At 41.7% G+C, this 144,179-nt stretch overlaps 1 protein-coding gene across 1 annotated transcript; it reads right to left on the bottom strand.

Moving 5' to 3' along the window:
* Positions 1-46,603: 46,603 nt before the first annotated feature.
* Positions 46,604-124,021, bottom strand: MSN (moesin). The gene is made up of 13 exons (XM_045996175.1): positions 123,811-124,021; positions 74,522-74,605; positions 62,217-62,312; positions 60,092-60,366; positions 58,545-58,628; positions 57,725-57,871; positions 56,274-56,370; positions 54,390-54,553; positions 51,652-51,782; positions 51,232-51,392; positions 49,858-49,950; positions 49,294-49,518; positions 46,604-48,726 (listed from the first exon to the last, which is right to left on the bottom strand). The coding sequence occupies exons 1-13, from the start codon at positions 123,820-123,822 to the stop codon at positions 48,562-48,564; spliced, it is 1,734 nt and encodes a 577-aa protein (XP_045852131.1). The 5' UTR covers positions 123,823-124,021; the 3' UTR covers positions 46,604-48,561.
* Positions 124,022-144,179: the final 20,158 nt, after the last annotated feature.

Below are 144,179 nucleotides of genomic sequence, written 5' to 3'. Positions count from 1 at the left end.
GCTGTGGTGCAAAAACAATGAGTACTGTTACACTGAAATAAAATTTTTTAAAAAGTGGAAAAAAAAAGAATGATGTAGGGCCCCTCTGTATCTTTGACTACAGCCTTTAGCTTAAAGTCTAGTTTATCTCATATGAGAATTGCTTTCTTTTGAGGCCCATTGGCTTGAAAGATGCTTCCCCATCTCTTCGCTTTCAGTCTGGATGTATATTTAGGTTCAAAATGCATCTCTTTTAGACAGAATGTGCACAGGTCCTGTCATTTTATTCAATCTGCATCCCTGTGCCATTTTATTGGAGCATTTATGCCTTTAACATTGAGAGTGATTATTGAAAGATGTTTCTATTGACATCATGTTTCCTGTGATGTCCTTGTTTCTATAGATTGTTTCTCTAAATTTCTGTTCTATGTCACTCTTGGGTTCTTTCTTCTTTTATAAACACTCCTTAACATATCTTATAGTGTCAGCTTGGTGGTCACATGATACATATAATGTATGTATTATAATGTATTATTAGCCCCAGGGGTACAGTTCTGTGAATCTCCAGGTTGGTCATATACTCTTTTAAACCTTGCCTTTATTGGAGGTGCTTTATCTCTCCATCCATTTTGAAGATCAACATTGTTGGATAAACTATTCTTGGCAGCGTGTTCTCATTTAGTGCTCTTAATATGTCTTCCCATCCCTCTCTTGCTTGCCAGTGGACAGGCCTGATGTTATTCTGATGGTCCTCCCTCTGTACTTAAGGGACCTCTTCCCCCTAGCTGCCCTTAAGACCTCTTGTCTAAAATTATGTTTCATGAATTTCACAATCAAGTTTCTGAAGGTCTTTCTAGATGCAGTGATTTGGTGGTTGATCTTTCTGTCTCTAGGACATGAATGCTTGTTCCATTCCCCAGACTGAGAAATTTTTATCCAGAATTTGTTCAAGTATATCTTCTAGTCTTCTCTCTCTCTTTACACCCCCTCAGGGACCCCAATCATTCTGACATTGGAATGTTTCATGACATCATTTATTTCCCTAATTCTGTTTTCATGACTTCTTAAGCTGTTTGTTCCAGGCCTCCTCCTGATCCTTCTTCTCTATCAGTTTCCCCTCTAGATCACTAATTCTATCTTCTGCCTCAGTTACCCTCACTATTAGAGTATTTAGATTAGATTGCATATCATTGATAGCATTTTTAACTTCTGCCAAATCAGCTCTCATTTCCACCTTTATGTTGTCACTGATGGTTTTCTCCAACCTCGCCATTGCTTGATTAATTGTTACCCTGAATTCCTTTTCAGACATACTGTTTTTATGTCCACATCCAATAGTTCTTTGGCAGAGATCACAGCCTCTGAATTTTTCCTCTGCTGAGTGTTCCTCCTCCTAGTGATTTTGGTAAGAGGTGTTTGAGGGGATAGATAGTTGAATTTGCCAACCATGATCCAGGCGGGTGTACACAGGAGCTTAATATATTATTTCCCCCAATGTTCAGATTTTATAGTTTTATGAGGACCCTGTGGTGGTTGTCCTCTCTTTCTTTTGGTTTGTCTTCTGGGGGAGAGGCCTGCTGCATTGTTCTTTCATCAGTCTTGCTTGGGTTGAGTCACCCTGCATGTTATCAAGGGACTGTGCTCTGTGGAAACTAGTTTTCCAGGCTTTTGTTCTCTGGAGGTTTTTGTTTTTTGGTGGCTTTTTGAAGCTTTTCAGAGGGTCAGAGCAAAGAAAGAATATGTCTGCACCCAGACCTTCTCTTCAGAGAGAAACCTCATACTGTTCCCCTCTAGGTGGTCCAGAACACACAGACTGCCTCTCTGCAAACTCTGCTGAACAACATAACCTCCCATAGGTGGTTTGCACCCCCAGTCACCATCCCAGTGGTCATCCAAAGTCCCCACTTGTCTTTGCACCCCGGTGCCACTAAAACCATTAGCAATATTCGTCCAGGGAGCCCACTTCCAGTGGCTGCCTTTGCCAGGACTTCTGTCTGGAGTCCAGGCCCACACTGGGTGTGCTCAGACCCAGTTCTCATGCAGGTATTTGAAGGCTGCTGCCCAGGGATCCTGAGCAGAGATTGCACCAGGTTCTCTCAGGCATGGGCTAGGAGTGTTCAGATCCTCAGACCCTGTGGCGAGTTGTGGAAGGCTGCAATCTTAGAGACCACTGGCTGGCACCCACACCAGGCTCTCTCAGAGGTGGGTGGGAGTGTTCCCAGCTGAGCAGTGATGCAAGCAGCAGAAAGCTGCGGGTTCAAGGACCATGGACTGGATGCCCCTAGACTCTCTCTGACATGGGTGGTCACCAGCAGTGACTGTCCTGGGAACGTGGGCTCAGGCTCCTGCCCATGACCCCCCAACACCACCAGTTGCCCCTTAGGGATCTTTTGCTCTTTTAGGGTGTTTTTAACCAGACTCCAAGTTAATGCTGGTCCCCAATCACAAGGCACTTTTATATTGGGGTATGTTTTCTGCACCCATAGAGATCCAGAAGTGTATAATCTTACATCTCAGGCTGATTTCATGGGTGTTCAGAGTGTTCTGTTACATATTTAGCTCACTTTAGGGGACCGATTGAAACAGGCTCTCCTACTTCCCTGCCATCTTGCCCCTTCTTGAGTAGGATTTTAAATTTAAGTAATTGACCTAGTCTGTTAACTGGAATTTAAATAAAAACTCAAAATAAATAAATAAATAATGATGCTAGATAGGTAGATATTAGATATATAGATAGATAAGTAAATGGTTGACCTGGTAGAGAAGCAGGGGGGAAGCACAGAAAAAAGGCAGAGGCAAGGGTATGCATGCTGATATGAGGTGGTACACCAGGATTGATGAACATCCTGGGTGGTCAAAATAGCCCTTGCCAGTAAGGCAGGGGATAAGGCTAGCAGTACCAGACAGAAACCAAAGACTCTCTTGGAGATAGTGGAGGTAGAGAGAGGAAGACACAACCACCTTAGATAGCATTAAGGTTCAAAGGACTGTCCAGATGGGTGTTTGTTTCCTAGTAATAGAATGAGAGCCCATGAAGTACTTCCAGAGGTCTGTCAGAACAGGGCTATCATTCCATAGCCAGCTCTTTCAGGCCCCACTTGAGCAATGAGTCTAGTTCATTGTGTCTTACACATTGCCCCAGGGGAACAGTCAGAATTGGTTCCAGTCCTTTTTCTGCCAAGCTCTTCCTTCATCTAGCTCTGCCCAGTTTTTCTTCAGCATCTCCAGAACCTCCTCATCCCCACCCTGTGTTTCCCAGGACCCACTTGTGCTTTTTTTCCTAAGGGAACATCTGACCCCTACACATTCTTTCCCAGGCCTCATCAGCATTTAGCAGGGTATAGATATGTTACATCTCAAATTTAGCAGGATATAGATATGTAACATCCCAAATTACTTGGTTTTACTTTCTCATCCCAAAGTTCTCTCCTCTAGCCAGAACTCCTCAGCCTTGCTGGCACATACGTGTGTGTGTGTGTGTGTGTGTGTGTGTGTGTGTGTGTGTGTGTGTGTTGATAGTCCTACTAGCTCCTTAAGAACAAGGACTCTCTGGGCTTTTGCCACTTGTAGATTCCCCATAGCACTCAAGGATGCAAGGTATTGAAGATTGGAAAGATACAGTGGTGTTTGTTGGTGAACAAGAATGGGACAGCTCTAAACCCAAAACGCTGTTTCTTCCCTTCTCCATGTCCTTGGAATATAATTCTTGTCACTGAAATTTGTCCAGAAATTCTCCCCAAACTTACCAACCCATGTCCTCATCTCTCAGTGACCTCAATCCTTCATTCCCTACTCCCTTCAGAATTCCTCAGCTAGAAGTCTTTTCTTATCTTTGACTCCCCTCTTTGCTCAGGATCCCCAGCTCTTTGCTGTCCTTGCCGGAGCACCCTAGTCCTTGCCTCTCTCTGTACAATGGCTCTAACACCCATTTCCTTGAAACTCTGTCAGTTCCTTTCTCTGCAGCCCTATTCTGTAAAGCCTTTTCTTAAGTTTTCCTGTCTCTGTCTCTGAAAGCAACCCTAGGAGAAAGATAGAACTCTATAAAAGAGGAAGAGGACTGTTAGCAAATATGAGGTTTACTCTTAGGATGATGAGAATGTCCTACAAGTGATTATTATAGTGATGGTTACAATACGGTGATGATACTAAAAAACATCGAAATGAACACTTAAAATGGGTGAATGTTATGGTACCTGAATGACACCTCAATAATAGATATTTCAATAATGAATATATAATTGATATTTGATATATGATATAATGTTATACATAATTTATTTTATATATATTTTATGGTATCCAAATGGTATCTCAATTATATTTCTAATTATATATATGTTATATATGTGTGTGTGTGTGTGTGTGTGTGTGTGTGTGTGTGTGTGTTTGAAAAGACAAACAGACAGAAAGACTGAGACCTACATATTGATTGAATTAGGGACATATGAAGGAGAGGTCTTGAGAGGTTTAGACTACCAAAACAGGTGATCCTAGATACGGAGTGAAGGGATTTAGAACCCCATAAAAAAGATGCCCTGAAAAATTGTTGGAACACCAAAAAGAGTAACACCCATATTTGGGGGCAAGTAAGTTAAAGAAAGGACTGCAGAAAAGGGGTGCAGTCATAGAAATGTAAGGAGGAGTTTCTAGGCCATAAACAAAAGTGCCTAAAATGAGGGAGCCCCAGGGGCACAGAGAGGAGGCCCTAAGAGAGAAATAGAATTGCTAATAAGAGTTGAAACCCCAGTTATTTGGGAATGGAACTCTAGGGGAAAGGATGAGCCCCAGAGATGGGAAGACTATGACTCTAAGATAGTCATAGTACTTCAGAAAGTGATACAGCACTAGAGATTGGTTAACAGTTTTGAGAAAAAAAAAAGGTGAGGGAATAAGACAATAAAAGGCATAAAGTTTAAGAGACTCAGTATAAGAAGGGGTACCTCATAAAAAATTTTGAGTACCAAGGATCTGAAGAATAGAGAAACTTCAAAAAAGAGATCAGTATCCAGAAAAAAAGGTGGATTCCTAAGGAGAGAAGAGAAATTCAGCAAGCAAGGCAGGCCATGGGGATTTAGGGATAGAGAACCCAAGAAAATTGTGTGGCCTTTGAAGAGGCTTTCAGGGAAGATGTTTCACCTCAGGTCAGGCCTTAAACACCCACTTGATCTCCATCTTTTACTTTTTTCTTTGCCCCCACCTACCAGCAGAATGGGCTGGGATGTTTCTGGTTTAAAGCTGTGATAGATAAGGAGATCCTAAGGATGGTATTGGGCTAGGCCACAACCCTCCCACTCCAGCTTCAGGGTCTTATTAATAAATTCCTTCCTGGGATGCCTGGGTGACTCAGTCAGTTAAGTGTCTGCCTTTGTCTCAGGTCATGATCCCAGAGTCCCTGGTTCCCTCTGCCCCCCGCCCCATACTTTTACTCATTCTCTCTCTTTCAAATAAATAAAATCTCAAAAAAAAAGAACTTCCCTCCCCCCACTCCTCCCCTCCTTTTTTTTTTTTTTTTTTTTTTTTTAACCTCAGGTACTCACCCTGGCCTTAATCCTTAAAGGAATACTGACTACTGTTTTAAGTGATTTAGGGAGTGTCCTCCTTGATTTTTTTCAGCTACTAGCCCGAAGTTTTTACCCACTTCTTGAGGTCTAAATTATTTTTGTTCTAGTTGCTTTATTAATGTATAGTTATTATTATTATTCTTATCACTGTTATCAGCACATTACCTAAAATATAAACCTGTTAAGGAAAAGTGACATTGTATAATAAGACAAAGCCAAAAGCAGTATATTACTTAGTTGTGTTGAACTTGGATATGTTGAAATAATTCATTTTTTCTCATTTTGGCCTCAGTTTCTCCATCTGAAATTTTCCATGTCAGTCTGTGATTCTGTAAACAGATTTCTGGGTAGCACATTTAGTTGTCTAGCTCAGAGTGTCAATTAGGGGAGTCGGTGTGTAATTATCCCTCAGAACAATGTATTCCTTAAAATATAACCCATGAGAAATTATACCAGTTACCAAGCATGTTTAGATATAACCTTAAGGAAAAACATGTATTGGCAACAGGCCTTTGGTGGAGAGGACGATATACATCCTTGAGGCCAAGTAGGTGGGAGCTCCTGGGCTGCTCAGGGTGGAATGCCACCTGCTTCTTTTTTCTGTTACTTCCCCTTCCCCCAGAGAGCACCTGTGGCTAATTAGATGATCCCTTTGAAAATGCCTGCTCAACTATAAACTTTATACTGTTTGACCAGATATATTTTTGCCTTCCTTCTTGTTTATCTATAAAGCATATGATTAATGTATAGCCTTCTTTGGCTCCTTTGTTGATTACTGTCTAATATCTAATACATATGGGACTGAGGAGTTGTTTGGGGCGACAGTCTTTTCCACTGTTGACCGCTGCTGCCTCTTTCTTGCAGCTGATTTGCTTGTGTCTCATTCTTCTCCCATGAGCCCTTGGGAAGCAGCATCAAGGCAATTTCTGGTGCTCATAGCAGCCTATCCCCCCTTGCAAAGTCTGGAGAGATTTCCAGGTAGTCTTATTGCCAAATCATACTATTAATCCTGGCTGGGCCAACTTCTGTTGGCACCAGGTTTGGTGCGGATGCAAGAAAATTCTGCTTCCACATTGGACTTTGTGGTCCGATAGTCACTGATGCCTCCACCATATATTATATCAGTGAGTGAGACAAGTGACTGTTTGATTGCTTATGTTGCTAATCAGCATTCAGAGGAAAGTTTAAATGTCAAGGAGGCAGACACTGGGGGGCCTTGAACACCCCATTATCACCAATCCTGACCTTATAGGCATGTGTCTTCAGGTGAGGCACCAGAAAAACTCCGAGGGTCCTCATTTAGTTTGCCCAGAAATGATCTCTGAAGGATTATACTGTTTCCAGGGAAGAGACAGTGTTCTCTCAGTTGCTCTGTTCCACAGGAATCCTCATTTATTAAATTGGTCAACTCAGCTAGAGTTTTTTCCAGAGACTTCTGAGTAAATTATTTGTCCCCTTGTTCTTTATCTTCCTATCCAGAACCTCTGTATTTGGTGGTAGCTGCCAAGGAATAGGAGACTCCTTGAGGGAGTACATCACTGCTGCTGACACAAACACAGGTAGAGAGACCCAGGACTAAGGTTTGTTGATGGATTTTATTTGGGATCTAAATATCTAGAAATCGTGTGGATAACATTTTTGAACTAGCACTACTTCTTAGTTTATAGTTAAGTATGCTGTGTAAATTATGGATACTCTGAGCTTGACTAGTCCCTGGGCACACACTTTTGCCACTAATAAGCAAGGATGCACACCTTGACCTATAAATGTGTCCTTATATTTTCTCAGTTCCAACCAAATCCAAACACAAGCAATATGCTGTGCCCCAGATATTTTTCTCCTTCCCACCCTCCTCAGCTGAGATGACAGATGCCTGCTTTACCCATAGATTTATGGGAGGGAGAGAAATAAACCATCCCTCTCCCCACTTTTACCTCCAAAGGAAAATACCCCAAGGATAAAATAGAGCCCACCCACCCTTTCTAAATGGAAAGATTAATTAATATTTAGTCTTCAATCTCTCCCTGCTTCCTGCCCTTACCTGTCCTACATTTAGTTAGAGTGAGTCCAAACAACAACCTAATGGATGTCAAAGCTGGAAGAAAACTAGACTGTCTTCATTTTATAAGGGAAACTGATACTTGGAAAGAAGAAAATATTTTTTTTCAGTTACCCTGTTAGTGTCAGAGTAGTGTGTGGAACCTGTAACACCATGCCTTTCCTTCTCAGCACCATTTCTCCCATACCCCTATATGCAACTCTGAGGCCTCTCCAGTATTGTAATGATTCATTCACACTGAAATATTAGCCACTTAGTGTATTTCTCTTCCTAGTTGGAGTACCCCTGAAAAAAGGCCCTCCTCAGGAAAGGGCTATCCTTAGTCAAAGGGATGAATCTACCAGATACCTATCAGATCAGGTATCTGATATCTGGTATCTGGTCTGAATAATAGACTGAGAGAGATTGGAATGGGGAAAGAGAAGTAGGGCAGGTTGGAAGGGGACCCAAGAAGGAGAAACATAGACAATCACTTCATCTTGACTTAGATTGAGTAAAGTACACTCAGCTCATATATGACCTGCATCACAGACAGTTAATTCTGCACCTCTCTCCTTTACAAATCTCTCCTCCAGAACAGCTACCTCAAACAGGATTGAAAGGATAAAAAAAAAAAAAACAAGGTAAACACTAATTTTATTCTTCACCTACCACACAGGTTTTCGAGAAGTAACCCCCTCCACACACACACAACCATTTTATCACTTACCTTAGACTAGACTGGATTTTTCTCCCAGAAACAAGTTCTTTTTCCTCTGGAGTGATGATCCTGTGGGCTGCCTACTTAGCTTTTTTTACCAGAGAAGGCTTAAGAGTTGGAAAAGGAGATAAGCAGTAAAGCTTTGAAGATTTCTGGGTTGTTTGTTTTTTTCCTTTGGTCTTTTTTGTTTAGTTTTGTTTTTAGAAGGTGGTAGTATGTGTAAAAGTGTTCTACTTATAGATACTGGTTTTTCTTTTTCTTTTCTTTTCTTTTCTTTTTTTTTTTTTTTTAAGATACTGTTTTTTCAGAATCTCCTCTAGGCCCTGAGTCGTGGTCCATTGTGCATATCTACCCTGGGAACAGGAATAGGAAGGTAAATACTTACCTTTCTTGCTATGATATGACTTCTATGTAATTATTCTAGTGAGTGGTGGTTTATATGTTCATGTATGTATCTGTGAAAATGATCATTTGCACAAGTCAGCTGCACAAGTCTATGTGTTCATATTTCAGCTAAAACTAGTATAGTTGACATGAAGCTTAACTTTTGGCATGAATGAAAACAAACTTCCAAAGACTAAAATGATAAGGGACAAAATTAATTTATTCTAATTTCATTAAATACTACAGAAAGGATCTGTGTGTGCCTCAGTGTTGGAACACACACACACACACACACACACACACACACACACACACCCCACATCACTGGAGAAGATACTCTTATAAGGACACTATAGCTGTTTACGTGTATACAGTTGGAGTTGCAACAAATTCTAATTTTAGAGACTGGATCCTTGAAAATGTCTGGGATTAACTAGAATTCTAGGAATCTTAGTTCTTACTTTGGCTCTTGAACAACTCACTATGTGATTTTGGGCAGATCTCTTCAACTCTCCAGGTCTGTTTTCCCCCTCTCTGTGAACTTGAGCTGATGATCTGAACTTTCCTTTTCTCAGTTTTGGGCATTAGGGAGGCAAAGTATACAACACAATGCCTGACATTGGGTAGGGGCTGTAAAGGCTATGTCTTCTACTAGCCACCATATACCCTGTCCAGCTTTCTCCCTGGAGGAGACCTAACTCCATGGTCCCATGGAAGTTCCTGTCAAGGTGGTCAGAGTGAGTGGTAGGAAGATAGACTGGTTGTTAAAATCACTTTAAGTGTAAAAATTCTAACTCCACCAAGTTTAGAGCAAGAAGTATTAGCATCAGCCCTTTTGTGCTGGAGCCTCTACCCCTGTGCATATGGAGTGGTATTACTCCTTTCTGCTTGCTTCCTTGTGATGGTGAAGGCACTTCTTCAGGATTGTCCTCCCAGAAATTCCCTTCCTTCCACCTTCTTCTTGCCATATCCATTCACCTGCTCACAGAGTTTTTTTTTTTAAGTCTTTTCATTGGATGTACCAAAAGGCCAATTGTTAGGCCAGCCATTCATGCAGATGAAGTTGTCACTACTCTTAACCCTAAGAGTCCTAAACACTTCAGTAGGAATGACCTTCTTAAGAAGAAAAAAAGATGTGACTGAGCCCTTAAATGAATTGCTTCTCCTCTCTGTCTCAATTTATTCATTTGCAATATGACAGTGATCACTCCCACTTGATTACCTAAATGACTCTTAATCTCACAAAACAAACTGGGGGTTGCTGGGGGGAGGTGGGATTGGGAGAGGGGGAGCGGGCTATGGACATTGGGGAGGGGAGGCGAACCATAAGAGACTATGGACTCTGAAAAACAACCTGAGGGTTTTGAAGGGTCAGGGGTGGGAGGTTGGGGGAACAGGTGGTGGGTAATGGGGAGGGCACGTTTTGCATGGAGCACTGGGTGTTGTGCAAAAAGAATGAATACTGTTACGCTGAAAAAATAAATAAAAAGGGGAAAAAAATGAGACAAAGCATGGTCTTTGTGAACCAAAAAGAAGAAGAAGAAGAAGAAGAAGAAGAAGAAGAAGAAGAAGAAGAAGAAGAAGAAGAAGAAGAAGAAAGAAAGCAAGCAAGGAAGCACAGACAAATATTCATTCTCAAGTCTAAGAAATGAAAATATAAATGAAGAGTGTGACTGGGGACAGGACATAATTTGAGTATGAAATTTAGCACAAGTGTATTTATGTTGCCACTTCGAATTACAAGGGGTAGATGGAACAGGCGGATGAAAGTGTCAGTAGATGTATGCCTTTCTTCCCCTTAGTTTGATCACCACCTGAAATGTAGCTACTTGATCTTTTCTGCATATTTTGATTTTTAATTTTGATTTTTCTTTTATTTTAAGGTGATTTCAGCATGGAAGTTATGGGGATTGAGAGGAAAGTCGGGTAGGAGAAGTGGGCAGTTTGGGCAAGGCCCTGACAGACAGTTGGCAGTTCCCTGTTCCCAACTCCAGTGTAAGGACTCAGTCCTTTAAATTTCTGTCGGAGACTTCTTTTGTGGTGTAAAGGGTTTTAGGGCCTGCAACTTTGCTATCTTGAAACCATCCAGGCTTCCAACTCTGTGTCCATGAACAAAAGACTCCAAAATCACCCTCTTTGTCCATGCCACAAAGCTGAAAGCTGGCCACATAGGCTGCTTCGCTGCTTTCTGTTTTGCCAGAAGCAAAACAGTAAGAATGACTAAGTTTCAGGTACACCACAGGGACCAATAGGCATTTGGGAGTGGTGAGGTGGAGGTACAGGTAAAAGAAACCCAGAGTTCTTTCTAGGGACAGAAAAACAACTGGTGGGTGGTTGTGAACCAGTTTCCCTCTAAGCATCTCTATTTTTCCCCTTCTCCTTTGGGAGAAGCACGACATCCTCCATAGGGTTGGATCTGGGAGCCAGCTGATGAGATGGGAGAAAGCCAGGAGATGTTGCCTTAATTTTCTCTGACACTATTCATGAGCTAAGTGATTTGAGTCCAGTGTCCCAAGCTGGGCCTTGGGCTCACTCAGCTTACTTTGCAGGGTTGTGAGGATACCACAAAATCTTGTGCCCAGCACATAGGACAGCTTAATAAGTCTCTCTTGAACAGATCCATACATGTGGTAGTGCTTTACAAACTATAAAGCTCCATACCAGACAGTCAAATTAGGACACTCTGTTGTGAATTCACATAAAGGACATGCTTTTTGCCACCCATTTTCACCCCTAATTCAAGATTGGGGAATGGGAGGGAAATGGAGAGAAAGAGAAATCAGAAACTGTAAATAAAGGAATAGGAGAACAGTAAATAAAAGAAAGACCTAGGGCCAGATGACTATTTAGGGGTCAAAGGTATTTGAAAGGCAATTAGGGTACAAGCAAGAGAAATTTAGAGCTCTAAGGACAGAATAACATAGCTCAAATGAACCTTGGATATTTACTTTAAAGCCCCTGTTTCTGTTTGTATACCTCCAGTAATGGATAACTCTTTTCCTCCTGAGGCAGTTTGTCCTGATCATAACCAGCTCTCTGTTAGAAAGTACTCCATTGTGTTAAATTGATATCTGCTTCCCTACAGCTTTAAATTCTACTCCTTTGGTACCATATAGAAAAAAAATTAATTCCTTCATACCAAGTGAGCATTCAGTTAGTATATAGGCATGGACATATGGCAGGTGCTAGGGGGGAGTAGACTATCTCATTCTGTATTTTTATGAGCCAGTCAGCACACCCTTGGGTTTACTTAAGGCTCCATAAATACATGTTGAATTAATGAATAAATGACCATCCCAAAGTAGGCATGATTGCTATAAACTCGGGCTGAAATCGTTCCTTAAAGATCTCCAAATCTATTAACCCACCTGTCAAGGAACTCTAAGATATCTCATATGCTTCTGAGTCTCCAGTATAACCACCTGCTTGTTTAATGATTTGGGACCAAATTGCAATCTTACAGTGGAAATAATAATCTATTGATACATCTTCATTCTTTCACATCCCACGGCTGATAGAAGGCAAAATGCAGTAAGAACTGACAGTCTAGAGTAGAAGATGACACGTATCCAATCTGTGACCAGTCTTAAATAGTGTTATGGGAGCACAAAGGCAGAATTACTTGAGTCCACCTGGCTGGAAGGGACTGTGGAAGGAGATTCTAAAGTCTTGAAAAGAGCTTCACATAAATTTGAGGTGGAAGAATTGGGTGTAAAGGGGGCAGGCAGTACAGATAGAGAAGGAACTTCATGAAGTCATGAGCAAGCTTTCAGAAGAAATGGTAGGAGATTGCAAAATGGCTAAGACTTCCTAAATGTGGCCTTATAATTTAAATGGGGGAAGAGCAAATAACCACTCCTAATTCAGTTTGATTCTGGAGGTGATCCCAAGTTTGGCAAAAAGCTGGAACACAACTAAGTAATGTCATAACTACTCTGATCAGTCCTGTTCATCTTCACCATTCTCATTTTACCTTTGGCATCATTGCCACTATCAGGACTGTCATTGCTTCTACCTGAGGTGTCATGTTAATTACCACCATTCCAGTCCACTGTGATCCCCAGCATTTCGTTGCCCACACCCTTTACCATTGACATCCACTATCCCTCTTGCTATGGCCTACTAAGCCAGTGTTTCTTAAATACTCCAAGAAGCTGAAATAAATGTTCTGTCCTTCCAGGGGGTCCCTGAGGATGCAACCCAAAACAGCTAACTACAAGCCAATATTTTTGGAACATTTATGTTGCATATTTTTTTTATTTAAATTCAATTAGACAGTCATTTTTTTTCTTGTTTTAATTAATTTATTTTTTCAGTGTAATAGTATTCATTGTTTTTGCACAACATCCAGGGCTCCATGCAATATGTGACCTCCCTATTACCCATCACCTGTTCCCCCAAGCTCCCACCCCCACCCCTTCAAAACCCTCAGGTTGTTTTTCAGAGTCCATAGTCTCTTATGGCTCGCCTCCCCTTCCAATTTTTTTTTTATAACATATAATGTATTTTTATCCCCAGGGATACAGGTCTGTGAATCGCCAGGTTTACACACTTCACAGCACTCACCATAGCACATTCCCTCCCCAATGTCCATAACCCCCTCCCCCTCTCCCAACCCCACCTCCTCCCAGCAACCCCCAGGTTCTTTTGTGAGATTAAGAGTCATTTATGATTTGTCTCCCTCCCAATCCCATCTTGTTTCATTTATTCGTCTCCTATCCCCCTAACCCCTATGTTGTATCTCCATGTCCTCATATCAGGGAGATAATATGATAGTTGTCTTTCTCTGATTGACTTATTTCTCTAAGCATGATACCCTCTAGTTCCATCCACGTCATTGTAAATGGCAAGATTTCATTTCTTTTGATGGCTGCATAGTATTCCATTGTGTATATATACCACATCTTCTTTATCCATTCATCTGTTGATGGACATCTAGGTTCTTTCCATAGTTTGGCTATTGTAGACATTGCTGCTATAAACATTCGGGTACACGTGCCCCTTCGGATCACTATGTTTGTATCTTTAGGGTAAATACCCAGTAGTGCAATTGCTGGGTCATAGGGTAGTTCTATTTTCAACATTTTGAGGAACCTCCATGCTGTTTTCCAGAGTGGTTGCACCAGCTTGCATTCCCACCAACAGTGGAGGAGGGTTCCCCTTTCTCTGCATCCTCGCCAGCATCTGTCATTTCCTGACTTGTTAATTTTAGCCATTCTGACTGGTGTGAGGTGATATCTCATTGTGGTTTTGATTTGTATTTCCCTGATGCCAAGTGACGTGGAGCACATTTTCATGTGTCTGTTGGAAATCTGGATGTCTTCTTTGCAAAAATGTCTGTTCATGTCCTCTGCCCACTTCTTGATTGGATTGTTTGTTCTTTGGGTGTTGAGTTTGCTAAGTTCCCTATAAATTTTGCATACTAGCCCTTTATCTGATATGTCGTTTGCAAATATCTTCTCCCATTCTGTCAGTTGTCTTTTGGTTTTGTTAACTGTTTCCTTTGCTGTGCAAAAGCTTTTGATCTTGATGAAATCCCAATAGTTCATTTTTGCCCTTGCTTCCCTTGCCTTTGCTGATGTTCCTAGGAAGATGTTGCTGCGGCTGAGGTCGGAGAGGTTGCTGCCTGCATTCTCCTCAAGGATTTTGATGGATTCCTTTCTCACGTTGAGGTCCTTCATCCATTTTGAATCTATTTTCGTGTGTGGTGTAAGGAAGTGGTCCAATTTCATTTTTCTGCATGTGGCTGTCCAATTTTCCCAACACCATTTATTGAAGAGGCTGTCTTTTTTCCATTGGACATTATTTCCCACTTTGTCGAAGATTAGTTGACCATAGAGTTGAGGGTCGATTTCTGGGCTCTCTATTCTGTTCCATTGATCTATGTGTCTGTTTTTGTGCCAGTACCATGCTGTCTTGATGATGACAGCTTTGTAATAGACCTTGAAGTCCGGAATTGTGATGCCACAAACTTTGGCTTTCTTCTTCAATATTCCTTTGGCTATTCAAGGTCTTTTCTGGTTCCATATAAATTTTAGGATTATTTGATCCATTTCTTTGAAAAAAATGGATGGTATTTTGATAGGGATTGCATTAAATGTGCAGATTGCTTTAGGTAGCATGGACATTTTCACAATATTTATTCTTCCAATCCAGGAGCATGGAACATTTTTCCATTTCTTTGTGTCTTCCTCAATTTCTTTCATGAGTACTTTATAATTTTCTGTGTATAGATTCTTAGCCTCTTTGGTTAGGTTTATTCCTAGGTACCTTATAGTTTTGGGTACAATTGTAAATGGGATTGACTCCTTAATTTCTCTTTCTTCTGTCTTGTTGTTGGTGTACAGAAATGCAACTGATTTCTGTGCATTGATTTTATATCCTGACACTTTACTGAATTCCTGTACAAGTTCTAGCAGTTTTGGAGTGGAGTCTTTTGGGTTTTCCACATATAGTATCATATCATATGCGAAGAGTAATAGTTTGACTTCTTCTTTGCTGATTTGGATGCCTTTAATTTCTTTTTGTTGTCTGATTGCTGAGGCTAGGACTTCTAGTACTATGTTGAATAGCAGTGGTGATAATGGACATCCCTGCCGTGTTCCTGACCTTAGCAGAAAAGCTTTCAGTTTTTCTCCATTGAGAATGATATTTGCGGTGGGTTTTTCATAGATGGCTTTGATAATATTGAGGTATGTGCCCTCTATCCCTATACTTTGAAGAGTTTTGATCAGGAAGGGATGCTGTACTTTGTCAAATGCTTTTTCAGCATCTATTGAGAGTATCATATGGTTCTTGTTCTTTCTTTTATTAATGTGTTCTATCACGTTGATTGATTTGCGGATGTTGAATCAACCCTGCAGCCCTGGAGTAAATCCCACTTGATCGTGGTGAATAATCCTTTTAATGTACTGTTGAATCCTATTGGCTAGTATTTTGGTGAGAATTTTTGCATATGTGTTCATCAAGGATATTGGTCTGTAGTTCTCTTTTTTGGTGGGATCCTTGTCTGGTTTTGGGATCAAGGTGATGCTGGCCTCATAAAATGAGCTTGGAAGTTTTCTTCCATTTCTATTTTTTGGAACAGTTTCAGGAGAATAGGAATTAGTTCTTCTTTAAATGTTTGGTAGAATTCCCCTGGGAAGCCGTCTGGCCCTGGGCTTTTGTTTGTTTGGAGATTTTTGATGACTGTTTCAATCTCCTTACTGGTTATGGGCCTGTTCAGGTTTTCTATTTCTTCCTGGTTCAGTTGTGGTAGTTTCTATGTCTCTAGGAATGCATCCATTTCTTCCAGATTGTCAAATTTGTTGGCCTAGAGTTGCTTATAGTATGTTCTTATAATTGTCTGTATTTCTTTGGTGTTAGTTGTGATCTCTCCTCTTTCATTCATGATTTTATTTATTTGGGTCCTTTCTCTTTTCTTTTTGATGAGTCTGGCCAGGGGTTTATCAATCTTATTGATTCTTTCAAAGAACCAGCTCCTACTTTCATTGATTTATTCTATTGTTTTTTGGTTTCTATTTCATTGATTTCTGCTCTGATCTTTATGATTTCTCTTCTCCTGCTGGGTTTAGGGTTTCTTTCTTGTTCTTTCTCCAGCTCCTTTACGTGTAGGGTTAGGTTGTGTACTTGAGACCTTTATTGATTCTTGAGAAAGGCTTGTACCGCTATATATTTTCCTCTCAGGACTGCCTTTGCTGTGTCCCACAGATTTTGAACTGTTGTGTTTTCATTATCATTTGTTTCCATGAATTTTTTCAATTCTTCTTCTATTTCCTGGTCGACCCATTCATTCTTTAGAAGGATGCTGTTTAGTCTCCATGTATTTGGGTTCTTTCCAGCTTTCCTCTTGTGATTGAGTTCTAGCATCAGAGCATTGTGGTCTGAAAATATGCAGGGAATGATCCTAATCTTTTGATACCACTTGAGACCTGATTTGTGACCCAGGATGTGATCTATTCTGGAGAAGGTTCCATGTGCACTAGAGAAGAATGTGTATTCTGTTGCTTTGGGATGAAATGTTCTGAATATATCTGTGATGTCCATCTGGTCCAGTGTGTCATTTAAGGCCTTTATTTCCTTGTTGATCTTTTGCTTGGATGATCTGTCCATTTCAGTGAGGGGAGTGTTAAAGTCCCCTACTATTATTGTATTATTATTGATGTGTTTCTTTGATTTTGTTATTAATTGGTTGATATAGTTGGCTGCTCCCACGTTAGGGGCATAGATATTTAAAATTGTTAGATCTTCTTGTTGGACAGACCCTTTGAGTAGGATATAGTGTCCTTCCTCATCTCTTATTATAGTCTTTGTCTTAAAGTCTAATTGATCTGATATAAGGATTGCCACCCCAGCTTTCTTCTGATGCCCATTAGCATGGTAAATTTTTTTCCACCCCCACACTTTAAATATGGAGGTGTCTTTGCGTCTAAAATGAGTTTCTTGTAGGCAACATACTGATGGGTTTTGTTTTTTTATCCATTCTGATACCCTGTGTCTTTTGATTGGGGCATTTAGCCCATTAACATTCAGGGTAACTATTGAGAGATATGAATTTAGTGACTTTATTAGACTGTAAGGTGACTGTTACTGTATATTGTCTCTGTACCTTTCTGATCTACTACTTTTAGGGTCTCTCTTTGCTTAGAGGACCCCTTTCAAGATTTCCTGTAGAGCTGGTTTGTTGTTTGCAAATTCTTTCAGTTTTTGTTTGTCCTGGAAGCTTTTTATCTCTCCTTCTATTTTCAATGATAGCCTAGCTGGATAGAGTATTCTTGGCTGCATGTTTTTCTCGTTTAGTGCTCTGAATATATCATGCCAGCTGTTTCTGGCCTGCCAGGTCTCTGTGGGTAAGTCTGCTGCCAATCTAATATTTTACCATTGTATGTTACAGACTTCTTTTCCCGGGCTGCTTTCAGTATTTTCTGTTTGTCATTAAGACTTCTAAATTTTACTATTAGGTGACGGGGTGTGGACCTATTCTTGTTGACTTTGAGGGGGGTTCTCTGCATCTCCTGGATTTTGATGCTTGTTCCCTTTGCCATATTAGGGAAATTCTCTCCAATAATTCTCTCCAATAGACCTTCTGCTCCCCTCTCTCTTTCTTCTTCTTCTGGAATCCCAATTATTCTAATATTGTTTTGTCTTATGGTGTCACTTATCTCTCAAATTGTCCCCTCATGGTCCAGTAGCTGTTTGTCCCTCTTTTGCTCGGCTTCTTTATTCTCTGTCATTTGGTCTTCTATATCACTAATTCTTTCTTCTGCCTCATTTATCCTAGCAGTGAGAGACTCCATTTTTGATTGCACCTCGTTAATAGCTTTTTTTATTTCAACTTGGTTAGATTTTAGTTCTTTAATTTCTCCAGAAAGGGCTTTTATATCTCCAGAGAGGGTTTCTCTAATATCTTCCATGCCTTTTTTGAGCCTGGCTATAACGTTCAGAATCGTCATTCTGAACTCTTGATCTGACATATTACCAATGTCTGTGTTGATTAGGTCCTTAGCCTTTGGTACTGCCTCTTGTTCCTTTGTTTATGGTGATTTTTTCCGCCTTGTCATTTTGTCCAGATAAGAGGATATGAAGGATCAAATAAAATACCAAAAGGTGGCAAAGACCCCAGAAAAATGCGCTGTAACCAAATCAGAAGAGGCCCCAAATTGTGGGGGGGAGAAAGGGGATAAAAAGAGGTTCAAAAAAAAAAAAGAAAAAAATTTAAACAATAAAACAAATAAAGAAAAAATATAAAAAAGAAAGAAAAAATATATATCTTAGATAAACTAGTCAAAAAATGTTAAAAAAGAAAAGGGTAAAAGTTTTAAAAAATTTAGCAGAAGAAGAAAAAGGAAAAAAAATTGAAAAAAGAAAAAAAAATTGAATTAACCACAAGACTAAAGAATCATGGGGAGAAAACCATGAGTTCCATGCTTTGCTTTCTCCTCCTCTGGAATTCCGCTGCTGTCTTAGGAATTGAACCTGCTTTCCTTGATAGATGAACTTCGTCCTGGCTGGATATTTTGTTGATCTTCTGGGGGAGGGGCCTGTTGTAGTCACTCTCAAGTGTTTTTGCCCGAGGCAGGATTTCACAGCCCTTACCGGAGGCTGGACTAAGCTTTTGGGAGCTTCTGTTCCCTGAACGCTTTCGGTAGAGTTCCGGAGGACGGGAATGAAAATGGCAGCCTCCTAGTCTCCGGCCCAGAGGAGCCGAGAGCTCGGGGCCCCACTCCTCCGTGCGCCCCCGGAGGACAGCACCCAATCACTCCCCTATCCCCAGCCTCTAGCTGCGCTCTGAGCTCACCCAGCCTGCAACCAGTTCAAGGTAACCCCAAGCTGAGAGTTCAGTCTTCAGCTCTGTCTCTGTAGCCGGCTTCTCTGTTCTAATACCTGCGAGCTCTGCGACACTCCGACACCCCTGATCCTTCTGTGACCCTGTGGGACCTGGGGCCACGCTGACCCCTTGTGGGCTTCACCCCAGTTTAGCCTCTGGAGCAATGTCCCTCAGTGGAACAGACTTTTAAAAGTCCTGATTTCGTGCTCCGTTGCTCCACCGCTTGCCGGGAGCCGGCCCCTCCCCCCGCGGTCTATCTTCTTGTTGTTTTAGATTCACTTCTCCGCCAGTCCTACCTTTCAGAAAGTGGTTGATTTTCTGTTTCTAGAATTGCTGTTCTTCTTCTCTTCGATCTCCCGTTGGATTTGTAGGTGTTTGCAATGTTTAGATAAGCTATTGAGCTGATCTCCTGCTACCTGATGTAGTCTCAGCCTGCTACTTCTCCGCCATCTTGACTCCATAGTCCATCATTTTTTGATATAATGTTCCATGATTCATTAGTTGAATATAACACCCAGTCCTCATCTTATCACATGCCTCCTTTAATTCCCATCACAAACCATACGTTGTGTATGAAATATTAATCCAAGTTTTGTTTTCTTTGATATAACAATGCTATTTTAAGTTTATTTTCCCTTCTCCAAATCTATAAATAGAACTGTTGTTGCATGAAGGTGTTTTGTGTTTATTCTGCCACTTTGTGTATTCATTACTATCTGACCTTTTTCCTGGCTTCCATCCCATAAGAATTTATATATCTGTATATATTTGTATCTGCATCTATATCTATATTAATTGATCAATCAATTGATCAATATGGTTATATCCCAATTTGACAATTGTTTTGGGGGCAGCAGAGCATAACAGTTAAGAGTATAGATTCTAATATCAAATAGCCTGGGTATGACCCCCACCACTCTATAGTATGACCTTGCAAGAGGAATTACTTACCTCTCTCATTCTGTTTTCTCATCTAAAAAAAAAACAAAAACAAAACAACAAAAAAAAACCAAAAAAATAAAAAACCAGTAATAATAATAGTACCAATCACACAATATTGTTTTCAGAAATTAATAAGTTAATGCATGTAAAGTGCTTAAAACAATGCCTGGTAACAGTGCCTGATACATAATATTTGCCTGATAATATTTTGGGGGGGGGTAGCAGGAAAAGAAGAAAGAGAACCTCAAGCAGGCTTCTGGGTGCCGAGCCCAACCTGGGCCTCCCACAACCCTAAGATCATAACCTGAGCTGAAATCAACAGTCACTCAACTGACTGAGCCACCCAGGCATCTCTGCACCTGACAATTTTTTTAAACCATGGCTAAACCAATTCAGCCTTTACAGATCACTTAGTATATGCCAGCTATAGTGATATGTTGTTGGGAGAGAAAAAGTGGAGTCAGGTGTGAGACTAAGCTTTAAACTGCTCATGCTTATAAGGTAGGGCATGGGGTGAGGGGGTTCGTTACAGAGTAAGAAACAAAATGGAAGTAATATTATGAAAAATCAAATTTTTCATGAAAAATGTAGCATTTAATAAGAATCTTGGAGATAGGTAGGATAAATGCAGATAGACAGGCACCAGATTGAAGGAACTTCATGGGCAAAAGAATAGAAATGAGAAAATAAAAGACACATTAGAGAAACAAGTGTTGCAGTTTTATTGGCACGTAGGTTTTTTTGGAATAGGGAGAGATAAGATTGAACTACAGTACAAGGACATATATGTAGAAAAGAAATTACTAAAAGGGAATTCAGCAACATATTAACAATGATTGGGCATTGGTATTTTAATTTATTTTTTAAAATATATTTTTAAAGATTTTATTTATTTATCTGATACACAGAGAGAGAGATCACAAGTAGACAGAGAGGCAGGTGGAGAGAGAGGGGGAAACAGGCTCCCTGCTGAGAGCCTGATGCGGGGCTTGATCCCAAGACCCTGAGATCATGACCTGAGCTGAAGGCAGAGGCTTAACCCACTGAGCCACCCAGGCGCCCTTAAAATATTTTTCAAAGTAAGCATGATCACCTTTATATCAAACAAAAACAACAAAAAATACATTTTTTCTTAAAAAGGGGGTGTGGGAGAATTGTGTCAGGTTATGGGGGGACTTGAAGGGACCTTTAGGTTAGTACAGTGGAAGCCTAGGGTCTCATAACCACCAGCCCCCACAATTCTTTCACTGTGTGACTTTGGGTAAATCTGTCCTTCAGTTTCCACATCTAAAATTCATCCATTTGTTCAACAAATGTTTCTTTAGAACCTAGAATGTGCCAGATATTGTTCTAGGTGCTGGGGACATAACAGTGAACAAGACACAATAAAGTTCCTGCTCTGTTTATACTCTAAGCTTGGAAATAAAGATCTTATTTTCACTATGTAGAATCTTCAAAAGTGCCTCCCTTCCTCAGATTCCATAAGACCTATTGAGGAAACATGTGTTGGTCTCTATTCCTGTCCGCACAACCCTAAAGTGTTCCTACTGACATTTCCTCAGATGCACACACCTTCAATGATACATACTCTTTTACTTCCCTCTAAAGATCACTTTCTAAACCAAACAACAATCACACTTTCATTTCCCCAGCTGTTCCCAGAGGTCAGACAATGGGGAAGAGGGTCTAAAGACTGCCTTCATCTCCCATGGACACATACCCCATTATCCTGCTGCTCTGTCCCACATGCAGCTTGGTACTGTTCAGTAGACTTCGCTGAGCACCTTTACCAGTCACAGTGTTGGACTGCCTGGTAAAACCACTGCAAAGCACTGGAGTTGTAGATGGGCATCTCTGCAATCATTATAGATATCCAAGTTACAGAGAAACAAACTAATAACAAAGTTTGTCTCTCAACTCATAAGGAGCCTTTGAAAGAAAGACCTGGAACCTAGTCTTAATTCTGTCACTATTTCATTAATTCAAAGTGGGACTTGGTGATGAAAGGCAGTATCCCAGCCAAGGAGGGGTTTCTTAGGAACTCTGTCTACCATGTGCACTCCTAGCCTGATATCATAAAACCTAAAGCAGAGCTTAGTAGCCTTAAAACCCTATGGATAAACTGAGACAAGATGGTAATATACAAAGATCCTTAATTCACCTCCTCCCATGGACAAAATAAATCTATAGGTACATACAGAATAATTACTCTGAAAAAGTCCCAGAAACTAGATAAACACCACTACAAAAGAAGTTCTTATTGTGTCCATCCATTCTTCTCTCAAATTTGTGGTGCATCTTCCACAACAAAAGATAAAAGGGTTACATCAAGATAGGTATCTTGCCAAAAATCCCACCCAAAATGTGGCAACCTACAATTAGGAACAATCTTAAAAACATGGAAATTTTCACTGAGGGGCAAGGGGTTTGTTCCCTGACATAAGACACCACAACCCTTGGATTCTGAAATGGAAAGATAGTCCCCCAAAATGTTTGCCTCTAGAAACAAATAGGAATATGTCCAGGAGAATCATAGTACTGTAAGGAATAAAGAACCTGCTCTTAGGGTTCACGTGCAGTCTCAATCATCCCAAAACCCAGAATAAAAACAGTAGTTTGAAAAGTGCCAAGAACATATGTGAAGAAGACCCACTTATTAATCTTAACATGGGTAACAACCTGTTGGGACTCTCGCCAGAAAAAGAAATGTTGGTTGACTCTCACCAGAAAAAGAAATGTTGGTTGATGCCATTTTTTTGAGATCTCATTCTACCAGGATTATTCTGGGGCTGGCAGGCAACATTTTGGGAATCTCTCTTTAACATGCTAGTGCCACTAGACAAGCCTCATCCATCCATGCCACATCTGTGCCACAGCCACCAAGTGAGTGGCTCACACCTCCTCTATGCTGCAGTCACACTACTGCTAGTGACGCAAACATCCCATATCCCCTACAATGCAGCCATGCCACAGCAAAATGAGTGATCTCCTCACTCCCCTGTACCTCAGACATGGCCCCACTACAGCCAGCATGTGTGTGCAGCCAACATGAGGAATGCCTCTTGAGTATATGTCCATAAGTCTAGCAGCCAGAGGGAAATGCATTTCTGGGGCTCACAAATCATTTCCTATAGAAAGTCACTTATATAAGAGTAAGAGAGGTAGTTATTTCACCTAATACATAGGAACAAACACAGACAAACAGATAAAATGAGAAAAAGGAATGTTTTAAATGAAAAAAATGCGACAAAATCTCAGAAAAAGACCTTAATAAAATAGAAACCAGTAATTTTAAAAAAGTTAAGTGTAGTGGTCATGAAGATGTGCCACAAAGGAGAGAAAAATGGATGGACACAATAAGAACTTCACCGAAGAGATAGAAAATATGAGAAAGTACCAAACAGAAGTCACAGAGATGAAGAATACAATAATTAAATTGAAAAATACACTAGAGGAGTTCAACAGAAGACTGGATGAAGCAGAAGAACAAATCAGTGAGCTGAAAGACAAAGAAATGGAACTCATCTGGACAGAGCAACAAAAAGAAAAAAAAAGAGTTTTTAAAAATCAAAGATAGAGTCCAAGTTAGTGCCATAGGAAGATCCTGAGTTCACATATTCTCATAGACACAATGGATATACATTTTTATGTAGAGCAATTCCTCATGAAAAACTGAAGGCTAATTGCACATCTTCTGAACAACAAATGATAGAAGAGAGAAGTAGAAGAGATGGAGACATGGTAATGATAGCAACTCCACCCACAGTGCAATGACCTGGAGTGCATAGTGAGGGATATCTCTAAAGGGTCTGTGTACAGATTTGCTTGTACAGTGCAAAAACAGTGATATAAAAAATATAAAGATATAAAGAATAAAAGTGAAGGAAATCATTTACTAAGCCTAGGGCATCCCCAAACAGGCAGGGAACTGCTAAAACTCCAGGGTCAAAGGCACTGGTGAACACCATTTTTAATTATTTATTTAAATTCAATTTACTTAACATACACTGTATTAGTTTCAGGGGTAGAATTTAGTGGTTCATTAGTTGCACAGAGCTCCTAGTACTCATTACATCAAGTGCCCTCCTTAATGCCCCTCACCTAGTTATTCCTTCCCACCAACCACCTCCCCTTCAGCAACCCTCAGTTTATTTCTACAGTTCAGTGTCTCTTATGGTTCCCTCTATGCCTCCCTTTTTATCTTCATTTTATTTTATTTTTCCTTCCCTTCTCCTATGTTCATCTATTTTGTTTTATAAGTTCTACATATGAGTGAAATCACATTGTATTTGTCTTTCTCTGATTGACTTATTTTGCTTAGTGTAATACACAGTCGCCCCCCATGCCACACTCAGTCCCGTGAGGAGAGAAGCAGTCGGGACACCAAGAAGCACAGAGCCAGGCGCGAACTCCTCAGCACCATCAACAAGCTTCTCGGAGGAGGCCCAGTCAGCTCCGGTTTCCCCTAAAGTTCAAAAGCCTTCTCTCAGACGCTGGTAAACGTACACACACACCGAGGGCTTTGGCCTCCACCTCAGGGACCTGCAGGTGCTGCCAGCCGCTCTGGTGAAACTGCACGTTGCAGGGAGACAGAGTACTTTCGCCCAGGGGCTGGGAAGCTGAACGGCTCTAAATTCAGAGAAACACCATTGTCCAGGACAAGCGTCCTCCTCCGCACAGCATCTGCGAGAGAGAAGCATGGATGACAGAGGATGCGCCCTGCTTCCTGAGGGGTGAGCGCCCGGGCTGAGGGGCCAGCCTCTGCCAGGTGAGCGCCTGGCATCCTACAAGGGGAAGCTCAGAGTGTGTGTGGTTCGCCTGAGGTAAAGTCCCTCTGCCTCCCTGTGAGAAAGAAGTCAGTGTGGGATGCCAACACCATCCCCGCACCCGTCGCTCCACGGAGAGGGATGCCTTCTCAAACCTGAGCCGGCACAACACGAGAGAGAACCAGAGCCTTACCTCCAAGATACAAGCCTGAAGCTGAGCTGCCTTTCGCGTGCAGGCCTCTCGAAGGGAGAAAGAGTTGTTCTCACTTGTTGGTGCGGAAGCCTGAGGAAGGTTGCTGGCCTTCGGGTTAGAGGTCATCTGAGAAGGCGCCCCTTCCCTCGGTCTCAGAAGCTCCGCCCGAGGGCGCAGAAACCGGCTCCTGCTGCTACCATGACAGCGGGATACACAGCAGAACACACACACCAGGTCTTATTGCGCCGGAGTACTGCTGACTGCGGCCACGCTTCTCGCAGCCTGACCTTTGCCGTCGCTCAGCCCCACTGGAGCAAGCATTAGGAAAGCACCGTGCTGCATACCTTCTCCCGGAGAGGACAGGCACACATCCTTGGAGGCGAGCTGAGCAGGGAGCCCTGACAGGATCTGGGGAGGAGTGAGCGGGTTGGGGAAGAGGGAGAGAGGGGTGGAAGCACAAAGCAAGTGCCACGGGAGTACTTCTGGAAGACGCAGTTGCCCGGCAGGCCACACTCAGTCCGGGTGAGGAGAGAAGCAGTCGGAACACCCAGAGGCACAGAGCCAGGCGCATGCCCCTCAGCACCATCAATGAGCTTCACGGAGGAGGCCCAGTCAGCTCCGGTTTTTTACTAAAGCCCAAAAGCCTTCTCTTAGACACTGGTGAACATACACACACCCCGAAGACGTAGGCCTCCACACCAGGGACCTGCAGGTGCTGCCAGCCGCTCTGGTGCGACAGCATGTTTCAGGGAGACAGAGTCGTTTGGCACGGGGGCCGGGAAGCCGAACAAACCAGTGGGGCCCCGAATTCAGAGCAACACCGTTCTCCAGGACAAGAGTCCTCCCCCGAACAGCGTCCGTGAAGAGAGAAGCCTGTATGACAGAGGAAGTGGCCTGCTTCCTGAGGGGTGAGCGCCTGGACTTAGGGGCCCGCCTCTGCTGGGTCAGCGCCTGGCATTACACTTGGAAGCTCAGAGTGTGTGTGGTTCGCCTGAGGTAAAGTCCCTCTGCCTTCCTGTGAGAAAGAAGTCAGTGTGGGATGCCAACACCATCCCCGCACCCGTCGCTCCCGGAGAAGGATGCCTTCTCAAACCTGAGCCTGCACAACGCAAGAGAGAACCAGAGCCTTACCTCCAAGAAAAAAGCCTGAAGCCTAGCTGCCTTTCGCGTGCAGGCCTCTCTCGCCAAGAGAGAAAGAGTCGCACCCACGTGTTGGTGTGGAAGCCTGAGGAAGGTTCCCGGCCCTCGGGTTGGGGTCGTCCAAGAAGGCGCCCCTCCCCTCAGCCTCACAGAAGCCCTGCGCGAGGGCATCGAAACCGGATCCTGCGGTGGGGAAGAGGGGGAGAGGGGTGGAAGCGCAAAGCAAGTGCCACAGGAGTACTTCGGAAAGATGCAGTTGCCCCGGACACCGCATCTGTCCATGGACATCTGGGCTCATTCCATATTTTGACTATTGTAGACTTTGCTATTATAAACATTGGGGTGCATGTGCCCCTTCAAATCACTATGTTTGTATCCTGTGGGTAAATACTTAGTAGTGCAATTGCTGGGACATAAGGTAATACTATTTTTTTTAGTTTTCTTTTTTTTTTTAATACTGTAATTTTATTTTATTTTTTTCTCAGTGTTCCAAGATTCATTGTTTACGCACCACACCCAGTGCTCCATGCAATATGTGCCCTCCTTAATACCGACCACCAGGCTCACCCAACCCCCTACCCACATCCCCTCCAAAACCTGGTTTGTTTCTCAGAGTCTACAGTCTCTCATGGTTCTTCTCCCCCTCTGATTTCCCCCACTCCCTTCTCGTCTCCTTCTCCCAATGTCCTCTGAATTATTCCTTATTCTCCACAAGTAAGTGAAACCATATGATAATTGACTCTCTCTGCTTAACTTATTTTATCAACATGGACAGGACCTTTTTCCTTCTTTATGAGGATTTTTATTTATTTTTGTTATCTGACTGCTTTGTATGGGACTTCCATTTCTATGTTCACCAAAGGTGATAAGAGTAGATATCATTGTCTTTTTCCTGAGCTTAGGGAAAAAGCTGTCAGTTTTTCTCCCTTAAGAATGATGTTAGCTGTGGGTATTTAATTTATTTTGTTGAGATATGTTCCCTCTAAACCTACTTTGTAGAGGCGGTTCACCATGAATTGATGTTGTATTTTGTCAAATTTTTCTTACTGTGTCTATTGAAATGGTCACACGGTTTTTATCCTTTTTCTTATTGATGTGCTGTGTTACATTAATTAATTTGCAAATATTGAACAATACTTGCAACCCATGAATAAATCCCACTTGCTCCTGATGAATGATTCTTTAAGTGTCTTGCTGGAATCGGTTTGCTACTATCTTTTTGAGGATTTTTGCATCAACATTCAACAGGGATATTGACCTGTAGTTCTTGTTTTTAATTGTGCCTTAATCTGATTTTGGTATCAGGGTAATGCTGGCCTCAAAGAATGAATTTGGAAGTTTTTATATCTTTTCTAATTTTTGGAATAACTCAAGAAGAATAAGTTTTTTAAAAATTTAATTTCTTTTCAGTGTAACAGATTTCATTGTTTATGTACCACACCCAGTGCTCCATGCAATATGTACCCTCCATAATACCCTTCACCAGGCTCCCCCAACTTCCCACCCCCCTCCCTTTCAAAACCCTCAGATTGTTTTTCAGAGTCCATAGTCTCTCATGTTTTATCTTCCCCTCCAATTTCTCTCAACTCCCTTCTCCTCTCCATCTCCCCATGTCCTCCAAGATGCCCTTCAACGAATGAATGGGTAAGGAAGATGTGGTCCATATACACTATGGAGTATTATGCCTCCATCAGAAAGGATGAATACCCAACTTTTGTATCAACATGGACAGGACTGGAAGAGATTATGCTGAGTGAAATAAGTCAAGCAGAGAGAACCAATTATTATATTTGTGGAGCATAAGGGATAACACAGAGAAGAATAAGTTTTAATTCTTCTTTAAATGTTTGGTAGATTTCATCTGTGAAGCCATCTGGTCCTGGAGGGTTTATTTTGTTGTTTGTTGGGAGTTTTTTAATTACTGAATTAAATTCTTGGCTCTCTATTAGTCTATTCAAATAAATTTCTAGGATTTTTTTTTTCCATTTCTACATGGTCGTCCAATTTGTTGGCATATAGTTTTTCATAATATTTTACAATAATTGGTTTTATTTCTTTAGTGTTAATTTTTATTTCTCCTCTCTCATTTATGATTTTGTTTCTTTGATTCTTCTCTTTTTTACTTGATAATCCTGACTAGATATTCATCAATTTTATTGATTTTTTTCAAGGAATCATCCCCTGGTTTTATTGGCCTATTCTATTGTTTCTTTGTTTTGTTTTGTTTTGTTTCCAAATCATTTATTTCTGTTCTAGAATTTATAATTTCCTTCATTATGGTGGTTTTACATTTTGTTTATTCTTCTTTCTGAAGCTCCTTTAGGTGTAAGAATAGGTTAGATATTATATTTTTCTTGCTTCTTAAGGTCGGTCTGTATTGCTATAAACTTCCCTCTTGGACCACATTTGCTGCAGCCCAGTGGTTTTGGACTATTGTATTTTCATTTTCACTTGTCTCATGTACATTTTTTTAAAAAAATTTATTTCTTTCTTGATTTCCTGTTGACCCCTTCACTATTTAGTAGCATGTTATTTAACTTCTCTGTGTTTATATAGTATGTGGTTTATTCTGGAGAAATTCCATGTGCCTTCAAGAAGAATGTGTATTCTGCTGTTTTATGATGGAATGTTCTGGATATATCTGTTAAGTCCATCTGGTTCAGTGAGTCATTCAAAGCCATTGTTTTCTTCTTTGTATTCTGTTTAGAGGATCTTATCCCTCTGTAAGTGGGGTATTAATGTCCCCTAGTATTGTTATTATCAATTAATGCCTTTAGGTTTGTTATTAACTGTTTTGTGTGTTTATGTGCTCCCATCTTGGGTGCACCATGTTGTTTTTTTATGTTTTTAAGTTTAAATTCAATTAATTAACACATAATGTATTATTTGTTTCAAAGGTAGATGTCAGTGATTCATCAATCTTATATAATACCCAATACTCATGCATCACATGTCCTCCTTAATGTCCATCACCCAGTTATCCCATTCCCTCATGCACCTCCCCTACAGCAACCCTCAGTTTCTTTCCTATGATTGAGAGTCTCTTATGGTTTTTCTCCCTCTCTGACTTCATCTTGTTTTATTTTTTCATAAGAGTTTACATTTGTTATATCTTCTTACCAAATTGTCCCCTTAATTATGATATAGTGCCCTTCTTTATTCCTTGTTTCAGTCTTTGTTTTAAAGTCCAGTTTGGAAGGAGGAGCAAGATGGCAGAAAGGTAGGAGACCTAAATTTTGTCTGATCTCAGGAATTCAACTACACAATTATCAAACCATTCTGAATACCTGCAAATTCAATAGGAGATCAACAAAAAGAATAACTATGTTTTATTCTATGAACAGCAATTCTATGAACAGCAAAATGAACACTTTATGAAAACAACAATTTATTTTTTTAAAGATTTTATTTATTTATTTGAGAGAGGGACAGTGAGAGAGAGCATGAGAGGGGAGAAGGTCAGAGGAAGAAGCAGACTCCCTGTGGAGCTGGAAGCCTGATCTCCAGGATCATGATTTGAGCCAAAGGCAGTTGCTTAATCAACTGAGCCACTCAGGCACCCTGGAAGCAACATTTTACCTTATCAATTCATTTTTTAAAAAGATTTATTTATTTGACAGAAAGAAATCACAAGTAGGGAGAGGCAAGCAGAGAGAGAGAGAGAGAGAGAGGAGGAAGCAGACTCCCTGCTGAGCAGAGAGCCCAATGTGGGACTCGATCCCAGGACCCTGAGATCATGACCCGAGCCGAAGGCAGAGGTTCAACCCACTGAGCCACCCAGGTGCCCTCAATTCATTTTTTAACATCCTTTTAAATTTTCATTTTTACAGTCATATTATATCCCTTCATTGTATTTAACCTTATTTGTGTATGTATGTATGTATGTGTGTGTGTGTGTGTGTGTGTGTTGTGTGTGTGATATATATATATATATATATATATATATATATATATATATATATCATTCTTTAAAATTTGGGGATATAGTTTCTTCTAACAGACTAAAATATACCCTAAGTATAGTATATGGCTTTGTTCTAGTCTCCTGCCTGATCACATTCTCCTTTTTAAGTTGTTTTCTTTCTTTTTACAACCAACTTCTGATCTTATCAATTCATATTTTAAAAGCTTTTTAAATTTTCATCTTTGCAGTCATATTCTGTCCTTTCATTGAATTTACCCTTAATATTGTATATATATATGTGTTTCTTTCTTTAAAATTTTGGGAGGCATTTTCTTCTAACAGACCAAACCATGACTAAAATCTAGTGTGTGGCTCTGTTCTAGTCATCAACCTGATGCTATCCTTTTTTTTCCCTTCACTTTTCCCCCCAGTTTCAGGTCATTTTTTATTTGTTTAGTGTATATTTTACTGGGGTTGTTGTTACCCTTTTAGCATTTTGTTATTTCATTCATTTACTCTTCTCTGGGCAAAATGACAAAATGAAAAAAAAATCACCTCGAAAAATAACAAGCAGTGGGGTGCCTGGGTGGCTCAGTGGGTTAAAGCCTCTGCCTTTGGCTCAGGTCATGATCCCAGAGTCCTGGGATTGAGCCCCGCATCAGGCTCTCGGCTCAGCAGGGATCCTGCTTCCTCCTCTCTCTCTCTCTGCTTGCCTCTCTGCCTACTTGTGATCTCTGTCTGTCAAATAAATAAATAAAATCTTTAAAAATAATAATAATAATAATAAGCAGTACCAACTGCTAGGGACCTAATCATTATGGACATTAATAAGATGTCAGAACTAGAATTAAGAATGATGGTTGTAAACATTGGGGTACAGATGGCTCTTTTTTCACTACATCTGTATCTTTGGGGTAAATACCTAACAGTGCAATTGCAGGGTCATGGGGAAGCTCTATTTTTAATTTCTTGAGGAATATACACACTGTTCTCGAGTGGCTGCACCAACTTGCATTCCCACCAACAGTGTAAGAGGGTTCCCCTTCCTCCACAACCTCTCCAACACACCTTGTTTCCTGTCTTGCTAATTTTGGCCATTCTAACTGGTGTAAGGTGATATCTCAATGAGGTTTTAATTTGAATCTCCCTGATGGCTAGTGATGATGAGCATTTTTTCATGTGTCTGATAGCCATTTGTATGTCCTCATTGGAGAAGTGTCTGTTCATATCTTCTGCCCATTTTTTGATATGATTATCTGTTTTGTGTGTCTCCAAACTGTGGAAAGAACTGAGATGCCCTTCAACGGATGAATGGATAAGGAAGATGTGGTACATATACACGATGGAGTATCATGTCTCCATCAGAAAGGATGAATACCCAACTTTTGTAGCAACATAGATGGGGCTGGGAGAGATTATGCGGAGCAAAATAAGTCAAGCAGAGAGAGTCAAGTATCATATGGTTTCACTTACTTATGGAGCATAACAAAGAACATGGAGGACATCGGGAGATGGAGAGGAGAGAGTTGTGGGAAATTGGAAGGGGAGATGAACCATGAGAGACTATGGACTCTGAAAAACAACCTGAGGGTTTTGAAGGGGCGGGGGGTGGGAGGTTGGGGAACCAGGTGGAGGGTAATAGAGAGGGCACGTATTGCATGGAGCACTGGGTGTGGTGCAAAAACAATGAGTACTGTTATGCTGAAAATAAATAAATAAATTTAAAATAAATAAATAATAATAAAAAAAGAATGATGGTTGTGAAGATATTAGATGGGCTTGAAAAAAGCACAGAAGAGTGTAGAGAATCACTTTCCAGAGAAATAAAACAACTAAAATCTAACCAAGTTGAAACCAAAAAAGGCATTAATGAAGCACAATAAAAAGTGGAAGCTCTAACAGCTAGTATACATGAGGAAGAAGAGAGAATTAGTGATATAGAAGATGAAATGATGGAGAATAAAAAGGTGAGAAAAACAACTACTGGACCATGAGGGGAGAATTCAAAAGATAATACAAACCATAAGACAAAACAGTATTAGAATAATTGGGATACCAGAAGAAAAAGGAAGGGGGGGGGCAAAAGGTACATTGGAGAAAATTATAGTGGAGAACTTCCCTAATTTGGGGAAGAAAACAAACATCAAAATCCAAGAGACACAGAGAACCCTCCTCAAAATCAATAAAAATAGGTAAATGCCCCATCATCTAATAGTAAAATTTACAAATTTCAGAGACAAGGAGAAAATCCTGAAAGCAGCTCAGGACAAGAGGTCTGTAACCTACAGTGGTAGAATGATTATATTAGCAGCAGACCTATCCACAGACATCTGGCAGGCCAGAAAGGACTGGCATGATATATTCAGACCACTAAATGAGAAAATTATGCAGCCAAGAATACTATATCCAGCTACGCTGTCACTAAAAATAGAAGGATAATAAAAAGCTTCCAAGACCAACAAAAACTAAGAGAATGTGCAAACAACAAACCAGCCCTATAGGAAATATTGGAAGGGGTCCTCTAAGCAAAGAGAGAGCCTAAAAGTAACATAGATAAGAAAAGAACTGAGGCAGTATACAGTAACAGTCACTTTACAGAAAATACAATGGCACTAACATCATATCTTTCAATGGTTACCCTGAATATAAATGGGCTAAATGACCCAATCAAAAGACACGTGGTATCACATTGCATCAAACAAACAAACAAAAAACAAAACAAAACAACAACAACAAAAAACAAAAAGACCCATCGATATGCTGTCTGTAAGACTCATTTTAGACCCAAAGACACCTCCAGATTTAAAGTGAGGGGGTGGAAAAAAATTTACCATGCTAATGGACATCAAAAGAAAGCTGGGGTGGCAATCGTTATGTCAGGCAAATTAGATTTTAAACCAAAGTGTGTAACAAGAGAAAAGACACTATATCATACCTAAAAGGTCTGTGTAACAAGAAGATCTAACAATTTTAAATATATATACCCCTAATATGGGAGTACCCAATTATATAAGCCAATTAATAACAAAACCAAAGAAACACAATGACAATAATACAATAAGAGTAGGGAACTTTAACACCCCTTCACTAAAATGGACAGATCATCTAAGCAAAAGATCAACAAGGAAATAAAGGTCTTAAATGACACACTGGACCAGATGGACATCACAGATATATTCAGAACATTCCATCCCAAAGCAACCAAATACACATTCTTCTCTAGTGCACATGGAACATTCTCCAGAATGGATCACATCCTGGGTCACAAATCAGGTGTCAACTGGTACCAAAAGATTGGGATCATTCCATGCATATTTTCAGACCACAGTGCTCTGAAACTAGTACTCAACCACAAGAGGAAAGTTGGAAAGAACTGAAACACATGGAGGCTAAAGAGCATCCTACTAAAGAATGAATGGGTCAACCAGGAAATTTAAAAAGAATTGAAAAAATTCATGGAAACAAATGAAAATGAAAACACAACTGTTCAAAATCTGTGGGATACAGAAAAGGTGGTTCTGAGAGGAAAGTGTATAGCAATATAAGCCTTTCTCAATGAACCAGGAAGATCTCAAATACACAACCTAACCCTACACCTAAAGGAGCTAGAGAAATAATGGCAAATAAAGCCTTAACCCAGCAGGAAAAGAGAAATAATAAAGATCAGAGCAGAATTCAATGAAATAGAAACCCAAAGAACAATAAAACAGAGCAATGGAAGTAGGAGTTGGTTCATTGAAAGAATTAATAATATTGAAAAACCCCTGGCCAAACTTATCAAAAATAAATGATAAATGACCCAAATTAATAAAATCATGAGTAAAAGAGGAAAGATCACAACCAACATGAAAGAAATACAAACAATTATAAGACTATATTATGAGCAACTATATACCACAATATTAGACAAGCTGGAAGAAATGGATGCATTCCCACAGAGTTATAAACTACCAAAACTGAGCCAGGAAGAAATAGCAAACCTGAACAGACCCATAACCGTAAGAAAATTGAAGCAATAATCAAAAATCTCCCAACAAACAAGAGCCTAGGGTGAGATGGCTTCCCATGGGAATTCTACAAAACATTTAAAGAATTAATACCTATTCTCCTGAAACTGTTCCAAAAAATAGAAATGGAAGGAAAACTTCCAAACTCATTTTATGAGGCCAGCATTACCTTGATCTCAAATCAGACAAAGACCTGGTCAAAAAGGTGAATTACAGACCAATATTCCTGAAGAACATGGATGCAAAAATTTTCATCAAAATACTAGCCAGTAGGATCCAACAGTACGTTAAAGGGACTATTCACCATGACCAAGTGGGATTTATTGCTGGGTTGCAAGGTTGGTTCAACATCCACAAGTCAATCCATGTGATACAATATATTAATAAAAGAAAGAACAAGAACCATATGATCCTCTCAATAGATGCAGAGAAAGAACTTGACAATGTACAGCATCCTTTCTTCATTAAAACCCTTTACAGTGTAGGGATAGAGGGTGCATACCTCAATATCATAAAAGCAATCTATGAAAAACCCACAGCAAATATCATCCTCAAAACCTGAGAGCTTTTCCTCTAAGGTCAGGAACATGGCAGGGCTGTCCACTATCACCAATGCTATTCAACATAGTACTAGAAGTCCTAGTTTCAGCAATCAGACAACAAAAGGAAATAAAGTGCATCCAAATTGGCAAAGAAGAGGTCAAACTCTCATTCTTTGCAGATGGTATGATACTTTAGGTGGAAAACCCAAAGGACTCCACCCCCAAACTGCTAGAACTCATACAGGAATTCAGTAAAGTGTCAAGACATAAAACCAATGCACAGAAATCAGTTGCATTTTTATACACCAACAGCAAGACAGAAGAAAAAGAAATTAATGAGTTGATCCCATTTATAATTGCACCCAAAACCATAAGATACCTAGAAATAAACCTAAACAAAGAGGTAAAGGATCTGTATCAGAAAACTATAGAATAATCATGAAAGAAATTGAGGAAGACACAAATGGAGAAATGTTCCATGATCATGGATTGGAAGAAAAAATATTGTGAAAATGTCTATATTACCTAGACCAATCTACCCATTTAGTGCAGCTCCTACCGAAATACCATTAACATTTTTCAAAGAAATGGGACAAATAATCTTAAAATTTGTATGGAACCAGAAAAGACACCAAATAACCAGAATAATGTTAAAAAAGAAAACAAAAGCTCATGGCCTCACAATTCTGGACTTCAAGGTCTATTACAAAGCTGGAATCATCAAGACAATATAGAACAGGCACAAGAACAGACATATAGATTAATGGAATAGAATAGAGAGCCCAGAAATGGACCCTCAGTTCTATGGTCAATGCATCTTTGACGAAGCAGGAAAGAATGTCTAATGGGAAAAAAAGATAGTCTCTTCAACAAATGGTATTGGGAAAATTGGACAGCCACATGAAGAAGAATGAAATTGGTTCATTTCCTTTCACCACACACAAAAATACACTCAAAATGGATGAAGGCCCAAGTGTGAGACATGAATCCATAAAAATCCTAGAGGAAAACACAGGCAGCAAGCTCTTTGACCTCAGTCACAGCAATTTCTTCCTAAAATATCACCAAACCCAAGGGCAAAAATGAACTATCCGGACTTCATCAAGATAAAAAGCTTTTGCATAGCAATGGAAATAGTCAACAAAACCAAATGACACCAGCAGAATGGGAGAAGATATTTGCAAATGACGTATCAGATAAAGGGCTAGTATCCAAAATTTATAAAGAGCTTATCAATCTCAACACCCAAAGAACAAATAATCCAGGCAACAATTGGCAGAGACATGAAGACATTCCTGCAATGAAGACATCCAGATGGCCAACAGACACAAGAAAAAGTGCTCAACATCACTTGGCATCAGGGAAACACAAATCAAAACCTCAATGATATACCACCTCACACCAATCAGAATGGCTAAAATTAACAAGTTAGGAAACGACAGATGTTGGTGAGGATGCGGAGAAAAGGGAGCTCTCCTACACTGTTGGTGGGAATACAAGCTGGTGCAGCCACTCTGGAAAACAGTTTGGAGCTTCCTCAAAAAGTTGAAAATAGAGCTACCATATATCCCAGTAATTGCACTATTGTGTATTTACCCCAAAGATACATATGTGGTGATCCAAAGGGGCACATGCACCCCAATGCCCACAGCAGCCAATGTCCACAATAGCCAAACTATGGAAAGAGTCTAGATGTCCTTCAACAGATGAATGGCTCTACAATGGAATGGATCTAAAATGGAATATGATGCAGCCATCAAAATGAAATCTTGCCATTTGTAATGACATGGATGAAATTAGAGGGTATTATGCTTAGCAAAATAAGTCAATCAGAGAAATTCAATTATCATATGATCTCGTTGATATGAGGAATTTGAGAATAAGACAGAGGATCATATGGAAAGGGAGGGAAAGGCGAAACAAGACAAAATCAGAGAGGGAGACAAACTGTAAGAGACTCTTAATCTCAGGAAAACTGAGGGTTGCTGGAGGAGAATGTGGTGGGAGGGATGGAGTGGCTGAGTTATGGACATTAGGGAGGGTATGTGCTATGGTGAGTGCTATGAAATTTGTAAGCCTGATGATTCACAGACCAGCACCCCTGGGACAAATAATACATTACATGTTAATAATAAAAAATCTGTTGCATTTCTATATACTAATAATGAAGCAGCAGAAAGAGTAATTAAGAGAATAATCCCATTTACAAGTGTACCAAAAATAATAAAATACTTAGGAATAAACTAACCAAAGAGGTGAAAGACCTATACTCCGAGAACTATAAAACATAGATGAAAGAAATTGAAGATGACACAAAGAAATGAAAAATATTCCATACTCATGGATTGGAAGAACAAATATTGTTAAGATGTTTAAAATACCCAAAGCAATCTACACATTTAATGCAATCCCAATCAAAATACCATCATCATTTTTTACAGAACTAGAACAAACACTTCTAAAATTTGTATGGAACCACAAAAGATCCCTGACTACAAAAGTAACTTTTAAGAAGAAAAGCAAAGCTGGAGGTATCACAATTCCAGACTTCAAGGTATATTACAAAGCTGTAGTAATCAAAATAGTATGGTACTGGCACAAAAACAGACACATAGATCAATGAAACAGTATAGACAACCCAGAAAGGTTCCCACAACTATATGGTCAATTAATCTTTGAGAAAGCAGGAAAGATTATCTAGTAGGCTTAGGACAGTGTCTTCAACAAATGGTGCTAGGAAAATTGGTCAGCTACATGCAAAAGAATGAAACTGGACCACTTTCTCACACCATATACAAAAATAGATTCAAAGTGGATTAAAGACCTAAATATGAGAACTGAAACCATAAAAATTCCAGAAGAGAGCAAAGGCAGTAATGTTACAGACATTGGCCCTAGTAATATTTTTCTAAGTATGTCTTCTGAGATTAGGGAAATAAAAGAAAAATTAACTACTGAAACTACTTTAAAATAAAAAAAAAGGGGGGGGAGTCAAGATGGCGGGGAAGTAGGAGGAGGCACCATTTCAACCTGTACCCTAAAGTGAGCTGATTACCTACCAAAGAACTCCGACCACCCATGAAATCAGCCTGAGATCAGAATTATACACGTCTGGATCTCTACAGGAGCAGAAGACGCCAGTGGCAGGTAAAGCAGACTGGGAGCATCGGACTGATATTGGAAGATAAACAAAAGGGGGAGGGAGCCACCAGAGGTGACCGATTGGAAAGTAATACCCCAACACGAGAGTGCTCTGCGTCTGGGGACCAGCATTAACTTGGAGTCTGGTTGAAAGCACTCAAAAAACAAACAGCAAAGGATCGCGGGGGGTAATAGTGGGAACCTGGGCGGTTAGGGACAGGGACCCAAGTCCCCCGACCCAGGACAGCCTCCCCTGGCACTGAGCCAGAGACCAGGACAGCCTCCCCTGGCACTGAGCCAGAGAGAGTGTGCAGAGAAATCAGGTCTCCACCCCTGAGCCGCCAGTGCACCTGAACGCCAGTGCGCCCGAGAACGAGTGGGGTCTGGCTCCCATGAGGGGCTGGGAGCCTGGCCAGATGGCAATCCTGAAACCCGAGCGTCCCACACCCTCCCTTGGGATAGGTGCTCATAGGCGCTAGCCTGGAGCTCTGGCATCCGGAAAAACCAGACATTCCCAGCCCGGGATAGCGGGAAAATCTCAGTGTGCCATCTCTGCTTGGAACCTCTCTGGTGGTCTGGAGCTGCCTAGACAGCCACCGCTGCCCTGGTTTTGGGAAAACGAGGAGCTCCTGCATCCCCAGGGACAGTGACTCAAAACCAACTCAGCCAGCAGCTTTTCCAAAACATTCTGGGGCTTCTCTCTGAGAAGGAGGTCGGGGTGCAGTTTGCTCTCCTCTAAACCTCCAAAAACCATCAAAAGCTGTCAAGGCTAGAGAAAGCAAATGAAAGAACATAAAAACCCCCAGAGAACAAAAGGCTGAAAAAAACAGTTTCCTCAGAGCTCACCCCCTTGAGGGGAACGGGAGGACCTAACTCAGGGAGCATCATTGTCTGAAAACCCACGTGGCAGGCCCCTCCCCCAGAAAACCAACCAGGAAGGAAGAAAAAAAAAAAAAGGACTACAAGAGAACAACCACCACTACTTCATAAATACAACTTTTATTTTTAACTCTTTACCAATATTCTGGTTCTTTTTTTATACATACAGATAATTTTTTAACCTATTTACCATCACACTGAGATGTCCAGTACATCAAATTCTTTAATAACCTTCTAACCTGAACTTTTTGATACATACACCCGTGTTTTTCTTTTGCTTTTCTAATTTTTTAATTCTTTTTTAATTTTAACTTAGTTTAGTCTAGTTTATTCTTTTTTAATTTGTATTTTCTACTATACACATAGAGTTAAACTGCAAGGTAATCCCCTTTCCCCAATCAATGCTACCCCTATAGGCAAACCAGTTTGTAATCCCCCTGTAACTTAGGAAAGTTGAGTCCCTTAGCAAAAACATCAAGATACCTTCAGGAAGAATCAAAATAACCTTCCTCACCCACACTGAGAATTTATAACCACTCTCCCAATTTTTCCTTCTTTCAGTGTTTCTGTGAATTTGTGTTTGTCCTGATAATATATAAATCTTATACTTGGGGTTCTTTCTGATGAGGTTCTTCCCTTTTTTTTTTCGCTTATATATATATATTTTTTTCTCTTGTCATATACTTTTATCAGTCTTTTTGATTGTCTGTTTTTGTTTGTATACTTCATAATCTTACCGTGTGGCCCATTTAAGCTGAGCCTTCTCTTTTATCTTCCCTGTCTTTCCTACCTCTCTCTTTTTTTTTTCCTTTTTTCTTTCCCCTTTTTTTTCTTTCTTCTTCTCTATTTCTTTTTCTTTTCTTTTTTCTCTCATTTGGGTGGGGAATCCTGATTGCACAGAAGCGTTCCAGGGTGCACATTGCACCACAATCGATAGGTCCAGCTGCATATGTTCAGTCATCTCTTTCCAAAATGACTAGGAGGAGGAATACCCAAAAGAAGAAAAATACAGAGGATGGGCCTTCTGCAACAGAGCTAATGGCTATCGACATAGACAATATGTCAGAAAAGGAATTCAGACTAACAATTATCCAGGCAATAGCTAGGTTGGAGAAAGCCATGGATGACCAAACAGAATTGATAAGGGCAGAACTGAAAGCCACCAGGGATGATGTTCACAATGTTAGGGCAGAACGGAAAGCCACCAGGGATGATGTTCAAAATGCTCTCAATGAGTTCCAATCTAATCTAAATTCTCTAAAAGCTAGGGTAACTGAGATAGAAGATAGAATTAGTGATCTGGAGGAAAATACAGATAGAGAGAAAGGATCAGGAGGAAGCTTGGAACAAACAGCTCAGAAGCCATGAAAACAGAATCAGGGAAATAAATGATGCCATGAAACGTTCCAACGTCAGAATTATTGGAATCCCTGAAGGGGAGGAAAAAGAAAGAAGTCTAGAAGATATAGTGGAAGAAGTTGTCTATGAAAATTTTCCTAATGTTACGAATGGAAACAATGTTCATGTACTAGAGGCAGAGAGATTTCCTCCCAAGGTTTTAAATTCTCGAAAGTCCTCACAACACCTTATAGTTAGAATGAGGAATTATGTTTCAAGAGAAAACCTCTTAAAAGCAGCTAGGACAAAAAAGCTCCTTATGTACAGAGGAAAGCAAATTAAAATAACGTCAGACCTTTCCACAGAGACCTGGAAAGCCAGGAAGGGCTGGCAAAATATATTCAGAGTATTAAATGAGAAGAACATGCAACCAAGAATACTCTATCCAGCAAGACTGACATTTAAAATGGATGGAGAGATTAAGAGTTTCCAAGACTGGCAAGGCTTAAAAGACTATGCAACCACCAAGCCGACACTGCAGGAAATATTAAGGGGGGCCTATAAAAGAGAAAAAATCCTAAGAATATCATTGAACAGAAATATAGAAACAATCTACAGACAGAAAGAATTGAAAGGCAACACGATGTCAATAAAAACCTATCTCTCAATAATCACTCTCAATGTGAATGGCCTAAATGCGCCCATAAAACGACACAGGGTTGCAGATTGGATAAAACGACAGGACCCATCCATATGTTGTCTACAAGAGACCCATTTTGAACCTAAGGATACACCCAGACTGAAAGTGAAGGGATGGAGAAGCATCTTTCATGCCAATGGGCCTCAAAAGAAGGCCGGGGTAGAGATTCTCATATCAGATAAATTAGATTTTAAAATAAAGACTGTAGTCAGAGATACAGAAGGACACTACATAATACTTAAAGGGACTATCCACCAAGATGATCTAACAATTGTGAATATCTATGCCCCCAATATGGGAGCACCCAATTACATAAGAAAACTATTAATCAAGATAAAGAGTCATATTGATAGGAATACAATAATAGTAGGAGATCTTAATACGCCTCTCTCAGAAATAGACAGATCATCGAAGCAGAAAATTAATAAAGAAATAAGAGCATTGAATAAAACCTTGGACCAGATGGACCTCATCGACGAATACAGAACATTCCACCCTAAAAAACAGAATATGCATTCTTCTCAAGTGCACATGGAACCTTCTCCAGAATAGACCACATACTGGGTCACAAAGCAGGACTCAACTGATACCAAAAGAATGACATTATTCCCTGCATATTCTCAGATCACAATGCTTTGAAACTGGAACTCAATCACAAGGAAAAGTTCGGAAGGAACTCAAACACCTGGAAGCTAAAGACCACCTTCCTTAAGAATGCTTGGATCAACCAGGAGATCAAAGATAAACTTAAACAATTCATGGAAACCAATGAGAATGAAGACACCTCGGTCCAAAACCTATGGGATACAGCAAAGGCGGTTCTAAGGGGGAAATACATAGCCATCCAAGCCTCCCTCAAAAACATTGAAAAATCCAGAATACACCAGCTGTCTCTACACCTTAAAGAACTGGAGAATCAACAACAAATCAAACCAACTCCACATGCAAGAAGGGAAATAATCAAGATTAGAGCAGAGATCAATGAGGTAGAAACGAGAGATACAGTAGAACGTATCAATGAAACTAGAAGCTGGTTTTTTGAAAGAATCAATAAGATCGATAAACCATTGGCCACACTAATCCAAAGAAAAGAGAGAAAGCCTAAATTAATAAAATTATGAATGAAAAGGGAGAGATCCCAACTAACACCAAGGAAATAGAAACAATTATCAGAAATTATTACCAACAGTTATATGCCAATAAGCTAAGGAACCTAGATGAAATGGATGCATTCCTGGAAAACCACAAACTCCCTAAATTGAACCAGGAAGAAATTGACAACCTGAATAGACTGAAATCTAGTAATGAGATTGAAGCAGTGATCAAAAACCTCCCAAAAAACAAGAGCCCAGGACCTGACTGATTCCCTGGGGAATTCTACCAAACTTTCAAAGAAGAAATAACACCAATTCTCCTGAAGCTGTTCCAAAAAATTGAAGCAGAAAGAAAACTTCCAGATTCTTTTTATGACGCCAGCATTACCCTGATCCCCAAACCAGGCAAAGACCCTACCAAAAAGGAGAATTTCAGACCAATATCACTGATGAATATGGATGCAAAGATTCTCAACAAGATCTTAGCAAACAGGATCCAGCAGCACATTAAAAAGATTATCCACCATGACCAGGTGGGATTCATCCCTGGGTTGCAAGCTTGGTTCAACATTCGCAAATCAATCAATGTGATAGAACAAATCAATAAGAGAAGAGAGAAGAACCACATGGTCCTCTCAATGGATGCAGAAAAAGCATTTGACAAAATCCAGCATCCATTCCTGATGAAAACGCTTCAAAGTAGAGGGATAGAGGGAACATTCCTGAACTTCATAAAATCTATCTATGAAAGACCCACAGCAAATATCATCCGCAATGGGAAAAAGCTTGCAGCCTTCCGGTTGAGATCAGGAACATGACAAGGATGCCCACTCTCACCATTCTTGTTCAACATAGTATTAGAAGTCCTAGCAACGGCAATCAGACAACAAAGAGAAATAAAATGTATCCAAATTGGCAAGGAAGAGGTCAAACTCTCTCTCTTTGCAGATGACATGATTCTTTATATGGAAAACTCCAAAGACTCCACCCCCAAACTACTAGAACTCATACAGCAATTCAGTAACGTGGCAGGATACAAAGTCAATGTACAGAAATCAGTGGCTTTCTTATACACTAACAATGAAAATACAGAAAGGGAAATTAGAGAATCGATTGCATTTACTATAGCACTGAGAACCATAAGATACCTGGGAATAAACCTAACCAAAGAGGTAAAGGACCTGTACTCGAGGAACTACAGAACCCTCATGAAAGAAATTGAAGAAGACACAAAAAGATGGAAGACCATTCCATGCTCTTGGATTGGAAGAATAAACATTGTTAAAATGTCTATACTGCCTAGAGCAATCTCTACTTTTAATGCCATTCTGATCAAAATTCCACCAGTATTTTTCAAAGAGCTAGAGCAAATAATCCTAAAATTTGTATGGAATCAGAAGAGACCCCGAATTGCTAAGGAAATGTTGAAAAACAAAAACAAAACTGGCGGCATCACGTTACCCGATTTCAAGCTTTACTACAAAGCTGTGATCACCAAGACAGCATGGTACTGGCATAAAAACAGACACATGGACCAGTGGAAAAGAGTGGAGAGCCCAGATATGGACCCTCAACTCTATGGTGAAATAATCTTCGACAAAACAGGAAAAAATATTCAATGCAAAAAAGACAGTCTCTTCAATAAATGGTGCTGGGAAAACTGGACAGCGATATGTAGAAGAATGAAACTCAACCATTCTCTTACACCTTACACAAAGATCAACTCGAAATGGATAAAAGACCTCAACGTGAGACAGGAATCTATCAGAATCCTAGAGGGGAACATAGGCAGTAACCTCTTCGATATCAGCCACAGCAACTTCTTTCAAGATATGTCTCCAAAGGCCAAGGAAACAAAAGCAAAAATGAACTTTTGGGACTTCATCAAGATCAAAACCTTCTGCACAGCAAAGGAAACAGTCAACAAAACAAAAAGGCAACCCACGGAATGGGAGAAGATATTTGCACATGACAGTACAGACAAAAGGTTGATATCCAGGATCTATAAAGAACTTCTCAAACTCAACACACACAAAACAGATAATCATATCGAAAAATGGGCAGAAGATATGAACAGAAACTTCTCCAACGAAGACATACAAATGGCTATCAGACACATGAAAAAATGTTCATCATCACTAGCCATCAGGGAGATTCAAATTAAAACAACATTGAGATACCACCTGACACCAGTTAGAATGGCCAAAATTAGCAAGACAGGAAACAACGTGTGTTGGAGAGGATGTGGAGAAAGGGGAACCCTCTTCCACTGTTGGTGGGAATGCAAGTTAGTGCAGCCACTTTGGAGAAGAGTGTGGAGATTCCTGAAGAAATTACGAATAGAGCTTCCCTATGACCCTGCAATTGCACTGCTGGGTATTTACCCCAAAGATACAGATGTAGTGAAAAGAAGGGCGATCTGAACCCCAATGTTTATTGCAGCAATGGCTACAGTCGCCAAACTGTGGAAAGAACCAAGATGCCCTTCAACGGATGAATGGATAAGGAAGATGTGGTCCATATACACAATGGAGTATTATGCCTCCATCAGAAAGGATGAATACCCAACTTTTGTAGCAACATGGACGGGACTGGAAGAGATTATGCTGAGCGAAATAAGTCAAGCAGAGAGAGTCAAGTATCATATGGTCTCACATATTTGTGGAGCATAACAAATAACATGGAGGACATGGGGAGATGGAGAGGAGAGGAAGTTGAGGGAAACTGGAAAGGGAGATGAACCATGAGAGACTATGGACTCTGAAAAACAACCAGAGGGTTTTGAAGGGGCGGGGGGTGGGGTGGGAGGTTGAGGAACCAGGTGGTGGGTAATAGGGAGGGCACGTACTGCATGGAGCACTGGGTGTGATACCAAAACAATGAACACTGTTATGCTGTAAATAAACAAATAAACGAATAATAAAAAAAAAAAAACTGCACCATGAAGGTAACCATCCACAAAACTAAAAGGCAATGAATGGGAGAAATATTTGCAAAGACGTATCTGATAAAGGGTTAGTATCCAAAATATATAAAGAACATATATAAATCAACACTCAAAAAACAAATAATCCAATTAAAAATTGAGCACAAAAAATGAAGAGACTTTTCTCCAAAGATAACCAGATCACCAACAGATATAAAATGACGCTTAACATCACTTGTCATCAGGGAAGTACAAGGCAAAACTACAATGAGATACCACCTCATATTTACCAAAATAACTAAACTCAAAACACACAAAAAAACAAGTATTGGCAAAGATGTGGAGAAAATGGAACCCTCTTGCACTGTTTGTGAGAATGCAAACTGGTGAAGCCACTGTGGAAAACTATGGATGTTCCTCAAAAATCAAAAATAGAAACACCTTATGATCCAGCTATAGCAGTACTAGGTATTTACCCCCCAAAAATGTAAGGGGATACTTACATCCCTATGCTTATAGCAACATTATTTATAATAGCCAAATTATGGAAGTATCCCAAGTGTCCATTGATAGATGAGTGGATAAAGAAATGAGATATATGCGTTGGTGGTATAGTGGTAAGCATAGCTGCCTTCCAAGAAAGGAGATATATTACACACACACACACACACACACACACACACACACACACACACACTCACATATTATTCAGCCATAAAAAATAATGAAATCTTGCCATTTGCAATGACATGGATGGAGCTAGGGAGTATAATACTAAATTAAATATTTCGGTCAGACAAAGAAAAATGCCATATGATTTCACTCATGTGCAGAGTTTAAGAAATAAAACAAATAAGGAAAGGAAAGATTGAGAGAAAGAGAAAAGCCAAGAAACAGACTCTTAACTATAGAGAACATACTGTTGGGTTACCAGAGGGTAGGTGGTGGGAGGGTGGGTGAAATGGGGGATGGGATAAGGAGTGCACTTGCTGTGATGAGCACTGGGTGATGTGTAGAATTGTTGAATTACTGTATTGTACACCTGCAACCAATGTAACACTACCTGTTAACTATACTGAAATTAAAATGAAATTTAAAAATTTTAAGAAGTGTTAAAAAATAGTATGTCTTCAGAGCAGTATTTCCCAAGTCTATCTACACATTGAAATTACCAAGTGTACTGGTCTGTATCCCACTACTACAGATTGTAATTTGATTTGAGGATGTTCTCTGGGCTTTTCAACCTTTAAAATTCTAATGTGCAGACAAGTTCAGGTGCCTGGGCTCAAAGGTTTGTTGTGAAAGATTTAAAGCTCACAGAATACATAGTTTACTTTTCCTTGCAAGTGTTGGTTCACAAAGATGGGGACTGGTGAGTGAGATAATGGGTCAGGTTCAAGAGAGCCAAGAAATCTTATCTGGGTATCAGTTTCCTCGTCTGTTAAACTGACATAACCCTATTTAGGCTACAAAATAGACATGTTTTGTAAGCCGTAAAGTACTTCCCAACAGCTTTTGTACATACTCCATTTCACTTCACACTCCACTCCCCACTGCCTTTTACAACTGAGCTCAAAGTAATTTTTCTGACCTTCACTGGTACTGCAAAAAATTAGTAGTAGGAAGTAGGCAAGCCTGGAAGATTTCCTGACAAGAAGTCAGGACAGGGCCCAACTATCCCAGGAAGAATCTAGAGATACAAACCATTCCTCACAAGCAACTCCAAAGTCCCAAGTGCAAGTGAGCCCAGAGCATTACATGGTCAATGCAGGGCCCACCTACACTGGAAAAATTAGCCTGGAGCTGTGGAAAGGGCATAGGTGATTAAGAGAGTCCTGTGCCCTTTGGCAGTTACTCTTCTTTTACAATTCCCTTGGCCCCTCTCTAAAATGAGGATGGTCATATCTGCTCTCCATAGGACTGAAATGAGGATGAAATGAGCCCAAAGATTGGAAGGTGGTCTACAGAATGGAAATTATAGTGTAGTATTTTATAGCCACCTACTCACACCACAACAAAAATCAAGTCACAGAGAAGTCATCCTAAATTTTATTGGCACTGAAATAGAACATGGGTTGAGCATAAATCCTTCCAAAAACAATTTTTAAAAACTCCCAAAAAACACACACAAAAAAAACCCCGAATACAAAGTCTAACTTTTCTCCCCAGCCTCTCTGTGGGTGCATTATTGCCCTTAAGGCAGCTAGAGTACCCCACAATTCCAGGTTTTAATTTAGCCAGTATAAGGCCTATCACCAAAAGAGTGTCAATATAATTCACAGCAATGCACATAAGACTCCCCAAAGTCAGGCAGGATGGAGTCAGGGAGGGAACGAAGCCAAGGGCTCTGGGCTAGGGGCACTGCATGGAGGAACAGTATGACCCTTTGGGGACTAAACTCTGGGGAGAAGGGAAAATAAAAAGAACAATAAAACCAAATACCAAGTACTTTAAAAATGAACTGTATGACCTATAGTGATAGATGACATCACTAATACTGAAAGCTTCTTACAATAATATTTATGGCAAAATATTCTTTTATAATATAGTATATGCTTCCTAGTATATGCTTCCCCCCATATGTGGGGATGGTAAGAAATGAGGCCAAAATGATCCTGCCTCAAAACTAATATCTTCTAAGGGTGCACTAGCAAGAAACATAGAAATCAATATTGAATTAGATGCCACTAGAATACATAATACTGGTAGGGGAAAAAAAGAGCACACATGAAACAGAGAAGAGGAGGAGGTTGCTCCTGTATTGAGAAAAAGAGGTTAGAGTGTAGAAGGGACCAGACCAGAGCCCCCAACAGCTCTCTGAAGCCCAGTGTGAACATTTACCCCCACTGGCAGGAGTCCTGGATGGGATGGCTAGGTTTTTGGGTAAACATCCCTACTATTCTAGCTGGAGGGAATTTGGGGATTGGAATGGGGAGGGGCAGATCCCAAGAAGGGAAAAACCCAGAATAATAGTAAGGGATACATCTTTCCATAGAGCTCACTTGAAACAAGCCTAGGCTCCCATAAGGCATTGGGGAGGATTTTTTTTAAAGATTTTATTTATTTATTTGACACAGAGAGAGATCATAAGTAGGCAGAGAGGCAGGCAGAGAGAGAGGAGGAAGCAGGCTCCCTGCGGAGCAGAGAGCCCAATGCGGGGCTCGATCCCAGGACACTGAGATCATGACCTGAGCTGAAGGCAGCGGCTTAATCCACTGAGCCACCCAGGCACCCCAGGAGGATCTTTTAAACAGCCTTGCCTGAATAGAATGGGCAATAGCCTTCTAAGATATTGGTGAAGTCTTTTGAAGATACTGTCTCCTCCCATCTCACTATGGGGAAAATCTGAATTCCTGAACTCAGGGACAAGACTTATAAGGATTTTGTAACAGGTCCAATCTGGGAGGTATAGAGAAGAATGGCTGACATCTTTTTCACTTCCAATCATTATGAAGCCTAAATAACTCTAGAAGAAATGGACATTGGAAGGTCTAATCCTAGGTCAGCTGATATCCTAGAGCATTCACCTAGGGCCCTACCTCCTTCTATAAATCGTGTGATGCTCTAATTCTGCAAATCATAGGACCCTGAAAAGGAAGGCAGTTGTGGGGCAGGGATGGGGGTTAGTCTTCAACTTACATCACGCTTAAGTCCAACAGAACAGTATTGTGTGGGGTTATTTCCCCAATCAAGATGGAAGTGCCTGTGAGCTACAAAAGTGGTATTTTCTAGCAATCTAGATTAAAATGGACATAGAAGGAAAAGAGGGTCCAGTTGGCACTATAGTGGGCCATTTATTTGCCCAATGAGGTGAGTGAGGGCTGAGGGGCTAGGTTTGGTCCCATAGGGGCACTGAAGACTTGGCATGACTCCAGGGCTGCTATAGTTAGTTGCTTCAGCACAATGTGAGTTAGGCAAGAGTATAGGAGTGTGGGGGCAAGGAAGAAGGGAGAAGGGGTCCTTAGAGGCTTGGTGACCATTACATGGACTCAAATTCATCAATACGCTGCTTGGTATTGCCCTGCCGGATCTGACGCAGGGTTTTGTATTTGTCTCGGCCAAGTCGCATGTTCTCAGCATGGATCATGTCATTGGCAGTCTTCTTGGACTCATCACGGGCATTGGCCAGTTCTGAAGTGAGGGCCTGTGAGGGTATAAGGGGACGAGGGGTTAATGGCTTGCTCTCACTTTACCTCCCCTTATTTAACCAGATTCATCAGATTCATTCTCTCTCTCTCTCTCCCCCTCTCTCCACACAGACACACACACACACACACACACACACACACACACACATCCCTTCACTCCTCTCTTTCTACATACAAACATGTACACATATTTTTGAGGGCCATTTTCAGCCCTGTTGGGAATGCAGTAGGGCAAGAATAAAACAAACAAACAAACAAAAACAACACAAACTTTGTGGACCAATGGCAGGTATTCTCTGAGAGTAGAAAAATGTACCAAAGATTCAGGTAGAAATTGGGTCAGAGTATTTTCTGAATACAAGAGAAAAATGGAGGATAGGGTAGAAAACAAAAGGAAGAGTGGCCCAAGGTCTGACTGATAAGTGATGGGTGCTTAACCTTAAAGCTCTCATTAGAGAAAGACTCAGACTCCCATACCACACTGAGACAGCTCCTCTACCTAACCCAATAATGATATAAGGAATGCACATGGTGTCTTTGACCCTCTGGCCCTGTTGGGATACCTTCAAGTGCTTCTGAACACGCTCATTCTTCTCTGCCTCAGTGGTACGTTCCTCCTCACTGCGATCCTTGGCCATGGCATCAGCCCGCAGGTCAGCACTGGCCTCTGCCCCATTCTCATCCTGCTCATCCTGCTCATTCTCAGCCGGTTCAGCTACGTGAGGTGTACTCATGGCAGTCTTCAACTCAGCACGGGTCTTCTCCAAGTCTTCTTGTACCATCTGAGCCTGTGCAGTAATAGAGGACAGGAAAAACCAGCAGTCATATCAGGCTAACTTGTGGCATCCTACAAGTGCATAGAATGGTCCAGCAGGAGGCAGGCACCAGGTAGGCCAAGTCACTTTGTCTGCCTTTAGTTTCTGCATCTGTGCAATAGGAACAATTTACTGACTTCCCTGGTGTATTGGAGAATTCTGGGAAGTATTTGAGAAAGCCTCGAGCTCCTTCTCCCATGATGCCTGCTGTCAAGGAAGGATGGAAAGAATAAGGAGCCCAAATCTGAGGAATCTAAGGAACTGAAACCTGCCCTTTATCATAAGGCTTTTACTCTGGGCACTGTGTCTCACCTTCTGCTGCCATTCCACAGCCTCACTTTCCTTCTTCTGTCGAGCCATCTCCAGCTGAGATATTCGAGCTGTCAATTCTGCCATTTCCAAGGCCTATGGATAAATTGGAAGCTTGTGAGAGCTGAGCCTTCTGGTCCTCAGGACCTAGGTATCTTCAACCCCAGTTCCACTGGGGAACAAATAGGAAACCTGCTGTTCCACTTGCTTGCTGTTCTGGAGGCTGTTTTTACCACACCTCCTCCAGGACAACTGGAAGACCACTCCTATTCTCAGATTTACTATTCTTTTTAACTCCAAATCATTTTGTTAGAAATCAGAGATCCACACCTAGACTACAGACCTCCTGAACACAAACATGTAATTTCTCTCTTCCTCATCTCTCTCTCCCTCTCCCCCACTTTTCTCTCTCCCTCCCCCTCCTTCTCTCATGCATACACGATTGCCCACTGCATATTTAGAGCCTTCATAAAGCTTTGAAATCAATGTGTCACTGTCTGAAGTGCCAGACCCTTTCCTGCTTTCCTGGAATGCTCAGGACTCCACTAAGAGTCCTCCCAGGACAAGTATAGGAGAGACGCTATAGTGTCACAAGGCAATCTGAACAAGGGAAAAAAAAAACACCTTATGCACACCCTCTCATCTTGGACACATCTATCTTCTAGAGGAAACTTCTCCCTGGTAAATAGGTCTTAGTTCCTGCATTCACACTCCAGACAGTAGAGGAAAATAACATATATCAAGGAATTTGGGACACGGGTTCTTAACTTTTGAGTCACAGAAGTAATAAAGATGAAAGTAAAGATGCTCACTCTATTCCCCTGAAAAGTGCCTAGACACATAGTTTTACATACAATTTTAGTGAACAAACCTTTCAAAGAGAGGCAAAAATGGGTTCTCAGCCTTACTCAGCCACACTGTGTGATCTTTGACAAGTCTCTTAAACCTCCCTGAGGCCTAATTTCCTTATCTGGGCACAGTATCCCATGTGGGTTAATCCCATAGGATTACTGGGAGAGGAAATAAGAAAGTAAGGGAAGAGGAAAAGTTGCTAGCATAGCTTGTAACACACAGTAGGTAGTCAATTAAGTGTAAATTCTTTTGCTTCTTTCCTCCCTTTCCTTTGTCAGGTCATCAGCTCAGATTCCTAAGGGCTGAGAAAGTAGAATAAAAGTAAGGGTTAGGGAAGACTGCAAAGCTTTCTGGGCCACATCAGTGACCCTGCAGCTTGCTTCTGAATAAACTATCTGCTGGGGACCTGTTGACTAGCACCCTGCTGGAAGAAGCCAGCCCTGCAAGCAGGGGTACCTGTGAATAGATAGGCAGACAGGGAAGAAAATTCAGTTACCACAATCCTAGCTCATTTTGTAGCTTTACCAGCTGTTCCTGAGTCTTCTTCTGATCCTGGGAGGCCTGCAACAGGGCTTCCTTGGCCTCTTCAGCTTCTTGACGCTCTTTGGCCAGTTTTTCAGCCTCACTCTGGGCACGCTTCCGCTCCTGTTCAAGCTCCAGGGCCCTGCGGGTCTGTTCTTCTAGTTCTGTAAAGAGAAGAAGAGGGAAAGATAGTGAAATATGCAGACATGGAAGGAACACCTAGCTTCCTTCCTGGAAATGCTTTACCCCAGGGCACAGCTGGCAGAAAGCTCTGGGAACTCTTCCTCTTGCCCCATCTTTCATCTACCTGTAGCCACATATGAATTATATAGCCTGAGTCTGCAGCTCAGGCAGAAGAGTCTCTAGCTCAGAGTTAGGCTTTAGGAAAACCCAGTCTCCAAGGTGACTGACTATAAGCCTCACCATGCTGAGCCTTCTTAGTCTGTTCCTCAATTTGCTTCAGCCTCTCCATCAGTTCCTCCTTTTCCCGTTCAATCTTCTCCTTCTCCTTTTCTGCCATCTCACGCTTCTTCTTCTCATTTTCCAGCAAAGCACTAAGGAAAGAGAAAGGATGGAATAGGTCACATGGAAAGGCCCCAAGGCTCTCTGGCCCTGGACCCTCAGCCCTTACCCATCCAACACACTTAAGAGCTTGTGAGTTAGGACCATGCTCCCTTATCTCCACATCCTGTCCTTACATCATAGCCCCACATGGGTCAGTATACCCAGGACCCTGTCATTTGTTCCAGAGTCAGGATCTAACCTGGACTCCCAGCTCTACTACTCACCAGTGGGTAACCACTGGGTGAACTTAACTATGTCACTTTTTTGCTCTTGTTCTCAGCACTCCTATCTGTAAAATGGCCTAATAAGTCCTGCCTATCTACCTCATAGTTATAGGGTCAAGTTTTGACTCTGCATTGGGATACTGTGCTTCAAGTCCACTGAGCTCTATGGCTAGGGTATCAGTCCTTAGGCCTAATTCTACAGGCCCTCTAAATCCCAGCTCTAGGCTCTTTTCCCCCAGAATTTGTTGCAAATCTAAAACAAGTATTCACTTTTTTTGCCCCATTGTATCTTCTAGGAGGTTGCCTTTTCACCCTGGGCTAGGCGTTTTTTCTTTCTCTGGGCCCTCAGAATACTTGACCTATATTCTCCCCATCCCTCCTCTTTATTATTTTTCTCCACAGCACTTTCTCACCAACTCACATACTATATAATTTCCTTATTTGTTCTGTCTCTTTCCACGAGAATGTCAGATTCCTGATAGCAGAGATTTTTGTCTATTTTATTTTTCACTGCTCATTAAGTATTTATTGAATGAAAAAATGATAGGGTATTTGTACCTTGAACAGTTATGTATATATTTTTTTCTCTTTCTCCTACCAGATTGTAAGATCCTTGAGGGCAGTTTCCTGCCAGATCCAGCTCTGTACACTTCCCCAACCTCAGTAAAATTTTTCTGAATAAATAAGAACTTTGGTGTCTAACCTCTCAAATATGGACTCCTTTTCTAGGCTACTACATTTAGAAGCCTCCTGAGGTTCCAAACTCTTTATGACAGAGTATCTACTACAATACTGTTCTCAAACCTTAACATGAACAGGAATCATCTGGGATCTTATTTTTTAAATAATATATTGAAGTGAAATTTACATTATAGTAAACACTATAAAGCAAACAATTCGGTGGCATTTAGTACATTCATAATGTATATTCACCGCCTCTATCTAGTTCCAAAACATTTTCATCACTCCAAAGCAAAACCACATACCCATTAAGTGAGTGTCTTCTTATCTCCCCCACCCATAACCCCTAATAACCACCAACCTGCGTTCTGCCTCTAAACATTTATCTATTTTGGATATTTCATACAAATGGAATCATATGGTATATGAAATATTGTGTCTGGTTTCTTTAACTTAGCATTCTGTTATAGAGGTTCATTCACATTGTAATATGTATCAGTACTTTATTCCTTTTTATGGCTGAATACTATTCCATTGTACGGCTATACAATGTGTTTATCTATTCATCTGTTGTCCATTCGGTCTATTTCTACCTTCTGTCTATTGCAAATAGCACTGCTATGAACACTTGTGTACATGACTGTTTTTTTTTCATATACTGTTTTTTAAAAGATTTTTATTTATTTATTTGACAGACAGAGAACACAAGGAGGCAGAGAGGCAGGCAGAGAGAGAGGGGGAAGCAGGCTCCCTGCTGAGCAGAGAGTCTGACACCGGGCTCAATCCCATGACCCTGAGATCATGACCTGAGCCAGGCAGAGGCCTAACCCACTGAGCTACAGGTGCCCCACATGTACTGTTTTCAATTATTTTGAATATATACCTAGGAGTGGAATTGTGGGATCATATGGTAATTCTATGTTTAACTTTTTGAGAAACCACCAAACTATTTTCCATAGTAGCTGAAACATTTCCACCAGCAATGTACATAAGTTCCAATTTCTCCACATCCTTGACAACAGCTCTTATTTTCTGTATTTATTTATTATATCCATATTAGTGAGTTACCAAGTGGTACCTCACTGTAGGTTTGATTTGCATTTCCCTGATGATTAGGGATGTTTTTACATGTTTGCTGGCCATTTGCATACCTTCTTTGGAGAATTGATCACCTAGTATCTTAATTAAGATGCAGATTCTGAGTCAGAAGGTCTGGAGTAGGATCAGATTCTGCCTTTCTAATAAGTTCTCAAGTTGATGTCACTGTTGCTGAGCCTTGCTACACTTTCAGTAACAAGGGAGTTACATAAGGAAAATTCTGATGGCTCTCCCCAATTCCACTCAGAAATCCCTACAGAGTCCATGTTTAAATGTACATGGAACTTTCTGCTAATGCCACTACACTGGTCAGATAGCCTGGAGCAACCAAGAATCTGCCTAGAAAAGCAATGGCATGAGGATCAGAGACAGTATGGAACTATGAAATACCCCTCCTCTGTAATCCTAGGCTTCTGATGTCAGCTTCCTGGGGAAGGGGATACCTGAGACTTAATAGAAGAGGTGATAACCCTGTACAGCTCTCTCTCCCCCCATCCCAGGATGGTTCCATGTCTTTCCTTTATCAGTCTTGACACTTTTGAGAAGCTTCTTTGCCCTGGCCTCCACCCTCGACTCCAGTGCCACAGAACCTACCGTTCCATCTGTTTCTGGTGCTTCTCCTCCCGGGCCTGTGCCTTCATCTGCTGTACCTCAATGGTGTCAGGCTTGCGGCGGCGCATGTATAGTTCATGGTTCCCCATGCACAGGGCCAAGATACGCTTGTTAATCCTCAGCCGGGGAGCATAGAAGACAAAGTCCTGATAGAAAACCAACAATCAAAATGAGTTTGGAAGGACAGATGAAAGTGAGCCTCTGCCTTTTGAAAGCACTGAAAGGGTTATTTATCCCAATTTTCTCATGTTACAGATAAGAAGATTAATTATCAGAGTGGTGAAGTGACTTGTCCATGGTAATACAGCAGACTAGTGGCAAACCCAGGACTAGAACCCAGGCCTCTGGACTCTGAAACCAGGGTTCTTTCTACCATACAACAATTTCTTTCAACCTCTGCTTATGAAAACATCACATCCTAAAATATCCTCAGTCTAATTGAAAGATAGGAATGGAACCCATCTGCTAATTAGGGATCTTGCTAAATCTCAGGGGTCTCTCTTAGAGGCCCAATAATCCCTGTATAATATGCTGGTATATACAGTATGGTGACAGGGGGAGCTGGACTGTTTCTGTATCCTCCTAAAAGCATATCCTAGACACAGCCCCTTAAATCATTTTTGGGATAATACAAGTTGTAAATACATATATAAATACATAAATTTGAACATTGATTGCCCTGGCTGTCATTTAAAGAAAATAAGCCTCTGATCTCAGCTGTCTTTGTTAATTAACTTTTTCCAATGGAAGTTGAACACAGCAATTTTTTTTAAATGAAGAAAAGGAAAAAACACACACACAAGAATCTAGTTTGCTTATTTGTTACTATAAATACCATTGGACCAAGGCTCCCAATTAATGGGCTAACTACCAGTTCCTCTGCCATGGAACCCAAATTACTACTGTTTCATATGGCTTAGTGTGCAGTGAAAGGAGCACAGGCTTTAGAGGTCAAATAATGTATATATAAACCCCAGATTTATACTTTTTAGCTGTGTGATCTTGAGCAAATCACTCCAATTCTTTGAACCTTAATTTCCACAATTATAAAGCAGGTATGTTACTATTTACCTGACAAGGTTGTTGAGCATTAAACAATATAAAGTACCTAGCAGCAGAAGTTCAGAGAACTTACAGCTGGAAAAGAATTGTTGAGGCCTCATGAGAAGGGTATGTCTCAGCATGGCCTTTGACCCTTGTTGGACATGAGGTACACCAAAAGACAAGACCTTTTTCTGTTTTCTATCTTACTCTCAATCACCAGCTTTCCAGTCTTATCAACCACAGGCAACTAAGTAAGTGAAAACTGTGGTGAGCATGTTAGAGGAATGCTTGGACCCAAAGACCTTTCTTGTTCTTGGGTTGCTCTGGAGATAAGTCTTGAGAGGACAGCAGTAAAGTTATACCAAAGAGCAAGTTTTGAAGATCATCTTTGGATCTGGACTTCTGGCTCTGTCTTTTCTCCACAATTAAAAATAAATCAAGTATATCAACAGTTTCCCTTTCTGGAGCCTACAGGCTTTAAAAAATAAGATGTGCTCTCTGTTTCCATCCCACGGCATCAGGGCAGCAGAAGACAGTGGCAGAGAGGAAGTACTTAGACTGCCTGTGGCTCTCCCTCATCTATTCTTCTCCTAACACACAGTTGCCAGGGTGACACCAGCTACAGGATGTCTCCTGGTCATGTCTTGTCATCAATAACTCTTTCCAGGGCCAATCTCCTTTTTTGCCTCCTATTCCTAGCCCCTGCACACATACAAAAAAAATTCAGAAAAATGAGAGAAACATACAATGCCATGTTTACTCCTAGCATTATCCAGGTCTTGGCAAGTACCTGTCTTGTAGGAAGTAGGAAGAATCACTTACCGGGGCTTTTTTGTCAATGGGCTTGATGACAAATTTCTTGTCATTGAAAGAAATATTTCTGATTTCACTCCAGGGAAAGCCTATCTTGGGAGTCAGTCTGTAAAAAACAAGAATATTAGAACCAGGGAAAGACAAGAAGGACATAGAGGGTTGGTGCTTTGCCCTCTGCACCCCCAACTTCTTCCTTAAGGAGGTAGATTCATTACCAGCTCAGCCAGTGTTATCACAAGCTACCAGGTCAGTTGCCAGCTTTGAGGGTGCAAAAAGGACCTCCTGATACCACAACCAACTTATTATTTCTTGTCCCAAACTCTGAGGTTTGTTTTACTGTATTTTTTAAATTAAATTTTACTTTTTCAGTGTTCCAAAATTCATTGTTTATGCACCACACCCAGTGCTCCATGCAATACGTGCCCTCCTTAATACCCACCACCAGGCTCACCCATCCCTTCACCCCCTCCCTTCCAAAACCCTCAGTTTGTTTCTCAGAGTCCTCAGTTTCACTGTATTTTTTGTTGAGGCAGGAACATTGTGAAAATCTCTCACAAAAATCTCCAACCCTGTTTTACTGGGACTCTTCCACCCAAGGTTGTAACAGCTGGGGAGAATGTAAACAATGAGCTCCAAGATTCAGAAGTTACATGGAACAATCATTTATTACATCCATCCTCACCAAGAGAAGACCAAGGGAAAAAATAAGCAAATGAGAAAAGTCTATAGAAAGAGGGAATGTAGGCCAAAATGCATTTAATCATTATATGGGAGTGGAATTAATTATAAATCCTGACAAGGTTGGTACTAGGGTAATGCTGTCCAATGGAAAAATAATGAGATTTTAAATTTTCTAGTAGCCACATGTTTGAGGGGAGTTGAGGGAAGGGATAGGGTGGCTAGGAAATGGACATTGGGGAGGGTATGTGCTATGGTGAGCACTGTGAATTGTGTAAGGCTGATGATTCACAACCTGTACCCTTGAAACAAATAATACATTATACATTAATAAATTTTTAAAAAAGAAAAGAAGTAAAAAAGAAACAGGTGGGAGTAATTGTAATAACAGTTCATTTAACCCAGCATATCTAAAAAACTACCATTTGAACACATAAATTAATATCTTGGAAAATATTTAATGAGATATTCATCATTCTATTCTTCACACTAAGTCTTCAAAGTCTTGTGTATAGTTTACACTTACAGTGTATCTCAATTTAAGAGTAGCTGTATTTCAAAAGCTTAATAGCCACATGTGGCCAGTGACTACCATAGTGGATGGTACAAGCCTGGTCAATGCAAGATTTTGAGGCCTGGGAGGTTATGTAATCATTTAGGCTGATCTAAACTAGGTAGAAAAAAGTGGGACCCAGTTGGGACGCAGGAGGTACAGTCCTACTTTGTGATGAGTACTAGGTGTCAGAGTGGTCCAAATAAACTAAGAGAACGCTAAGCTATACCTGTCATTCTGCTCATAGATGTTGAGACCTAGGGCATCCACTCCCAGCCACAATTCTGAGCCTTTCTTGTTCTTGATGCTGAAGTAGTTCACACCATACATCTCCAGGTCCTGGGCAATCTTCAGATACTCTAGAACAGCATCCTCCCTAAATAAAAGATTTGGGGGGATTATAGAGGGGAGCCTGTGAATCAGACCCAGGGATATAGCCTATCTGCTCTGCACTTCTAACAAGAATCTTGCCATTAGGGGAGGGAAAGGGGATAGAAGGTGAGCAGATAATAGAAAATAGAGCACAACATGACATTTGTCAAACAAAACCTGCTGACAGGAGCCTAGGATCTAATGTTCCCAAGGGTAACAAGGGTGGGCCAACCCTTGCTGGCCTCTGGCATGTTAGCTACATTGAAGCATCTTATGTTCTTAGCAGAACCCAGATGGTGTGATGATGGCAAAAGCATAAGATTCATTCCTCAACTAGACAACACCAAAAGATTTGCCATGTTTAGAGATCTCCTTGCCCATTTCTTTCTTGTGGAGGGGTCCCTGGTACTCTAGAAGCTCCCTAGGGATCCTGAGGTCCCTTCAATTTCTTTACGGTCAAAACTGTTTGGGCTATCAGTTGCCATCATTAAAAAAAAATACAGTTTTATAATGATCCTTATTTGCCTTCTATCTCCAATTTCCCCTATAAATTGCATTCCTGGCCCTTTCTCTCCAACATCCTCCAGTGCCCCCAGTCCTTTGTCTCTTTTGACCAAAACCTACTCACATTCTCCCTACAAAAGCAGTAATACACATAGTTGCTAGGATGATATTACCTGATCATGCCCCTGTGCTCCTCATGCCACACCTGAATCCGCTCCTCCCACTGGTCCTTGTTGAGTTTATGCTGCTCTAGGACCCTAGAAAGACAATACATAGTAGATTCAAGCACAAAACCCAAATGCAGGAGTAAAGCAAGCAAAGGGAAGCTCACTTAACTTTCTGAGGGCTTGATGCAAAAAAAGATATGGAGTCAGCCCACTAAGATCATACTGGAAGTAGACTGCAATTGTAGCAGGAGGTATTAATCAGACATAGGGAACTGCCTGAGAGGTAGGAGAAATACAAGAATAGGTGGAAAAGAAAGACAATGGAAACACCTTCCTTTGTAGTTTTAACCAGAAAATCCAATAATATGCTGTGATTTCCAAGTAGGGCAGAAATGTATCAAGACTCTGTGCTGACTTGAGGGGTTAAGAGTAGAGATGGGCCTCATGGAGGAGGCATGACACTCTTTCCTAGATCCTTATGGGACAAATAGTTTTTGTTTATGAGAAAATTGCTCAGGGATGAGATTTCAGCATGTAGCTCCAGAACAGAGAACTGAGCCCAAATGGCTTTAGAAGAAAGAGGCTTAACTTTCCAGATCTACTAGATCATAAACAAGACTTGTTTTAAATATGTCATCTCAGACATCAAAGCAGTGACTCAGGTAGAGTTCCAGAGAACAATCATTATCCCTAATACCTTCAGATAAGTTGTGCAAATGCCACAGCTCCAATGGGACTGAGCCTCCCAGAATGAAGAACTTTTTCTTCCATCCACAAGCTTAGGAAAATGGCCACTTGAAGCAGTAGGGAAAAACCCAGGGTTAAAAATTCAAAAGACTAGGGTTCCAGGTCTGGCTCTGCCTCAAATGAGCTGTAGCATATCTGGCAAGTCAGAATGAGCACTCTGCTCTATTTCCTTAGCCAGGAAATAAGGATAATGCCTGCCTTATTAATTTTGTGCGTTGTGATGCTAAAACAAAAAGGTGTGTTTGAGAGTATTCAGCTTTGAAGTTTATAAAAGCAGAAAGCTCTGTGCACTGGTTATTGATATTAAAATACAGTTGGAGCTCCCCCACATCCCTGGCTTGGGTATTTCTCTCTCCCTCCTGTGAACCTCTGATACAAGAGGTGTAAATCAGTGAAAAGGATTGAAAAAAAAAAATGGAACTAGGGTAGGAGGAGTCAATCTGTCTTTAGTAATCTATATAAGCACCTGTTTCCAGAGCAATACAATTCTGCAATCAGGCAAAAGAAGAGAGGGAAAAAAAGCTTTTTGTTTTGACAGTCAGAGAAACAAAAGGGTATGGGTGCCATATGCAAATATGTGTCTCTTATACTAACTGCGCCCAAATGTTGAGCTTAGACTTAAGAAAGCTCCTCTTTTAAGGCTCCCCCAACACCACAAATTAGCACAATAAAAACCAGTATGCATAACATGATCTTCAGAGAGACCCTAGTAGAACAGAACAGATCTGGCAGTCCCTGTATAACAGGGCCTGGTCAGCCACGGACCTTCTCCATGCAAAGACAGATGACCAAGGGCACCACCTCACCTCTGCGGCAGCAACTTGTCCCCAGCTAAGTAGCCAGACTTATGGACTTCCTTACTGAAGTCACCATACTTAGACTGGACAGCATAGGAGGCCAGTAGCACGGCGGTCTCTGGTGGGCAGTAAATATCATCATTGAGAATGCCCTCCTTGACTTGCAGGAAGAACAGACGCTGTGTGATGTCCTGGATCAATTCCTCAGATACATCCTCAGGATAGAACTTGGCCCGGAACTTGAAGAGCAGGGGGCTTTCCTTCCGCACATCCTGGGCAGTCACCTGGGAGCAGCAAGGGATTACAGCTCTTAAAAAAACAGTCTTTGCCTGTAGGGTGGGGAGAGACACTGAAAGGTCATCAATTTGGGTAATCCTGGAAAGCCAGGTGGCAACTTACTGGTTAATTCAGAAAAGAGACATTTTTTTTCACTGGGGACCCAACTCCATGCCCAGAATTACTTATTTTTGGGGATTCCTTCCTGAAATGCCCTTATACCCACTGATGGTCATAAGCCTTCAAGCCACCAACATCTATCTGGCAATATACCAACTGCCCCTAAATTTTGAGGTTAGGCTTAAGAAAGCTCCTCTTTTAAGCTCCCCCCCCATACCATAAATTAGCAAACTAAAAACTAGTATGTATCATTGAGGTTTAGAAATTGGCTAGATGGGGCGCCTGGGTGGTTCAGTGGGTTAAGCCGCTGCCTTCGGCTCAGGTCATGATCTCAGGGTCCTGGGATCAAGTCCCACATTAGGCTCTCTGCTCGGCAGCGAGCCTGCTTCCCTCTCTCTCTCTCTGCCTGCCTCTCTGTCTACTTGTGATCTCTCTCTGTCAAATAAATAAATAAAATCTTAAAAAAAAAGAAATTGGCTAGACAAGAGAACAAACTAGACTGTCTTTTAAAGCCTGAAATTGGCTCTTAACAGCAACACATTTGTCCAGCAAAAGTCTGCCAGCTGAAGGTGAGGCACTTATCCCCTAGACACAATCAGAAACAGAAGCCACAAAACACTGGAAATTTCCAACAACAAAGTTAGGAAGTTTGGGGATATTGAGATGGAGGACTGACATGTTCTTGCAGAGATACTGCTTGGAGGTGAAGAGCCTGAATGGACTTATACTCAAATCATCTCATATGGAGTTCAACTGAGATAGAAAATCAAGAAAGAATGGGTTATAAATAGGTGATGGGTATTAAGGAAGGCTCTTGTGATGAGTACCAGGTGTTGTATGTAAGCAATGAATCACAAAATATTACACCTGAAAATAATATTGCACTGTATGCTAACTAGCTGGAATTTTTTTAAAGATTTTATTTATTTATTTGACAGACAGAGATCACAAGTAGGCAGAGACAGAGAGAGAAGGAAACAGGCTCCCCACTGAGCAGAGAACCCGATGTGGGGCTCGATCCCAGGACCCTGGGATCATGACCTGAGCTGAAGGCAGAGGCTTTAACCCACTGAGCCACCCAGGTGCCCCACTAGCTGGAATTTAAATAAGTACCTGAAGAAACTTTATTAACACATATATCTTTTTTTTTTTCAGTCTGTTATTTTCCTTTTAACAAACCTCCTAAAGCCCTTGAGTTTGGAAAGAAAAAGTAGGATGCCAATCCCCTCTTGAAAATCCATTAATGACTATGGTATAAGACAAGTCAAAATTTAAAACAGAGCTCCCAGGAAAAAGGGAAAGGTCTCTTCCTCCTTGGACACTGGCCATTCTCATTGTTAGAAGTCAAAGTGGAGACAGAGCAGGAATTCTGACTTGGCTGAGTCCTCTGTCTTTATTCTGATCAATAGACCACCCAGTGAAAAGCACAGCCCTGGATTTGCCAGCTATACATGTTACCCACTTGAATATAAGATATGATGGAGGAATGGGGTGCCTGGGTGGCTCAGTGGGTTAAAGCCTCTGCCTTCGGCTCGGGTCATGATACCAGGGTTCTGGAATCGAGCCCCGCATCGGGCTCTCTGCTCAGCGGGGAGCCTGCTTCCTCCTCTCTCTCTGCCTGCCTCTGTGCCTACTTGTGATCTCTGTCTGTCAAATAAATAAATTAAATCTTTAAAAAAGAAAAAAAAGATATGATGGAGGAATGAATTCCAAACCCAACAACTGGGTAAGAAGTTACCTTCTTATTGAGTTTCAGCCAAGTGGAGAAATTTTTAGTGTCCTGGTATTGCAGACCAAAAAACCAAACTTCCCTCAGGCCAATAGTTTTCACCACCTAGAAAAGAAAAGAAAAACATTGCTTGAATGTACAGAGGACACAAAACTGAAACTAGCATGGTCCCTGACTCCAAAAGACATAAGGTGTCCAGGGTCTGGCAAGGAAATACACTTGGGCAGTAGTCAAGAAATGATGCTGACATCAACAAAGTACTTTTGTTGAGGTGGAGAACAGGTCTATCACTTAGGAGCACTACCACACACCAATAACTATATTCATTATCCCCTTTGATTTTCACAATAGCTCTGTGATACATTTAGAATTAGGCCCATTTTATAAATAGTGAAACTAAGGTTCCAAGAAGTAAAGGTTCAGTTAGTGAGTAGCAGAGTCAGGTCTGTTTGACTCCAAACCCATTCAAATCCAGTGTTTACTGCCACTCCTTCCCTCTATTATGTCATGTGCCTTTCTACTCTCAGGATGAATTAAAGGCTGGAAGTAGAGAGTGTTGGCTTAATTCCTTTATCTTCTTCTCTTGAGTTACTCTTTTATCTTTAGCAATTAGAAATATGTCCACACTCTTCCGAGTCCCATTTACAATGCCCTAAGAAAGAATGTTCAGGGAGACATAGCAGGTATTGTGGTATCCATTAATCCAAAGATGTGCTGTGTCTGGGTACTGAGATGCTTCTTCCCAGCCCTGATTAGAGGCTGGTCATGATTACCCTTACCAATAGCACAGGTTGAGAATGGGCAAGAGGGTAGAAACAGGGTGAGTACCTCAGTATAGCAGCGAAGTGGCCCCTGGTGTTCTGGGCCTCTTGGCTAAGCAGTGGGTAGTAGGAAAGGGAGACCAGCCAGGAGAGGTAGATTGTTTTCCAGTCCCTGACATTAGCAATGTTAATGGTTCTGGCTGACAGCTGAACTTAGCATGCCCACCACAGGAGATGGGAGGCAATAAAGCTGACTCATATCTTAATGAGGTTGTGCTGATGGTTTTCTTTCTTTTTTTTTCTTGGGGGGTAGGCAAGGGAGGTAGGGGAGTGAGCTGAAGGAATTTACCTGGATATAGAAATAGGAAAGGAGGACCCAATATTGCTAATGTCCTTCCTTATCAATAAATTATATCTTCCCTCAACACATACACACACATGTGCACACACACACATACACTCCTCCATTATATCTACAAAGTTTCTACTATGCACCCAAACCCAGACCCCATAGTCATTCGTGAAGCTTACAATCTAGAGCTTCAGAGGCCCCAAGGAAAAAGTAGCTCATATCTACTAAGTACCTATTATGTAACAGGTACTGAACACTGAACAACCCTGAGATAGCTATTATCTCTATTTTATGAATGAATAAACAAAGGCTTAAGAGGCAACCTGCCTAGAAGACATGACTAGATACTTTTCCATCCAAATGGCTTACAGACACATGAAAAGATGTTCAACATCACTTATCAACAGGGAAATACAAATCCAAACCACAATGAGATACCACTTAACACTGGTCAGAATGGTTAAAATTAATAACACAAGAAACAATAGGTGTTGGCAAGGATGTGGAAAAAGGGGAACCCTCTTGCACTGTTAGTAGGAATGTAATGCAAACCAATGTACTCACTCTGGAGAAGAGAATAGAGATTCCTCAAAAAGTTAAAAATATAACTACACTACAATCCAGCAATTGCACTACTAGGTATTTACCCAAAGTATAAAAAATATAGATTCAAAGGGGTACATGTGCCCTGATGTTTATAGCATTACCAAAATAGCCAAACTATGGAAAGAACCCAAATGTCCATTGACTGATGAGTCGATAAAGAAGATGCGGGGTGTGTGTGTGTGTGTGTGTGTGTGTGTGTGTGTGTGTGTGTGTGTACATATAATGGAATTTCACTCAATTTTTACTCAATCATCAAAAAGAATGAAATCTTGCCATTTGCAATAACGTGGACGGAGCTAGAATGTATTAGGCTAAGTGAATTAGGTCAATCAGAGAAAGACAAATACCATATGATTTCATTTATATGTAAAATTTTTTAGATTTTTTATTTTTCAGAGAGAGAGAAGGAAAGCACAAGCAGGTAGAGCAGCAGGCAGAGCAAGAGGGAGAAGCAGACAAGAGAGCAAGGAACCTGATGAGGGACTTGATCCCAGAATCCTGGGATCATGACATGAGCCAAAGGCAGCCGCTTAACCGACTCCCACGCGTCCCTACACATAGAATTTAAGAAAAAAAAAAAAAAAACAGATGAACATATGAGAAGGGGGAAAGAAAAGGAGAGAGGGAAACAAACCACAGGAGACTGTTAACAATAGAGAAAAAATTGAGGGTTGATAGAGGGAGGTGGGTGGGTGATGAACTAGATGGGTGATAAGTATTAAAGAAGGCAGTTATAATGAGCACTGGATGTTATAAGTGATGAATCAATGAATTCCTCCCTTGAAACCAATATTGCACTGTATGTTAACTAACTAAAATTTAAGGTTTTTTTTTAATTGCACACCCCCCCAAAAACGACGCAAACTGCCTAAATCCATAGAGACAAGACTAGAATCCTGATGTGTATGATTCCAAAACCTGTACCCGTTCTTTTCTATCATGGTCTCTTTTAATTCCAAGGATTCATAAGAGCTTAGGAGCCCTGGGGTTGCCCAGTGACTAACTGCCTTGTCTTTCTTTTGCCCACATATCTCAGCCCTATAATGAACTTTGATCATCTCTGCATATAGATGTGGTTCCTGGCTTTCCACTAGGCTCAGTCAACAACCACTTCGGAGAGAAGCCGTATCCCCAAATCTTCAACTTTCATTGCTCATTGGAGCATGCATGATGTTCATTCACCCTCCTTTTCACAGCTTGAATCAGGTGTCAAGAAACCTGAGTGAAAGTTTCACTTCTGTCTCTAATTTGCTATGTGATCTTAAGGCAGCACATTTCCCTCTCTGGGCCTTAGCTTCCCCCATCTATCTAGCTTCTCCATCTACTACAACTGGTATGATTTAAATGGCCCCCTTTCTTCCTTCAAGTTTGTTCTACTAATTAGGTTATTTGTAAATGAAAAGAAATACAGTCCCAAAAGTTCATTTTTGCTTTTGTTTCCTTTGCCTCTGGAGACATATCTTGAAAGAAGTTGCTGTGGCTGATATCGAAGAGGTTACTGCCTATGTTCTCCTCTAGGATTCTGATGGATTCCTGTCTCATGGGGAGGTCTTTTATCCATTTTGAGTTTATCTTTGTGCACGGTATAAAGAATGGTCGAGTTTCATTCTTCTACATATAGTTGTCCAATTTTCCCAGCACCATTTATTGAAGAGACTGTCTTTTTTCCACCGTATATTTTTATCTTGCTTTGTCGAAGATTATTTGACCATAGAGTTGAGGGTCCATATCTGGGCTCTCTAGTCTGTTCAACTGGTCTATGTGTCCTTTTTTCTGCCGATACCTTGCTGTCTTGGTGATCACAGCTTTGTAGTAAAGCTTGAAATCAGGCAACGTGATGCCACCAGTTTTGTTTTTGTTTTTCAACATTTCCTTAGCAATTCAGGGTCTCTTCTGATTCCATACAATTTTAGGATTATTTGCTCCAGCTCTTTGAAAAATACTAGTGGAATTTTGGTGAGAATGGTGGAATTTTGGACAGAATGGTATGAAAAGTATAGATTGCTCGAGGCAGTATAGACATTTTAACAATGTTTATTCTTTCGATCCAAGAGCATTGGAATGGTCTTACACGTTTTTGTGTCTTCTTCAATTTCTTTCACGAGTGTTCTGTAGTTCCTCAAGTACAGATCCTTAACGTCTTTGGTTAGGTTTATTCCCAAGTAACTTCTGGTTCTTGGTGCTATAGTAAATGGAATCAATTCTCTAATTTCCCTTTCTGTATTTTCATTGTTAGTGTATAAGAAAGCCACTGATTTCTGTACATTGACTTTGTATCCTGCCACGTTACTGAATTGCTGTATGAGTTCTAGTCATTTGGGGGTGGAGTCTTTGGGGTTTTCCATATAAAGAATCATGTCATATGCGAAGAGAAAGAGTTTGACATCTTCCTTGCCAATTTGGATACATTTTATTTCTCTTTGTTGTCTGATTGCCTTTTCTAGACTTCTAATACTATGTTGAACAAGAGTGGTGAGAGTGGGCATCCTTGTGTTCCTGATCTCAGCGGGAAGGCTGCAAGCTTTTTCCCATTGAGGATGATATTTGCTGTGGGTCTTTCATAGATAGATTTTATGAAGTTCAGGAATGTTCCCTCTATCCCTATACTTTGAAGCTCCAAAGGCAAAGGAAACAAAAGTGAAAATGAACTTTTGGGACTTCATCAAGATCAAAAGCTTCTGCACAGCAAAGGAAACAGTCAACAAAACAAAAAGGCAACCCACGGAATGGGAGAAGATATTCGCAAATGGCAGTACAGAAAAAAGGCCGCTATCCAGGATCTATAAAGAACTTTTCAAACTCAGCACATGGAAAACAGATAATCATGTCAAAAAATGGGCAGAAGACATGAACAGAGACTTCTCCAATGAAGACATACAAAGGGCTACCAGACACATGAAAAAATGTTCATCATCACTAGCCATCAGGAAGATTCAAATTAAAACCACATTGAGATACCACCTTACACGAGTTAGAATGACCAAAAGTAGCAAGACAGGAAACAATGTGTATTGGATAGGATATGGAAAAAGGGGAACCCTCTTACACTGTTGGTGGGAATGCAAGTTGGTGCAGCCAATTTGGAGGACAGTGTGGAGATTCCTTAAGAAATTAAGAATAGAGCTTCCCTATGACCCTGCAATTGCACTACTGGGTATTTACCCCAAAGATACAGATGTAGTGAAAAGAAAGGACATCTGTATCCCAATGTTCATAGCAGCAATGGTCACGGTCGCCAAACAGTGGAAAGAACCAAGATGCCCTTCAGTGGATGAATGGATAAGGAAGATGTGGTCCATATACACGATGGAGTAATATGCCCCCATCAGAAAGGATGAATACCCAACTTTTGTAGCAACATGGACAGGACTGGAAGAGTTTATGCTGAGCAAAATAAGTCAAGCAGAGAGAGTCAAGTATCATATGGTTTCACTTATTTGTGGAGCATAACAAATAACATGGAGGACATGGGGAGCTGGAGAGGAGAAGGGAGTTGTGGGAAACTGGAAGGGGAGATGAAACATGAGAGACTATGGACTCTGAAAAACAACCTGAGGGTTTTGAAGGGGCGGGGGGTGGGAGGTTGGGGAACCAGGTGGAGGGTAATAGAGAGGGCACGTATTGCATGGAGCACTGGGTGTGGTGCAAAAATAATGAATACTGTTATGCTGAAAATAAATTAATTTAAAAGAAAAGAAATACAGTCCCATTTCTCACATACCTCTTGCTGACTTGAGTAATTAGGAACATGTTTAGAAAAGATAATTTGTGTGTGGGCAGTGTTAAGGAAAGATCAAAAGACTTCCAGAATTCAATGGCAAGGTAAGTCCCTGAGTCTAACTTAATAGGCAATATGAATTGCCTATAAGTTTTAGATGGAGATCACAAAATGCTCATGTTGAAATGCAATATTGGCTTTTTTTTTTTTTTTTGCAGAGGATAGAGAGGGAGGGTATTAGAAAAAGATAAGTTTTATTTAAAGCACCTCTTATCTCATCCTAGATCTAAGGCAGAGCCTAACTAACAGTTCTAAAGATTTTCCACAGGGTTGTAGAAGAATAGCGTCCAGATGCAATTGGTGTGGAAGAAGTAATTCAGCCCCAGGTGAGAAAGAGACACTGAAGATGCTGAAAATGGACCATTAGGGCCAGGACCCTAAGTCATGGGATGGCAGACTCAGAATAGAATTGGTAGGGCAGCAGCTGGCCTCTGCCTGTACCAACTGTAGAGGCTTGGAGATCCCAGAATTAAAATGGACTAAGGCAGGTAGACTACATAATCAGTCCTAGATGTCCCAGGAATGGGCTCCTTAGCCTCTTTTTGAACCATACTCTCTGTTTCACTAGAAGGATGAGTAGGGGTATAATGAGAGGAAGATCACAGGACCTAAAATAGTTCCAGGATGTGGAGTATCTCTGAGGAGTGGTTGGACAAATAACAGTTAAAGTGAAATTTAAAAAAAAAATCAGGATCAGTAGCAAATTTAATCTCTCTGAGGTCTGCCTCTTCCATTATGAACATAGAGAAATCAGATGCATATAAATTTTCCATGTCCTTAGACTTCAGGGTTTTGGAGAAATGAGCAATCTCTCTTAGCCTCCACTGAAGTCCCAAAGTGAGGAAATAAGGATGTGGAGGGAAGGAAATATGATCTGAAGTCAGAATTGAGACTGAAAAAGGACAAAGGATAAAAGAGATGACCCCTAGGGGCACCTGGGTGGCTCAGTGGGTTAAAGCCTCTGCCTTCAGCTCAGGTCATGATCCCAGGGTCCTGGGATCGAGCCCCGCATCGGGCTCTCTGTTCAGCAGGGAGCCTGCTTCCCTCCTCTCTCTCTGCCTCTCTCTCTGCCTCCCATTTGCCGACTTCTGATCTCTGTCTGCCAAGTAAATAAATAAAATCTTTAAAAAAAAAAAAAGAGATGACCCCTAGATTCCAGGCTATACGAAAATCTCCAATTAAGGTCCACAGGGTACTGAGAATCATTTGATCAGGCAACTCTTGTCTCTACTTGGAAATGAGGCCAAGCTTTGCTTGCTTCCAGCTTTGCTTCCAGCTGAGTCTTCCACCCCAGAGAAAAGAGAAATCCTGTTTTCTAGGTCCTTTTCCAGAAACAACATCTATGGCTGTAGTGACTAGGGTCCTTCCCATTCCATTCTGAGAACTAACTAAATTATATATATATATATATATATATATATATATATATATATATATATATTCTTTCTTGGCTCCCTTTGACCCCAGACTGCCAACGTACTGAGATGAGCCAGCACTTTTCAAAGCTTCTATGGAAGAATCCATAGAATTATAAATGCAAAATGCATTTAATAAAATGCAGAAAATAATAAATGCATATACCCCAGAAGACACAAAGGATAGGGGGATATAAGTCGATGGCTAAAGCCAGAATTTCTTTGAAGCCTCAGGTTTAATCTTAATTACATGCACACATTTTACATTCTACTCCTTAAATATCTATTTTTTTATTTTTTAAGATTTATTTATTTATTCGAGAGAGAGTATACATGCATGCATGAGTTGGGGGAGAGGCACAGGGAGAGAATCCTCAAGCAGACTCCTAGCTAAATGTGGAGCCCCAAGTGGGCTGAGTCCCACAAACCAGAAATAGGGTTGGTGGCAGCCCCTACCAGAACTTTCCAGTTGTACATTGATTTGCTTTCAGGTAGGTGATTGATGCAGCTGCTGCCAAGCCTGTAATGTGGGGTCACAGTGGGCCTCAGGTGTTTGGGCACTGATGGAGTTTGGAGGGACAAGAGTTGGATACTCAACCAGCTGAAATACCTAGGGACCCCAATGTTTTAATAATGAAAAAGATAACATCTATAAGTAAAAGTGATGCTCTAAGATACTAAATCAAGGGACACCTGGATGGCTCAGTCACTGAAGCATTTGTCTTTACTTCAGGTCATGATCCTAGGGTCTTGAGATAGAGTCCCACACTGGGCTCCTTGCTCAGCAGGGAGCCTGCTTCTCCCTCTGTCTACCACTCCCCCTGCTTGTGCACTTCCTCTCTCTCTCTGTGAAAAATAAATAAATAAAATCTTTTTAGGGGCGCCTGGGTGGCTCGGTGGATTAAGCCGCTGCCTTCGGCTCAGGTCATGATCCCAGGGTCCTGGGATTGAGCCCCACATCGGGCTCTCTGCTCAGCAGGGAGCCTGCTTCCCTTCCTCTCTCTGCCTGCCTCTCCACCTACTTGTGATCTCTGTCTGTCAAATAAATAAATAAAATCTTTTAAAAAAAAATCTTTTTAAAAAAGATACTAAATCAAATTCATCCCACAGCTCTCTGTACCTCCTAAAACCTGCAATATACACCTACAGGAACTAGGACTTCAGTTTTTAAGACACTGGCTGTGAATTCTATTGAGCCACACAACACAAACCCTCATGAAAGACTGTGAAGCATTATGGGGTCCAAGTAGCATAAACTAGAAAACTGAGGTCCAGTGAGGGGAAGAGATTTGCCTCTGAGAAAATCCTCACTAATTACTAGGAGCATCTGATGTAACAAAGAACCCTCTTTTGTCTTTCTTCTGCATGTGAAGGTGGCCTACATCTGAGGTCTATGGAGGGAAGGGGCAATTAGGTCAGTTCTAGAGCCCATGCAGAATCAATCCCCCATGCATCTGAGTGAACCAACTAGTGAGGAAATGAGCCACTTTAGAAGCCCAGAGCAGGATTGGAAAGCAAGGCTGGAGCCTCAAAAGGAAAACTGTGAAAAATTACGTGCAAATTCCATCAGTGCCCAAACACCTGAGGACCACTAAGAACCCATTACAGGCTTGGTAGCAGCTGCATCAATCACTTACCTGAAAGCAAATCAATGTACAACTGGAAAGTTCTGGCAGGGGTTGCCACCAACCCTGTTTCTGCTACTCTACCCTGCCTGTGTTCGAGTGGCCACCTGATCTATAGCACAGAACAAACTCAGCTAGGTTCTAAGTTTAGAGACAAATTTCCTCCACTCAGAATAGGAACAGGCAAAGAGAGGAGAGGTCACAGAGGACACAGCTGACAAAAGACACTGGGAAAACCACAAATTATATATGCCTCAATTCAAGCCACTATACTGCTTCCTAGCTATCTAACCTTAAACAGACCTTTTCTCCCTGTAAGATTTAATCCTTCACCTAAGATAGGGTTATTACTATTATAATAATAGATGTTAATTATTTTTTAGAATAAAAATGGAAGAAAAAGAAGAAAGGTTATTGCCTTCAATGCAGAATCCACAAATCATAAAAACTTTACCAACCCAGAAAAATTCCTGATTTAATGGCTCCCTTATCTGTACCTCCAGGGCAATTTCTACTACCTATTTAGCCCTTGATAAGAACAACAAACATTTGAGTGTCTGCTATACACGAGACACTTTACTTATTTGAGGATTAAGTAAGACCACAAAATCTCTGAAATTAGTTTGATTACCATTTCACTGAGAAGTTTTAAGTCCTAAGAGGCTAAATGAGACATCCAAGGTCACACAGCTAAATAGGACAGAATTTGAACCCAAGGCTAACACTAAAGCCCATACTTTATACACTGTACATCACTTCTTTTTTTTTTAAGATTTTATTTATTTATTTGACAGAGATCATAAGTAGGCAGAGAGGCAGGCGGGGTGGGGGGACACTGAGAAGAGAGCCCAATGTGGGGCTCAATCCCAAGACCCCGAGATCATGACCTGAGCTGAAGGCAGAGGCTTTAACCCACTGAGCCACCCAGGCGCCCCTATACATCACTCCTATACGCAACATGAACTCCAAGGGTGTTTTATTCTATGTGGGAAGAGAGCTGTATTGCATTTACTTTTCTCTGCTTCTATAGGTACAGACAGGACAGAGATGGTAATAGTCTAGAGATTTTTCTTGAGACACAGTAGACCTTCAGTCAACAGTGAATCAGTCAGTGAACAAATGAATGAATGGTTGCTCTGAGATTTCACCTTTCTTGCAGAGTTCAGTATCTTGAAGGGAAGAGGCAGGTAGAGTTAGAGTCCCTGGCTGGGGTACAGCCAGGCAGGGGGGTTCTCAAAAATGTAACTCATGGTGGTCTCATTGCCCCTTAGTGGCACCTAGGTAACCAAGAGCCCTCTGAAGAACCTCAGGCTTTAGAAGTGGTGGCAAATGTAGGACTGCTGTAGCAAAACACGTTCTCTCCACTCCCTAGCTGTGTACACACTCACAAAGGTAAACAGAGAAACTATAGGCCACACTTCCCTTTCCCACCAGATCTTGTGTGTCCTCGAGCTATGACTTCCCATTGTTGCCTGTTACTTATTACTAATGCCAAAGAGAGTACTTCCTTTCCAGTCAGCTTCCTCTCTGGTCATTGGCCAGATAACTCCTGGGTTCCAGGGAGGCCCCAGAGCTTTCCTTCCAAGGAGTCTAGCTCCTTCCTCCTAGGCCCCAATTCCACCAGGAGGGCCTCCCTGAATAATGGATCTCAAAGGTTAGACAGAATGGACTTCTTCTCTTATGACTCACTCATTAAGTTAGAGAGAAAGAAAAGATAATATTCCGGGGCACCTGGGTGGCTCAGTGGGTTAAAGACTCTGCCTTCGGCTCAGGTCATGACTCTGGGGTCCTGGGATCGAGCCCCACATCGGGCTCTCTGCTCGCTGGGGAGTCTGCTTCCTCCTCTCTCTCTGCCTGCCTCTCTGCCTACTTGTGATCTCTGTCTGTCAAATAAATAAAATCTTTAAAAAAAAAAAAAGATAATATTCCCCAACAGCCTGTGAACACATTGCCTCTGTGGATTCCCATCCAGATCTGTCTTGATCCTGACAGTGCCAGATTGTCAACTCCTTGTTTGAGTTCAAATCTTTTTCCCTTTTTCACCCATGGAGCCCCAGATCTTCCACATCTTACCTCACAGAACATTACTGCTCCCTCCTTCCTATGACAGCCCCTCAGAAATATCAAGACAGAAAACACATATTCTCTTAAGTCTTCTAGACCCAAACAGCCTCATTTACCCAGGCAGAATATTACAGTGGGAAAACCATAGTTTTGCAGTCAGAGTTGTATCTGAAACTCCATATTATAACTTACTAACTGCATAACCTAGAGTAGGTTCTTTTACTTGTCAGAGGTAGGATCTTTGCAAGGATTAAAGCACCCAGCCAAGGCTAGTCCAAATTAAGTGCTCAATAAATGTTATTTCTCAAAACAACACTGATCTTCCAGATGAGAAGTCATGAACTCACTGGTTTTCTCCCTTTCCTCTCTCCAGCCAGTATGAAAGCTTCAGAGTCTCTCAAAGGTTTTGTTTGGGAAGTAGTTGCTTTCACAACTGGCATACCATCTGTCCAGGGCTCCCTACATCTGGGCTTCCTACAGAACGACACCCACAGTACACAAATCAAACCAACATGAACAAAGAATTACCATGCCTTGTAGCTTTTTGAAGTTAATAAGCCTCTTTGTTCAAGAATTTTTCTTCCCTAGGTTCTAAATGATGCCTTCCTCACCCTCCCTCCTCAGTTACCTCCCTCCAAGCAAATGAACAAAGCCCCAGTGTTGAAGGCATGGAATGGAATCATTTGGCTTGAGAAGGGTAATGTGTAGAACAAGGGGTCTGGGAAGAAGTCTAAGAAGAGGCCGAAGGAGCCTTTCTTCCTTTCCCTCCACAGCTCTGGTAAGTTCTTAGACAACAGAGGGACTCAGAGGGCAAAGGAAAAAGAAGGCCTAGAAAATCTAACAAGGTAACATATCCTAGACAATATCAGATCCCCACCTCACCAGAAACTGGTAGGCATATAGGATAATGACCCATCTGAAGGGATGAAAACCCCATTTTTACTCCTGGAAATCTGGTCACATGCAGCACGTTCCCTTGGCCCCTGGAATGTCTTTGAATGCTGAAAGATTCTGTGGCCCCCACCCAGCTATTAGATTACATATAGCATATCCCTTCTGATAATAGCGACTCCCCATGAAGGGACATCCCTTGCATTGGAGATGGGAATGACACATCAGCATTATTTCCATAGTATGAGTGCAAGGTATGAAGTACCCTTACAATGCATTTAGCACTCCCAGTGGTGTCCTAAGTCCCAGTATTCTTCTGAAGGAAATTTACATAGAGGAAAATACCTCAGAGAGAGTAAGTTTGTTTCCTTCTACTAGGAAGAAAACAAAAAAGTGACAGAGGTCATGGGGTACAGTGACTAGAATGCAGCATTGAAATCCCAGCCAGATATCAGATAGATACACTAGGTTATTTAATTTGAGTCTCATTATTAAAATGGGGAAGAGATCACTTGCATCCTTCGGAGTTGAGAGGAAGGTTCCTTGTGCTGATATTTTTGGAGCATGTAACACAGAGTCATACTCTGCTTGCTTCTCTTTTCTACCATGTTCAGGACCAAGGATAGGATTAAATGGAGCCATCTGAGGTGCAGGTTGCCAAAGTTAAACTCTGCCTCCTTTGTTATTAAGGCAGGGTTCAGCCTTTGTTTGGAGCTATCTTGGAGGAGCATGTAGGAGAAAAGATTCGCAAGAAGTGGGCATTGTGGAGGGAACTACTGGGAGAAGTAGAAGAGGCTAAGAAACAAATAGTCCATCCCTTACCTGGTCAAACAGCTGTTTGCCGGTGGTGTTGGGCTGGATGGCAAACTCCAGCTCTGCGTCCATGGTGGTCACACGCACATTGATCTAGGATGAGATCAAAAGAGGCAAGTTAGTTGTCTGACTCTGAGCTTAGCAGAGCATGGGACAGGGGTATTGTTCAACCACAGAAGAAGGAACTAGGGTTCTAAGAATCTGAGCAACTTAGATATTGGTGGGAAGGAAGAGAGAATATTGAAATAAACAAACAGTAACTAGGCCCTGGCTCCCAACCAGCTTATGAAGACAAAAAACATAGTCACAGAGCAATGCTTACCAAGGGGCAAACACATAAATGTAAATCAGCCTACTTTCAAGAGGAAGTAAGTGCTGACTGTACTTCTTCCAGGAAGCCTTCCCCACCTACACCAGCCAGCTCTAGGCCCACAGAATTCTCTTCCCACCTCTGATCCACAGCCTGGATTGTCTACAGTACTTGTCTTTGCAGACACAAGTTAAGGGGAAGATAAAGAACATTAGGTTCCAAGCCTAGCACTGCAACTGTCTCAGTCTACAACCTTGGATAAGTCAGATTCTCTTTCCTGGGCCCTAGTTCACCTCATCTGTACAACAATAGTAATGCAGGGGCGAGGGTGTCAAATACACTAGGTGATGACCATTTCAATGCTGGTGTCTATGGTTCTATATACTGACTTGCACTGTTACTACATCTTGCTTTTATGTCTCATTGGTCTCTCTAAGCGCAAAAGAGAGAAGGGGCCTTACCAAAGGTAGGCGTGGGTGGCACAGAGATTCTACAAAAGCCAAGTCAGCAGAGGAGAAAAAGGAATGGGACAGGCCCCAGTGAAAATAATAGGTAGCCACACACACAATTTTATAACCACTGGAAAAAGTACCATCTGTTTTTTTTTTTTTAAGATTTTATTTATTTATTTGAGAGAGAGAGAGATCGATCTCAGGTAGGCAGAGAAGCAGAGATTTAACCCACTGAGCCATGCAGGTACCCCAAAAAGTACTGTCTGCTTTTACAAATAGATCTCCTAGCTGAAATTTCATCAATAGAGATTCTTTTGGCTGAAAACTTGGTAGTAGTGGTAGTAGTAGGAGCAATATGCAGTAGCTTTCATGTGGAGACTCGCTACTCACTAGGTGATTCATGTGTACCATCCCATTTAATATCAACAATCACCTTGTTAAGTAGATAAGGTTATCTCCACATTGGGAATGAAGAAATAAATATTTGTCTAAAGTCATATCATTAGTAAAAGACAGGGTTTGAATTCAGATCTAAGTCCAAACCTCAATTTAAACCAATACACTAAAACTTTTATACATCAAAGTGCAAAATATTCCCCACGAGAGGAAATCAAAGATTAATTCTTTAAATTGTGGGACATTTTTCATAAGTCCTCTATATAGTACAGCCACAAAATGGCTTGTTATATAAGGTCATATAAAATATTTTGAAGACTGGGTGCCTGGGTGGCTCAGTGGATTAAAGCCTCTGCCTTAGGCTCAGGTCATGATCTCGGGGTCCTGGGATTGAGCCCCACATCAGGCTCTCTGCTCAGCAGGGAGCCTCCTTCCCCCTCTTTCTCTGCCTGCCTCTCTGCCTACTTGTGATCTCTCTCTCTGTCAAATAAATAAATAAAATCTTTTAAAAAACATTTTGAAGACTATTTCATGCCCAGGGAAAATACTTCAGTAATATTAAACAAGGAAGGGTAAGCAATAAGACTACATGAGCTCAATTCTATAGAAAGTATGTACAGAGAGATAATTACTGGAATCTGCCCAAGTACTAGTCAGGCTTGGTTTTAGGGTGGTTATGAATGGGTTCTCACTTCTTTGAATTAAAAAAAAAAATCCTAATCTACATTTTCTAAGATGCTTATATACTACTTACACTATGGGTTGAGACTAAAAATAGAATTAATAAAAAATGCAAATCCCCATGGAGTAGGTAAGATATAAATCTTATCAGTCTTTGACATCTCTGGGTCTTTCCTGAGCGTAGGGGTCAGTTAGCAGGGAAGAGGGGGCCAAATACCATTTTGCCATCTGAACAATTCTGATGAGGACCAGGCCTGGGGAACAACTTTGTAAATAAATATCACTAGGGAGTCAGGGAGGAAATCTATTTCAAGATAGACAATGGGACAGGAAAGGCCCTGAAGGCAGGAACAAGTAAGGCAAATTACCCCAGAGGGGGACAACAGGCAAGATTAGCCACCTTGACTTGGTGTTATCCTAGGCTTCCTGCCAAACCAGTAACCCCGTAGAATGGGCCTTCATAAGGTAGTGAGAATGAAGCCCAATGGGCTGGAATTTGGCCTCAACATCTAGCTTCATATGACCCTTGAGCTGAGTCAAGGGAGACCTCAAAACACCAATGACTGAGGAGGTAGGAAAGAGTGGAAAAGAGCCAGTAGGGCTTTTAATACACTGGACTCCATTATCACCTCAAGGTTTCGGTCTTACTTTGAGTTACCTCTCCAGTACCCAACACTCAAGAGGTACTCAGAAGATGGGTAAATGAGCAGTTCTAAATATGGGAATATAAGAAATACAGAGATCTAGCATAGTCTAAAGATCCAGAGGTGAGAAGATTTTATATTGTCTTTTTACCGCGCCATGGACCCTTTTGGGCAGTCTGTTGAAGTCTATGGACCAACCCCCTTTCAGAATATATGTGAATGCATGAAATAAAGTGATACAAAGAAACCAATTATATTGAAATAGTTATAAATATGTGTGCTTTTTATGACAGTAAGTAATTGCCTAGCACTGTATCTTAGTAATTATTACTGTAATTTTAACATTATGTTGAGCATAGAAATATTTTGAGAAATCTATAATACAGAGAATTGAGTAACATACTGAATTGTCAAATCACTATGCTGTATACTTGAAACTAATATAACACTGTGTACCAATTATACTTTAATAATACATTTTAAGTTAATAAAATAAGAATAAAACCTCAGCAAAAATTGTGATATAAAAGTTTCTTAGACTTCCATTAGTGACAAAGTCACAGATACTGCCATCTGCCATTTTTACCACTTCTTTTTTTGCTTGTATTCATTTTTTTTCATTTTATTATAAACAGATGTAACTCAGAAACAGCCAAATGGAAAACATGCAAAGGACAGGGTAGGCAGGGGTTTGAGAGATACAGAGATTCATGCCTTCTCCAGCTGGGCCACCTTCCTAGCACCTCCATGCCTTTATCAGCTCGGAGGCTCTCTTCATTCTGTCATTTAGGGTTTTTTGTTTTTTGTTTTTTTATATTTCACATTTTTATTAAGTTCAATTAGCCAACATATTAGGGGTTTTTTTTGAAAAATAAAAAAGTATATTTTGTTTATATACCAGCAAGTTGGGCTTTCTCATTAAAAATAATTATGCTGGGGCACCTGGGTGGCTCAGTCAGTTAAGTGTCTGCCTTCAGCTCAGATCATGATCCCAGAGCCCTGGGACTGAGACCCACATCGGACTGCCTGCTCAGCAGGAAGTTTGCTTCTCCCTATCCCACTTCCTCTGCTTGTATTCCCTCTCTCGCTGTCTTTCTCTCTGTGTCAAATAAATAAATAAAATCTTTTAAAATATATGTTTATTAGCAGTTTATTTTTTTTTTTATAATTTTTTTTTTTTTTATTTACTTGGCAGAGAGAGAGATCACAAGTAGGCAGAGAGGCAGGCAGAGAGAGAGGAGGAAGCAGGCCCCCTGCAGAGCAGAGAGCCCGATGCGGGGCTCGATCCCAGGACCCCGAGATCATGACCTGAGCCGAAGGCAGTGGCTTAATCCACTGAGCCACCCAGGCGCCCCAGTTTATTTTTTTTTTGTCCTTGGTCTATTTTTCTATTGGGCTGTTCTCTTTATCTATTAAGTAATTGGTCATATCTATTATATACTAAGGAAGTTCATATTTGGTCATAGGTTGGACAAATATTTTTTCCCAGTTATTTGTGTTAGATCTTCTAACATTTTTTTTCCTATAGTATTTTGTACATAATTAATTTGTCATTATTTTCCTTTGCAGATTATGGGGTTTGTATCTTTCTTTTCTTTTTTTATTTATCATGTTCAATTAGCCAACATAAATACATCATTAGTTTTTGATGTAGTGTTCAAAGATTCAATAGTTGTATATAACACCCCATGCTCATTACATCACTTGCCCTCCTTAATACCCATCACCAGGCTCAACCACATCCCCACACCCCTCCCTTCTGAAACCCTCATTTTTTTTTCCAGTAGTCAATAGTCTCTCATGGTTGGTCTCCCTCTCTGGTTTCTCCCCCTTCATTTTTCCCTTCCTTCCCCTAATATCCTCCATGCTATTCTTTATGTTCCACATATAAGTGAAACCATATGATAATTCTCTTTCTCTGTTTGACTTATTTTTTTTTTACTTATTTCACTTAGCATAATCTCCTCCAGTTCCAACCATGTCGATGGAAATGGTGGGTATTTATCCTTTCTGATTGCTGAGTAATAGTGCATTGTACGTATGAACCACATCTTCTTTATCCATTCATCTGCTGAAGGGCATCTTGGTTCCTTACACAGTTTGGCTACTATGGATATTGCTGCTATAAACATTGGGGTGCATGTGACCCTTCTTTTCACTACATCTATATCTTTGGGGTAGATACCTAGTAGTGCAATTTCACTTATATTCATAATTGAAGGAGGTCTAAATCTCAGTGAGAGGTTAGTACAAACAGATATGTAATTTTTCTCAATCCACTCTCATGGATCTTTCCTACTTCAGATTATATCCATGGACCCCCACGGAGGCCTAAAAATTCCAAGTTAAGGAGCTCCCTATACATTTATTTCAATTCACCCAGTATTAATGGAACAAAACATTTAAGGAACTATCATTAGAGTAGAGCTCTAGGACCAGTCCTTGACCCCAAGGCATTTATTGAATAATAGGAAAACTATACCCTGAGAAATGCCATAGCAGAACAGAAGAAACATTTTGTGGAGATAAGAAACGACAGTTCAAAGTGTTATTTGCACTGGTCCACAAGGATAAACTGTATTAAAGAAAGAAAGAAAGAAAGAAAGAAAGAAAGAAAGAAAGAAAGAAATATAGAAAGATTGTGGGATGGGGGGAAGAACATCCAAATGTCCCAGGTAGAGAAATCAGTGTGTGCAATGGCCCAGAATGAGACAGGGATGGAGATGGCCCATTTAGAAGCAGGTCTACTTCAGGGTGAATGTGGACTATACAGTGAAGTGTAGGCAGAGAGGCTGGGAGGGTAAGTGGAGGGCCTTAAAGGTTATACTAAAGAGCTGGGCCTTAACATGTTGGAAGGACAGCCATCCTTAAGGCTCTGAACAGAGTGGGGCAGAATCAGAATGATGCTTTTTGAAGAAAGTGCCCAGGGAGGAAACTGATGAAAGAGGTAGGATTCCAAGGAAATATTCCATAGCCTAGGAGTTCCCTTTATTTCACACTATTGGGAAGAATTTTCAAAGTAAATAAGCCAGTGTCAATCACAGATCATATCAATCACAGGTGATGCCAATGTAACATCTTTAGGGTCTAGCTCAGAAGTCCAAATATTTAAGTCAGATATTTGTTAAAGAAATGTTTCTTGAATAAATTAATTGGTAGAAAAGGACCCAGCCTGGGTTAGGAATAAGAATGTCATACACACTAGTGTTGTCTATGCTTCCCTTCCTCCCAAATAGAGCATGACCCCAGAACAAGGGCTCTTCTAAAATCTAAAGATGTCCAGCTGAAACCAATCTGGAACCTACTTCTCCAGAATTCCTGTCCAGGGTTTCTGCCATTTCCACAGTGGCTGCTACTCTAGGGAGAACAGTCTAATATCTCCTGAATTTCACTGAGGACAAATAATCTTGGGTTTAAAAACAAATAGAAAGAAAAGCAAACACAAAGGGACTTCTATTCTTGCCACCACTTAACTCAGAAGAAAATGTGAGTCATGAGGACAGATAGGGTCGTAGGTCTGTACTCTCCTGTTTTCTGTATGTCAGAGGTAGAGGGGGAATAAGGGTAATAACACAGCTGGGGCTTGAAGGTGATAGGTAGAACAGGTGTCTTGTTCAACGAAGAACCCTTGTTCTCCCTTAGAATAATCTGGAACCCAACTGTGTAAGATAAGCTGCATGCCCAGACCGACTGCCACACAGGGTCCACTGGACTCTCACCCTAGTACGTAGGTACCCACTGCCTTCCTTTGAGGTCTGTATCTCAAAGGAAGTATCTCATCTTGAGTGAGAAGATGGTGATCTTGTTTGGGAGGCAAGAACCTGAAAATAAAACCTCTGAAGTCAGCAGAAATTTCCTGGGAAGCCCCTCAGCTTGGCAGGAGTAGAGGAACTGGCCTGGGTGGGGTATCATTTTAATATGTAGAGAATTAAATCCCTTCCAAACCTTGTCCCTGAGGATCTAGCCACAGTCCGAGTTTAAAGACTGTGTCTCTGGAGAACACTAAGGGTTTAAGGAACAAGAACAAAAAGTTTGGGTGTGGTAAGGAAGGTGTCATCCTCTCATACACTAACCTTCCCACCTCTAGCCCAAGAACAATAAATATACTGTTATTTATTGAACAACTGAACACAGACACTTTCCACACCAATGCCCTTCACTGGAGACAAACAAATCTTAGTGATCTGGCATCCAAAGCCCTCAACAAACTGGGATCTCTCCTCTGTCTCCAGGTGGCTGACCTAGAAAACAAAAATAACTAGGCCAGATGCTGAAGCAGATGGGGTACTTTGGATTCTGGGCCTGGCCAGCTTCAAAGAAGGGACCAACCTTCTCTTTTCCTGGAGCCAAGAACATCCAGACCACAGTGAGGTGATCAGGGCAATGTTTCCCCTCATTTGTCCAATATCACTGAACTTCAAGATGGCTTTTCCTGGAAAGAAGTTTGGGGGAGGCAGAGGAGCAAATAGAGGGAGTTGAATAACCACAAGTAACTTGCCTGAAGCATGGACATGTAAACCAGAAAGAATTAAAATTACTGGCCCCACTTCATGGATGATGAAACTGAAATACACAGAAGCAGGTGACAGAAGGATAGAAATAAACTGAACACTTACTGAATACCAACAATGTTCCAAGCCCCATCATCCACGGTCCCACTTTATATCACTGAAGCCAAATTTACTCAGCCAGCAAGTGAGGAAGACTAGTCTTCTAGACATTCCCAGAGCTTCTTGCATGACTCCACTCCTCTCTATGGTCATGCTGGTTTCACTGCTGTCTTCAGACACTGCCTTGGCAACTCTTTAGGCCAAGGTCCAAACACTCTGGCATTGGAAGCCTGAGCACATCTGGGAAATACTCCTTGGGAAGGTCCCCTCACAGGAGCAGACTTTGTGAGTCAGCCCAATTGTGTCTGAGCTCAATGACCTCACCCCCACCTGCCACCTCCCCATTCTCCTCAAGGGCTCTGGCATTTCCGTGGAGCTGCTGGTATGAAGAAGACAAAGGCAAGTGGGAAAAGGGGGACAAAGCAGGACAAGCCTTACCAGGGAAACCTCAGTACTTCAGTGTCTCCACTGGACAGAGAACAGTCACCACAGTGTTACTCAAACTACCTAATCCCCATTATTTAGGCTCCAGCACCCACCATTTCCTGCTGCCAGAAAGGAGGCAAGGCCAGGGCAGGGCAGGGCAGGGCAAGGCGTGGTCTGTCTTGCCTCTTGGAATGACAGCACTGCCTCAAGTAGCTGTTTTCCATAAGGGGGGAAACAAGGGTTGCTTTGAATCTCCAGCTTAGGAGGCGTTCTCCTTCCCTCCTCCCCTCTTCCACTGACTCACTTACTTCCCAGCAACTCAGCCACTGTTGACTTGGAAATGGTACCTGGAACAGTAATCTGTTCTGACCTCTTCCTGTCCATCTCTAGACCCTTAACCCAGCCATCAAGACTTGCCTGGGGTTAACCCTTCGTGTGCCTGTGCCTTTTCCCAGTAGTTTCTAGAAAGGAGAGCTACATCCTATCCCATTCACACTCATATCTTAATGGGTCAGCACTTCTTCACTTCAAGTGCTGCAAAGGCCATGGGAGACAAGGATTCCCCTTTAACTTGCTTTAACTCAGTTCTGCCCTCCCAAAGCTCCCTAAGAATCAATGGGAGATAAGAACATATTGGAAATCGGGTGTTACTCGACCAGTCACCACATATTTGGGGAAGTAACCCCCACATGTAACTAATATCTCTTAGCAATGAGAACATATCTAGTCACTATGGGACTGAGAGTTCAGAGCAGAGGCCAAAGCTGTAAAGGTCAGAAACAATGAGACTACCTTAGCAAGCTTTGGCTTCCCCATTAATCCAGCCTTAATTATATGACCTTTCGGATCAAGCTCAGACTGAGGTAGAGTCCCCCTCTCAACACATGAAGGTCAGAAAGTAAACTAGTTTTTCACCATTTGCACCTAACTCCAGGACTTACTCTCAAAATCAGCTCAGCCAAACCATACTCCAGGATCAAACAACACCTACTCCCTTACCCCTACCCCAGCTCATCTCTCCTTCTTAGTTACAGAGACTGCCCAACCAGTTCCTCAGCATAGCCATTCCTCCTCTTTACAGTTCCTCAAAATTTAAATCCACTCATTCTAGTATCTCATCTGGCTCCTGCAGAATAGCACCCTTCTGAACTTCTCATCCCTGTTCTCAGAACAAACAGACCAGAATCCCAAACTGTCAGACCCGAAAGGAACCTTAGAGATCATTTGGTTCCAACTCTGCAACATAACAGCTGAGGAAACTGAGGTCCAGGAAAGGAGAGGCATTGTCCCAGAGTCACATAGCTGCTAGGCAGCCTGAGATCAGGGATAAAAACCTGGCTCTTAATGCAGTGGCCACTTAATAAGCTATAGAACCAACCTGTCACTTAGAAACAGTAGATACCTCAGGTGAACCACTGCTGAAGACTATGAAGACTATGTAGAGGAAGCTGGGCCGTCTTGCTTCCATGAAAAACCCCAAGCTGGCATGGTTAGGAAGTCTAGCTTTCAACAGAAGGCAGGCCTAACTTTCAGGCTCTGAGACATTCACCAACATTGATTCTAGAGAAACTAAACCTTTCATAACATCATAGAAGAAAACTCAAAGATCCTTGTTTCTAAGACAGCTTCTTTTGCAAAAACTTGGATTGCAACTGATTGGGAAGTTCCCTGACAGCAGACAGAGCCAAGATCTGAGACAGAGTTTGGTGAGGAGAGAGTGGGATGCAATAGGGAAAGAGGCATGGAATTTCAGGAACAGATTTATATCTAGGTAGCTAAGAACAACAGATTCCTCGGTTCCCATAAAACTCTGAAGCTGCTGAAACAAAAGGGAACAGGGCCCATCATTAATAAAATAGTCTCCCAAATGGCCAAAACCCCTTTCGGGGCTACACCCAGCTGGATTTCAGTCTTTCACATCAGTTTCCTGCTTGACCCAGCTTCCTACCTGCAAATTTCTTTTTAAAGATTTTATTTATTTATTTGAAAGACAGAGATCACAAGTAGGCAGAGAGGCAGGCAGGGAGAGAGAGCCTGATGTGGGGCTCGATCCCAGGACCCTGGGATCATGACCTGAGCTGAAGGCAGAGGCTTTAACCCACTGCACCTCCACCTGCAAATTTCAAAAGAAGTATCTGTAGGCTGGAAACATGGAGCATTTGCAGCTGTCTGGAGATGCCAGGTCTGCCCAGAGCACCAGAAGAGGGCTCTACTTTCTCTGATTAGGAACCCACCCCAGAAATCTCCAGCATCACAGTCTGAAGCACACTGGGGCTGATCCAAGCATTAGTCTGAATTCTATCTGATACTCATGGGATTTCTGCCCCGTCTTATGCTCCTGGGTATTAAAAATTTCTGAAGCCAGGATCAGTTGACTCAGCAGGGGCAGGAGGATGCTTCTAGGCCAAGTCAAAAAGCTGTTTTTAACCCCAGAGGTAGGCTAAGGTCTGCTTTCTGCCAACCTTATTGGTAAGCCAAGAGCTAAACCCGGTATCTGAGGAACCCACAAAATTAGAGTCCTTGTCCCAGAAATAATAGTCTCAGCTCTTTGAGGAGTGAAGCATGGTATGACAGAAAAAGGCTTTGTAGATTCTTTCACCTCCCTTTTTTTGAAACTGTTTCCAAAACTATAAAACAGGTCTAAAAATATCAACTTCACAACAAGGTTATTGGGAGATTTAAGTTAAAATAATAGACAAATAATAGACATGAAAATACATAGCACATCACAAATAGAATGGGAAGACTACTAACCCCTCCTTTTTTGGCCATATATTTTTAAAATATTTTATTTATTTATATAATTATTTGAGAGAGAGGGAGTGAGCAGAGGGAAAGGAACAAGCAGACTCCCTGCTCAGATGCAGGGCTCAATACCATATGCAAGGTGATCCCAGGACCCTGGGATCATGACCTGAGCCAAAGGCAGATGCTTAACCAACTGAGCCTCCCAGGCACCCCACATTTTTAGCCATGTTATTACAGATATCCTACCTCTCAGAAATTATTTAAAATTAAAATGTGTCCAACTGTAGAGGTCTAGGGGCTACCCAAGAAGACCTCCAGAGAGCCCTTTCAGCATAAAGGACACTTGCACTTTGGGGACAAACTCTAAAATATGATTAGAATTCTAGTTGGTTAACAATTTGAAGCCAGGCACATCAGGTACACACATGCATATCCTTGCATGCATTATTTTAAATATGTTCTCTCTTGGGAGGAATGGGGATTTTTCCCAAGAAGCAGAGTCCTGGGGAGAGGTAGAACACAACAGAGTGCCTATGCTACCTTGTCCTTTATAGAGGCTGCCTGATTTTCATTAAGCTGGGATCTGCCTTGCCATTTTCTCCAATCATGTTTCACCAATATACACCACTCCCTACCCCTCAACACAATCCACCAGGACCTCCAAACTTTCTTCAGCTGGTATCCAGAAAAATCACAAGCTGGATCTGTAAACTGGCCTATCATATTGACCTAAGGAAATTTTTAAAATACAGATACCCTGAACTCACCCACAAAAAGGCATGGACATCAGAAGTTAAGAACTTCAGATAATTCTAAGCCTCAGCCAGACTTGGGAAACTGTCATGGAATGCAGTTCCCTGAACCAACCTTTTCACGGGCTAGTGTTATTACGGTTAGAGAGATGCTTGAAGGAAGGGAAACACACGTAGAGAAAACTATGGAGACATTTAGGCTGCTGGGCCTGGTGAACAGCTCTCCAAAATTGAATGCAGTCCACCTCCACAAAATATCAGCAATGCAAACAGTCCTGCTACTGCTGCCAAACCCCACTGCAACCTGTCTCCCTATTTGTAAAATAGGGCAAGGATTATCCTTGTCCCTTGCTAGCTGGCATCATCACTCCCCACCACCAGAGATACTACCATGCCCTAAAGTAATGCCTCTGTTGTAGGAAGAACATAGCTTTGTATTCTGAAACTATATGCAAGCTCCAACTTTACCAATTAAGACATGAGCTCTCCAACTTCTCACCTGCAAAATGGGCATAATGACGCCAACCTGGCAGAGCGTCCTGCAGTCCTAATGCAGTGTTTCCCAAACTTAACTGATCATAAGAATCATTAAGGGTACTAATTTAAAAACACAGAATCCTGGACCCCCTTCCAAACTGAAAGAGACAGAAGAGGAGCTTAGGAATTAGTGGTTTTGCCCCAGGTGATACTTATCCCTTAGGAAATTTAAAGAAACTTCACCTGGCACAGACAATATTGAGAAGAGATGGGGGTTGGATCAGAGCTCTGGTTTTCTAAACTGCTCTCTGGTCCAGATACCCTTATGACAGGGACTTTGAGGTTAGGGCCCAGCAGAGCAGGCTCTGCAGGCAGGAGAGGGAGACTTTGGAATTCCAAACAGAAATCTAAATGCTTTCTGGAGTGATCAAATGCTTAGGTCATTGTCCAGAGCCTTTCACCATCCTCACATCTAGTTAAGAATCAGACAATGGGAGGGGCACCTGGGTGGCTCAGTCAGTTAAGCATCTGCCTTCAGCTCAGGTCATGATCCTGGAGTGCCGGGATTGAACCCGGCATCAGGATCCCTGCTTAGCAGGGAGTCTGCTTCTTCCTTCCCTTGCCTCTTCCCTGGCTCATGCTCGCTCTGTCTCTCTCTCAGTCTCTCCCAAATAAATAAATAAATAAATAAAATCTTTTAAAAAAAAGAATTAGACAATGGGAGAAAACAGCTGATGCAGATACCTCACCAGCCAAAACACATTGATCAAAATGTTCTAATTAGGGTCCCAATCAAAGCCTTCTTGAGTTCTCTGTCCCTTAAATACTCTATATTCACTCTTTCCTGGGAGAGTTTTTAGGCAAGGAGCACCTTAAATGATACTCCCCCTTTCCTGGATGCTCTGGAAACTTGGGAGAACAGAAGAGACATGGTGATTGGGTCCTATATTTGCTTTGAGATGTGAGCATATGGGGAAGATGAGGGTGGAAGTCTGAGACAGGTGTGATTAACAATGGTGCACTGGAACTAGCTCACACTAGCCCTGATTATGTGCATCTCTTTACAGTTCCTCCCTCAAGGACTTCATATTGGTACCTTTGATAGAGCCATGGTGAGAGTATTTACACCATGGGGATCAGTAAACATTATAAATCTTGACTTCACCAGAAAATTTGTTTTTTTTTAAATATTTACCAGCACATGATACACATGCAGGTAAGCATCTTTAGCCCCATTTTACTAATGAGGAAACTGAGCCTCAATGAACAGAAACAACTGCCATCTTCTAGCTTCATAATCTTGGCCAAGTCTCTCTGACTAGCAACAAATCTGACTCTCCTTGCCAGCACCCCAAAGGAGTAGGAAGCCTCTCTTGTCAATAAAAAAGATTGCTGACTCTGAGGGCTTCTCCATTGGCTACAGGGCAAACAAGGGCACCTAAATGTGCCTGGTGCCAAGGAAAGCTGGAGGTAAAGAACTGTGGACTGAGATGTGAAAGCAAAAGAAACAGTCCCATCACTACCTCAGGAGACAGGCTGGAGTGAGGCAGGGAATGAGTTAGAAAGCCCCAGTGGAAACCAAAGCACATTCTTAGGGTCTCTTCACAAATATCTGACAGTCTGGGCTCTGGAGGGAGACCCTGAGACACTGCAAGTCCATAGATCTCTTGAAGCCTCAATTTTCTTACAAGTAAAATGGGAGTAATAATGCCTACCTCACAGGATTATAATGAGAACAACCATCAACTCCTTTATTTTAAGAAAAAAACATGGCTTGGGGAGGCTGGGTAGCTCAACTGATGAAACTTCTGACTTCAGTTTAGGTCATGATCTCAGGATCCTGGGATTGAGCCCTGCGCCGGGCTCCCTATTTAACAGGGAATCTGCTTCTCCCTCTGCCCCTCCACCACTTGTGCACTCGCTCTCTCTCACTCTCTCTCACTCTCTCTCACTTTTTCTTGCTCTCAAATAAATAAAATCTTTTAAAAAAAAGCTCGTATCCAAGATCAATAAAGAACTTCTCAAACCCAACAACCAAAAAACAAGTAATCAAGTCAAAAAATGTGCAAAAGACATGAACAGACACTTCTCCAAAGAAGACAATAGACACAGGAAAAAATGTTCAACATCATTAGCCATCAGGGAAATTCAAATCCAAACCACATTGAGATACTACCTTATGTCAGTTAGAATGGCCAAACTACCTTATGTCAGTTAGAATGGCCAAAATTAACAAGGCAAGAAACAACAAATGTTGGCGAGGATGTGGAGAAAGGGGAACCCTCTTACACTGTTGGTAGGGATGCAAGTTGGTGCAGTCACTCTGGAAAACAGTATGGATGTCCCTCAAGTTGTCAAAAATAGAGCTACCCTATGACCTGGCAATTGCACTGCTGGGTATTCACCCCAAAGACACAGATGTAGTGGAAAGAAGGGGCCCCTGCACCCCAGTGTTCATATCAGCAAGATCCACAATAGCCAAACTGTGGAAGGAACCAAGATGCCCTTCAACAGATGAATGGATAAAGAAGATGTGGTCCATAAATACAATGGAATATTACTCAGCCATCAGAAAGGATGAATACCCAACTTTTGCATCAACATGGATGGAACTGGAGGAGATTACGCTAAGTGAAATAAGTCAAGAAGAGAAAGACAATTACCATATGATTTCACTTATATGTGGAACATAAGGAATAGCATGGAGGACATTAGGGGAAGGAAGAGAAAAATGAAGGGGGGAAACCAGAGAGGGAGATGAACCGTAAGAGACTATGGACTATAGGAAAAAAACTGAGGGTTTCAGAGGGGAGGGGTGTGGGTGTATGTGTCAGCCTGGTGATGTGTATTAAGGAGGGCACATATTGCATGGAGCACTGGGTGTTATAAGCAAACAATGAATTATGGAACACTATATCAAAAACTAATGTACTGTACGGTGACTAACATAACATAAAAAAAGAAAAGAAAAGAAATGAAATGAAACGAAAAGAGAAAAGAAAATAACCTGGCTTGGCACTTAGCGTATATTAGATATTTGACAAATTTTAGTTCTTTTTCTTGTGCAACCTATCCAATCCAGATTCTTCCAGGGTGCCTGGTTTACTCTTATACAGTAATAACCCTAGCCCCAGGTACACAATGCTTTGCAGCTTAAATGACACTTGTTCATATGCATTATCTCACCTAATTCAATTCTATATGGAAGACAGGGCATAGACAAGCCCTGTTTTGCAGAAAGGAGAAATGGAGTTTCAATGAGGTAAATAGCAATTTGCTCAAGTGTGAAAGAGATAGGACTAGAACCCAGGTCTCCCCAACTACTAGTACACTGTTTTTTACCCTTCCAAGTTTCTCTTTATTAAGACTAAAAGGGAAAAAAAAAAGGTTGAAGGAGAGTCCAATGGCTTACTTATTTTCATTTATTTCATCCCGGAAAGCAAGTGGCCTCTAGCTCTGTCTCAGGTGCTACAAATGGAACTGTTCTTGGGAGGGGAGAAGATCAATGCAGCAATGGGATAGGAATAGTCTTCTTGTGGTAGAGGGAGCTACACAATTAGCTAGGAGCAACCAGCCAAGATCATCAGGCCAGAAATTGGACCTGGGTCTTGTCCCAGTAACCTTGGGATAATCTTTTCCACTTCTAGGTAGAGTGTCTCCAATTGTACTAGGTAGGTATTGCTCAGTGGTTTTCAATTTTATTATATTTTTTAAAGGTTTTATTTATTTATTTGACAGAGAGAGATCACAAGTAGGCAGAGGGGCAGGCAGAGAGAGAGGGGGAAGCAGTCTCCCCGCTGAGCAGAAAGCCTGACATGGGGCTCAATCCCAGGACCCTGAGATCATGACCTAAGCTGAAGGCAGAGGCTTATCCCACTGAGCCACCCAGGCACCCCGATTTTATTATATTTTTAGCAGCTTCTTGCCTCTTCACTCTTCAGATAGAAAACCACATGAAACTTCAAAATATGAAATACTATAAAAGTAGAACTGTTCTAGTTAAAGGAGGACTGCAGCTGCCCAGACAGCTCAGCCAAATACAGTTTGCAAACCACTGGACTACCAGCTTAGGGAAAGGGAAAGAGCTCCAGGTATAACTTTCTAGAATTTTACTCATCTTAACTTGGCCACTGATTCTTTACAAGACTTAAAGGACTCTTTTGGCCTCAGTTTCCCCATCTAAGGTAGCTGGACTAATTGGCCTCTAAAGGCTGTTTCAACATTGGGATTCCAGGAAAAGGAAGCCTAGCAATCCCCACGGTGAAGAACTGTGAAGAGAGGCCATTAAAAGCAAAGACCCATCCCTTTGCCCTTGGAAAACCCCTCAGCCTTTGGTGACTCTGAACTCTTCAGTCAGTTCCTTAAGCACTGTGTAAATGGCAACTGGGCGGGTGGGCAGACAGGCAGGAAGGCAGGCACCCCACCCTCCCTTGTACAGGAAGCTAGCTACATCCTCTTTTCCCCACCCCACGCAGCACATCTCCAAAGTCGCCAGCAGAAGTAGTGGGGGCAGGGAGAAGAAGAGGATGAGGCCGGAAAAGAAACTGAACATGCAAATCACCACAGTATGCTAGGAAGCCATCTGGGGGAGGCAAATGACTAGGGCCCTGAGAAAGAGAAACAAAGCAGCCCCATTCTTTACTGGGGTCCAGGTCCTCCAACAAAACCTTGCCAAATGGCCTATGGCTGCAGAGTCACAAGGCATGAGCTGGTAGTGGGAAGCATAGGCCCACCCACTCCTTACCACTGAGTTTCTACAGTCTGAAAAGCTGGGCTTCATTGACAGGTGTTTAAAGTTCTTTATTAGGGTAAGAACACAGACATGTACGCATAAGTGTACACATAAGTACACATAAGTGAACCCTTAAAAATACAGGGGCTTTTCATGCCTTTCAAAGCCAAGGAGGCAGGTACCAACCTGCATGCCCAAACCACCAGCCCACTTTCCCGTGCCCTCCCTAAGCCCTGTGACTGGGGCCCAACCCTCCCCACATCCTGTTCTCAGAGAACACGTGGCTGCCTGGGGAGAGATAATGTCATTACCACACTTCCCTTCCTTGGAGGAGGCTTCAGTTGACTGCGGAAGAAGCTGGAGTTCTCTGCCTGATCAAGCTGAATAATCTACAATAAATCTCCCAGTTTCACAGACAGGGACAGGAAGGGTGACAAGTTACCACTGACTGAGAGCACCTTCGACAGGTGCTCTTACAGGATCCATGCCTAGAGACAAATGGTGATGATCCAAAGTACTTCTAGAAAAACAAATTTTATGGAAAAACACAAATTGGCAACTTCTACATTTGGAAACTGGAAAACAACATGCTAATGCTCTTCTTTGATTAATGAACCAGGAGATACAAAAATGCAGGAAACCTATTTTTCAAAGTCTCCCAAACATTATTCAAGCTACTACATATGGGTTTTAGATGCCAGTTAACAGCATTTTTGCTAAAGCAGCATGATCTACAGGCAGTCTTAATGGGCCTAGGGTGGCTTTGGCTACTATAAAAAAGAAAATGGCTTCAAACCCATAATAAACAGCTCCTCCAACACAGAGTAAGGGGTGGCAAGAGGTTACCACAGCCTAAGTCTACTCATTGTTCAATTTCCCTTCTCTCTGACCAGCTGACTCCGGGGCTCTCCCTTGTCTTTACTTCCTAGACTATAAGTAGCAAAGAATGTGGCTGAACATTTCATCTGAATGTTCAGGGAGAACCTCCTCATTCATCTGGAGTGAAACAAAGAGGCAGATGTCATTCCACAGCACTGCCTCACTAAGTGTGAATGTTCAGTGCAGTATGATTCTTGGCTAAAATTGTATGGAAGACCTTGGCCGACCGCCCCTAAGCAGGATGTCCTCAGTCCCACACAGCCTATTACTTCCCTACACCTTATCTTACAATGTAATCTAACTCTTGCCCGCATCAAGGAACAAGGTTTATCACATAGGCCTTAAGAAAATACCAACTGCTCAGCACCTGCCTCCAGTGGATGTGCTGAAGACTGAAGAGTACTCTTATACCTGCCCTAGGTATCTCTGTTAGTGGTCATAGCTTAGTCTTCATTTTTGTCATGGTCGTCTTCCTGGGAGCAGAGGTTAAGAAATTGAAGAAGAAAAAAAAAAAAAAAAAGAAAGAAATTGAAGAAGACACAAAAAGATGGAAGACCAATCCATGCTCTTGGATCAGAAGAATAAACATTGTTAAAATGTCTATACTGCCTAGAGCAATCTATACTTTTAATGCCATTCTGATCAAAATTCCACCGGCATTTTTCAAAGAGCTGGAGCAAATAATCCTAAAATTTGTATGGAATCAGAAGAGACCCCGAATTGCTAAGGAAATGTTGAAAAACAAAAACAAAACTGGCGGCATCACGTTACCTGATTTCAAGCTTTACTACAAAGCTGTGATCACCAAGACAGCGTGGTACTGGCATAAAAACAGACACATAGACCAGTGGAACAGAGTGGAGAGCCCAGATATGGATCCTCAACTCTATGGTCAAATAATCTTCGACAAAATAGGAAAAAATATGCCATGGAAAAAAGACAGTCTCTTCAATAAATGGTGCTGGGAAAACTGGACAGCTATATGTAGAAGAATGAAACGTGACCATTCTCTTACACCGTACACAAAGATCAACTCGAAATGGATAAAAGACCTCAACGTGAGACAGGAATCTATAAGAATCCTAGAGGAGAACATAGGCAGTAACCTCTTCGATATCAGCCACAGCAAATTCTTTCAAGATATGTCTCCAAAGGCCAAGGAAACAAAAGCAAAAATGAACTTTTGGGACTTCATCAAGATCAAAAGCTTCTGCACAGCAAAGGAAACAGTCAACAAAACAAAAAGGCAACCCCGGAATGGGAGAAGATATTTGCAAATGACAGTACAGACAAAAGGTTGATATCCAGGATCTATAAAGAACTTCTCAAACTCAACACACACAAAACAGATAATCATATCGAAAAATGGGCAGAAGATATGAACAGACACTTCTCCAACGAAGACATACAAATGGCTATCAGACACATGAAAAAATGCTCATCATCACTAGCCATCAGGGAGATTCAAATTAAAACCACATTGAGATACCACCTGACACCAGTTAGAATGGCCAAAATTAGCAAGACAGGAAACAACGTGTGTTGGAGAGGTTGTGGAGAAAGGCGAACCCTCTTACACCGTTGGTGGGAATGCAAGTTGGTGCAGCCACTCTGGAGAACAGTGTGGAGATTCCTCAAGAAAGTAAAAATAGAGCTTCTCTATGACCCTGCAATTGCACTGCTGGGTATTTACCCCAAAGATACAGATGTAGTGAAAAGAAGGGCCATCTGTACCCCAACTTTTATAGCAGAAATGGCCATGGTCGCCAAACTGTGGAAAGATGCCCTTCAACGGACGGATGGATAAGGAAGATGTGGTACATATACACGATGGAGTATTATACCTCCATCAGAAAGGATGAATACCCAACTTTTGTAGCAACATGGAAGGGACTGGAAGAGATTATGCTGAGTGAAATAAGTCAAGCAGAGAAAGTCAAGTATCATAAGGTTTCACTTATTTGTGGAGCATAACAAATAACATGGGGGACATGGGGAGATGGAGAGGAGAAGGGAGTTGTGGGAAATTGGAAGGGGAGATGAACCATGAGAGACTATGAACTCTGAAAAACAACCTGAGGGTTTTGAAGGGACGGGGAGGGGGTGGGAGGTTGGGGAAGCAGGTGGTGGGTAATAGAGAGAGCCCGTATTGCATGGAGCACTGGGTGTGGTGCAAAAACAATGAATACTGTTACCCTGAAAATAAATAAAAAAAAGACAGAGCCTAAATAATGTCCTTGGGCTCTATGGATCTATGATTATTTTGGAAAAGTTGCAGAAAGGGTGTGGTCATAACATCCACCTTATTAGTTTGGGTCCCTACATAGACTGATATAACTTCTTTAAAAGATGGCTTTGTATTTTTTTTTCAGTTGATAAAGCCACATCTTGCCTTCCAATCTACAAGCTTAGCTACCAAATTACTGAGACTGGTAAAACCTGTTTAACCTATTCAGACAACAATACCAGGGTTTTTAGCATCCTTACCATCACAAACATACAGTCTTTGCATCCCTTAATGCCAAAGTGAGTATGCATGAAACCACTTACCCTATACACACACACACACACACACACACAAACACACATGCATGTGAGTTCTTTGGGTAGACTCAGAAACCCTTTCCCCCACTACCCTAATTTCGGTCAGACAGCAGCAGGAAAGAGGCCTACCAGAATCTCTACAGTAATTACCCACAAGCCCTCCCAATGGCCCAGGCAATACACATTTTTCCAAAATAAACCCTTAAATTATACCTAAAATTCTAGTAAGATCTAGAAAAGCAAATAGGGCCAACTCTTACCTATCTCAGGTGTTAGAGAAAGGTTCTACTTCTCTAATGCAATTGTGTAGGCACACATGCTGGTTCCATACACCAGTTTATCAGATACCCAGTATGGATCAGGCCTTAAGATGATTTTAATGCTTACACATGTGTGTGTGAAAGTGAGTGAATGAGCATGTAACAGATTTTGGCGGGGGGGGGGGGGGGGGGCAAGGAAGCAGTGGCATGCAGACAAGTGAATGGGTAATTACCATTCCATACAGTAAGAACAGTGATAGAGACAATCAGAGGGAACTGTGGAACCATAAAGGGGCACTCAGGCCATACTGGAGAAAATAGAAGGGCAGAAGGTTTTTAGAGGAAGAGCTGACATGTCCCGAGATAAATAAGACTGTCATAGGAAAAAGATGTTAAATGGAAAGGGAAGCTAACCGTGTTCTGTTTAGAGAAATAGCATGTATAAGGACACAGAGGCAAGAAACACAATATATGCCTCCAAATGCTACAGGGATATATACAACATGTGAAAACCATTCCTAAGGTACATAGGATCCAGATCTCCTTCCCAGCTCCCAGACTCTCTCCTCAGAATTTATCAAAAGAGAGTAAATTACAGACCACTTCACCACCATGATACTAGGCACAAGATTATAAGATTTGGGAAATAGCTGTTCCACAGGCAGAGAGAAATTCCTGAAGACAAAGCCAGACAAGGGGGCCTAATATACAAGATATAGATAGGAAGCTGACTCTGTTCTGCACAGCCTCACTGAGGTACCAGCTTAGCTTAATGAGTACTCCTTACCCTAGCTCCCACAAACCTGGGTGGAACCACTCTCCAGATCTCAGGGGAGCCTACTACAACCCATTCAATCCATATGAAAAACATGTCTACCTACAGGTAGACCTGGAAAGGCAACCAGACTAAGATTTCCACTGTACCCACACCCCACCATATACACACAAAGAGGAAGTGAAAGCTACCAACATAGCAAGAGCTTGGGATGGGCCTCAGCCACAGCTGCCTGGCTTCTGCAAAGAGGTGGGGCACACTAATTTCACAAACTACTTTGCCCTCTTGAGTAAGGGTTCCTCTAATCATTTTCTCCTCTGCACATCCTCTCTTCTTCCCACCCCATAACCATCCAGTCTAACATGGGTCTCAGTATAGCTCTTCTTTTCCCCCATTCCCTCATCCTGAGATTTGCAAGGCTCCCGAGAGCTGGGGTTCCTCTTCACAAAGCAAGACATGCCCACATAGATTCTCAATCCCCCTCAACAGGCTGCAGTGGAAGGTACAGTGGGGTTCACCACAAACTAGGCCAGTAATTGGCATCATTGCTTCAAATATCAGCTTCCTCACCTATTAAAAAATCATACAGAGAAAGTGCTACTTGCACACAGAGAGCACACTTACAAATTAGAGGCAAAACCTAACTAGGGTTCTGAATTGTTCTGATCTCAAATACTTAAAGAGAGCAAAATACATGATAGAAATTAAGAAAAATGAGGTATTTATCAAGCACTTTCAATATTCCAGGCACCCTCCTAGATGTACTTTCACACTTGCAAGCTATTTTCTCTCACATAAATCCCAAGGAAGTGGGTATCATTATCACCCACATTTTTAAAATGGAAAACTCAGGTTAAGAAAGGTTCAATGCCTAACCTAAGGTCATACACCTATAAATAGTAGTTGAAAATGATCCTTTATAACTGACCTACTTAATTTATCTTGTGGCTACCACACTTCCTTTCTCTCAAGTCACCTTAAACACCCAAAAAGTCACAGGAAAACCTGAAGAAACTCTACTTGGAATACTTACCATCAATTGTCATATTAAAACCATTTAAGGGGTGTCTGGATGGCTCAGTGGGTTAACCCGCTGCCTTCAGCTCAGGTCATGATCTCAGGGTCCTGGGATCAAGTCCCCCATCGGGCTCTCTGCTCAGCAGGGAGTATGCTTCCTCCTCTCTCTCTGCCTGCCTCTCTGCCTAGTTGTGATTTCTCTCTGTCAAATAAATAAATAAAATCTTTTTAAAAAACCATTTAAGCTAACTTTACTCACTGATTATTCACAAATATGCTTCAGTAATTAAGGACAGAAACATCTTCGCATATTCCACAAGTCTTCTATGTGTTGGATAGAGGTGTAGGGTACTGAGAACATTAGGGAAGGGGAGAAGAAGAGCAACTCTGATGAATGCTGTTTATACCTTATTCCCTGGTCACCTCAGGTCAGGAAGCTCAGTGGTAGAGTCTCCCTAGTAGTCTGGAGTTGGGTATGTATCCATCCATAACCCTAGGTGTGTTTGGCAAAGGGTAGTCACAGCAGAAGGGAAAAGAAAAGGCATTCCAGAGCAAATCTGGTACAACTCCTGTTAAAACTCTGACCTTTACAGAAGAGTGACTCAGCCTTGGCACCACATTCTCTCTGTCTTAGGATTCCCAAAGTTTTGGCATGAACAGGCACAGGTGCCCAAATAGACATGTACTCACAGAAACACACAACAGCTAACATAGTGGAAGCCCCCAGAACACTGGATGTAAGGGCTACAGATAGAGCTGGGAATGTCTCTGTGTCCCAATAAGCCTATCACTAGAGCTGTACTGTAGTGTCATTCCCATAACTCCAAAGAGTTTCTGTGTCATACTTCAAAAGTACCAGGATTCCTTCTGTTTAGGCATGGTTTCAGAAAAACACAAAGGATGTATCTTCTCAAAAAGCCAGACTGGATTTTAGGAGGCTCAGCAAAGCCAAAAGTCCTTGTTAAAAAGAGAAAAAAAAGGGGTGCCTGGGTGGCTCAGTGGGTTAAAGCCTCTGCCTTCAGCTCAGGTCATGATCTCAGGGTCCTGGGATCAAACCCCCGCATCAGAAAAGACAATCCCAGCTCTGGAATACACTTTGGAGTATAGCTTTAGACTTTGTGTTTTCTTTTTCAGATCTACCTAATTACTATCAACAGCAACTGCATACTTACCAGATTCGGGGCCATCTGAGAGGAGAAGTTAATTAAGTCTTAATAGGAATGATGAGCTGGAAGAAAGCTATCATCTATCAGGTTCTTTTCGCTCTGAGGATACAATTTTAATTCTAACCCTAGTGACTAAGACCCCAAATTGCGTCAGAAGGAGACAGAGTGGTTTGGTTAGTTAGTAACACATATGCAAGGGGCTGGCTACAAATAACCCTACATATAAAAATCAGGATTCAACCCTATAAATCAGGATTCAGAGGTCTACCATATGGGTGCACAGCTCAGGAATTTGGTGACTATAATGGTGTTGTGAGTTTATAAGAAATTGCTATGTAGAGGCGCCAGGGTGGCTCAGTGGGTTAAACCTCTGCCCTCAGTTCAGGTCATGATCTCAGGGTCCTGGGATTGAGCCCCGCATTGGGCTCTCTGCTCTGTGGGGATCCTGCTTCCCCTCCCTCCACCTGCCTCTATGCCTACTTGTGATTTCTCTGTGTCAAATAAATAAATAAAATCTTTTAAAAATTGGTATATGATAAACTGGTAGTATAAAGCACAGACTATCAGGGATAGGCAAACTGTTTTCTATGAGCCACATATGGTCTCTGTTGCATATTCTTTATTTTTCTCTTTTTATTTTTATTTTTTTAAGATTTTATTTATTTATTTGACAGACAGAAATCACAAGTAGGCAGAGAGGCAGGCAGAGTTGGGGGGGGGGGCAGGCTCCCGGCTGAGCAGAAAGCCCGATGTGGGGCTCGATCCCAGGACCCTAAGATCATGACCTGAGCTGAAGGCAGAGGCAGAGGCTCAGTGGTGAGCTACCCAGGCACCCCTTTTTTTCTCTTTTTAGCAAAGGGGTTTGTTTGTTTGTTTGTTTGTTTGTTTGTTTTTGGAAACCTATTCTTACAATACACACAATAAACAGGACTCAAACAAGTTTTCCAACTGCTAGGCTGGACCAATACTGTCAGGCTAGTAACTCCACCTACTATCGGTAAGGCCTCAAATCTGGACTAACACCTCTCATAACATTCTACTTTCTATAAAACATGGGCATCAAAGGTCTTATTCAAAAGTTAGCCAAAGATAACTGGCCCAAACAATCACACACAGTAGGTTACTTCCTTCCTAAGTAAAAGCACTGGGGAAAAAAATAAGCAATAAGCTTAGAGCACTAATCTTCCCCAAAGGCTCATTCACATAAGAGAAAGGCCCTGGTTAATACATATCCCCCTCAGTAGAAGGCCCCAGGCCAGGAGCTGAGCCATGGAGTACCTAGCCCCTGGGCCTCTGGCTCAAAGCCCAGGCCTTGAAGAACAAGAGGCATGCATGAAGAAGAAAGAAGAAAGGGACCTGCCCAACTGGCCTATTAATGGCTCAAAAAGGAAACAGGCATGTATGGCTTGCTTCCCTCCCTATCCCCTTAGAAAAGGTTTAAAGAATAAAAAGAAATCGAGGCAGAGAAGTCTAACTCAGTGGGAAGGAGAGCTAAGAATGAAATTAGTGAAGAAACTGTCTCTTTTCCACGGTATATTTTTTCCTGCTTTGTCTAAGATTATTTGACCATAAAGTTGAGGGTCCATATCTGGGCTCTCTACTCTGTTCCACTAGTCTATGTGTCTGTTTTTGTGCCAGCACCATGCTATCTTGGTGATCACAGCTTGGTAGTAAAGCTTGAAATCAGGCAATGTGATACCCCCAGTTTTGTTTTTTTCTTTTTCAACTTTTCCTTTGCAATTTGGGGTCTCTTCTGGTTCCATACAAACTTTAGGATTGTTTGTTCCAGCTATTTGAAAAATGTCGGTGGAATTTTGATTGGAATGGCATTGAAAGTATAGATTGCTCTAGGCAGTATAGACATTTTAACAATGTTTATTCTTCCAATCTGTGAGCATGGAATGATCTTCCATCTTTTTGTGTCTTCCTCCATTTCTTTTGGGTTTTCCATATATGGTATCATGTCATCTGTGAAGAGAGAGAGTTTGACTTCTTCATTGCCAATTTGAATACCTTTTATTTCTTTTTGTTGTCTGATTGCTGTTGCTAGGACTTCTACTACTATGTTGAGAATGAGCATCCTTGTCGTGTTCCTGATCTCGAAGGGAAGGTTGTCAGCTTTTCCCCATTGAGGATGATATTCGCTGTGGGTTTTTCATAGACAGATTTTATGAAGTTCAGGAATGTTCCTTCTATCCCTATACTTTGAATTGTTTTAATCAGGAACAGATGTTGTATTTTGTCAAATGCTTTTTCTGCATCAGTTGAGAGGACCATGAGGTTCTTCTCTCTTCTCTTATTGATTTGTTCTATCACATTGATTGATTTGCAAATGTTGAACCAACCCTGCATCCCATGGATAAATCCCACCTGGCCACTTTGGAAAACAGTGTGGAGATTCCTTAACAAATTAAAAACAGACTTTCCCTATGACCCTGCAATTGCACTACTGGGTATTTACCCCAAAGATACAGATGTAGTGAAAAGAAGGGCCATCTCTACCTCAATGTTCATAGCAGCAATGGCCACAGTTGCCAAACTGTGGAAAGAGCCAAGATGCCCTTCAACAGATGAATGGATAAAGAAGATATGGTCCATATATACCATGGAATATTATGCCTCCATCAGAAAGCATGAATACCCAACTTCTGTATCAACATGGATGAGACTGGAGGAGATTATGCTGAGTGAAATAAGTCAAGCACAGAAAGTCAATTATCATACAGTTTCGCTTACTTGCGGAACATACGGAATAACATGGAGGACGTGGGGAGATGGAGAGGAAAAGTGAGTTGGAGGAAATTGGAGGGGGAGATGAACCACAGGAGACTGTGGACTCTGAGAAACAAACTGAGGGTTTTGGAGGGGGTTGGGGGTTGGGTGAGCCTGGTTGTGGGTATTATAGAGGGCACATATTGCATGGAGCACTGGGTGTGGTGCATAAGCAATGAATTCTGGAATACTGAAAAGAAATTAAAATAAATGAAATTAGTGCCAACCACAAAGTTCCAAGGCTAAAGGCCTATATTAGTAGTCAACACTGCGCACAAGCCTTTCTCCTCTGGACTAGGTCTAGGATCCTCAGGGTCCAGTTAGCACTTCTCTCATAAGGAAGTGGTGAGAAAAAAACAACCAGTCAGAAGCCCACCTTCTGACCTCCCACTCCATGCTCCAGATCCTCACATTTACCCCTTCTGTAGAAAAAAAAGAAAGAAAAGAAAAATATGCATGTGTGAAAGCATATATACTTTTAAATCAGCTACTACTAAGAACTGTGGGCTTCTGGATACAAGGGGTACTACTGATGGCCAATAATCAGATGTAACCCTTTTCTCCCCATTAGCTTCTAGATTCTTTCCTCTGGAGATAGAAGGCTTCCAGGGAATCTAGTCTGACTCACGGGAGAAACAGGAGAAGAAAATTCAGCAGTTACTGAGTACCTGCAAAGTGTGGGGCAGAGTACTGGGTACTGAGAATACAATGATTATGACAAGCCCTTACTTCAAGGGGTTCCCCATCTAGTAGTGAAAAGATATACTTATTGGGTCCCACAGAATGCAGTATGTGTTCTATCCACCCTAAAGCTCCTAGTCACCTTTCTTCCCAAATAAAAACTTCTTTTGGAGGCTGGTGGGTGAAAAGAAACTAAGATGTCCTTCTGGAATTGCCTGGTTCTCCACATTAAACACCTTCTTGTGCCCCAGGGACGACTTGAAACAAAATCCCCTTTCCTACCATAGAAGAAGCTTGTGGTAATGGGTATTAAGGAGGACATGTGTTGTAAGGAACACTGGATGTTATATGCAAATAATGAATCATTGAATGCTATATCAAAAACTAATGAAGTACTCTATGATGACTAACATAACATAAAAAAATGCAATCCCAATCATTGGATGCATTATTTGAAAAGAAGAAGAAGAAGCAGCAGCAGCTGCTGCTTCTTATGCTCTAATTGGGGTGCCACATATAAAACAGTGACAAAATAATTAAAGAACACATTGTGATGTGGTGCCAGGCCTTTTGGGAGAACTTGGTGTACTCCAAAAGTATAGAAGCAGCAGAGCCTGGGGCCTAATCAGGTATAATCAGCCATCTAGCTGAAGCAGGAAACAGAACAAGCAGTCTTTGGTTCCTAAGCACCTGGCTTTGAACACAGGGCAGGATCCCAGCCCATCACTTTTATATGGAGCTGAAAAATAAACTCACAGGGTCCTTAGGCTCTTACTCACCAACTCCTTATAATGTTCCCACTAACTGAATGCCTTGGAACCCACAGAATTACTCACTTCCCATCCTGTCTTATCCTTTCTCCCCTACTACCCCTGCTCTACACATGTCTAGACAGCAAATTCCTGCTCTAAAGAGGACTGTTTACTTTCCTTGGGCCCAGTTGGTTACTTTGAATCCCACTCCTTCCTCCAGCACTGGTGGTGGGGGAAGGAGCACATAATTTCCATCTCATCTAGGTCCAGGGACCAAGTTTAAAGACTGCCCAATTGAGCTATCACGGCCACATTTAACTCCAGATATAAGAGTGGAGTGAAAAGAGCCCGGACAAATTGCAGCTCTGCTCAGCTCTATTCACATTGTGTGGGCAATGGCATAGGCCTCTACTTTTCTCAGACTCCCATTTTCTTGGATGTAATATGAAGAGGCTTTAATTAGGTGTGTAGTTATCAATCCTAGTTCAACATTAGAATAGGGAAGCTCTTAAAAATTACTGGTGCCCAAAGCCCTAAGCCAGAACAACTGTATTATCAGTCTAATGGGCTTCCCAAAGGTGGCAAAGACTAACTGCACAGACAAGCTAAACTTTCCCAGTGGATCAGAAGGTAAGGAACCTAGCTGGCCCCATGTAAATCTCAGCCTCCTACTATAAGAACAGCAGCTCTAACAGTTGAACTCTACCTTCATTCTGGCCCCTAGGGCCACTAGGATCATGACTTTAAATTTCCCCCTTTCCCCAACCTTGCTTCAGATCTATAAATAATAATAATAATAATAATAATAATAATAATAATAATAATAATAGTAATAGTAATAATAATGTATTGGCACTAGTCAATTCAACCTCACATGCTTTGAAATCAAGCAAGCATTATGACTTTCCCTTCTTCTAAAGGACCAGGCCTATATACTATTATGAACTAGACTTTTCCATTTGCCACTTCTGGCCTCTATGGCCCAATTTTAAAGAACTTACACCCTCACAGAGGGACAGGTAATAAGAGAAAGCTGCTCTTCCTGCTTCCATAGGCTTTGGCTGCTCTAGTGACACATTTCCATGTGACAGTGTCACATTCCTAAGAGCTTACCAACTACTTATAACCAGGGACTATCTGGCCAGGGACTATACTAAACCATCTACCTCATGATATCATTCTGTCAACTGTTTCTGGTAAGTTCCCTAAGAACTACCTTTCCAAAGCATCTCTTCCTGGACTGACTCTTACCACCCTGACTGCCTTTCCCTCCACCCAGTTAAGCTCCTAAACATTCCCAAGCCCTTTCTATGAAGTTCTCCCTTCCAAAAGCCAGACATACATGATCTCAGGGTCCTGAGATCAAGGACCATATCAGGCCCCCTATTTCTCCTTCTCCCTCTACTCTTCCCCAATTCTCTCTCTCTCCCTCGCTCTCTCAAATAAATAAATAAAATATTTATTAAAGAGAAGCCAGGCATAGCCAACCACTTCCAGATTCTCAAAGCTGCTCGAGCTGCCTCTTGCCCCAGCTCCCAACACAATGAGAACATTTCTGAGATGTAGCCACCAACCTTCTACCCAAGGTGAGCAGACCCACGTCCACTGTAAGGAATATAACATTTCTGAGTAAATCACAGACTTTCAGGACAGGAATGGCAAACCAACTCCTTGTAGAACAGACTATGGCCCCAAAAGGTCAATGTTACTCTGGAAAGCTAGCAGCAGAGCCCAGAAAAAACTCTAGCTCTTCAACTCCAGAAGGGTGCTCTTCTCACAATTCCCCAGCACCTCCTCCATTCAACAAGTTGCACCAATGTTCATGATCCCAAGGTACAAACAAGACGCTACATTAGCTAGGTCAAAGCAGTCCCCAAACAATTCTCATTGCAAGCAACATCTATGTGTTCAGAAGTAAGGCAAAACCAAGTAAGTTACTGGCTCAGCCAGGTGGAAAGCTTGACTAGCCTTGAAAGCAGTGGTTTGGCACTAGCAAGAAGGGTGACACAGGATACCAGCTACAAAACAAGAGTCAGGCTACACCCCAAACAGGCAGAACATAAACAACTGACAGGTGGCCATCCACACACCAGTCTCAATTAATAGAATTCTCTCTAAACTTTATTCTTGACTCGTGATATATTAGAAGGAGAAACTAAAGGGACGTTGAGCAACTATTGGTACAGGGGAAGGACTTCATGTTTAAACTTGAAACTTCCTTTCTAGCCTTAGAACTCTGGCCTAACTATGACCAGAGCTTAAGTTCAGGCCTCTGTGAAACATTTATCTTCCCTTCCTATACTCCACCTTATACAGAGTCTAAAGCTAAAGTCTTCTGTTTCCCACTCAAGTCCTATCTCCCTTATTCATTAGCTGAGTAATTTTTGCAGAGTCTGTGTTCCCATATGAAAATACGGGGACAATAATTCTTAACCTGCCAACTGGAGATAGCTAATAAGTACAAATGACATAGCACTGGTAAAAAGGGTTTTGACAGCTATGATGCATATCACAAACACAGAGAATTATCAGTGTTTGTGTTGGAGACCTTGTTTTTGTTTTTTGTTTTGTTTTGTTTTGTTTTGTTTTTGTCCAGGCAAAGAATAAGTAAAGCTAGGAACACTGGAAAATAATTGCAGGGCAATACTACCCAACCTGTAAAAGGATTCCTTTAATTCACATCCGTCAAGGTTGTTTTAAACAGGGAACTATGTGGAGAGCAGATAGCTATCCTCTTAATTTATAACTCCCTCCCAGCTTCCTCAACCAGGCATTCCTCTTTCTGGGCTGCTCAACAGCTAGAGGTTTCAGAGGAACACCTAGATGGGTCTCTAAAAGCTTTTTCAAGATTTCTTCAGTCTTGACTCCCCTGACAAAGGTTGAATCCCAATACAGTGTGTAAAGGAGAATGGTTCAAACCCCCCTGGAATAATGTCTATGTAGGACAATCTCAAACATGGTCTCTTATATCTCCACTCTTTGAAAGGATACCTCCCTCTGTCAATCCCAGTCTTATAAATTTGTCACCCCATCTGAGTTCATAGCCTAGAAGAATGCTACTGAGGGCACAAATGGTGAGGAAGGTAGAAGCCTGTTTCTTTCCTTGTTTCAGAAGCCAAGTTCACTGTTTTCCTTTTGGTTAAGGTTAGTTATCCACATCAGCATAGGAGTAATACCCTATGCCAGTACCATGTTGTCTTGGTGATCACAGCTTTGTAGTAAAGCTTGAAATCAGGCAACATGATGCCCCCAGTTTTCTTTTTCTTTTTCAACATTTCCTTAGCAATTCAGGGTCTTATCTGGTTCCATACAAATTTTTAGGATTATTTGTTCCAGCATTTCAAAAATGCTGGTGGAATTTTGATCGGGATGGCATTGGAAGTATAGATTGCTCTGGGCAGTATAGATATTTTAACAATATTTATTCTCCTGATCCACAAGCATGGAATTATTTTTCATTATTTTGTGTCTTCTTCAATTTCTTTCATGAGCGTTCTATAGTTCCTCAAGTACTGATCCTTTACTTCTTTGGTTAGGTTTATTCCTAGATATCTTATGGTTCTTGGTGCTATAGTAAATAGCATTGATTCTTTAATTTCCATTTCTGTATTTTCATTGTTAGCATATAAGAAAGCAACCGATTTCTGTACATTGATTTTGTAGCCTGCCACATTACTGAATTGCTAAATGAGTTCTAGTAGTTTGGGGATGGAGTCTTCTGGGTTTTCCATATAAAGTGTCATGTCAACTGCACAAAAACAGACACATAGACCAGTGGAACAGAGTAGAGAGCCCAGATATGGACCTGCAACTCTATGGTCAAATAATTGACAAAGCAGGGAAAAAATATCCAATGGAAAAAAGGTAGTCTCTTCAAAAAATGGTGCTGGGAAAACTGGACAGCTATGTATAGAGGAAATGCGACCATTCTCTTACACCATACACAAAGATAAATTCAAAATGGATAAAAGACCTCAACGTGAGGCAGGAATCTATGAAAATCCTAGAGGAGAACACAGGCAGTAACCTCTTCGACATCAGCCACAGCAACTTCTTTCAAAACATCTATCAAAATGCAAAGGAAACAAAAGCGAAAATGAACTTTTGAGACTTCATCAAGATCAAAAGCTTCTGCACAGCAAAAGAAATAGTCAACAGAACAAAAAGGCAACAAAAAAGGAGAAGATATTTGCAAATGATGCTACAGACAAAGGGCTGATATCCAAGATCCATAAAGAACTTCTCAAACTCAACACCCAAAAAAATGTTCATCATCATTAGCCATCAGGGAAATTCAAATCAAAACCACATTGAGATACCACCTTACTTACACCAGTTAGAATGACCAAAATTAACAAGATAAGAAACAAGTGTTAGAGAGGATGTGGAGAAAGGGGAACCCTCTTACACTATTGGTGGGAATGCCAGTTGGTGCAGCCAATTTGGAAAACAGTGTGAAGATTTCTTAACAAATTAAAAATAGAGCTACCCTATGATCCTGCAATTGCACTACTGGGTATTTACCCCAAAGATACAGATGTGGTGAAAAGAAGGGCCATCTCTACCTCAATGTTCATAGCAGCAATGGCCACAGTTGCCAAACTGTGGAAAGAGCCAAGATGCCCTTCAACAGATGAATGGATAAAGAAGATATGGTCCATATATACCATGGAATATTATGCCTCCATCAGAAAGCATGAATACCCAACTTCTGTATCAACATGGATGAGACTGGAGGAGATTATGCTGAGTGAAATAAGTCAAGCACAGTAAGTCAATTATCATACGGTTTCACTTACTTATGGAACATAAGGAATAACATGGAGGACATGGGGAGATGAAGAGGAGAAGTGAGTTGGAGGAAATTGGAGGGGGAGACGAACCGCAAGAGACTGTGGACTCTGAGAAACAAACCGAGGGTTTTGGAGGGGGGTAGGGGTTGGGTGAGTATGTGAGGGCACATACTGCATGGAGCACTGGGTGTGATGCATAATCAGTGAGTCTTGGAACACTGAAAAAATAAAAAAGGTTTTTAAAAAATACAAACTATAAACTTATTAAAAAAATAAAAATAAATAAAAAGTATTTCCCAGAATGAAGTGGAAAAATAGCATTAAAAAAAAGAGTAGGGGTGCCTGGGTGGCTCAGTGGGTTAAGCCTCTGTCTTCTGCTCAGGTCATGATCTCGGGGTCCTGGGATCGAGTCCCACATTGGGCTCTCCACTCAGCAGAGACCCTGCTTCCCCTTCTCTCTCTGCCTGCCCCTCTGCCTACTTGTGATTTCTCCCTCTGTGTGTCAGATAAATAAATGAAATCTTTAAAAAAAAAAAAGAGTAATACCCTATGGACAACTCAGCAGTAGCACACTAACCACTTTATATCTGGGAAATTGTTTGGACTATATTTCCCTAACTAATTATTCTTGTTTGGACTGTCAGAAGAGCAAAGAGAGTTTGCATTCCCTGGGCTTACATGGCTTAGGAAAGCCAGTGTAGGTAACTGGAAGAAGAATGTGTTGTTATGGTTAGTTGAGAGCTGATTATATGGCAATGCATCACTGGTCCCAGATGGTTTATAAATGAGTTGTTTCACAGGAATGAACTCTTCCTAGTAACCGAGGCTTACCTTTTTAAGGATAACCATTCTTAATGATGAGGTGAAAGCCTTTCATCCACTGGCACTCTACTGCCTTTGTCAACAGAGGCTGTTAAACCGTGACTTAAGCATCTCTGAGGACTTGAATCCTGTATGTTGGTTTTCTACAGAACTAACATTTGAAGGTTTTCCAGTTTTATCTTATCCAAGTTTCCCACCAACTCTGAGGCTAGCATTATCATCTCCACTTTACAAATGAAGAATGGGAAACACAGGGAGGTTAAGGGACTTCCCTGAGGTCACACAGCCAATATGCTAAAATACAGAACCTCTTGCAATCTTGGCCTACAATAAATGCCTGGAGATATTTTTGACCCAGGTAGCCCAAAGAATAAATTATCCCAAGTGTCATCCCCTTTCCCTTTTTGGAGTTCTCTCTCAGAGCCTTGCTCTCCTTGCTCCATAAGATTCAGAAAGTTCCAGTCACTCAGAATCTTCAGGCAGCTTCCTGTTTATCTAAAGAAGAAGGCAATAGCACCTGCTGCAGCCTGTAGGTCTGGCCGAATCAAGGTTAACCTCTGGTGTCAGAGGCTCCAGAATTAAAGGCTGGACAAGCAGAAACTCTGTTCCATCCACTGTGAAAGTCTGGGAACTAAGAGACAAGAGAAGGGAGGGGCATGCCATGAGTGGGCAGAAGATATCTTGCATATCTGGTAATTTCTGCTTGTCCTCATTCCGTCTGGCTCCTTTCAACATGATCAATATCTTCAAGCTAGCAAACTTCTAAGACCAGGGGCAGCTGCTGGGCTAAATTTGTTTTCAAAATATAGTGTATATATACTTTTGTAGTTCAAAAATCACTGTCTTCCTCAACTCTTCAACCAGATGGCTTAATTACAACTGAATACTCTGCAAAGTTCCACTTTTCTGCAACCTGAACAAGATCCCTGATACCTATGAGTGGTGGGGAGGATTCTAATCCAACTTCAATGCTAAAGGCATATGACCACCACCTACCCCGCCTACTACACACTCACACACACACACACACACACACACACACACAGCTTCTTTCCTTAACATCAAACAACTAAGGAAGCCAGAGGTCTTCTAGGAAACAGGGTTCTCAGTCAGGTACTGTTTGGATTCAAGCTACCCCAAGCTGGCAAAAATGCAAGAGAAAGAAGGGTCCACGTAAAACAGAGGAAAGTGGTTTACTTACTTGCTAGGCATTCCACTAAGATCATTTACACACAGATGAAAGCACAACAATCTTGAGATGAGGGGCTTGGAAAGGGAAATAACTTTCCTCATCCTATCCTTCATGCTAACAGAATGGTCCACAATTCCCACCTTCTCCAAGAAGCCTTTCTTTCTCTGGCAGGTAAATAAAATGTCTTCTTCATTTTCCACTAAACAAAGAATATGGGTCCTTTTCTTTTGTGTAGATTTCATGTGTTCCACCCATTTGATAACTTGCTTATTAATGAGTCCATCATATAGACATTAAAATATGATTTGACATGAGAAGATGGCCACCACAAAATAAGTTAAAAAAATGCAGAACAGTATGGATTTGTGTTATGCATGTATTTAAAATCATATGTGTAAAAATACATTTACAAAGGACTCTAAGTTCATGTAACTGGTAAATGGTCGTTATCTCTAAAGAATAGTCAGGTTCAGAAGACAAGGAATTCTCCTTTTTTTGTACTATTTCATTTCTCACAGCAAATATATCTTAGTTTCATAATAAAAAAAAGCCAAATCATAAAGTGTAATAGTCTTTTTAAGTATGTCCTACCAAGCAGCACAGACTGTTAATATACCCTATATGGTGTCTATCTCAGCACTTTAAAAACAGATGGAAAAATTATTTAAAGACAAGATGACCTTCAGAGGGACTTACTTATTTTGGAGCACCCAACTTTATCTAGTAGGCTTCAACCTAAACCTCCCAAATGCTAGCCACACCCCACTCCCAGGAATGGGTAGGAAAAAGAGTACCTTCTATTGCTCCCCAGATTAGCTGACCTTGATTAAAATATGCCCAAATCTGCAAAGATATGCAGCTCTGGGCCCTAAGGCAGCAAAGGTAATGGTGGTGACAGTGGAGGTGGCAACAGTGGCAACAGGAGAACACAGATGCTGAGTGCCCCAAAATGATGATCTGTAGATCTTCCCTGCTATCTTTCTTGATCTGTGCCTTGTCCTGCCCATCCCTGAGCATTGGAGTCAACTCAATCCCTAAACCTCAGGAGCACATACCTCTCAGGATTCGATAATACAAGTCATCCCTGCCTGCTGGCTATGGCACAGTGAGCAGCACACACACACACACACACACACACACACACACACACACAAATAAATTCAAAAATTGGGTAGCGGTAAATTTTAAAAACTGGGTGGCTCAGATGGTTAAGCATCTGCCTTAGGCTCTCAGGTCATGAGCTCCAGGTCCTGGGATCAAGCCCCACGTTGGGCTCCTGGCTCCCTCTGGCTTCTCTCCCCTTGCTTGTACTCTGTCTCTGTATCTCTCGCAAATGAATAAATGAAAAAAAGTCTTTAAAAATTAGGTAATGTTTCAAATATGTACTCTAGAGCCAAAGTGTAGGTTGCTTCACAAAGGCATATAGAAATGCTTGCATGGCTACCTATTAGAATCCACCAACAATTTGATTCAAATATTCTCCCTTGTAAATGCTACCAATATTTTGTGAAGACATAAAACAGTGAATGGGAATTGTCTGTTAACTAGCTGACCATTCACAGGTAAACAGGTTCTCTAAGGTACGCAAGAGGGACCACTCCTCCCCATTCCTTGGCACTACTCAGCTCCATTCTGCCAGGGCCCAACTGGGTCTACATTAGGTAATTTCCAATGCACCACTGAAATTGTTGTTTGGCTTTCTAGTAGACTTAGCCAAAGAAGTCTGTGAAACACAATCCAACTTGACAATAGTCGCTATTAATGTATTTATTCAACATAAATTTTTTGAGTACCTCCTCTATGCCAGGCATTGTACTAGGTACTGGGGAAACAATGAGTAGTGGGAAACTCTCCCTGTTCTCATGAAGTTTACATTCTTAGAGGCATAGGCTGATAGAATAGAAGGAACACACTCCTGAGAGTCCTGGATTTAAGACCTGATTCTGTCCCTGACTATGGGACCTTGAGCAAGTCCTTCCCCTTGTTGTATTTTATAATTAATAAATCTTCCATAGGTTCAAATAATTTGCTTCCTTTATAAAACAAAGTCCTGGGTTATTTAAGGGTTTTCAAATGGCCAGCAGCAAAAAACAAACAAACAAACAAACAAACAAAAAAACAGCAGCAAAAAGCCACGGTAGTATGTGGAGAAAACAAAACACATCCAAAGACCTTAAACCTGGCTTGGATGGTTGCCCATGAGCTATTTGCCCAAGACAGGTGGATGGGCAAGTCTTTGAATAACACATAGTCAGTGACAGACACAGATACCCTTCCTTCTATCCATGGCAGGTTTGGGGCCAGGAGGCCTGAAAGGTATCCAGCTTCACTGCAGCTTCTATAAATACTTCCACCTCCAGCTGAAAACTTCTGCTGTAGTACCATCCATTTGATGCTAAAGAGCTAGAGAGAAGGTGGCACCTCCCTTTCCAGCCCCCTGGGGCTATTCTTGAGTAGGGCTGCACTAGGGCCAGCTGGAGCCATGCTGCTTACATGAGTGGGGAAATGGGACTTCCCTGCATACCTCCTACTAAAGTACCAAGCTGTAGGCCTTGCTCAGGGAAAGAATAGCATCTCTTTTTCCAGGCTCAGAAGCTTAATAGGGGACACACAAAGAAAGAACTTTAAGAGGACAACTAGAAAAATTCTGGGATAGCCTCAGCCTACCTTCCCTCCTCTGTACCCCACACCTCACAGAGCACTTTCAGATGCATTAGTGCCTGAATCTTTGCCATAACCCTAAGAAGTAGGGTGTTATTGCTCTTTCCATATCGCAGATAGGAAACTGAGATCTGGAATGTTTAAGAAGTTTGCACTGGTGGGTCAGGGCCAACAAAACTCTCTCAAGGAGCCTCTCTGCCCTATAGGTGCTAATTATCTTTCCCTCCTCCAAGGCGTATTTTTTTTTCTATTACTAGTGTCTTGTATGTCCTACCAGGTTCTAATTCAACACTCTTGGATCCCTTGCATACATTATTGCTGCTTCTCTCTCTCTATGTCTGCCACATTCTTCAAAGACCTGTCCATCCCTAACCACCTCCACCTGGGCAAGAGCCCCCTCTTGAGGCAGAGTAGTTAGAAACTTTCAAGTCCATGAGTTTACTGAAGGACAAAGTCTGGGAGCCTAGATGGTTGCAACACCACATGTTAAGTATCATAACAGAAGTTCTTATAAAGGAAGTTCAGTCCACACACAGAGGCTGGTACAATGAATACTACCTAGGAGTATTAAAGAAAGCTTCCAGTGGAGGTGACATGGAGTGCAGGGAGGTGAAGAAGACACACTTGAGATTTCAAACTGAAAGGGAAGACATATGCTAGAGCTGAAAAGTATAAAAGGTATGGCTTACTTAGAAAACCTTGATCCCACAAAGCCATAGTATAGCATACATGTGGGGAGGTAAGCCCAGAAAGTAAGCTAGGATGGATCCAGGCATCAAATGGTTTTCTATATATACCATGCTAAAAGGTTTAGATTTTCTCTTCCTCACATTCACTGCAGCGTTATAAATACTGGCAAATGCTGGGAGTAATCTAAATGACTCTTAAAAGAGTAATAGTAAATTATGTCATAGCCACTGGATAGAATTTTATAAAACCATGAAAGTGTTCATTTTCGAAAACTAAGCAGCATTTACTTAAGTTTTTAGTGATATATTTAGTAAGGATAAAGTAGTAGTACTCTTTTATATATATAATGACTGCACCATGGGAAATTATTATATTAGCTATGACAAGAAATATAAATAAATAATAATTACTATGTTAAATGGTAGGTTTAATGGAAGATTTCTCGACTTACTAAACTCTGTCATATATCATGTTGCATTTTATAAAAAGGGGAAATATAATGGCTAACAGACACATGAAAAAATGTTCGCCATCACTAGCTACAGGGAGATTCAAATCAAAACCACACTGAGATACCACCTTACACCAGTTAGAATGGCCAAAATTAACAAGACAGGAAACAACATGTGTTGGAGAGGATGTGGAGAAAGGGGAACCCTCTTGCACTGTTGGTGGGAATGCAAGTTGGTGCAGCCACTTTGGAAAACAGTGTGGAGATTCCTTAACAAATTAAAAATAGAGCTACCCTATGACCTTGCAATTGCACTACTGGGTGTTTACCCCAAAGATACAGATGTAGTGAAATGAAGAGCCACCTGTACCCCAATGTTCATAGCAGCAATGGCCACGGTCACCAAACTGTGGAAAGAACCAAGATGCCCTTCAACAGACGAATGGATAAGAAAGACGTGGTCCATATACACTACGGAGTATTATGCCTCTATCAGAAAGGATGAATACCCAACTTTTGTATCAACACGGACGGGACTAGAAGAGATTATGCTGAGTGAAATAAATCAAGCAGAGAGAGTCAATTATCATATGGTTTCACTTACTTGTGGAGCATAAGGAATAACACAGAGGACATGGGGAGATGGAGAGGAGAAAGGAGTTGGGGGAAATGGGAGGGGGAAATGAACCATGAGAGACTGTCACTTTGAGGAACAAACTGAGGGTTTGGGGGGTGGGAAGTTGGGTGAGCCTGGTGGTGGTTATTATGGAGGGCACGTATTGCATGAAACAGTGGGTGTGGTGTATAAACAATGAATTCTGGAACAATGAAATTAAAAAAAATATAAAATTTTTTTTAAAAGGGGAAATACAAAAATAACTACTCTTCTTCCATTTGACTCCTCTTTCCTTCTCCCCTTCTCACTCATCCACCTGCTTGCTTATTCTCCTTCATGAACAGTCATTCTACTCTACCAACTGAGAGGTCTCTAGAAAGGAAAGGCTGACAGCAAGGTGGCTGTACCCAGCAGAAAGCTCCTACACAGCCTAGAGGGTATTTCAGTCCAATTTTGAGAAAGAATCTTTCACCCAAAAGCACTATCTAGCTCTATCCAACTAAGTCTTCTTTGGTTAAGCTGTCTAGGAACTTGTTCCCAAACAAAGGAAGACAAACACCAAGAATACTTCTATTATAACCTCCCTACAGGGAACTCAGGGTAAGTGAAGATCAAATTCATGGCCAACTCCTAGGTGGTTGAACTATATCCTTGATTCATAAATAATAACTATACAAAATGTCAGTAAAGAGGAAGAAGAAGATGGGTGAAAACAAATCCAGCCAAGACCACATCATTTCTAGGAACTTGCTTATGCCCCATCAGCCCATTAGGCCTTGATGGGAAATTCAGAAATCACTCTATTTTGATCCACAGGTCTAACACCAAAGAAAGCTATATTCGCAAAATACAGGACCAGTTGAAGGCTTAACACCAGGCGTGCGGCAATCTCCCTTAGAAATTCCTCCCAAGCCCACATCACCTAGCCCTCCCCATGCAAGGGCAACATAGATATCAGTGACTCAGACAGAGGAAAAGGAAGGGGACCTTGGCAATTTAAGACTTGGCCAAAAGCAACTTCATAGCCCTAAGAAGAGGGATGTTGTGGAGGAAGGGAGTAAAGGAAGTCAAATCTCATTTGCATTCAGTTTTGGTTTGTTTCTTAGTCTCCCCCTTCCCTGGTGGAACAATGACCAATTCCAGGGTCTTCTATTCTTCTTGGAGTCACCAACGACCTAAAATAGCCAGCAATTGTGGTTTGCAGGCTGGACTCCAAGGCCCCACCCAAGGCACTTAGCCAACAGTTGTCTCTCCAAGCCAGGATGCCCACAGTGAGTTCTGGGGTAGGTGGATCCAAAACCTAGTCTACGCAGAGCTCACTTAAATAAAGAGGGTTACTTACACATGGATAATTGGGGGCAAAAATAATGTCCCCAGTGTCATATAAAGAAAGGGCAACTTCTCCAAATAGTCACTGCTCTCTGTTTTGTTACACTCTTTCCAAGAAGCCTCACTATGATCTTAAAGATTGGGCACAAATAGTAAGAATTTCAGGAAAAGCCAATGTTCTCTTTATACAGATATTAAGACTATAGCCCACAGAAATGACTTGCTCAAGGTCACACAGGCAGAGACTAAGAAGCAGATACCCTTTTTAAGTACACTATTTTTTTCATTGCCCCATTTCTATTAAAAAGCATTAAGAAAAAAACCATCCAGACAAGTATGTCAAGCTTTAAATGTCAAAAAGTTCAGCTCTTTTAACCTAGGGCTAGACAACTCAGAACTGAGGATGGGAGGCAGAGGGACATCAGACCCATTCGACTCAGGAGAGCCAAGTCATAAGCTTATGCATACAAAGGGCACACAAAGAATTTATTAACTGGAAGTCTTTACCTACTCCAAAGGAATAGTTTAACATGCTGAGAGGGCCAGGATGACCCCGCTCTACCCCAACACTCTGAGCCTTTTTAGGTGAAGCAAGACTACCCCTAGGCTGTCAGAGATCAAAGAAAGAAGCAACAGGGGCGACCAGACTGGGTCAAAAGAGCCTGCAGAGATTGAAAAAAAAAAAAAGGTTGGAAAGAAATGAAGGCAGAAATCACAGTTATTCCAGAGCTCTCCCATCGTTCTCTCTTCTCTCCCACCTCTCCCCCACCTCCATCCAAGAGCCTCAACCACCCACTCTAAGCAAGCCCTATACTAGGGAAAAAAAGAAAAGTTTGCAGGTGGCATTACATAAACTTGAGAAAGGCATTCCCTATAGCAAAAAAGAACAGGGGACTAGTTGAGGTAGTAAAGGGCACTTGAAGGGGGAGAAAATAACCAAATAAGGCATACTTGACTGGTAGGGAATCATCAGGAAAGGTTCCAAAAGCTGATGTCACAGGAAGGAAGCATTTAGTCATTGGTTTCCTCTGGCAACTGGCTTAAGGCCAGGAGGCAAACTCCCAACCTTAGGAAAATGCCCAGGCTATGTCAAAGAGAAAGAACCAAAAGAGGTTTTCCCCAGGCCCACCCTCAGGCTCTGCTGGAGCAGCTTTTCAAGTACCAACAGAGAGGTATAATAGTGTAACTCTGAAGCAAAATGCCAGATGTTCTCACTAAGCATATTCTAGATCCACCACAGTCCAGGTGCCAAGAGGAGTAAGAAACCTGAGAAAGAGGGCTCTAATCTACTCTGGTTACATATTTTTGTTATTATTGACAGTTTCATGTTAGAGAAAAGAAAATTTCAAGGGCAAAGAGGTTAAGTGACTTTTGTTCTCTGCATGGGAACTTCTGAGTTATTAATCTCCCAGGCATATCTGCCCTTGAAGATAGTGGGATGCCTGGGTTGCCCAGTCTGTTAAGTGTCTAACTCTTGATTCTGGCTCAAGTCATGATCTCAGGGTCATGAGATTGAGCTCCCCAGTGGGCTCCAGCCTCAGTGCAGAATCCGCTTGAGATTCTCTCTCTCTTTCTCCCTTGGCCTCCCCCACCCCCGCTCATGCCTCCCCATCTCTAAAATAAATAAATAAATAAAGCATTTTAAAAACATCCTCAAAGATCGCAAAGGTTTCTACAACTTAACTGATGACACTCAAATAGATGACACTATTACCTTGACCCCTGTCCTACAACTTCATACCTCAGATTAGTCAAGCTCAGTCAAAGATTATAACAGATAAGAACCTCTTGGTGTATGTACTTCATCTAAACTCTCAGGCTGAGATTTCTGGAAAAGGACAGTGGGGTGGGGATATGATAAGGAGTGGTAGGGGGCAGATTAGACCAAGACAGCAAAATCAGGAACCTTATCTAAACACTACACTGGAGAAAAATAAAGCCTTGATCCTTCCCAGATATTGTTTTTAAGATTTATGTATTTATTTTAGGGAGAGAGAGCACGAGCAGGAGGGGCAGAGGGAGAGAGAATCTCAAGCAGACTCCGCACTAAGCAAGGATCCCCACGTGGGGCCTGATCTCATAAACCTGCGATCACAACCTGAGCCAAAACCAAGTCGGAAATTTAACTGACTGTGACACCCTGGCACCCCCTTTCCCAGGTATTTAAGGGAGTCCGGTACTAAAGAGAGGGAAGGAAATGTTGGCCAAACCTGAGAGGTATGCATTGTTCTCCCTTCTAGGCCCTGACCCCTGTCACCTCCGAAATACACATCTAGGAATGGATTTCTTGGGATTATACTTTGTTTTGTGAGACCAAATGCCTACATCTCAACTTTTCTGCCTCATTAGGCCCTGACTGATACTCTGCCACACAAAATATCTACATGGGCAACAAAGACAATAATATTTATTTCAGTTAATTCACCCAATTCTAGAAAAATCAAGGTGAAGTCTTCCCCAACAAACTCCTTCAGAACTATTGGCTCTAACTGACCTTATAAAGCATAACTTGGTCTATGCGTACAAGTACTCTGTCACTGTCCTTGAAACACCTCAATGCTTCTTCATTTCAGACAAACTCACTTTCTTTTTTTTTAAGATTTTATTTATTTATTTGAGAAAGAGTATAAGCATGAGATGGGGGAGAGAGAGAGAGAAGCAGACACCCCACTGATCAGGGAGCTCAATTCAGGGCTTAATCCCAGAACCCTGGGGTCATGACCTGAGCTGAAGACATATACCTAAACAACTGAGCCACTCAGAAGCCCCCAAAATCACTTTCAAGAGAGCAATGGACTAGGGTTTATGTCCATGTGCCAAAACCACATCACTCTCCCACTCAGAACAGCCACTGCTCCCAAGTATACACTTCCTTCAAAGCCCTGTTCATGTCCCATTAAACCCCCTTTTTCTCAAAATCTATAGAGAATGTCATGTAAAATTTATTTTTGTCAAAATGTTTTTAAGTGAGTTAGCTCCAAATCTCCAATTAAATAGTAGATCTATGAAGGCAGCTGTTATATACTCCATTCACATATTTGTTTCTCTTATAGTAAACAGTACCTAGTAAACACTCAATAAATGGTGAGAATACAACTGCCTGCTTTCTTTCTTACCCATCTTATACCTGGCACAGGGTTGGGCATATAATAGTTCAGTTCCATAAGTAATCATAATAAACATTTGCATCTAACTTACTAGATGCTAGGCACAGTTCCAAGCACTTTACAAAAATTGCCTCATTTAAGCCTCAGAACAACCCTATGAAATAGGTACTACTATTATCTTCACTTCACAGTTGAGGAAAATGAGGCACACAAGGTAAGTAAATTTCCCAAGGCTGCACAACTAATTGGTCAGAGCTGGGATTTGAGTCTAAGCAGTCTGGTTCCAGAAGCTGTGTTTTCCCCACTACTCTATGCTACCTTTCTATGAAGTCCTGAAAAGTCTTTTTTTTTTTTAGCTATCTACCTGCCTTAGGCTTGGTCTACAACACCTAGAGGTGAGTAGTGAGGGGTTGAGGCCAGGAGATTCCAGTCTGAATTCAAATATCTGCCACAGCAGCAACTACTTCCACCAAAGTACTAATGCTAGTACCATAATGTTCTCCTAAGTCATGGAACAGGGTGGTCTTGTCATGATAGGCTGGCTTTGCTATTCATCCCTCCAATTTCATGCTTGATAGAGCTGAAAAACTTTTCAGTTCCAGGTTTGGATTTGTGGTATAGGAATAGTCACTTGAAGGGTAGCTCAGGACTCCATTGATTTGGAAACTGGCAAATAACACTGACCCAAGAATTTTTCTTCTTCTCTTTCCATGTAAGAAGAACATCTTCCCTGTCCTCAATACAGTGATCCAAATGAAGTAAATATTTAGACAATATTTAGGCTCTCAGTCTCTCCAATTTGTCATGAAGGAATTGTAAAAGTAACAAGGACACTTAGGGACTTTTCCAGTACTGATATCCTTGAGAGCCTTGATGATACAATTTCAAGCCTCCCATTTCTGTTTTTTCCTTCAGACATTTTTTTCCTCAAAATTTGAGTGCCTTCTATACCAGGCAGTGCACTAGGCTTTGCTGAGAATACACAGTTCATCAGCACTTGCTAGAAAGTATTTTCTTTTTCCCCCTACACCTCTGGAGTACTGTTGGTTTTTTTTTTTAAGATTTTATTTATTTATTTGACAGACAGAGCTGAAGCAGGGGGAGCAGCAGAGGGAGAGGGAGAAGCAGGCCTGATGAACAGGGAGCCCATTGTGGGACTCGATCCCAGGACCTGAGCCGAAAGCAGAGGCCCAACCATCTGAGCCACCCAGGCGCCACTGGAGTACTGTTTTTTCCTGGGTGTTGACTTCAGAATGGAGTTTCTAGCTTGGGAGTTGGTTTGTTTCATTAGTAGCTCTAACAGAAACACTGGCATGAACCACAGAGCAAATGACCTGGCCTTAAACATTTAGTTCTACCTTTATGTTTTAGATGGGGACAGCAAAGGTCAGAAAAGGGAAGAAAGTGGTATGAGTAAATGGTAATAAGGTTGGGACTAAAACCCAAGTTGGCTGGTCCCCAGTGTAGGGGAGGAGGGTTTTTTTTTTTTTTTTAATTTATGAAAACGTGACCCGCGCTGAAATCAAGTGTCAGATGCCCACCTGACTGAGCCACCCTGGTGCCCCTGGGGAGGAACTTTTAAGGTCTGCCTTCTAAATGACACTTGGTTCAGGGTGCTCAGTGTTTCCTACATCTTTGCTGGGGGTGACTTGACTGTAGTGTTAATATGGTAATGGGAAGAGCAATTCTTTCTGAGTGTGTAGAACTGACCTCAAAGGTTATATGGAGATGGCTCAGGCTCTGTAAGTGCCTTTGGGACTGTTTGTAACACTTACCAGGAAGGTAAATGTTTTTTGCTTTGTTTGCAATGAGTGGTAGAAAACAGATGTATGTGTGGAAGGGAAGAAGAGATGAGACTAGCCACATTTTCTTGCTTGAGACTGGGCCTCAATTCTCCTTAAAGTCTGTATGGATAGGGGTTATTTCTTTTGTGTATTCATAGCTAGAGGAGTCGGTCATCTTGTTCAGGATCACATGAAGTTGGAAAGCAGAATTTGGATTTCCCAGTTACTAAGTTAGTGGTCTCTCACTAACTTGCCTGTCTTGGAAGAATGACTCTATTCACCAAGGCGACACAGACTTCCAGAGAATTGGTTCTGTGGTGATTAAATTAACAAGATGGCTGCAGTGGAGTTCCCCTAAATAGCTTCTGCTGTAGCAGGTTTCAGTCAGTGGGTGACTCAGTTTTTCTGGGGCCCCAGAATGACTGTTTTCTCTTCCTGCTCACTCCTCACCCCATTACTGCTTTCTCTTTGCCTTCTTCAATTTTGAGTTCTGACCTCTCTGTATCTGACTCAATGCTCCAGCTTGACTCTCCTCTTGACCACTAGACTGGTCCAAAGGAGACGACCTTTGTATTCTTTTTTCGGGGGAGACAGAAGAGTGGGGTGTGGTAGCAGAGAGAATACTGTGAGTTGGGAAAGATGTACGTGATAAACTCAGTTCTATCTTTGAAAAATCAGAAACACACTGTTTCCAACCTGTAATAATGCCAATTTTCATCAACTCTAGCCATTAAAGGCCCAACCCTGGTTTTGTGGGTAGCCAAATATTCTCCTCTCTGGGGACCATGAGTCTGGAAATTCCAGTGAGGGGGACTCCCAAGAAGATACAGAGGAGCCTATATAGACTGTTGCCAAGCAACACTAGCAGAATAGAGTTCAGAATTAAGTATAGCTGTCATCTATAGAATTGGATTTAGAGTCAGCGATATAGACCAGATGGATGACCACTAAATATCACTTCACCATCCAGGAAAGCACTCTCCTAAGAGGCAGAAGAGAAAAAAGTAAAAATAACACCATTAAAACAAAGCTATTGTTATAGGCAGCTAGATAATAATGGAGAGTTAGCAGAGTAGTGGTCAGTACTGCCTCTGTCATCCACTTACAGAGAAACTTTCCCCTCTATAAAACTAAGTACAGATTAGTTGATACCTTCAAGTTTCCTCCTGCCCCACCAGCACCTCTCTGCCCAAAGGGCTATTCAAGAACAGCCTAAAGGAAATACCCAAGATGGTTCCTGCTCTGTCATCTAGGCTTCCACAAAGGGCCAAATGAACTGGAGAAATAAAGAGGTAGAGAGATGCAGGATCCAGAGCAGCCCTCTCTCACATAGAACCTCCATTCCTAATCCTTTGCCCCACCCTGAAGTCTGTAGGCAGGATTGGTTCAACAGTTAAAAGAATGAGATTCTGCCTTCTATTCACAAAGTACCATTTTAGTGCCACTCGAGTGGCTCAAGCAATGCTAGGAATGGCAGGAGAATAAACAGTTCACACAGTCCCTGAAAGTTTAGCTGAATGCAGATCCAGAAGCCTTCAAATACTTTAAGGAGGTGGACTCTACATCTGCTCAAATGGAAGGTCCTATCAACAATCATTTGATCACCTTCCCCCTGACCTGCTGATCTAGGGTTAAAAATTCAGCAAACTGAAAAGACTTAATTTCAAGTCCTGGCTTGGCTACTGACATGCTATATTATTCTAGGTCAGGCCCTCCTTATCTGTGGGCCTCAGTTTCCCCCCTCTGTACAATTAGAAGTGTTAGACTTGACAGTTGTGAAGAGCCTTTTCAACTCTAACAACCCAAAAACTCAAGAAAACCTTGAAAATTCAAAACAATCTCTTTTTGGAGATCAAAAACTCCCAAAGACTTTGTGACCTAAAAAAAATTTAAAGGGGGCAGAGAAGGGGAAAGTTGTTTTTTGGTTTTTGTTTTTAACAACCGTCTTAGCAGAAAGTATAAATGCCAGTTAATAAGCTTCTTCATTTTGGCAGACTTAGGAAACTGGCAACTAGAAGCAGAATCCAAGAATTGGCAGGAAGAGGGTACAGAGAAGCATGTTTTAACAGACTTAACAGAGGTTGGGCTGACTAAGGGAGACAATTGGCTGTAAAAGTAAAACCAACTCTGGACAGACTGTAGACATAGTTCATACGAATGAACGGATTTGATTTTTCCACTACTCTTCCCTATCTGTCATAATCCAGAAATAGCTTAATAGCCTAAGTAGTGAAGGAGGAGCGGCAAATAGGGAATTTTCTTCCTCCATTAAAGTTACTAGCTGGCATGCAGTGAACTAGTATATGCTCCTGGATGCCTCAGCATTGGGATGAGGAATGAGAAAAGTAACAGGGGGCACCTTGTGAAACCCCCAGCTCTCAACAGGAGAACACCAAATGCCAATGTCACTATGTCTGAATTATCTACCTCCTTTTATCTGAGGACCAGAAAGTCCTAAGGACAAGGGACAGTTTGCTTTGGGCAGGAGAGAGGACTCAACTTCAAGAACCTAGTCACGGGGCACCTGGGAGGCTCAGTGGGTTAAGCCTCTGCCTTCGGCATGGGTCGTGATCTTAGGGTCCTGGGATTGAGCACTGCATCGGGCTTTCTGCTCAGTGGAGGAGCCGCTTCCCCCCACCCTCTGCCTGCCTCTCCGCCTACTTGTGATCTCTCTCTCTCTCTCTATCAAATGAATAGAATTAAAAAAACTTTAAAAAAATATTAAAAAAAAGAACCTAGTCACTGAGGCAGAATAGAGGGTCCTTGAGATAAGCATCTAAAGTCTGGGCCCCAGTCTTGGTTATGTCACCATGTACTCTTAGGTTCCTTTCTGTAAGCCCAATATCCTCATTAGTTAAAAGAGAAATAGAGGAGTGGAGAGAGGAGGAAAGTTGTACTAGAGAGTCTCAGAGGTCCTTTTCAGGTCAAGATTCTATGGTCTTAATAGGCATGTATATATAGTTGTTTCTCCTAAAAGTTGACTATTCCTTGAACTGAACAGCATGGAAAATTCTCCAAAGCTTTCAGACTATCCAAATTCAGCCCTCTCCTTCCAATTTGATTCAAGTTTCAGTCAATCTGCATAAAAATACCTTCAGTATTCAGGTACCTTCAGTACCCTAGGCCTGACCTCAAACAGCTCATTCTCCAGCCTCTCTCCAAGCCCAGGAAAAGGATCATCACCAGGCTATCTTCTTCGCCACTTCTGACTGAGATGGAATGGTTAAGGCAACTTTGAGACAATTTCCAGGCCCATCAAGTTGCATTTCAAGGTGTGATATTTTAGAGTTGAGGATGAAAGATGCCAGTAGTGAAGAGAGATCATGGGGCAAAGTCTGTTTTCAGAGATCCACCCATCTATTTAGGTAACACCACCCACAGAGAGATAAACTGAAAAAGAGTCTCCTGGAAGGATCTTTATAATCCTCTGTGTTGGCAGAAGCAGTGGGCTTTTTTTTCCCCTTTCTCTTTTCAAAACCGTTCTCTGTCACTTTATGTGTACTGGGGGAGGGGGGAAAACTCCATGTCATAAAACCATGAGCAATTTTAAAAAGAGAGAATGTAGAAGCACATGCTTGTTGAAAACTTGTTGTTTTTAATAGGGTTCTGAAAAGGCAAGAATGACTTGGCAAAAAGGCTGGACTATAGCAACGTGGCAACCAAATTCAGCATACACCCAAAGAACCAGCCCCCCACTTTTCTCCTCCAGGGACCCTCGGACCTTCTCAGGGCTACTAGTCACTATCTCAGCACTACAAGTCTCAGACAGTCCTCTAGGGAGAGGGGTCGCAAAGCACAAGCTTCTTGGACTCAGGGACGCAAGCCAGGGTGGTCACTAGGCCTTCCTGAACAAGAGAAGGGCCCCAGAAGCCTCTTGGTATGACTTGCACAAAAGCAAGCAGGACTCATTATTCAGGCACACCCCTCCCATGCCCCTCCCTTCTGGGCATCCGGCCTCCCTAGGCCCCACTCCCAGGAGGCTTCTGCTCTTCTCATAACAGCCAGCCGGGTGGAGATCAAATGGTAGAAGCTACCACCATTCTAGAAAGGTGTGGCCCTATGGGGGAGAATCCACACCTCACAGAACAATCTGGATGGAATAGAAGGAGACAGAAAGCCATTAAGCAATGGGAAGGGCAAGAATCTGTAGGTAGAGAGAAGAAACCAGTCTTCCACCCTAGGAAGTAAAGTAGACCTCCTCCTCCAAGTGAAGTATTAGTGATCCTGGGTGGAAGCAAACAGCCTCTGATGACTCCCTCCACAACTCTCTCCTCCACCAACTCTCCTCTAATAGTGGAAAACATATGGAGCCTCCAGGGGAGACTATGAGAAAGGTGAAAGAGGGTGCTGGATCAGCCCACTGCACTTCCTACACCTTTCCCATGGCCTCTCCTGACCAAAGCAGCCTTGTCCCCAGAAAGGCGCCAATTCCTCAACTGAAAGAACTGTTTCTCTCCCCTGCCCCCACAGACCATCAGGAGCAAGAGGAGACCTCGGGGTCCCCAAGGAACCTTCCCTACTGCCTCATCCCACACGCCGGAAACTGGAATCTGAGAAAGTGGCCGGTCCCGCCCTGTCCACACTTCTAGCCTGGTACCCACTCACACGAGAGGGCTCACCAGACAAGGACTCCATTCTTGCTCCTCCCCAACCCAGGCCTCAGCGGAGGGCGCGGCGTTCTGAGTAGGCGGATGGCTGGCCAAACCCATAGCCATCAACAGGGGGCTACTAGAGTCTGCTAGAGCCCCCAGGGCGGCAGCGCACATCCCCTGTACTCACCGTCTTAGGCATGGTGGCTGCAAAAGTGGCAGAGTTGATAAAGTTCGGCTAGGAGCTGTCTGGCAACGCTGAGCACACAGTACAGACAGCACAGACTCTGGGGGCTGGAGGCTCAGATTGGGTCCCTCTCTAGCGCTGGGGCAACTATTCGGCTTCCTGCTAACGGGCCACGACTTCAGAAACCCCACCCAGGAAAGAGCCGCCCCTGTGGCGTCGCCCGTTTCTTTATGTGGCTGGGCTTCCGCGCTGCTCCCCGCCCTCGCGCCCGCCTTCTTGCCGGGCGCTGGCCTCGCCCCGCCCAGCCCAGCCCCGCCACACCAGCCACTTGGGGGTCAGGCTGGGCCGGGGCACTCCTAGGGGGACTCACACACACACACACACACACACACGCGCGCGCGCGCACACACGGACCTACTCTTTCTCCAACCCCTTTCACAGCCCCCACCCCTTCAAATCCAGGCGGCCCGGCCCCACCCCCAAGCAAGGCCCGACCCCGGCAGAGGCTTACAGCCCCTGACTGCAAGTTTCCATAAATGAGGAGCTCACTACCTATCAAAACTGTTTGTTCCTCTCAAGACGGCGCTGACTCTCAGAAAGTCCTTGCGTGTAGCTGAACTCCTTTGCTCTGTGACTTCCCCTAGGGATCTCAGCTCTGCTCCCTGTGGCCACACAAATCCCCCATTCTCCCTAATAATTCCTTAGAGCTCTGAAGATCCCATGCCCCCCTGAAACTTCTCTTCTCTTAGTTACACTGCCTCAGCTCCTCCAACACTTCATTAGTTCTCTTCTGTAGCTCTGTATATCCCTTTTCCCATCATATTCCCACCCCATTCTTACTCAATCCTCATTTTCAACAGAATTTGGCTTATTCTCTGTATCTGTTCTCTATTCATTTTCCTTCCTTCAAATCCCAGTCTTCATCTTCTTCAAATCAATGCCTTGATGCTTTATTCCTTCCCCCAACACATTCATGATTTACGTGTTTACTTTCTGATAAGGCTGTAATCTCCCAGGTGGGATGCACCCTCAGTCCACGCCTTGGAGACTGTTTGCCAGCAATCATTCTACTTCTTTCAAGGTCACAGAATCCCAAGACAATAGAATTCAAGACTGTAGCAGGTATCTGGATAAGTTTGAGTTTTACTTTGAAAGTGACTGATCATAGTTCTTTTTCCTCCTATCCCTAGGCAACAGTGTGTAGGTATGATCTGAGTATCCTTTACAATGTAGAGCACCACATACCCCAAGGATGATGAGCCAGCGTGGTGAAGTGGAATGGATACTTGAGAAGGGTGGTCAGAACACCTGGCTTCTAGGTGAGGCTTTGCCATTAACTCACTCTGTGACCACTTTGTGGCCTTGGGAAGTCCCGTCCCCTCTCTGGACTTGAGTTTCCCCTTTTGTAAGAAGAAAAGAATGGATTCCTGGGCTTCCAAGGTCCTTTCCCACTCTGACATTATAAAAGGATGAGAAGGGAAGTAGAATTCCTACGACAATAGATTGAGTCTAGTAGGGTTGCATAAGGACTGACCTTACATTTGCCCTCAGGAATCAGCAGTCCTATTTCCTGCTCCTCTGCTTTCCCAACTCAACAATGTGCATGAATCAGTGTGTCTCAGTTTCCCTCAGTGCTCCCAAGTTTCATTGATGTGTGCTAGGGTAAACAAAGTTCCCTGCTCAACTCACTATTAGGGAAAGGCAAATCAAAACTACGAGAAGATATCAGCTCACACCTGTCAGAATGGCTAAAATCAACAACATAAGAAACAACAAATGCTGGCAAGGATATGGAGAAAAAGGAAATTTCTTGTACTGTTGGTAAGAATGCAAATGTGCAGCCATTCTTGAAAACATATGCAAGTTCCTCAAAAAGTTCAAAATAGAACTACCCTATCATCCAGTAATTATACTTCTGTGTATTTTTACCCAAAAAATACAAGAACACTAATTCTAAGGGATAATGCACCCCTATGTTAATAGCAACATTATTTACCTTAGCTATATGATGGAAGCAGACCAAGTGTCCATCGACATATAAATGGTTAAGGAAGATGTGGTATATATACACGGTGGAATATTATTCAGCCATAAAAAGGAATGAAATTTCACCATTTGCAATGACATGGATAGAGCTAGAGAGTGTAAAGCTAAGTGAAATGAATCAGTCAGAGAAAGATAAATATCATATAATTTCACTCATATGTGGAATTTAAAAAACAAACAACAAAAAAGAAATTAAGTAAAAAGAAATAGAGAGAAAGAGATAAATCAAGAAACAGACTCTTTGAAAGCAAATTAATGGTTACCAGAGGGGAGATAGGGTGGCTAGGATGGGTGAAATAGGTGATGGGGATTAAGGAGTACACTTGTTTGTGATGAGCACTGGGTGATGTATGGAATTGTTGAATCACTATATTGTACATCTGAAAGTAATATAGCACTGTATTTTAACTATACAGGAACTTAAATTCAAAAAATGAAAATTAGATACTTTAGATGTATTAATAATTGAAAAAAAAGTTCCCTACCCAAACTATTTTCTTACGTTGAGCAGTTGACCCTCTAAGGAAGAGCAGCACTCCCCAGAAAGCCTCAGCAGCAGGGATAGCAAGAGCAGCCAGTCACTTTCCTTGACATTACCATGGCCTCAGGAATCACTGATTCCCTCGTTTATTAAAGCCCACAAGGGCCTCAGACTAGGCTAAGTGCTTAAAGGGGGAAGGGAAGTTGTTTGAAGACTCCAACTTTCATTGCCCATTCTGAAAAGTGGAAACCCCCATGCGTCATTCCCCATGTCCCATGTCAACACCTCCTATAACACACAAGAGAGAGCTGGTTAGGGAGTGTCAAGCAGCTTAACACACTATTAAAAGGAAAAGGGGCACAGAGGTCCAAATATGGAAAGGGAGATCAGAGGGTGGGCAAGCTAAGTAATTTGATGGAAAGAGGGGCCAAGAGAGAAGGGTGGGTTTTGCCCTTTGGGCAGGAGAAGGTTGGAAAATAGGAGGAAAGCACAGAATGTCAGAAACTATTTTGTCCAGCCTCTATTCAGGTTGAGGGAACTGAGGATCAGAAAGAGGAAAGAACTTACCCAAGATCAGGCAATAAGTGTAAAGAATGGATTCAAGGATAGTAGAGAAGACAAAGGAGTCAGTTAAGCTGTTGTGATAATACAAGCAAGAAATTTTGAAAGCTAGAACAAGGGGGGTAGACCCTCTTCAACTTCACCAGACAGAAGCTGGTTATGGTGATTATGGTCAAGCAGCTGGATATTGCTTGAAGGTTACAGTTAAAACCCACTAGCTAGGAGGGACCCATCTCAGTTACTCTCCCCATCTCCAGAGCAAAGTGGAAGTGGCTGAGGGTCTCTTTTTTTTTTTCAAGATGGCCAGAGAAACACACCTTTATTTCTTACTTTTCTGTAAGACCTTTATACCTATATGACCAGAATGTCTTATCTCCCCCCCCCAGCCCACTTCCTACAATGATCCCTTGTGAAATGAGAGTTAGCTCAATCTTCCTGTGGCCAGAGTAATCCTCACACTTATATTTAGATATGATGACATTTATGCCACTGCTTATAGAGAGAAGACATGTTAATAAGGGTTAACGTATATTGGCTACCCTGGGTGAGGGAAGTAAAAGGTATAAAGACAGATTTTCAAAAGATCTAAATTCAGAAAGTTCAAGGAAGAATAGGCAAGTATTTTTCAAGCAGTAAATGTATGTGAGGGCCAGTTATGAGCAGAGGGTGGTACAGAAAAATTCTAGACCTGGAGCCCATGGAAGCTGGGGGCATCTGAATTGGCAATAAGAGATGCACAAGATCTGGGCTGTAGAGCCAGACATGGGGTCCAGGTGGAAATGTTCAGGATTCCTGGGGGACTATGTCTATTCTGGAGCAGCAGCAGATCTGGATATCAAAGTCAAAGAAATTGAAAGCAGGAACTGCATGACGCAGATGTATGTGAAAGACTATGCCAAACTCAAGAGAGAAATGAGATTAGACTTGTAATCACCTCCCACCCCTAGGATCTAAACTCACTGCAATAAAGAAGCTTCTACACCCTAAATGGTATTTCTCCTTCAGAGGACACAATAGTGCAGTAGAGACAATACCAGAGAAGAACTGGATAGGGAACAGTACTGAATCACAGAGATACTTCAGATAAAGAAGCACCTCACCTCCCCATTTACTGGATGGTAACAGTTGAAAGATCCCATCACTTAGAACTTTCTGAGGGCTGCTTTTCATTTTGATCACTGTTGGAAAGTCTTTCTATACATCTAAATAAAATCTTTTCCTCTTCACTCAGCACAATTGCTCTTGGCTGATGCTTAGGGAAGGAATTAACTGAGCCTCTGAAGTCTCTTTTCTCCCCTACCCCCTTTTCCTTTCTCTTTCTCTCTTTCTTTCTTCTCCTTTCTTTTTCTTTCTCTTTCTTTCTCCTCCTCCTTCTTCTCCTTCCTTCCTTCCTTCCCTCCCTCTCTCCCTTCCACCCCTCTTTTCTTTTCTTTTCCTTTCCTTTCTCTTTTTCTTTTCCTTCCTTCCTTCCTTCCTTCCTTCCTTCCTTCCTCTCTTCCTTTCTTGTAGGATCCACACCCAGCATGGGGCCCAACACGGGGCATGAACTCACCACCCTGAGATCAAGAGCTAAGCTAAGATAAAAAATTTGACGGTTAACCAACTGAGCCACCCAGTTATGACTAGTTCCCCTGTTCATAAAAGAGAAATTTGGCAGAGATGAGAGCAAACTTTAACTTGAGGTCACACACTCTAAGGACTTTCTCTCTCTTCCTTCCTCTGGGTCAGTGGCCCAGGCACTAAACTATCTGTACCTTTACACAAAAGAATAAACACAAGAATATACTGCTATCTCCCCCAAAGAAAATAGGTCCTCCTGGTACAATATGGTTGAGAGTACAGTATTCTTGAGCTGTAGAAAAATTTACTTTTAGGCACCCTCAGTCTTCTACCGACTTCTTGGAAGCAAAAGCTAGGGTTTGGGTGAAAGGGAAGAAGATAACTTTAATAAGGCACCTTTTGTGTGTTGAAAACTGAGAAGGACAAATCAATATCTAGCAAAAAAAAAAAACTTTAGAGGTAGAAATGAGGAGTTTGAAGCTTTGAGGAGTGAAGTGACTTATCCAAAAGTTAGTTTTTTGATGGTGGGACAAGGATTTGGGCCCAAGTTATGTGAGCCCAAAGTCCACATTCTTCCACAACCTGAACTGTGACCAGACAAACCCAAGGAGAGAGGTGCATTTTAAGATTCATATCATCCCTATACCTCAATGGTCACACTAGATAGCTTGAGGTAGGAGGTGGGTAGTAATAAACAGTGGTGATAACAGCATCTTGGCAATATCAAGTGTCTGGGAATATTTATGATTAATAATGGACCACAGTGAGAAGGAAAAGCCTGGAAATTTTTCAAGAGCTTCACCGAGGCAGCCAATATCAATTCAGTTTGAGTCAGTGTCCTCTTGGAATATGAAATTAACCCTGTAGAAAGGGTCTTCCCATAGAGTCATTTGCTCTCAGCCCCATCCACAGTGACCTAAGACCATAAGGGGCCAGAGAGCCTGCTGAGCATAATGGCAACCTCCATGAATGACTCACAGTTCAGTTCACAACTCAATACATCTAGAAGGAAACTATTTGTCCACTCCAACCTTACCTCCAGCAGTGACCAGACCCCTAGTCTTATAAGAGCCTCTGCAAGGGGTGTTCACCCTCTTCCTTCTTAGGAGCTCTCCTTCCTATTGGCTCTGTATAACTGGTTTTGCTAGTAGCATCATCCTTTGCATGCACACTGTCATCATCTTTAACTCCCCTCTGACTGTCCCTTATCATGGGTCACCAAGCCCTGCTCTCTGTCTTTCACAGCTTCTCTCCTCCTCATCTCCATGGTCAGTGCCCTAGGTCAACCCTCACCAGCTCCCTGGTCTCCCTTCCTCAAGGTTGTCCCATCTAGGCCATCTTCCACATCCTCCATGTGGCCATCCTCCACACGGGCACCATGGTGATCTTCAGAAACGCAGTTATCACCTGTGCTTAGAGTCATCAGATGACCCCCTCTTCCTAGCACACACACTTAACCTTTGCACACTTCTCTTCCTTTCTTCCTCCCATGCTCCCCAGCACAGCCCTTCACCTGGAGCCAGGCTACTCCTACCGCATGTACACAATATAGTGTGCTCACTCTTGTCTGTCTCTGAACAAAGCCCTCCCTTGATCTCTCCTGCCCTCCTTGTACTCTCTGCCTCTCCCCAGTTCCTGTAGTGTGCAAGGTCTGCAGTGCTCATCTGGTTTCCCTCTCACATCTCGCTTTGTCTTGTCAACTACTGTTTTGTTTTGTTTGTTTGTTTTTTTCCCTCCATTTCAGGCAGGGCTGTAATTGCTCCTGGGAAGGAATCACATTTTTTGTTCCAGGCAAAAGGAGCCCGACACACTTTCAGGTGTATCTTTGGACCTCAGGACAAATTGCTCAGCTAGGCCAGGGAAAGAGAGGGATCCACCATTCTCACATCTAGCCCTGCAGGCCTATCAAATTGTATTATGTCCTAATTCTCTAATGGCCCAAATTTCCCCTTACACTGACTTAAGTTCACCTGTTAGGAAACAAAAATAATAGAACAGAGCCTTCTATTCCGGTCTCATTATTCCTGCCCCCACTTACAACTCTCTCTCTCCTCCCTTTTGTGTGGTGTGTGTGTGTGTGTGTGTGTGTGTTAGCTCTGCTACTGGTCTACTTCAGGAAAACATTCTACTTCACAAGGAGGAATGTAGAAGAACAATTACTGTGATACTATAATAATTAAAGGAAACAAACTAAATATTCATGACTAGGGGACAAATTTTATACAGTATACATTATGGTATATCCATTCAACAGGACCCTGTTCGGCCTTTTAAAACCATGAACTGCCATGAAAAGAACTGTGAGTATGAAGTTACAGAACAATATGAATAGTATGAATTAAAATATCCATGTGCTTATATATGTAAGTTCCCAGAAAAGGAAAAATGTGCACAACAAATCATACCAGTTGTTATCTGAAGAAAGGGAACTGGGATTAGAAAGGAGAGTAAAGAGAGAATTTTTACTTCCTAATATATATATTTCTATAGTATTTAATTTTTTTAGTGAGCCTAAATTACTTTTGTAATTATGTAAAATGGTAAAAAAAAAAAACATGAATACATGAATAGGAGGAGGAAGAAGAGGAAGAGAAGGGGGAAGAAGAGAACAAAGGAGAATAAAAAGAATCTAGGAGAAAATGTAGGTAGGTTGGGCAATAGAGTTAGAATCCAAAAGTTTGTGACAGGCCCAAATAATGGTAAAACTAAAAGGTAGAACAAATGTAATATTTGTGCTGGAGTCCAAAAAGTCAACATCATGGGGAAGATGTGGCTTAGATATAGCATGGGTTAAAAAAACCTCTGAAGTGATATATGGAATTGTTGAATCACTATACTATACTCCTGAAACCAATATAACACTGTAAATAAAATAAAATGAAAAAAAAAGAAATGAAATAAAATAATTGAAAAGAAAGACCTCTGAAGTTTTACTTGATAATAAACTTCATAAATGTTAATGGTGAGCTGTGGTTTCCAGTAGAGTTAATTCAGGCCTAGTAGACTAAGGTCCAGGAAAAACAGACAGTTCTGTCCTCTTCTTCCCTAGTTAGACCCCATTTGAAGAACTATATGCTATTGTGGTTCCCCCACTTTAAGGAGAGACACACACATTAGGATATATCCATAGGAGAGTGAGCTAGTTGTGGAGGGCCTGGAATCCAGGATGCATGAGAAATAGTTGGAGTATCTGAGATGGTTTGACTTTGAAAAGATTTAGGGGGATGTTGTCTATGTGTTTGGACTTCAGAATGGTCACCTTAAGAAAAGGTAACAGATGGACTCTATACAGCCCCAAAGGACAGAGCTGCAAGAAAGTTATGAGATGAAAGTAAGAAGGCTCTTATAATACCTGTCTAAAACTGGAGAGTCACTGAATATGTTCTGAAATCATGGGGCACTTGGGTGGCTCAGTCAGTTGTATCTGATTCTTGATTTTGGCTCAGGTCATGATCTCAGAGTTATGAGATCAAGCCCCACATAGGGATTTGTGCTGGGTGTAGAGCCTGCTTAAGATTCTCTCTTTCCCTCTCCCTCTCTCTCTGCTCCCCACCTCTCCCTCAAAAAAATTACTGAAGTCATAGTTGGAGATGTGTGAGCAAAGACTGGAGGAGCCCACACTCTGGGAGGTTGAAGAAGATATTCCTATACAATAAGAATCTATGAAACAGGGGCGCCTGGGTGGCTCAGTGGGTTAAAGCCTCTGCCTTCGGCTCAGGTCATGATCCCAGGGTTCTGGGATCGAGCCCCGCATCGGGCTCTCTGCTCTGTGGACAGCCTGCTTCCTCCTCTCTCTCTATGCCTGCCTCTCTGCCTACTTGTGATCTTTGCTGTCAAATAAATAAATAAAATATTTAAAAAAAAGAATCTATGAAATCAATATTTTAAAGACCCTCAGGTGAAAACAAAGCCACTTTCAAATCATTATCTCATTCACTCCTAAGAACATCTTAGAATAGGTATCAATCCTTATCTGACAGATAAGGTAACTGAGGCTCAAAAAAGTGAGGTCACTTGGCCATGATCACACCACAGTAAGAACCCCAAATTAAGCCATTTGACTTTATTACTCAGCAGCCATTCATTGTATTCATTTAGAAAATGTGTGTGTGTGCTTACTATACATAATGCATTGCACTAGGCTCCAGGGATGTAGACATATAGAAGTCACTACTTTCACAGAGCTCCCAGCCTCACTCAAGAGATAGACAAGAAAAGTTATGGAAATAATGTGTTCTTTCTACCATTCCTCACATCCTACAACCTGAGTGTTGAGGTATGAAAATCAAAGGCTTAATCTTATCAAGGTCATTTGAAACTATTTCCAATGTTCTGAAAAAAGCATAGGTAAATGGACAAGGAACAGAAAGAAGATGCCTCAAAGGTTTGAGCAGACTCCTCCCCAATTACTGAGGCCTCCAAAAGAGCACTGCTCAATACCTTCTACTAATAGCAAGAGTTGTATGTGGTTGATATATATCAACCACATACAACTCAACAAAAATGCAGCTATCTGGAACTGTTCTCCTCTTTCTCTCACACATATATCACTACCCAACCCCCTCAGCCTCCTCTTTTCCAAGGTTGAGAGACCTGACTCTACTTTTTTCAGATCAACAAAACCTCAAATGTGCCACCAGATATACTGGGTTCAAAGATATCCAGCTAATTTTTCTGTGCCAGAATGTTTAGGAGAAGAAAGAGAGCCTTGTGTTTAACTCATAGAAATACTGAGTCTGAAAAAGCTACCCTAGTCTTTCATCATTGCCTAACCCCACCTTGTGAAAAATGAAAAGAGAAATCAGAATTCTAGAATGTCACACCTTTACCTATCATCTAGCCTACATGTCTCACTTTATGTGTAAGGAAACTAAGGCCAAGAGGAGCAAATTAACTTGCTCAGGGAAAAACCTAGCTCTCACGATTCTCAGACTAGTGTTCTTCTGCTGGGCCTCCAGACTCAAGAACAATAAGGATCAAGAAAGTTACTTAAAAAACAAAAGTTCCTATAGTTCTACTGCTTTGAAGATGTCTTCTAAAAACAGAAGCTGAATGATTCTCAGGGAAGAAAAATAAATATAAAGGTTGGCTCTTGGGTCTCACTGCCAAGAGCAAACCTGGACAGGGTATCTACAATGGCTCAGGGCAGGATCGAGACCCAGGAAAATGTGGGCTTCTTTTGTCCAGCAACTGATCTAAAAACTGGGGAGGTCTTGTTCCTCTTGCAACATGAGTTCCAGATCTGCAACATAAGCTCCTAATGTCAAAGGTTATGGCTTGCATTTTCTTCTTATCTCCCAGAAACTTGAACAGCTCCAAGCTTTCCTGATTGATGGTGTTTGTCATAGAGATGGTTTCCAGGGCAAAGGCCTCTGTCTGGATCCACCCACTGACTGGCTGTGTACCAGATCTGCAGGTATACTGGCCCTCTGGTGCTCCACACTCTGGTTATTTCAATTTTTTAGAGAGCTGGATCAGCACAGTATACCCCAGGGGTCATAGGTTTGCCTGATGGTCTAGGGGGACTGATTCTCATCCCTAAAGGCTCTGGCCTCACAGATTATATTGAAAATGGAGATGGAGGTAATAAAATCACTTTACCTCATTACATTTAGTCATTCGATCATCTCCTTTATTTCTACAAGGTGTTCTGTTCCTAACTGAGTTCTCCCACTCCATATGAAAGGCTGGATGTGGGATACTTCTACTTCCTGTTCTGTGTCATACTTTTCCTACTTTAGGGTCTCTGGAGATGCTGTTCCTTCTGACTGCTCCACTCTTCCTGGGACACTCTTCCTCTGGCTATTTGCATGGCTGACTCCTTCTCTTCCTTTAGGTCTCAGTTTAAATAGAACTCCTTTTCTTAACCATTCTTTGTAAAACAGAATGCTCTCTACCCTTCTTCCAGAAAACAACAACAACAACTTTATTTTCAGTCTCAGAGATTTATCTTCTTCACAGCATTAACTATAGTTTGCAATGATGCATTTTATTTCTGTATTTACTTGTTAATATCTACCTTCTTACAGTAGACAGAATAACAGAATAATGGTCCCACCAGAGATGTCCACATCCTAATCCCCAGACCTATAGATGTGTTATATTACATAGCAAAGAGGAAACTGACTGCAGATGGAATTAAGGTTGCTAATAAGCTGACCTTGAGACAGAGATTATCCACAGCCAAGGAATGCAGGACGTCTCAAGAAACTGGAAAAGGCAAGGAAATGGATTTTCTCCTTGTCTCCAGTAAGAATGCAGCCCTGCTAACCCATTTTAGACTTCTGACCTCCAGAATTGTAAGAAAATAAATTAGTGTTGTTTTAAGCCACGAAATTTGTAGTGATTTATTGCCGTAATCATAGAAAACTATTACACTCTCCATTAGACTATAATGACAGATGTTCTTTCTCATACTTTCTTAAGTACAGATGCTGATTTTCAACCAAGAACTTTTTCTGGGGCACCTATTATGTGTCATATGCAATGGTAGGAGCTTGCTCATAGGTTATTTGCTGTAGTCTGTTTTTTCACACATTATATCTTACTATTTCATTTACTCCTTGTTTTTGAAAAGTAAAGATTCCTAGCCCTACTATGAAAAGGCTCAGAGAAGGTATGACCCCTCCCCAAGGCCATGCAAGCTAATGAGTATAAGAACTAGAATTAGAATCACCACTCCCTTATACATAATCTCTCATACACAGGACTGATCTTATCTCTTCCTTTAGACTACATCTTGAGCATTCCACATTCTCTTTGCTGAAGTGATACACCCTGCCTTTTAGCAACTATTTTTTCTCCATTTTTCTCCTGGTGAAAGTCAGCACTAAGCTGAGTAGAAAGGTCACATGATTTGGAATCCCATCCTGGGTTTGAGTGCTCACGTGGTGACTTATGGACACTGATCTTTGGCACTCTCTCCCCATCCACATCCAAGTGCTACCTTTCATTTCCAGCTTCATCTCTTTTTAAATACAGCTGGATATTTCTAATCAGGCTGGTGTCTTCATTATTCACATCTGTTCCCTACTTTACCCTGACAAACACTCAACACAATAACTACAGTCAATATTTATGGAGTACTTATTATGTGTCAAACACCTAATAACTTGATATGAATTATTATCTCATTTAATCCTCACAACTTCAAATCATGGTTATTATTATCTCCATGTTATAGATGAGGAAGCTGAAATTGAGAAAGATTAAGTAACTTGCTCAAGGTCATTGACAACTGAAGATGGCTGGTTATGAGCCCAGATGCTCTTACATAGGACCCCCACTTTTAACTAGTAAACTCATTCATTCTGTATTCACACACACACACACGCACGCACACACACCCTGCAAAGTCAAACAGACTTTCCTCAAGCTACTACTTCCACCTGGACAGTGGGAATGGAGGGCAGGAGTAAGGAAAGTGTTGCATCCCACAGAAGGAACAGAATCTACAAAGTCAAGGAAGCAAAAGAGATCACAGAAAGTTAGAAATCTGCATGTTGGAGCTGGGTGAGGCCAGAACACGAAGTCATATGACAAAGAGGTTCCACCTCACAGATGCCTCCAATTTAATGTTTTTAAGGTTTTTTTTTTGAAGATTTTATTTATTTGTCAGAGAGAGAGAGAGTGAGCACAGGCAGACACAGTGGCAGGCAGAGACAGAGAGAGAAGCAGGCTCCCCGCCGAGCATGGAGCCCGACATGGGACTTGATCCCAGGACGCTGGGATCATGACCTGAGCCAAAGGCAGCCGCTTAACCAACTGAGCCACCCAGGCGTCCCCAATTTAATGTTTTTAAAACCCCTTCCAGTCTTCCCTATTGAACTTGTTCTCTTTCAGAAACGTAAGAGTCTAAAAAGAACTCCTCAAACTCAACACCCCAAAACAGATAATCACATCAAAAAATGGACAGAAGACATGAACAGACACTTTGATAAAGAAGACATACAAATGGTTAACAGACACGTGTAAAAAATGTTCATCATCATTAGTCATCAGAGAAATTCAAATCAAAACCACATTGAGATACCACCTTACTTACACCAGTTAGAATGACCAAAATTAACAAGACAAGAAACAACAAGTGTTGGAGAGGATGTGGAGAAAGGGGAACCCTCTTACACTATTGGTGGGAATGCAAGTTGGTGCAGCCACTTTGGAAAGCAGTGTGGAGATTCCTTAAGAAATTAAAAATAGAGTTTCCCTATGATCCTGCAATTGCACTACTGGGTATTTACCCCAAAGATACAGATGTAGTGAAAAGAAAGGCCATCTCTACCCCAATGTTCATAGCAGCAGTGGCCACAGTTTCCAAACTGTGGAAAGAGCCAAGATGCCCTTCAACAGATGAATGGATAAAGACGATATGGTCCATATATGCCATGGAATATTATGCCTCCATCAGAAAGGATGAATACCCAACTTTTGTATCAACATGAACAGGACTAAGGAGATTATGCTGAGTGAAATAAGTCAAGCAGAGAGAGCCAATTATCATATGGTTTCACTTACTTGTGGAGCATAAGGAATAACACAGAGGACATTGGGAATTGGAGAGATGTGAGTTGGGAGAAATCAGAAGGAAAGAAGAACTATGAGAGATGTGGACTCTAAGAATCAAACTAGCGTTTTGGAAGGGAGGGGGTTGGGGGTTGGGTGAGCCTGGTGGTGGGTATTAAGAAGGGCACATATTTCATGGAGCACTGGGTGTGGTGCATAAACAATGAATCTTGGAACTCTGAAAAAAAATAAATTAAAAAAAAAGAAAAAAAAAAGAAACCTAAAAGTCATCCTTAACATCTCCTTCTTCCTTATCCTCTGCCATACCAGTCCATTGCCAAGTCCTATCAATGGGCCTCCTACCTAGTTTTTTTTTTTTTAATTGCTTGCTTCTCTCCATCTCAGCTGGTGCTACCCTTGTCCCAGCCAAGCTGAATGGGCAGATGCAGCAGGTTCCTAATTGATCTCTCCACATCCTCTCTGGTTCTCCTCCCATCTATGCTCCATAAAGCATTTAGAGGAATCTTTTCAATATGAAAATCTGATCACGTCACTCTCCAGCTTAAAGGCCTTCAGTGGATTCTTCTCTTTGCTCTTATGATGGAGAACAGAATGATGAAGAACAGAATCTTTGTCATGGTCTTTAAAAGTTTTTTGTGGTCTGGCTCCTGCCTACCTCTTTAACCTCTCAACCAACATTCCCTGTTGCTATTTGGATCCCAGTCACACTGGCCTTCTTTCTGTTTCTAAAATATGTCATTCCTTCTCTAATCCACCCTATAAAGATCTTTTCCAGCTATTTATTCTGCAAGGGGTACATGTTTCTTCACTCCCACAATTTACCTAGTTAGCACTAACCCAATCCTTCCTTTAAATAAAATATTACTGGGACACCTGGGTGGCTCAGTTGGTTAAGCGGCTGCCTTCGGCTCAGGTCATGATCCCAGCGTCCTAGGATTGAGTCCCACATGGGGCTCCTTGCTCGGCGGGGAGCCTGCTTCTCCCTCTGCCTCTGCCTGCCTCTCTCTGTCTGCCTGTGCGCACGCTCTCTCTCTCTCTCTCCCTTTGATTAAAATAAATAAAATCTTAAAAAAAATAAAATGTTACTTCTTGTGGAACTTTCTATAACTTAGTAAGTCTCCCTGCCATGTCTGCAGAACCAGTCTTCCTCCAGATAACTTAACCACAATTTGTAAGTATACATTTATTTGAGTCTTGAGTTGAGTAATATCAATCTCCCCAAGTAGAGTATAAGTTTTATGAGAACAGAAATAGTGCCTATTTTTGATCATTATCAAATGCCTGTGGCTGACACAGTGTTTGGCATATAGTATTAGTTGGTACTCAGTAAGTATAAATAAATGAGAAGTGGTAAGTTTGCAAAGGGTCTTCCATCTCATACTAAGGGCCTTTAATGTCATTCTCAAGACAATGAGAAACTGCTAAGGTTTTCAAAACAGGGGAGTTACTTGACTAGGTAACTAGATAACACTGCTGAACAGAGAGAGACCAATTAGAGGGGATGAGATAGAGTATGGGATATAGCACTCATTTTTGGAAGACATTGTAATAATTTAGGCAAAAATAATGAGGATCTGAACTATTTAATCTCTTGTGGGCCAACCATATCTCAATTTTTCCATCTCTGAACACATTCCACAGATGATCTGAGGCAAAGTACCACAGAAAAGCAATAAAATTATAAAGATAAATAAATAAAAACTTTAAATAAAAATGATGGATGTCAGAATTGGGAAGTCAAAATTGAGGAACCCTGTTGATGATGGTGAGAGAAAGGGAGAAATTAGTAAGAATAAAGCACAGATATGGAAGTATTTGTGACTCACACAGTTGAGCTGTGAATTTGGCTTTGAGCATCCTGGAGTCTATATGGAAAAGGAGACGTGATGACTTACATAGTTTTCATTATAGTAAAAGAAAAGACAGTACTCTTCAGTTCTGATGAAGGTGGTAGTATTAGGAATTGGGAAAAGAGGATAAATTAGAGAGAGGTTGAAGAGGTAGAATTGCTAAGACTCAGTGATTGAAAGTCCTACAAAAGGTCCAGTGTGTGGGGCAAGGAAAAGAAGTTCTGGGTCATGGTGAGTTTAAGTTACCCATAAGCCATCCAGGTGGAGATGCCCAGAAGTAGTTGAGCTGTCTCATTTCAGCATTTCCTCTCCTATTCCCTACTTCCCCTCATTCTACCATGCATTCCCTCTCTTCTTAGAATCACACCTAATCAACACCAGATAGGTTCAAAGCTCTGTTCCTTTGAGCCTACTGTTCCCTCAGTTCTATAATCCTTCTCCACTTGACCAACTCCTACTCATCCTTGATAACCCAAGCCAAATGTCATTTTCTCTGGGAAGATGCTCCACCACCCACAGAAATTCCCTTCTTTCTCTGTGCTCTCACCATGCTTTGGATACCAAACTCTCCCATTGTCCTATAATTACTGCTGTCTGCCTCCCCCATTAGACTTTCAGCTACATGTACATGCTTTCGATAAACTCTGTAGAGGAGAAAGAGAGAACCCCATGGTCACTGGGTGTGAGGCATAAACAATGACTCTTGGAACACTTAAGTTTAAATTAAAAAGAGAGGGAGAGGGAGAACTCCATGCTATGGTTAACTGAGAGTATGAAGGGTCATTACATGGATCCCAGAAGACAGATGGGAAAAACTCCTCCAATGCAGATGAGAATAAGGACCAGAGCAAAGATCTTGGGGGACACATTCCCAGGGGCCAGTAGCAGCCAAGAGTAGAAGAACCAGGGGCTCTGGGCCCCTGACCCTAGAGCAAACTGGGAAACATACTCTGGAAGAGATAACCTGAAGGTTGGCCAGCCTAGGCCCAGATTCTTCCTGGTTCAGCACACAGAGAAGAGGGTGGGGCTGAACCTCCACACAGGAGCTGAGTCTCCTCCCAGCCCAGTATCACAGAAATGAGTCAGTCATGTCTAAGCCTCAGTTCCATTACTGACAGCTTGGGCCAGGAAAGTGTTAGTCTTTTTCTGAGAGTCAGGATAACTAACTTTCACACTGTTTTTGTTAATCCCTCTCTATTTGCCCTGAAGTTACCAGGTGTTCAAGAGAGTTAAGTATCTGACCCAAGCTTAAAAACCTTCTGAAGTATTGACACCTATAAACTAAAGTCCAAACTCCTTAGCAAGGCATATATGACTAGCCTCAGCTGTCCAACTAACCATCACCTTACTCTCCACTCATACAACAATGGGAGAGAACTGAAAAATCATATTTTCTGACTCCTTTGGGCCACTGGGCATGCCATTCCCATTACCTAAACTGCCTTCCCCCCAATGGCTTCCCCTTCCCCCTCTGCCCCCATTTACCTGAAGAATGAGTAATTTTCTTTTAGTCTCAGCTCACCTTATCTTAGAGGTCTTCCCTGACCATAGCCACTTTGCCAGACTGAACTTTGTTACCCTGCCCTGAGCTCCCACAGTTCCTTGAGCTTCTTTTCTCTTTGAACTCAGTGTTTATAGGAGAAATTAAATATGATGCCCTTGAAAAAGACATATGGGCTTATGGGAATCAAGGAGTTGGTTTGACAATGTTTTGTGACTCTGAAATGAAGAGGCTGGGCATCAAGATATGCTGAGTTTGAGTCTCAGCTCTACTACCAATAAGCTGCATTATCTTGTTTTCTGTATTATCACTTATTTTACCTCTCTAGGCCTCCATCTCTCCATCTGATGAAGGAATAGGACTGAAGGGTATCAATGGGTCAATTCCAGCTCTGATATCCTAGGATTTTTTAAAAGTGGAAGAAGAGATAAATGAACCCATGGGAGAAAAGAAAAAGATAAATGTGAACCATCCCATGAATACAATGGACATTACAGATTTAACTGGCAAGAATCCTGTGACCCCCAGCCTGACAGGTACTGCTTATTATTTATAACATTCTATCCACTACTGCATGCATTGCTTTATAGATCACTGAGGCCTTTCACTTGCATTATATTTATATCAGCCAGTGAGAGAGGCAAAACAAGCCTTTAAGGGCTGCTGGTGTTCTTCAGAAGAGAAAACTGAGGGGGAAAAAGAAGTGGTTGTCCCAACAAGTGCTGGAATGACTTGAGGTTTAAGTACTTGCAGTCACCCTGTGTAAGGTCACCAACTTTTCAACTTTACTAGGGATACAAGACTTTCAGTTTTAAAACCAGAAAACTCCCAAGCAAACTAGAAAATTTGGTCATCTATATAAGTAATCAGCCCTCCTGCTCCTGATCACCCTCAGGGCAAGCATCTATAGCTAGGGAGCAGTGGACTAGTGCAATCCCTTGCCCATGGTCCTGACCTACTGAAGACAAGGAAGCTAATCTAGCCCTGTTTGTTCTCCCTCAGTCTGGATTACATCTAACTGGGCTTCTCTTGGCTTAGTGGTTCACAGCTCTGGCTGCACATTAGAATCACTTGGGAGGATTTGCAAAAATTACAATTCCTGGACCTCACCCTAGACCAATTAAATCAAATCTTTTGCCTTGAGTAAAGTCTGTTCATCAGTATTTTTAAAGATTTTATTTATTTATTTGTCAGAGAGAGAGAGAGAGAGAGCGCGCGAGCACAGGCAGACAGAGTGGCAGGCAGAGGCAGAGGGAGAAGCAGGCTCCCTGCTGAGCAAGGAGCTCTGTGTGGGACTGGATCCCAGGACACTGGGATCATGACCTGAGCCAAAAGCAGCTGCTTAACCAACTGAGCTACCCAGGAGTCCCTGTTCCCCAGTATTTTTAAAAGCTCTCTGGGTGAGCTTTTAATGTGCAGCCAGGCCTAGGAACTACTGAGTCTAGCTGTTAAAAGATTTAACCACAGATTAGGTAAGGCCCCAGGATTGAAGAATTCCTTCCCCAAAGGCCTCCTCCCCTCTTCTGCCTTGCATAGCCTTCCAGCATACAAAATTTCCTCTAGACACTCAAAAGAGGCCTTCTGCAGAATGCAGAAGCTCTTCCCCACCTCTCCCTCTTTCCTGGCAGCTTAAGGGGATCCCCTTCCTGTAATTATCTGCATTTTTGCAAAGGGTTTTTGGAAAGTATTCAAGATTCAAAAGACAAAGCACTAATCATGAAAAATTTAATTAAGAGACATTGGGAGGTCTCTTAAAACAGGGGGATTGATCGAGTACCCTTGGAATCATATTACCTAGGGAACCTCCTACCTACAGGCTTAATCAATAATGGAACTAATTTAAACCATGACCCAGATGGAGAAAGAGTTGTGAAAGCTCCACAGTTCTCCACAGGTAAGATGTTATGCAAGAAGGGAGGGGCTGCTGGGGCAGTGAGGTCAGGAAAGGGAAAGAGAGATTTCTATAACGATCTGACCTGGAAGCCAGGATGACTATGGTTTTTGCTCTAACTCGCTGCAGGTCCCAGTGGGCTTTATATTCAGGGACCCTTGTCCTTGCCCTCCCCATCAGCCCCAGGCAGACAGTGTAGGCCCACAGCATTTGCCAAGTCTGAGACCCTCAAAAACTAGAAGGAAGGTGACTTGGAGGCCCCCTGACTGCCTTACCTTCCCCTTACACACCTTCTTTGGTGATGAGCTCACTCCAGTCCTTAGCTAGACAGCGTACTCAATCACGAAAGGTAAGACATTCAAAGAGTTTCTTTTATTTAGGCCAAATTTGGTTTCCCTGGTATTTTATTCTCTGGTTCTAGCTCCTTCAACTATTTCTCTGAGTTAGGTCCAATTCCCCTTAGCCCACTCACTTCCCTCTGGACAGATACCAATTTGTCTTTGTGCCTATTAACATGCCATGCCCAATACTGGACCTGGACTCTGCCTACTATAGAGATAAACTTTTTCTAGAAATGGTATTTCTATTAATATAGTCCGAGATATCACACACATGCATACACACACCGTAATTTACACTCTCTGTATGCTGATTTATAATCTGCTTTTTTCACTCAACAATATTTCATGGGAATCTTTTTATGTCAACTAATATGAATCTACTCACCATTTTAAGTGGTTTAATTACATGGATGTACCATAGCTTATTTAATCATTCTGTTATTAAAGGACACTTGGATTTTTTTTTATTTCAATTGAATTATCCGGGGCACCTGGGTGGCTCAGTTGGTTAAGCAGCTGCCTTCAGCTCAGGTCATGATCCTGGAGTCCTGGCATCGAGTCCCACATCAAGCTCCCTGCTGGGCAGGAAGTCTGCTTCTCCCTCTGACTTCTCCCTTCTCATGCCCGCTTTCTCTCTCTCTCTCTCTCTCTCTCTCTCACTCTCTCTCTCTTTTGCAAATAAATAAATAAAATCTTTAAAAAATTGAATTAGCTAAAGTATAGTACCTCTTTGGTTTTTGGAATAATGTTTAGTAATTCATTAGTTGCTTATAACACCTAGTGTTCACTTGGATTCTTTTCAATTTTGTACTATCAAACAATATTGTGATGAATAATCTTGGGCAAATCTCTATACACTGGTCCACATTCATTTCTCAGTTAGTCAGAGGGTAAGCAAATTTTAATTTTCTTAAAGATTTTATTTATTCATTTGTCAGAGAGAGACACAGTGATAGAGGGAACCAAGCAGAGAGTGGTAGAGGGAGAAATAGGCTTCCTGCTGAGCAGGGAGCCAGATGCAGGGCTAGATGCCAGGACCCTGGGATCATGACCTGAGCTGCAGGCAGACACTTAATGACCAAGCCACCCAGGAATCTCTCAGATTTTAAATTTTGATACATATCACCAAACATTCCTCAGAGAAATTTTTCTAACTTCTATTTCCATGATCATTGCATGCAAGTACTTTCATCCTGACATGCTCACCAACACTTGGTATCAGTCATTTTAATATTTGCCAATATGCTACACCAAAAAAAAAATCCCCCTCATCTTTATTTTCATTTATTTAATTACTAATGGGTTGAATATCTTTACATGTTAAGTTAGTCATTTATATTTCTTCTTTTATAAATTATTTATTCATATCCTTTGTTCAATTTTCTGAGGTGTTCTCTTTTAATTATTGATTTATAAAATTTCTTTATGTTTTAAGGATGGCAGCCCCTTTTTTGTTGAATATCTTCCAAGTTTGTCCCTAGTTTGTCCTTTAGTTTCTGATTTTAATTTTTGCAACATAATTTTTTGTTTGTTTTTTATGTCACCAACATTTATAAATATTCCTTTTGTTATTTCTGTCTTATCCAGCCAAGGTTATAAAAATACTAATCCATATTTA

The sequence above is a fragment of the Meles meles genome, chromosome X (assembly GCF_922984935.1).
Source record: "Meles meles chromosome X, mMelMel3.1 paternal haplotype, whole genome shotgun sequence".
Taxonomy (NCBI): Eukaryota; Metazoa; Chordata; class Mammalia; order Carnivora; family Mustelidae; genus Meles; species Meles meles.
The sequence above is the reverse complement of the archived record's forward strand: the minus strand, read 5'-3'. Positions and strand labels throughout refer to the sequence as shown.

Excerpts from the sequence above, each read along its gene's own strand:
- MSN (XM_045996175.1), bottom strand. Across the intron at positions 58,629-60,091 it reads GACAAGTTGCTGCCGCAGAG|GGTCCTAGAGCAGCATAAAC; the intron begins GTGAGGTGGTGC and ends TTGTCTTTCTAG. Across the intron at positions 51,393-51,651 it reads GACTAAGAAGGCTCAGCATG|AACTAGAAGAACAGACCCGC; the intron begins GTGAGGCTTATA and ends TTCTCTTTACAG.